Genomic DNA, 138,382 nt, shown 5'->3' with positions numbered 1-138,382 from the left:
CTCTGGGAGGGTGGGGGGTTCCATGGGGGCTGCTTCCAGGTGCAGCGAGCTTGTGGCCGGGGAGCCTAGGATGTGGCTGGAAGCTTCTCTCTGAGCCTCAGCCCGTGCACAGCCTTTCTCCCCAGTGCAGGGAATCCCCTACGGTGCTTGGCCCCAGCGTCCCCAGAGTGCTGTGGCTGAGATATGTTCAGGAATTAGGGACAGGTCCTGGTGGAGTCGATAGGGAGGCTGAAGGCCCCGAACTCCCCTGTGAACCATCACTACCTGCCCAGTACATCTAGCACAGAAGGGAACGGGGAGCCACTGTCCCCTCCCCCATTCTGGGCCTCTGGGCTTATATATGTTTTAAGATTTTTAAAAATATTTATTTGAGAGGGAGAGCATGGGGTGGGGGGCAAGGGGCAGAGGGAGAAGGAGAAGCAGACTGAGCAGGGAGCCCATGCACGGCTCTATCCCAGGATCCTGAGATCATGACCTGAGCCCAAGGCAGACGCTTAGCCAGCTGAGCCACCCAGGCACCCCTATGTATATTTTAAGATTTTATTTTTAAGTAATCTCTATACCCAAAGTGGGACTCGAACCCACAACCCCAAGATCAAGAGCTGCATGCTTCATCGATGGAGCCAGCCAGGTGCCCCTGGACTTAGTTTTTTATAAAAGAAAAGAAAAGCCACTCCAAGATGATTCTGCAAAAATTCCCTCTTTAAAAATACTTTTCCGGGGCGCCTGGGTGGCTCAGTCGTTAAGCGTCTGCCTTCGGCTCAGGTTGTGATCCCAGGGTCCTGGGATCGAGCCCCGCATCGGGCTCCCTGCTCCGCGGAAAGCCTGCTTCTCCCTCTCCCACTCCCCCGCTTGTATTCCCTCTCTCGCTGTGCCTCTCTCTGTCAAATAAATAAATAAAATCTTTAAAAAAAAAATACTTTTCCATAAGCATGAACAAGGGAGTCCTAAGGGTGGGGGGAGGGTTAGGAGCAGGAGTGATAGCAGAGGGTTTGGCTTTATCCAGAGCCTTTTCTTTTCTTTTCTTTTTTTTTTTTAAAGGGAAGAGCTTCGTTTTTTTTTTTTTTTTTAGATTTTATTTATTTGACAGAGAGGACACAAGCAGAGGGAGAGAGAGGGAGAAGCAGGCTCCCCGCTGAGCAAGGAGCCCGATGTGGGACTCGATCCCAGGACCCTGGGATCATGACCCAGGCCGAAGGCAGACGCTTAACCGACTGAGCCACCCAGGCGTCCCCAGAGCCTTTTCTTTTTAAAAGGAAAGCATCTGACTACTCCAACTAGTTGTAATTTTAAAATCTCTGTGGCAAGACAGCACCAAAGGGTCTTGTTACCTGAAATGGGTATGTGAGTGTTGGGAAGTGGGTTTGCTGGAAGGGTGAAAATGAACCAACCATTCAATTAATTATCCTGCCACAGATGTTTCTATTTAATTTATCTTATACCCCATCCCCCACCAAAAAAAATGAAATCATGAGGATCTAGTTTATAGTAGTGCAGCTGGTTCCTCGAATGCCAAGTTCTGGAGCGCAAAGTGCTCAGGGCTCCCTGGTCTAGCGCATGGAGGGCAGCCCCGGAGGAAGGTCTTGCCCTCGTGCATCAGCATCACCTGGGAGCTGGTCAGAGATGCAGAATCTCAAGCCCCACTGAATCTTAAGCTGCATTTTAACAACATCCCAGGTGATTCGAGTGCAATTTGAGAAGCACCACTCTGGGGGAGGGGGCTGGGGGTGTTGTCATTGGAGGAGGGTGCCTTTGGGCTTTGGGGACACCTGGAGGAGTGCCTTTGGGTTAGCAGGGTTCAGCCTCCCTGATGTTCGCAGATGCCTTTCTAACTATAGCACCACGCCAGGTGTAAGACAGGCTCACCTGCTGGGCAACAATGCTGCTCATCTGGAAGGAAGCCCCAGGTCTGCTCATTATTCAAACCTCTGTTCTGTTTCATGGTTTCTGCCTGACATTGGGTAACCCTGGACTCGCAAGGCTCAAGAGTGGCATAAGTCACCGGGGCTGATGAATTTCCAGCTCTGGTGACGCTTTAATTGGAGGCGACACTCCTCTTTTGTTAGCAAGGTGACTATCTCCTGTCTAAACCTTCCCCTCCAAGACTTCGAGGGAAAATGAGGCTGATCTCATAGTAATGGCAGCTTTGCTGGCTTCTCCAAATAAATCAATGTCTTGAGCAAGCCCACAGCATACCAGTTACCCAAGGCCCTAGGGATGTTGGGGTCAATTTTTTTCTTTCCCCCCAAAATAAATATTCCTCTGGCTTTTAGTTGCAACTGCTTTTCTATACGGCAAGCATTTTCTATACAGGAAGCATCTCACTGCAACCCTGTGGGGATGGAGGGTTGTTCCTATTACCATTTTCCGGAGGGGAAGTCAGAGTCAGAGAGGTAAATCAACTTTCTCAAGGTCACACAGCAAACTAAGTGACAGAGTGGGAACCAGAACCCAGGTCTGCGTGACTCCAAAGCTAAAGCTCTCTGTCCACCTGGGCTATACCTGGACTTTCAGAGACAGAATTTCTACCCTTGGTCCAGGCTTTTGTTTTGTTTTCTGTCAGGTAAAGAAGAAAAGCTAGAATGTTCTTCTGGATGATCTTCGTCATTCTTCTCCTGCTTCTCCCAGGCAGGAACCTCCAGGGGATCACCTTGTTTCTCACCTTCTCCCCATGAATGACTTGCCCCTGAGAAGTGATTCTTCTGCTCCTCAGTTTCTTGCCGGGAGTTGAGCCGGGGGAAGCTTGCCCACAAGGGATAGTGGCCAGTGGAGTCCATGGACATCCCGGCCCTGTCCTGACTAAGGCCCTCCCAGGGACAGGATTACCCTGGGTGCTGCTCCTTTGACACCAGGAGAGAGGCTGGGGCATTTCTTTGACAGCTCTGGCCTTGGGAGGGCAACAGATCTGGGTTCAAGGACTGCTTATCCAGAGCGCCATGGTGACTTTCATGAGCTCTAGGCACTTTTGCCTTTTTGGGTCCCTTTCTCCATCAAAAAGAAAAATCTAAAAATATATCCACTACTATGTTGATATAAAGATGAATATATTACTGTTATACTTTAAAACATTTTCTTTATCCCGAAAGCTATTTTTTCCTACTGATTTTTAACTGAAATCAAAATGTCTTCATGGGCCCCCTGAAAAGTACTGTGGTCCCTGAGCACGGTGCCCACTGGCTCTAGCGGATAAGTCGGCCTCGGGCTTACTGGGTTTGTGGTGACCTTGAGCAAGTTGTTTGACTTTCCTGAGTCTCGGTTTCCTCATCCGTAAAATGGGGGTAGCAACAGTGTCTGCTTTAATTCATAACAAGTAGCTTGCGTAGAGGCTGCCCTATGGCCCCTGGTGTCTGGTTGGTGCTCAGAGGCGCTTGCTGTCCCTGCCCTCTGCAGTGGGGCTTGCTGTGGGGGGGCGCTGAGTCACAACCCTGGGGAGTGGGCTGCTTTTCAGGCATTCCCTGAAAGGCTACCATGTGTGAGGGTTTATGCGGTCCACCCTGCTTCCTGCTCCCGCATCACAAAATATTAGAGCCAGGAGGGTCGGCAGAGCCTGCCCTCCGCCCAGCCCCGGGAAGAGGCTGGATCTGTCCGGGCAGGGCTGGGGTGAGAACCCAGGCTTGGACCCCAGCCCAGAGGCATTGGACCCCACCCGATGCTGTCTGTTCAGGGTGCCACCCTCAGAGAGACAATTACCAGCACATCTTCTTGGCAGAGACATAGACAAGACCTTGCCGCAAACCTCCCTCCTGCCGCCATGATGCCTCCTTGGCCATCCTCCCCCCTCCCCCACTCACTCCATTTCCTCGCAGCCATGTCTACACGTGGGCTGCCTCGTGCTGTGCCCAGAGAGGGCCTGGCCTTGAAAGATGGTGCAGCCCTGAGCCAGATCCTGACTCTACCACCGAGTTGCTGGGCAGGTTGCTTCATGTCAGCTTCCTCCCCTGGGATGGGGACATAAGCATACTTCCTACCTCACAGGGCAGCTGCAAAAGTGACCTGAAATGACGCAGGTAAAGCCCTTGCTCAGTGACGGGCACAGGTGGGGGCTCCATCATGAGGACGAAGGTAACAGGAGGAGGGAGGGACACAGAACTGCTTTCTCCGCCATTCTCCTTAAAAGGCTGCTCCCGGGAAAGGCTCTGAGGGGGTCCACAGGCAAAGTGGTAGGCCCTACAACTTGCCAGGAGTGTGACATCAAGCAAGTACTTCACCTTTCTGTGCCTCAGTTTCCTACCTCGAAAATGAAATATTCCTAGAACTTACTTTGCGGGGCTATCAGGAGGGGATAAATGAGTTAACGCGTCTGAGATGCTTACGTTGCTATCTGGTATGTAGCGAGTGCTCAGTAGATGTTAGGTATTTTGTTGTTGTTGTCGGTACACAAGCCACAGAAGACAGAATGGCTTTCGCCTTCCGGATGGAACTTTCTAGAACTTATGTGGGGTTCCAGAAATGACAGTTCTCGGTTCCTTCCGCTCCAAAGTATGAGAGACACGTTCTCTGCCCACAGGAGGGTTTATAGCTCAGGGAATGGAGGGGAGTTTCTGACCACCCATGGCCTCATCCTTGCTAAGATCCTCAGCCTCCAAAAACGGCCACGTTACCAGGGAGGCTGCTGACACGAACATTCCAGGGAGGTGTTGTACAGGCAGTGGGAGGCTCTGGAGAGGCGGGCTCGAGGCACTTCGAGGGGAAGGAGGGAGGAAGGGGAGAGAGAACAGGTGTCAAGTGTCTCCTCGCTGTCAGGCATGGAGTGGCCTGTGGCTCGGCTCCGGGTTTGTGGCTCGGCTCCAGGTTTGTGGCTATGGCCCCGTGTGAGGCGAGCGGCCAGGCACCGTCAGTCGGGTCCTTGGCTCTCGGGCTTTAGCAGCTGCCGCCCCGTCGCTGCGGGTAGCGCGCTCCGGCGCAGAGCCAGCTGGCCCCCGAGCTGCGGCCTGCGGTCACTGCCCACGGGAAGCTCCCGCCTCCCAAGCGCACCGAAGTGCGCCCCCGAGCGCGCGGACACCGGACTGCCGCCTGCCACAGGCTCTTCTCGGTTCCGCTTCCTTTCCGCTTTTCCCTGCTTCCGTCTGCTGTGGGCCCTGAACCAGAGACAATGCGGCGTGTGCTCCCTGCACGGTGCTTTCCCGAGACACTGTTGCTACCCCAAGTCCTTACTGGCTGCCGCCATCAAATATTCATACCTGACTGAGCGCGTGAGCTCCAGAGCCTTCCAGACGCGGGGTCTGGTTTCACAGCCCGGAGGCGGCGGCTGTGGGCAGCAAGCCCCGGGGCCCAGCGCCTCAGTGGGCCGCTGTGAGGAGCAGCCCCCGCCCCGCTCCCTGGCTCAGCAGCTGCGTTCTGGAAATCTGAGGTCAAGGAGCATGACGACGACCGTGGGAGGTATGTACCCTGGTGAACGGAGCAAGGTAAAGAATCTGACTTCTGGAATCTGAGCTGAACTGTGCTAGCTGTCTAAGCAGCTGTCGGCAAAACAGGTTGCTTCCTGTATAACGACCCAATCAAAGCGCGTGTGCACGCGCGCGCGCGCGCGCACACACACACACACACACACACACACAGAGGCGGTGCTCAGAGGCAGTGCACACACATACACACACACAGAGGCGGTGGTCAGAGGCAATGCACAAACACACACAGAGGCGGTGGTCAGAGGCAATGCACACACACACACAGAGGCGGTGGTCAGAGGCAATGCACACACATACACACACACAGAGGCGATGGTCAGAGGCAATGCACACACATACACACACACAGGCGGTGGTCAGAGGCAATGCACAGACACACACACAGAGGGGGTGGTCAGAGGCAATGCACACACACACACACACAGAGGCGGTGCTCGAGGCAATGCACACACATACACACACACACAGGCGGTGCTCAGAGGCAATGCACACACACACACAGAGGCGGTGGTCAGAGGCAATTTTCTTACACATCTTCCTTTCCCCTGTACCAAGACTTCTTAATGTGGGGTCTGTGAGCTTCCCTCCAGAAATTTGATGCAAAATAACTGCATAGGTTTTTGTTTTTGTTTTTGTTTTTTTTCTTGGAGAGAGGAGCCTTCTTTTTCATCAGATTCTCAAATGGGTTGCTGGTTCCTACCCCAAATTTTAAAACGCTAGCAGTTCCACCTCTAGGAATACCTATGACTCCTTGTGGGAGCAAAGATCCAGTACAAGGACATTCCCTTCGGAAGCACTGTTTGTGGTTGTAAAAGACTAAAAATAACTCCATCACCCATCAGTAGAGACTGGATAAATCAGTTGGGTCTGTTCGCCCTTTGGGAGATACACAGCCCTAGGGGGGGCCAGTCTCTGTGGGATGTGGAAGACTCTCCAGAAGGGTTAAGTGAGAAAAGCAAAGTCTGTGTGTGGTTTTTTTTCTTTCTTTCCCGCACACAGAGCGAAACGTGTGCTGTGCTGACATTTGTGGGAGAGAGGGGCATTTCTTCGTGTGAGCTTGTTCATCCGAACTATCCCGGGCAGGGACCCCCCCAGCCTGGTTGCAGTGATGGTCTCAGAGGAGGCCGATGCGGGGGGACAGAGGCCAGGGGTGAGGGGGACTCTTACTTTTCACCGGAGTTCGTGCTGTCTGAACCTGTGTGGCAGTTATTAAAGCAGTCCAACGAGAATACAACCCCACCGTTGGGCAACGTGCCAACTTGGCCTTCAAACGAACCTGAGCAGAGAGAGGCGGGTGAACGGCGGACTCCAGGCCGGACAAGGGGCGGCTCATTTGGGTGGGCAGCTACTGTTGCTCTAAATTAAGCAGGTGGCCGAGGTCAAAGCCTGACTCACAGCGGGCTCCGCGGCGGCCGAGGGAGCTAAGCGGAGTGGCGTCCTCCCTGCATCGCCTTTAACAGCCTGTTGCACGCAAGCTCGTATCCTGGTCTTAATCACAGCATCTAGGCTTCCATGGCCGGGGCTCAAAGCTGGTGCACAAACCCCACTTTCCCTCCTCGGAGCCCTTCGGGGCTGGCAGGCCGCAGAACAGGCGCTCGGCATCTGCCAGGGAAGGATAGACAGGAAGGAGGGGACAGCCTTGGGATTCTTGAGGACTGACAGTGGCATCTTTGCCCCACCTCCCTCAGGTGGAAAGGCCCCGGGAGGTCATCTGTGGGGGAGCAGTCTGGGATGGCCACGGGGCCAGCCCCAGGCAGCCGTCAACCTGCCAGGCAGGCCGGGCTGGGGTGGACTGTGCTGTAGGCCACATTCCTCAGCCATGAGGTGCCCTGTTGACAGGGCTGGAGCCCCGGCTACTGACAGCCATCCGTCCTTCACAGGGTGGGTTCCGGCTAGTGCCAGCGACAGCTGAGCAGGCTTCAGATGCAGGCTATTTGCCTGAGGCTGAGCGAGGGCCTGGTCAAGAGGCGTCACGTGGGGCAGGCCTGGCCTCCCCGTAGGCTTCAGTTTACTCTTGGGGCCTCGGTTGTGATCCAGGCAAAGGGCGATACGGCCACTCTGAGATCTTGTTGTGATGCGAAACCCCCGATTTTACCAGTGAGTCTCTGGCCAGGCTCTTGTTGGATGAGATGAGCCGTCAGGCCTGCGATCTGTCCACTCACAGCCACTATGCCCCTGGCTGCAGATCCTGCCTCAGGGCCCCCGTGGCTGCAGGGAGGCTCACTGGACCCGCAGAGAGGCTCGTCATGTGCCCACGGTATTCAGCCACAAGGTTGGCCCGGAAACAGGATGACCCCCCCTCCCCATCGCAGTTCATACAGGACGGAGGGATTTCCCAGGATGCTAAAGCCAGGACAGTCCCCAGCAGTCCCGGATGGCTGGTCGCCCTCCCTGGAAGCCTGCCACCAGAGGGATATGCTCTCCTCTGGCAGGGGAATATGCCAGAACCATGCATCCTTTCAAGGGCAAGGACTGTGCATTTCTTCTTCTTCTTTTCCTTTCATAATTAGGGACTTTACAGAAGGGCTGCAAGAATAATCCAAATAAATCTGAGGTATCCTCCACCTAGATCCCATGGGTGTTAACACTTTACATTTGCTTTATCCTTTTCTCTCTCGTTCTCGGAAATTTAAGAGAAAGTTGCCAACATAACACCTGTTTATCTCTAAATACTTCAGTGTATAGTTCCTAAAAACAAGAAATTCTCTTTTATAACCACTGTATGTTGATCACAACCAGCCAATTAATGCTGAGACAATACTACAAGTCTAATCTACAGCCTGTATTGGGGTTTTGTCAATTGTCCCAATAATGCCCTTTATGGCCAAGGGAAATCAAGCTTGCGTGTGCCCTTCAGTGGCCAGGTCCCTTGAGTCTCCTTTCGATCCCTAATAATTCCAGAGTTTTTCTTTGTATTTCATGACATTGACATTTTTGAAGAGGATAAGCCAGTTATTTTGTAGAATGAAGGATCCTCTAGCAATGCCTGGCACATAATTGGCCCTGTATAAGTGCTACCATGTATTGAGCACCTACTGTGTACCAGGCTCATCACATACATGATCTCATTCATCTCTTCAACAACCCTTTGAAAGACTATCCCCATTTGGAGCAAAAGGAAACAGGCTCAGGGAGGTTTAGGGGCTCGCCGAGGTCATTCAGCTGGTGAGGGGTGGATCCGCATTTTAACCCCAGAGCCCATGTTTCTAACCACTGGGCTATCGTACTCTGGGGGAATTTTCTCTGTTTTTTATTTGCCGATGTTGTTTTTGTTTAACTTCTGGAGCAATGAAGTCAGCAAGTTATTGTCAAGATCCTCAGCCATCCCCTATCTAGAGCCCTCCCCCACGCATCTACAGAGATAGGAAGGCTGACCCTTGAACTTCCCCCACGTCCCCCAGGCCTATAAGACACAAGGGAGCAATTAGCTTTCAGAGCCTTGGAGAGATTGCAGGCAGAGGAGTGCAGAGGATTCCAGGGTGAAAGTTCACCTTTGAGTCTAAACAAGTCCTGATCCAAGTCCTCCTGCCCAGCTGGAGGAGGGCCAGGACTAAGGAACCCTCCCTGGCCGGGTCTCTGTGTCTGTGGCTAGAGCTAGAGCAGTAGGGGGACACCTGGCTCCCCTTCCTGCCGCTGCCTCTGCCCAGAGCTGCAACCTCTCAGGGGCTCTGGTCACTCTCTTCCGGTAAGTCCTCCCGGCTCGAGGCCCAGCAGCCCCGGGCATCCCGGACCTCCTCCTTTACCCTCCTTTACCCTGTCCCAGTCCCTGCCTCCTCCACCCACTGCCCCTCACAGAGCGGCTCTCCTCACAGGCAGCACCTGGTAGGTGTTTGATCCTCATGGACAAATGAATGAGTAAAACGGGGCAGCATGCCTTGGGGCCTACCTTTTGCTTGTCACCGTGACAAGTAACCTTTAAACTCTTACCAGACTTTCCGTGGTCTCCTCTGCCCGCTGGTTGGCCACGAGGTCTGGTCTGCACTGCTTTTGAGAAAACAGCCTCCTTTCTGCCCATTTCTGCCCTTGTTTGCAGCCAGGAGGCCCCTCGTGGCTCATACACTCCTCAGCATCTTCTGCTCAGGGCTTGGCCTCACAGGTCACTCCCGGGCCCTCCCCACTGCCAGTCTGGTCTTTTCCCAGGCTTTCTTCGGATGATCTGTCTGGGGCTTTATTTCTCTGCTGAATTCATTCATTTATTCATTTGACAAATAGCCATTGAGCACTTGCACAGGAAGCACTGGGGTCAGCAGGGAACAAGACAAAGTCCTTACCTTGAAGGGAAAAAGACAATTAAGGAGTGTACAATAAATAAACAGGACAACTGCAGGTTGCATCAAGTACTATGAAAGAAAGATAATGGGGAGATTACCTAGACAATAACGGGATCTTTGATGCTGGATTGGTGGCCATGGAAGGCCACCCTGAGGAGGGCACAGCAGAGCTGAGATTCTAAGGATGAGGAGCCAGCATGCACAGAGTTGGCAGAATGGCATTCTAGGCAGAGGGAACAGTAAGTGCAAAGGCCCGGTGGCATGCTTGGGGAGTAAGAAGGAAGCCTATGTACCTAGAGCTGAGCTGAGCTGAAGGAGGTCAACGGAGCTAGCCCTGCAGGGTCTTGTTGACCACAGGAAGGAGTCTGGATCTGTTGTGAGCTCCACAGGAAGCCACTGGGGTTTTTAAAGTCAGAAGGCGGTGTGGTCTGCTTTTCATGTTAGGACCTCTCTGGCTGTCATGGTGGATCAGACGAGAGGCCTCCCAGGCCCCCACCTCCCTGCCTGTGCCAAGCTGTGTCCTCCCCCTTGCCCTGCATGGCCCAGAGCACACTGGCTCACCCGGCCTGCTGGTCCCCAATCTGTCCTCCCTCTCTCAAATCGTCCCCCAGTCCGTCTGCATCACTTGCATTCTCTAAGGTGCTCCCCTCACAGTGGCCACACTTGCAGCCTTGAACGGCCCCTGAGCGCACTTTCTGCAGAGACAAGACAGGGCTCTGGACTCAGGCGGGCCTGGGACCGAGTCCTGGCATGGCCACTCGCCAGCAGAGTGACCTTCCTCTGAGCCTCCCTCTCTTCCTCCGGGAAAATCGGGGAACCAGTAGTGCCTACATCGTGGGGCATTTGTGAAGATTATCAGAAAGCGCTAGACTGTGCCTGGAGCAGTGCCTGGCACGGGGCCAACAGCGGGCTGTGTTGGTGTCGTGATGCCCCCTCGTCTGGGAGATATTGGGGGGATGGCACGCACTGCGTTGGTATCTGTTGTGGGCTATGAGGCCCTTCTGCGGTCTTGACCTGGTTTTCCTCCTCTTGGTAACCACTCCAACAGCTGGCCTTGTGGCTGGCAGAGAACAGTCCGGGACGAGGGGCTGAAACCCGAGGAGGTGAATTTAAGCCACAGATTTACAATCCCTTTTATGGGCTTGGAAAGTGTGGCTGCAATAAGCACAGCGTGGGCATTGATCACGCTAGGTAAATACCTCCACTGGCTTGGCAAAGCCTTGGAATGTTCCCATTAGACCCCCATTTGGAGCCTCTCTAGTGGAATGTGCTAGGCCTGCCTCGGGGTCAAGAGATCTGCCACCCTTTAGCTGTGCGGCCTTGGTCAAGTTAACTAAGGGAGCCTTCGTTGCCTTTGTAAACTGTAAGCCAGGGCCCTCAAAGGCTGTGGCAGGAAGAAAGTGTGGTGATGGCCAGGAGAAGCTTTGTGCCCACTGAACTGTTGGGACCCAGTGAGGAGTCGGTGATGAGGATGATGTCTGGCACAGTATGGTGTGAGTTGTAGAATCAGAGAGACTGGGTTCCAGCCCTGGCTGTGTGACCTTGGGCAAGTTGCTTAACCTCTCTGGGCCTCAATTTTATTACCTGTAAGATGGTGGTAAGAGCAGTATCGGGGTTGTTGGGAGAGTTATGTGTGATGTACTGGGTTGAACAGTGTCTCCTACAAATTCATGGCCCTTTGGAACCGTGAATGTGACCTTCTTTAAAGAAATAGGGTCTTTGCAGAGGTAATCAAGTTAGGATGAGATCATACTAGATTAGAATGGGCCCTAATCCAATATGACTGATGCCTTTAAAACAAAAGACAAATTTGGACAAAGACACAGACGCACAAAGAGGAGAACAGCATTGTAAACAGAGACGGAGATTGAAGTGGTCCCTATATAAGCCAAGATACACCAACAGCTGCAAGAGGCAAGGAAGGATTCTTCCCTAAAGCCTTCCGAGGAGGTGTGGCTCTGCCAACGCCTTGAATTTGGACCTCTAGTCTCTAGAACTATGAGGGACTACATTGCTGTTGTTCAAGCCATTCAGATTGTGATAATTTGTTACAGCAACCACCGGGAAATCCATACAGGTGATAATCCAGAAAAAAGTGTCCAGGGCAGTCCCTGGCATCTGGGCAAAGTATTATTGTTATCATGCTCATCATTTCTGTAGTAATGGTTCAAGAAAGGTTCTGTGCTGGCTACAGACTTGATTGGGGGAGACCCTGCCACCCCTCTGCCCTCCAGCCTTGGGTGGGGTGGGGTGGTTGTGTAGGCCACGGTCCCCGAAAGCCCTTGCCTGGATGGGTTGGCTGCCCGTGGGGGTCGGGGGTGGCTGGCTCCCGTGCATCTTGGGGGTTATGCCGAGGTTTGGGGGTGGGTCTCCCTGAGCGCTTGTTATGGGGAGGGGTGGTGGCTGCCCGGTGGCCGAGGCCTCCTGGGAGCCACCTGGTGTGGCAAGAGCCCAGGTCTGGTTTCTGGAGCCCAGCTCGGCAGATGCCTCATGAACCTGTCTGGCAACAACATTCTTCGGACAGACAGAGCAGTCGGCTGCCACTCCACAGCCCCCTGTGGTTTTATAACTCGTAGAGGAAGAATGTCAGCTGTGACTCACTGAGCCCAGAGGTTCCCCCGTGGCAGGCAAAACCCTTGCCTTCTGCCCAGCTTCTGTTCAGTGACTGAAGGCGGCTCCTCTGAGGCCTCCTTCGGAGGGAATCAGGGTGAGACAGGCCTCTGGGATGAGGACCCTGCCTTCCCCGGGGGCCGGGCGCGGCTTCTGAGTTCGGGGCAAGGAGAGTCAGGCTTTGGGTTTCAGGTGGGCAGGGGAGAGAATTGGCCTCAGAATGCCTGGTTCTGGCACTTTCCTTGGACTGGGCCCTTTATCTTTTAGGGCCTCAGTTTTCTCACCTATAAATGGGGATGTTTTGAGGACTCGAGGAGCTATGGGAAGTGGCGGGCGCCCTCCCTCCCCTCTGCCCCACAGTGCCAAGCACATCTACAAATGACTATTAGTAGCAGCTCAAATGGCTGGTGTCAGAGTATGACCACCTCCTTCCTGTTTGTGTCCAGTCATTTACATCGATGGGGGGGGGTGGGGAGCGGGGCTCGGAGGCCCCAGGGGAAGAAGGGACAGGACTCCTGACCACCCCAATTGAAGTTCAAGGATGTAAAAGCCAGTCTGCTGGGCAGAGGCAGCCCTGTCGAGTCTGTCACATGAATGGACGCCCAGGCCCCAGGGACACAGACTTAACCTAGGCGCCAAGCCCTGCCTGTGTACCCCGGTGGGGGAAGTGGCCAGGACAGGGGGTGGGGGTCTTGGGGGTGTTTGCGGTAAGCCAGAGCACTGTGACGCCATGAACCCAGGCAGCCCTGCCGTGGACAAGCCAGGCCGGGCATCGTGGAGACGGCAGACAATTTCCCCTTCTTCCCTGCGGCAAATGGAGTGTTTCTTCGGAGTGAGTGCCTGCCTCACTTTCACTTTGGGAGCTGGTGTTTCCAGCATCAGGGGCAGCACCCATTTTGGGGGGCACCCCCAGCTTCTCCGGGGAGGGGGTTCAGGCGTGTGTGTTGGACAGCCAGGCCAGGAGCCTGATGTGGTCTCAGCTCACCCAGTGGGAGTGAAGGGCAAAGACCCTTGCAAAGTAGCCCCGAGGCCTTCTGAGAAATGTTGGGGGGGGTGGGTCCTAGAATTCACTGGGGGGTTTGAGCTTGGAGCACGAAAACCACCCCAGGTCCCCAGCCTTCCTTGTCTGGGGTGTCAGCTTCCAAAGATGGTATCGCCCCAGCCAGGACAGGGCCAGGCCTGAGCACTCTGGAGTGCGTGCAGGGTGCCGTTTCTGCTGGAACTCTCTTCTATCCAAGTCCCCTCCCAGTTTCACCACATCGGAATTTAAGGAACAGGATTTGAGCATCTGCTACGTGCTAGGCTTTGGGACAAAGTTAACAGTGGTGATCCTGACAACAGTGATGGTTTCTGCATCTGTAAAATGGGCAAGTAGTAGCCACCTCCCAGGGTGCTTGTAAGGATTACATGAGCTCATGTACCTAAAGTACTTAGCACATAGTGCCTGGAACACAATAAGTGCTTAATTAATATTAGCCATAATGGCTGCCATTTATGAGGACATCGAGGCTCAGAGAGGTCAAATGCTTTATGCAAGGTCACACAGCATGGGAGCCTGAATCTGGGAGCTCCATTCTAATGGAGGAGACTGGTAAGTCCCCCACAGACTCCAGCCCAGGGTACTAAGTGAGTTAAGGGAAGGGTCGGTGGTCCTGGGGGGGTTCTGGCTGGGTAGAGTCAGGAAGGCCCAATGGAGGAGTCTTTCCATTGAGCCTCCCGAGGAGAATGAGCTGTCCTCATGGAGGTACAATGAGGCAGGCACTCACTCCGAAGAAGTGGGAATGTACAGACACATGGTAGACTGAAGGAACAGAGACAGGTGCCTTGGGGGGCGTGAATGAGAGAGAAGGCTGGGCAGGTCAGCAGCCAGTGGGCACTGAAGAGCGTTGACTGCATGCTGAGAGTGACCAGGACCCCACTGGCAGTCCCCTTGAGAAGCAGTATGGTGCAGTGGTTCAAGACCTGGACTCTAGAGCCAGCCTGCCTGGGGTCAACGCTACAGAGTGGGGCCAATAACACATGCACCCCTAGTAGAAAGAAGGCAAGAGCCCTCGTCTGGGGCTGGGGTGTATCCCCTCAGCCTCTGCCAGCCTGTATTCCAGGGAAGCATTCGGATCTCTTCCCTGTGAAGAAGTCCACTGCAGAGGACTGAGCCCACCCGGGCAAGAGGTTCCCAGCGGCCAGGAGCTTCTGGTCATGAGCAGGATGCCCGGCTGGAGGTCTGCTTCCAGAGCAGAGCAAAATCCTAATTCTTGACAAGCAGGTGCTTGGCAGGCACGCGGGTTTGACCTGAAGGCTAGGACTCTCAGAAGGTGGTTATAGTCTCCGAGAGGTAGCTTCCTTGGTTCCCTTAGGGTTGGGCAGTCCAGTGCCATTTGCCCCAGGGGGCTTGAGTAAAGAGGATGTGCGCTGGGTGAGGTTTGTCTGGGAGAGGCGCGTGCAAGGGAGAGATTTAGACAGGGAGGCCGTGCCTCCCAGGCCCTCTGGGAGTCTCCTCTTTCAACAGTAAGTTGCCCTAACAGCCGGAGTGGATTGAGCTCCCGCTTCTTACAGGCCGGTTTGGCCCTCATTTTAGGTCCCCTGCACCTGTGCCCCTGGCTTGGGGTCAAGTCTGGGCTGACGTGGCCTCTGGGACAGCTGCATCTGTCTGTGTCCCCCACTGCTGACAAGAAGACAGCTGTACCAGTTTGCGGGGGAAGGGGGGGCCCTCAGAAGTGGCAGGGATTTCTTGTGCGGGCACTCTGGCGTGCCACAATGTCTCTAAGCAACCGAGAGAGCCCCTGGCTGGCAAACAAAGCCAGGGGCAGCACTGGGCCGCAGCTCAGGGCCTCCTCCGGGACGCTGCCCCTGCTTTGGCCTTCATCCCTTTTCTTGCCACCCCACCCCCTCTTCCCCATTCCTCCAGGCCCACACCTGCTCTTTGATTCCTGGGCCCTTCGGCCTTCAAGGACACCAGGAGCTCCTGACACTTCTGGTCAGAATTTGGAGCCATCGCCTGCCACTTCTGTGTCTTCCCAGACACCCTCCCTAGGCTCTGGGAGAAGAGCTTGGGTGGGTGCTTGGAGGAGAGAGAATCAGCCAAGGGCTGGGTGCCAAGGGTCCCACTCCCAGGAGGCAAATCCCAAAGGCAGCTCTGACCCAAGGTTTATGCAGGTCTCCCTCCCTCCCTCCCTCCTTCCCTCTTCCTTCGTTCCCTCTCCCTCCTTCCCTCCCTCCCTCTTTCCTTTTCTTCCTTCCTACTTTCCTTTCCCTCTTAAACAGCTTTATTGAGATATAATTAACATACCATAACATTCACCCATTTATAGTGTACAACTTGGGGCACGTGGGGATCCGACTTCCAGTTTTGCCTCTGGTTGTGATCTTGGGCTCGTGGGATTGAGCCCCACGGCAGGCTCCACACTCAGCCCAGAGTCTGCTTCTCTCTCCCTCTCCCTCTGCCCCTCTTGCTCATGCTCTCTCTCTCTCCGAAATGGATAGATACATCTTAAAAAAAAAAACAAAAAACAGTGTACAACTCAATGGTTTGTAGTGTATTTGCAGAATTGTGCAACCGTAACCATAATCTAATTATAGAATATTTCATCATCCCAAAAAAGAAACCCCATTAGCAGTCACTCCCAATCCCCACCCCTGCCCCCAACCACTAATCTCCTTACTTTTGCCCCACTCGTTTGTGGCGTGACTCGTGAACAGTGAAGTCAGAGCCTCAGGCTGGAATTACCCCCTCCTGGCCCAGGTCTTCAGCAGGCAGAATCTCAAGAGTCATCCCTTCCATATTGTGCACTCACTCCTTCACAGCTTTGGTGCTGGAAAGGTCGCCAGCCCACCCTCCTCATTTACTCAGGGAGGGGCAGGAGACCCAGAGAGAGGAAGACATCTGCGAAAGGTCACTCATGGGTTGGGAACAGGGCTCCTGGCCCGGAGCATCTGCCTTTTCCAATACCCCAAAGCCATCTGCCCACAGCTGCCCCCTACTCATTCAGGGGCCTCCGCCTAGCTGTTCTTAAAACATAGTACCTCAGTTTCTCCATCTGTAAAATGGGATTATAACATTGCACATGTGGTTGAGAGAATTAAATAAAACCCAAGGCAACCAACCCTGCCTGTAAAGAGTTAGCCCAGTGCTTGGCACTGTTAAAAAACAAAATTCATCTGAGTAAATATAAAGATCAAAGAGGCTTTATTTAATGATCTATAAATCGGGCAGCATCCCGTCTAGCAAATAGAAACGAACTCTGTCGAGCTACAGATAAGAAAGGTTTTTAAAGGCAGAGAGGGAATGAGAAAAAAGGAAATGATTAGCAAAGAACACCGTTTTAGGCAAGGTCACCCTTCTGTACACCTCAGAAGGGGTCCATCAGCAAATCTAGGGCCGACCAGGAAATTCCCACATTGACTGGTTAAAGATTACATTCTTGGGTGGGAGGGTTGAAACTACAGGTCGATCAGGTTTAGGTCTTGGTTTACTGATCTAGGGCCCCTGACATGAGTGACTACATTGTGGGCCTGTCGTTTTCGTTTTAATCGCACATAGCTGTCTCTCAGCCAAGGCAAGCTAAATCAAATTATTTTAAATTCCTGCTGTGGCATTCAGGCCCTGTATGGATTTCTACTCGTTTGGGATGGGTGGAGGTTCTCTCCCCCTCCACCCCCGCCCCCAAGATGACAGATGGAAGCCACTGAAACTAGTGAGCTCCTAGTCACTACTTCCCCGTCCCCTGGAAGCTGGTGATGTCGGCCGGGCAGGCGGAAGGTTGAGACTTGCCACGATGACTAAGAACTCAGAGCCGTGGGAGTCTGGTTAATCAGCCGCGTCAAAACTTCCCGTGGCTGTTTGCAAACAAGGGCCACCCCCAGAGGAGGAGGGCCAGAGTCAAGGGGGCACGGGGAGGGGCCTAGGGGCTGCCACAGCACCTGGGTGAGTGATGCAGGCAGTGCCAAGAGGCTGGCAGGGTGGTCCAGAGCTGCGGCTGCAGACCTGGAGGCTGCCCTGTACCCTCCTGCCTCCCCCCCCACCCCAGGAAGAGAAAGCCGACTACAGATACCAGAGCCTTTTGAGGGATTCTCTTTCCAGGAGTGACTGATTGACTTACTGCAAGAAGCCAGAATGAAGTGCCAGGCTGCTGTCAGAGCAGGGATAACCTTAGGAACACTAATGGTCACCGGAAGAGAATCTTCCAGGGTTGTGGAATGTTCCAGAACCCACCTGGGAAGGTGTCTGGGGGCCAAAGAGCAGGCAGGGAGAGGGTGCACTGATTCAGTGCTCCCAGCCCCACCCGGCCCAGCCCAGTCGACAGAAACACCGACAAACAAAACCAGACACTCCTCCCTCTTCTCTTGACAGCCATCGTTCAGACTCTCTTTTTACATGCCTCCTGCTGAGCAGGGGAGCCAGCCGGGCCGGATTCTAGATCCAAGAGAAAAACTGTAAATCAGCGCAAGAAGTCGTTCTCGTCAAATTGCTACCGACGACAGTGTAAAGTGTAAATTTGGTACAGCCCTTCTGATGGCAATCTGGCAACATGTTTAGAGAGTGTAAAAAAAATGCTCAGATTCTTTATTCAGAAAGAATTTATGAAATTAACAACATCCCCTTCCCCTGGGAACGAACAGGCTGCGTGTGGGGAGATGTCAACAGCCATGTTGTTTATAAAAGTGAAGAAACGGGACCTACGCATATATCGGACCTCTTCGAATGGTCAGCTCAGGGCAGAGCCGTTTAAAATGATTATTCTTTTGGGGCTCCTGGCTGGCTCAGTTGGTAGAGCCTGTGACTCTTGATTTTGGGGTCGTGAGTTTGAGCCCCACGTTGGGTGTACAGATTACTGGAAGGAAGGAAGGAAGGAAAGAAAAAAGGAGAATGATTATTCTTTCCAGTAATTTTTACTCAGTGCTGGGTGTGTCCCCAGATACTGGGATCCCAAAGCTGAGTGGGACCTGGCTTTATCCTCAGTCTGGGGCCTACAGTTCAGAAAAGAACAGGACACAGCAGAAAAAAGTAACTTGGAAAAATGCTTATTATACAATTTAAAGTGAGAAAAGGCAGAGTCGAAAATTGCATTCACTCTCTGCCTCCCACCACACCCAAGCTAGTGTTTGGGGATGACCGACCCTGTGCTGGATGCTGAGCTCATATTTATCTCTCACAGTGACCCAATGGGTTAGGTACTAAGGCTACTCCCATTGTCAGAGGAAGAAACTGAGGCCCGGAGGAAGTGATTTGGGCCAAGGTTCAAACCTAGGACCACTTGACCCCTAAACCCAGTTTCAACCATTGTCCTATACTGTCTCTCCTTAATTATAGAAATCATGTCTGTTCAAGGGCAAATACTGAAAGGAAAATCTGGGCCAGGGACAGTAAGATAAGGGTGGTGGGATCTGGGTTTTGGTTTATTCCCCCTCTTTTGGTTTCTACTACATTTGTGCAGGAAAAAAAAATTGAACTTAAAAAAAAAAACCCAGCCACCTAGAATTTGCAGCAGATGGGTAGAAATGAATGGGGAAGTTGAAAAAAAGTGGGAATGATGTTAATAATGCATGCCTTGGCTTAGAACAAGGAGATAGAATGATTTAGGAGTAAGAAGTGAAGCCGGGGAGGGAGCGTTTGGGTGAAGGAGCCCAGGCGGCTTCTGGATGGCAGGCTGGGGGGACGCTCTGACTCAGGGAGGAGGGGCAGGGGTAGGGCTTATCTCCCATGGCCATTCTTACTAAATCTTTTTATTACCTGGTGCCTGAGTACGTATCTTCCCAGTGTTTGCATTCCTCTCATTTTTTAGACTACAGGAAATGATAACAGGGGGGGGAAAAAAACCCCTCTGTTTGCTTGCTACCCAGGAGTGCTAGGAGCTCCATCTGCCAAATTCTTTCTCAGGTCATGAAGAGATGTCAGGTTTCCCTCACCTGAAAGCCTGGGGAAGCACTGCTGAGTCCAATCTTCCTGGCAAATGCCGAAAGGTAGTCACTGTCTAGAGATTTTAGGGCAAGGTGGTTTTTTTGAGGGGAGGGTTGTTTGGTTCCCTGAAGAGACCTTTGTAAATAGGAGAACTGTTTCCCCTGTTAATACAGCTTTTAGAAAGGAGGCAGGCACCCTTGGGCAGGGATGGGGAAGGCACAGAGGGAAGGGAGAGGAGAGAGAAAGGTATCTTTTGTTCATTTAACTGTTGAGCACCTAGCACTTGGAAGAGCGCAGTGTGTAGCAGATGAGAATGACAGGAACTTACAGACGAGCCAAGGGTTGTCCGAGATCCCACCCCTTCATGTCCACTGCAGAGCATGGTTTCCTGAAAACTGGCAGGTGTGAGCCAAGAGCCAATGCCCCTCCTTCCTTCCCACCCCCAATACGCTCAGAGGTTTAGCTGCCAAGTTCTGCAGCTGGGAGTCAAACGCACGCTTGCAGGGCTGAGTTCAGAATCCTGCCTATTCCCTCCATGGGATCCTCCCCAGCTCTTTCTGCACTGTCCATAATCAACTATTTCAGGAGTACTGCAGTATGTGGATTCAAAACAGTGGCTAATTGAGTCAGGATTACTTAACATTCGACTCCTACCCCCAGAATGTTGCTCTCCAACTTCAAGAAACTGTTACCCAGAGTCGTGCAAGGATATATAGTTTTCACGACTGCAGGGTGCTCCTTACTGACCGCATTTGAAATAATTGCTTTTTAAAAAAAAATATTTATTTATCTGACAGAGAGAGACACAGCGAGAGAGGGAACACAAGCAGGGGGAGTGGGGGAGAGAGAAGCAGGCTTCCCGCCAAGCAGGGAGCCCGATGAGAGGCTCGATCCCAGGACCCTGGGATCATGACCTGAGCTGAAGGCAGACACTCAACGACTGAGCCACCCAGGCGCCCCTGAAATAATTGCTTAAGGATCTGTTTCTTACCTCCTTTTGATAAGAATTATCACTAACTTACACAAGAAGAAAGTCTGTTTGGGGGCTCCTGGGTGGCTCAGTTGGTTAAGCGTCTGCGTCAGCTCAGGTCATGATCTCAGGGTCCTGGGATCGAGCCCCGTGGCGAGCTCCCTGCTCAGCATGGAGTCTGCTTCTCCCTCTCCCTCTGCCCCTCCCCACTGCTCATGCTCTCTCTCTCTCTCTCAAATAAATAAATAAAATCTTAAAAAAGAAGAAAGTCTGTTTGGATATGCTTTAATGTACCTGTTCTTCCCCCTCTGAATTATACATGATCTATTTATTTAGTCAATGGAAACTTACATGATACTGGGCACTTGCAGAGGATTTCCTTGTGATCAAGTCAGGAAAGTGCCCTGCCCTCCAAGAGCTATTGGTGTAGACAGGAGAGGCCATTATAATCCACTGTGGGGGTGTGTGTGGGGGAGGGAGAAATGGTGCCTGGGAGGGTCAAGGAGCATGACCTCTAAGCTTGAAGGACTTGAAGAACAAGCAGGAGTCAGCCAGGTAAATGTGGGTGGAGGCAGGTGGGAGAGGGGGAAGGAGAGAGGCTTTCTGGGCAGGGAGAACAGCATTGCAAAGGCCTGGAGGTGATCAGATCTCAAGTTAAATCACTAAAACTAGAAAATCATGTAAATCTTATGTGGTGCTTTACTCTAGGTTACTGTGAGAATCAGATCAAACACAATCCATGTTATTCCCCCCTCTTTACTTCCCTCTGGGTGATAGACCTCTTGGGCCCCTGGCTACCTCTCAGATGGATGCCTGAAAGTGAAGGGGTTTCAGACTCTTTGAACCCCCCCCCCTGGAGGACAGGGTGGATATGGATATGGAGCTGCAATGTTCTGGCCACTGCCTCTTGTGTGACTCTCCCTACATTTCTATATTTCTGCCAGAAGGTGGGCAAAAGGTCAAGGCCAAAGGCTGAACCCAAGAGTCCTCACTTATGGATTCAGGACCTCAGTGTTGGGATGGCCAGGTTTCTGGCCAATCTCTACCCTCCCTGTGGCCAGGAGACGGTTGGCAGCTTCCACATCAAGCCATCAGTGAAGTTTCTGGGATAGAAATGACCTTGAAGTCATTAGTATGTAGTTCCTGGTGACATTGTACATTCTTAACTAAATTCCAGCAATCATAAAGCAATTTGCTCTTACATTTCAAGTCAGAGTTTTGCAAGAACCTCAAAAATGTCTCCATCTAATACCTCAGTTTTCTTTTTTCTCCACTAATGCTTTGATCTTAATAAACGCTTGCACCTGGCATCTGAAACTCATTACATATGATAGGACTATCTGTTTCTGTGTACTATGTGTACACACACACACCCAGTTGGGTTCATATCTCAGCTCTATCACACACTGGGTTTATGAATGAACTGTGGGAGACTCAGTTTCCTCTCCTGAAAACGGGATATACTGGTGTCCACCTTGTAGGGTATTCAGGGTTAAATGGGATCTTGTTTATTAAAAGTTTAGTGCAGTGCCTGGCACAGTGTTAGCTTTGGAAAAATGGTAGCTATTACGTGCATACAAAAAAAAAGACTACTAAAATGTTGGCAGCATTTATCTCAAGTGGGTGGGATTATGGTTACAATGAACATCTATTACTTTTGTAATCAGAGAAAACGAACAATAAATGTTATTATTAATTTAAAAATCTGGCTTTGGCTTTGTCGGAAGGAACTTGCAGTTAATGTCACAGTACCAGCCAGCAAGTAAGATAAGGCTTCCAGTTCTCTACCAGGACTTTATAGACAAACAACTTACTGCAATCGAATAATAGGGAGATACTTGGTCAAGATTCTAGAGACATTCTGCCCTCATCCAACCCTGTAGTCCCCTTGACCACTCTTGTCTGGAGAGCAGGCAGGAGGTTCAGAGAAGGGAACTCTCAAATTACAGCCTTCTCTCCTGTTGGGAGGGTTATCTGGGGTTCTTAGTTGGAAATCTGTAACTCTCCAAGGAACCATTCCAGGAGAGAGACATTTATCCTCTACTGGGCCTTCACTTGGGCATCTCAGAAAATAAAACACACATCAGCCCACTTCCAGTAGGGGGATTGCGAGTATCCTGTTCTGGCATCCAGAACAATCTGAGGCCCAGGACCTTGGCTCTGTTTCCAGCTGAGATTCTGGACTGCCAGCCCAGTGCCTGGGCAGAGACAGGAGATAGAACCCTCGTTGATCTGCATGTCCCCCTCCAGTCCCCTCTTTGCACCTCTTGGACCATTCTCTGCGACGCAGGGAAGAGTCAAGTGCCCATCCTTCTCGGACTATCTGTGGAACCATCAGCCTGCACTGGGCTGGCTTCTGAGCTGCTTTCTCCTCCTCCTGCACCCAGGAGGGGACGATGGCTGCAGGCTCTGGAGTAAAATGCTGCCTCTGTGTGGGAGACAAAGAACAAAGTGGCTCCTCTGGGTCAGCTGTCTCTCCTTGGCTGGCCGGCTCCCCTGCCTCCCCTGTGCCTCTTCAGGGACGTCCCCCAAGGAGGGACTTCTGGGCTGGGAGCTGCTGCCTGCTCCTGAGTGGTTGCGCTCTGGACATGTTTTCCCTGGAGCTTAAAGGAATATTTTACCTTAAAAAACCCTAAGCCCTGGAAGATGTTAATTCCGGGGTGGTGCCAAGGCTGGGGAGGCAATCGGGCCTGTGTATTCCTACTAGAGCTAGAGAGAGTGTGTGTGTGTGTGTGTGTGTGTGTAAACATGAGTGATAACGTATGACACGCATGTGTGTGTATGCATGCTATCGGAGTGTGAGAGAGCGTGAGCGAAAGCGTGGGCTTGGGTTTCAAAGGATGTGTATACTAGAGTGTCAGAGAACGAGGTGTAGCATGTGTGAGGAGAGCAAGTGTATGTGTGCACCAACGAGCACGCGAACCACTGCACGCGGACCACGTGTGGGGACGCACGTGTGAGTCTGAGTGCCTGACGATACCGTGAGTGCATGTGTGAAGTGTGTGAGAATGTGAGAGTGTATACACGTGCCATCTAGAGTGTGTGAGAGCGTGTGTGAAAGCGTGTGTTAGAAGGTCAAGAAAACGAGCTAGTGTGTGAGAGCGTGTGAAGGACAGTCTGCGAGAAGTGTGTGTGTGAGGAGTAACGAACGTGCGCGAAAGTTCTGTACCAGGGTTAGCGGATGTGCGCGTCGGAGTGTAGGTTTAAGTGCAAAAGCACGTATGTAGGACCGGCGTGGGCACGTGTGTGAACACTGGATGTGTTCGTGTGTGCGGACTAGAGCATGTGTGAAGGCATGTGTGAGGGACGTGTGTACCGGCGTGCGAGAGCCCATACACGAAAGCGCGAGCACGTATGACGCTGTGTGTGCACCGATGGGTGTGCGCGCACGTGTGCACCAGCGTGCGCGGGACGTGGGGCCCCTGGGGCCCAGCGGGAACGTCTGGGCGGAGCGGGGAGGCCAAGGTGTGGGCGGCCCCGCGTGTGAGTGTGAGTGCGCGCGGGAGAGTGCGCGGGAGCGCGCGCGCGCCGCCGCCCCCCCGCCTGGGCAGGAGCCCGTTGCCATGGGAACGCGCCGCGGCCCGAGTTAATCATTTCCTGTGGAAAGTGTGCGGGAGGGGCGGGAGCGGGGCGGGCCGAGGAGGCGGCGGCGTGGAGCTGCCTCCCGCCGGCGGGCCGGGTCGGGCCGAGCCCCGGACTCTGCGGCGACGCCGGGGATCCTGCCTCCGCCAGGCCGGTGAGTCGGAGACCCGGGCGGGGGGGTGGGCTAGGCTCTCGGGGTCCGTCCGGCCCCGCCGTTCCCGGTGCCGCGTCCGGGCCCGCCCTGCCCGCAGGACCCCCTCCCCTGCCCGGACCCGCTGCGGGGCGCGCGGAAGGCCGGGCCCCGGAGAAGCAGCCCTGCGCGGTCGCCCGCCGCCCCCCGCGCCGTCCAGCCGGAGCCGAGGACCTTACCCGCAGCACGGCTTGGGGCGGCACGTCCCCTGGGGTCGCAGCAGCCTGGGGACCCCCGTTCCATCTCTTTGGCCCGGGAGAGGCGGAACCGACCCGGGGAACCGCGTGTCCGTTAGGGCCTCCCCCTCCCCTTGCAGAGATTCCCCCCCCCCCCGCACCCCCCGGGATCCCTTGAAGGCTGCAGTTTCGAGCCCTCCCACCACGTACGTTCCCTGGGCAGTTCGTTTTCCCCCTCGCAGGGCAGGGGAGGGTAGGCCGGCCCTGAGGTTGGAAGGAGGGCCTGGGCCGGTGCCCTCCTGGGCAGTAGGAAATTGAGCCGGCGACAGCAGCAGCCTGGGGGATCCCTGCAGGGAGGGCAAGCCAGAAGCCCCCTCCTTCAACCCCCTGTTGGGAGTTAGAGCAGAACTCTGGTGCAGTGAAGGGCCTGGTCCTGGGAGATTTGAAAGAGAAAGCTGTATTTAAATTCTCAAGTACTCCCCCACCCCCCAGCATATCTGTCTCAAGGTTGTGGGTCGCTGCTGTCCCTGACCTTTCAGGTTCCCTGGGCCATGAGGCTGGGTGCACCTCTCCTTGCCCAGGCGCACTTCCCATGCCCTTGATAAAGTAGACGTCTCCTTGGCCGGGGAGAGTCGTTGGCAAGGAATGCAGCCTCAGAATGGGGCCCTGTATTTGCAGTTACTGGACTTTAGAGACTTAGGATGATGAGTTCTGCTGTTCTTATGGGAGCGGAGGTTTTTGGAGTCTGGGTTGTCCTGGAAGACCCAGGACCTGTGACTGTGTGCAGTGGAGGGCCTAGCCCCTGTCCAACCTCCCTGACCTTCTCTCCCAGGGAGACTAAGCCCTCCCCAGCAGCAGTATCTGGGCATTTGTCAAATCCGGTCCTCAATCATTGCAGTATTCCTGGTATGGGGGAGAGCGGGGACGGCAGCTCTCTTGCCTTGACCTAGACAAAGAGGGGCAAATCTGTCCCTCTCTCCAAGCCAGCGCCTCCGCACTCACCCACCACTGGAGGGAGGGAGATCACTGAAAAATAAAAATTTTGAGTTCTTGTATATGCCAGCATATACTGGCACTGAACACTTTACACATGCGTTGTCTAATTCTTAGGCCAAACCTATAAGGTGCAGTTCTCCCCATTTTCAGATGGAGATAATGAGGCACAGAGAGGCAAAGTTCCCAAGGTCACACATCCAGTAAGTGGCAGAGCTGGGTCTGAACCAGCTTTTGGTCATAACCACTCCACTCCACGTCCCCATTGTCCCACGCTGTGAGTCCCAAGTTGGCAGAAGCCCCAGCCTTGGGCTCATTTGAGTCCTGGATACTTTTGACCTTCCTACCCTACTGGCTGCTAAATTCAGCTGCTTTTTCCTCTTCAGGATCTTGCACACACCCTTCCTCTTTCTTCCTGCTATCTTCCTGGCTGCCTCTCCAACTTCCCTTCCACAAAGTCACAGAAGTATTGTCTCCTGCTGTCCCGGTCCCTCAGACTTAGCTGATCACTTTAACAGTCTTCTCTCTCAAACATGGAATCGACCTTCAATGCCCCTCGCCTTTCCAGCAGCTTGGCATGCAGGTGGAGCCTGTCTCTCTCCCTCTTTGCCCCAGTAGGCCGCTGGTCCTTGGGGTTGGTCGTGTGCCCAGCTCCGTGCCAAGCAACCTGGGGAAAAGGGCATCTGGCTGTTCCCCCTGGTTCCTTCTGCTCCACACTGGTCCATCTTCATTTCCTCAGTGGAGCTGGCCCACATACTTGGATTAGCCTCTGCCCCATCCTTTGGCCCACAGTCCAGTAGCACTGTACCCAGGAGCCTCCTCCAAGTTGTCTTCCTCAGTGAGGGAAGGCAGAGAGCACAAGTCCCTAGCCAGTAAGCCTGGCATTCTTCCAGGGCTCAGCTGTGTGAACTGCGGTCACCAGATCTTCCACTACCCATTCCTGCACTCTGACTTCTTTTGCCTCTCCCTGCTTCAGTCATTCCTGGCCCTGTCCACCCAGCAAGCTCGGATGCCTCCTGTTCTACATACCACATCCTCTCAGTTCAGCCTCCCCTCCTCAGCCAAGCCAAACTTCCCCACGGAGAAGGAAGCGGCCACTTCCTTTAGCCCTGCCCACCTCTTGGGCCTACCCAGGTCTGCCCTCTGCCCGGCTCCTTTGATGGGCTCCCTTCCAGAGCCCCCAGGGCTTTCTTCCAGTTTGGCCTCCCCATGGCATTGCTCGCTGGGAACTGACCATCCTCTCCTCCCGCCCCCCCCCCAACCAGCCGGTCATGTTGTTGCCTGGTGTTGTTGCCACCTCGGACCGTCCTTCTCCAGCTTTCCTTACCACCCAGTGTGAGCTCCGTGCTTGGGTGCCTTTGGTGATTATATCCTCACCTGTGGCCCTGGGACCCTCCTTAGCCTCCCAGCTCTGAGTCCCCAGCCCTGCTATTTGCCAGGCTTCAGCCCGGGCCGGTGTGTACATGTATTTCAAGGTATTCACCCGTCAGGCCATTGCCAGGGGTCTGGTGTGGGTGTTGTTCCAGTACCAGGCTGGGTGGGAGGGGGCTGCACCGATGAATGTGCTGTGGGCCCCACCCTGGAGAGCCAAGAGGGTCAGGGGAGTGGACACCGTTCAAATAGGTAATCTTCACTGTCTGGTAGAAAGCAATTTGCAGTCCAGGTAACACCGTTAGGAAGTTCTTGGGTGCCTCGAACTCCATTTTAAAACCAAAAGCAAATTCCACATCGCCTCTCTGAGCTGACTTGGCTTCTTCTGTTAACGGCATCACCGTCTGAGTCTGGGACTGTAGCTGGGTACTTTAAATGCCCTCACAGCTGCTTTACACACAATAGGTGTTCAATAAAGACTCGTGTAGGGAATGCTTAAAGTCTGTTCTATTCATCTGCTCAGTTCATGAGTGACCTATGCGGCTTTCTTTCTTTTTAAATATTTTAAAATTTGTTTTAGAGAAAGACAAACAGGAGGGGCAGAGGGAGAGGGGGAGAAAATCTCAAGCAGACTCTATGCTAAGTGTGGAGCCTCATGCGGGGTTCAGTCTCATGACCCTGAGATCACGACATGACCCAAAACCAAGAGTCAGATGCCTAACCCACTGCACTACCCAGGTGCCCTCCTATGGGCCTTTATATTCAGACCGGTGCTCCCCACCCCCATGCCCTTCTCCCATACCACCTGGTGCCTCCCTGCATCCTATTCGGATGGTGAAGGTTTGTTGAAGTGCTTACCTCCCTCCTGACAGGGAGCTTTGAGGCCCCATCTCTCCTGATCAAAGAGGACCCCTGGCAGGTGCCTGGCACACAGCAGATACCAGATAAATAATTATTAGATGAAGAAGCAATGAATCGTTGTATCTTACTGCCTGCCAAGTTGTAGGCACAGAGTGAAGGCTACTTGAATAGAATGAGTGGACTTTAAGAGAATTTGATATATACAAGACTATCTTGTCACTGGCCACAGTCAGCCCCTTCTGATTAGATTTATGGAGATGCTGTTGACTCAGGCTACCTCCGTGAGGGGCTGTGACCTGGCGTGTCTTCAGGCTGCCAGGCTTCCAGCGGAGGAGCTGAGATGTGAGGTCTCCACAGTGTGCTGCAGACACACCTGATGGGCTCCTCACCCACTTTTGAGCCCCCTTACTTGGGAAAAAGCACCCTGAAATGATGACGGGCTCTGTTTCATCTCGCAAGCCCAGGGATCTTTGCGGGGGGCGGGGGCGGGTGGAGGTGGCATTGGAGTTGGGGGTAACAGATGGCCCTGTTGCAGGCGGGCTCTGATGGGTTCCCCCCAGGTGCCGGGCAGCCGGCTCAGCCTCGCCTCCCCTGTTGTGTCCGCAGGCCGCCCGGCGCCCCGAGGAGGCCGCTGAGCCCCGGGCCATGGTCCCGTCTCGCCGGCCGTGGAACCTGGGAGCCACGCCCTCGCTGCGCGGCCTGTGGAGAGTGGGCCGGGCCGGGGAGCCCGAGCCGGGGATGGCTCGCCCCGCCCCCGCCAGCCCGGCCGCCCGCCCTTTCCCATACACCGGCCCGGGGAGGTTGAGAACTGGTGAGTCCGCATTTTTAAAATGCCTCTTTATTTCCCTTCCTTCCTCCAGATAGCAGAGATGAGGCCGGGCTTTCTCGCAAGTTCCTAGGCTCAGTCAGAGCTGTCAGGTAATTACAGGGTGCCGGGCAGCCCGCGGGCCGGCGCGGAGTCGCAGTCGGGGTGTCAATCTCGCTGGCGCTCCTGCCCCGCGCCCGCCGGTAAAGAGAGGTCCTGGACGCCGAGTTAAACTTCAACGCGGTCGCTGGAGCAGGGGGCCAACGCCGCCCAAACCACGCGATCTCCACCCGGCCGGGCGGGGGGCGCTGCGCAGGCGGCGCGTCCTTGGTCCCTGGCCGAGCGCTCGCGCTCTCGCTCCGGTTTCTGCGGCGGCTGGTAAACAAGGTAGGTGAAGGGGCCGCCCGGTGCCCTGCGCGGCGCTGACACCTGATCGCGGCCGGCCGGCCCGCCGGAGGCGCAAGGAGCCGACCGAGGCCGCCCCGGAGCGTGGCCCGGCCGGGTTTGGGTGCCCTGCGCTCGGTTTCAGGTGCCATCCGGGGCGGCTCCTGTAGGGGCCCCGACAGCAGGTGGACAGTGAAGGAGTCCCCGAGTGTGCCCCCCTCCTCGTTGGCCCCCTGGGGGAGCTGTCAACACCAGCTCTCCTTTCTGGGTCATGTCCCCTGGTACCTCACACGCCAAGAAGTGAGCGGCACATCTGATTTCTGGTGCTGGCTGGATCTTCGGGTCTGGGGAGCTGCCCCATGACTGTCTCCTGAGCTGGGCTTGGGCAAGTCTTCCTGGAAGTGTGGAGGGAGAGAGGGGCCTTCAGTCAAGATGTCTTGAGGGGCTTACTGTCTGTTATTCCTGACCTACAGAGAAAGGGGTTTAGATTACCAGCCTGTCTCAGCTAGCAGAGTCCCTCTGGGCCATCAGATCCAAGCCCCCACCCCCAGGTACAAAAGGGGAAACTGAGGCCTAGAGAGGCCACACAGCAAACTCCTGTTCAGTCCCCTCTCTCCCACCACATTTGTGCCACTGGTGGCCGCCGGAATGATACCTTCCAAAGTCTCTCTGCAGGGGACAGTGAGTCTGGGGATGGCCCTGGGGTCTCTGGGAAAAGCTTGGGCTTTTGGGTCAGGTAGCCTCAATTGTCTGGAAGGGGATGAAGATGGTCTCTACCCCACAAGGTTTTCCTAAGGATTACAGATGTAATATGAATGAGTATTGCTTTTTTGGTAAAAAGAAAGGGAGAGAAAAGCGAAAGAAACAAGTAAGAGACAAAAACACGTTTCTTTGGAAAACTAAAAAAAACTAAAAACTAAAAAACTAAAAAAATTTTTTAAAAAACTAAAAAAAAACACTCAAAAGAAAAAACACTGAAAAGTATAAAAAAGAAAATAAAAATCACCCATAAGCTTCTTAATGGGCATTTTTTATAGTTCCTTCTGATCTTGTGTATGTGGGCATGCACACATATTGATCTATTAAGTGAGTATTATGAAGATTATATGACCATACAGACTAATCCACTTTTACAATTTAAGACAAAGGTCAAATGAAATCCCGTGGGTGAAATGCTAAGCAGAGTGCCTAACACTGAGTAGGGTGTCAGCCAGCTTGGTCACCCCGGCCCCTCCGCCCCCACCCCGACTCTTACCTCTGCCTTCAGAGGGATAGGCAAGCAGAGGGTGAGTTAGCCCATGGGATCGCAATACTGGCTCAGTGTGACCCTGGGCACGTTATTAACCCTCCGCGGTTATGGCCCTAAGGGCCTGCATCCGTGGCCACTTTCTGTGTGCCTGGTGCAGAGTGAGCATGTTATGTGTATCATTCCATGTAACCCTCGCCCCAGGACTCTGAGCTTGGTTCCTTGTCCCCATATTATTGACAAGGAAACTGAGGATCGGGCAGAGCAGTAAGGCCCTGGTGGGGGGTTGGGATGGGGTACATGGGGTAGCCATACCACGGTCAGCTCTCTGCCCCAGCCGATGAGGGAGGCACTGTGTCAGAGGTTCGAGGGGATGTGCTTTAGCCAGGCCTGAATATGCTTTTGGAGGCTGCGGGGAAGCAGGAGTTGGCCTTTAGGAAGGCAGGGAAGAAATTGCCACCTAGAGGCGGCCTTGGTAATAAAGCCACGGGCCTGGGGTTCACCTCCGGGGAAGATGAGCGCAGCCCGGTTCGCATCGGCTTCCCTTTGCTGCTCTCTGGAGAGGGTGTTCATGAGCAAGTGCCAGCCCCAAAAGCCACTGTGGAGGGTGGAGAGCACCCCCCCACCCCAGAGGCCTCGGGTGCCTTGCTAAAGAGAAGTTCGGGGTGGCTTTTGGGAAGAAAGGAGCACAGCCCCTGCCTGGTGCCAGGCCTTCCCTCCGCGTAGGTCAGGCGTGTGAGGGCGTGTGAGTCCCTCCTGGCTGCGCCTGGGCCGGCCCCGACTGTGGGGAAGTAGAGCTCAGCGGTGGCCCTAGCCAGGGGTCCTGGCCAGCAGCCTTCAGCCAGGGGCCTAGCATCTTACCTGTATTCTCTGTCCTGGGACAGGGCGTGGAAAAGACACCCCGGTCAGCAGTGACGAGGACTCCGGTGCCCGAAGTGCAGCTCGCCCGGCCCTCGCTCAGTGCCGAGCCCTCAGCGTGGACTGGGCTGGCCCTGGGAGCCCCCACAGGCTCTACCTGACCGTGCAGGTAAGCTCTGGGGCCTTCAGAAAGGTGACTGGCTGAGCCAGGCTGGTGGGCCTTCGCTCTCTGAACTTTTGCAGCTGGGTCTCCAGCAGGCTGTCTGGGGAAGGAAGCCCTGGGAGCTAGCCGGGGACCTGCCGTGCGTCTCTTTGCTGAGGTCCTCACAGCACATCCGCCCTGAGCCTGCGTGAATGGAGCAGTTTGCTTTATTACGTTATCTCGGGGGGAAATCTCACAGGAGATGACAGAAACTTTTCAGCCACACCCTGGCTGAGGTGTTAAAGTGAGAAATGTGGGACCTTCGCTGAGAAGCTAGTAGGAAAACAGGCAGGTTTGGGGGTAGCTGTTAATCCCCACTCGAGCATGTTTATCCGTGGGGCACTACTTGTATTTCCTATTCGACGTGGGAATCCAGAGCTAGACAGAGGATTTTTGCCAAAACTTGGGTTCTTTTCTCTTGCAGTTATCACCAAGTGATTTTCAAAAGACAAATTTTACGTATATTTGTGTATTTGGTCATAGAGATAATACATAGTGATAGTAATAATAACCACTATTTATTGGACACGGACTTTCTACCAGGCACTGGTACTATGTGATATATCTCACATCAGTACTCAACAATCTCAAGACACAGTTACTGTTTTATCTGAGTGGTATGGATGAAGTAATGGAGGCTCAGAGAGGTTAAGTAACTTGCTACTGGTCACACAGCAAGCCGGGATCTGAATAACTACACATGACGAGCTTTCTAACATATGGTGTAAAGAATTCACACAGGGATGTAATATTTAGAAACCGAATACCTCCTGTAGTCCTGTATCTTGGAGAAATCCACTATTAAGAGTTGGGTGCTTATGTATTTTTCCTATGTGACCACTTAATTATATTTATACAACTTTATTATTTATTTGTACATACTGTTCTGTGACTAGCTCTTTCCCTCAACAGTAAGTCTTGGTTATATCTTCATGCATGTCAATATACAGAGGATTCCCTCATTCTTTTAAACTGCTGCAAAATATTCTACTTCAGGGTTTACCATAAATTATCTAACCAGTCCTCTGTATCATTTCTGATTGCAGTGAGCTCCTTAAATATCTATGCATCCACGCAGCTTGACTTGGAACAATGTCAGGATAGTCCAGGCGCTGTACTTTTTAAATGAATACATTTGTTAACAGATGTTTACAGAGTGTGTCTGTGCCCGGTCCTGGCCCACACCAAAGCAGAGAAATAGACCTGACAGTCTGGATGAAGGACCAGAGTTATTTGGGGGTGTTGTGTTGCGAAGGCTCCCTGCCCAAGAAGGATGGTACAGGAGAGGGCTCATATTGAAGGGACATGGGCAAATGGGGGGCAGAATGGAGTGCAGGAAACCCAGGTGCCCTTTGAGGGCATATCCTCCCTCATGCAGATGGAAGTCCTGAGCCCAGGCGGCGTGCGGCCCCGAGTCCTGATCTGAACATGGCCCAGGGTTTCATGTTGCTTCAGAGACCGTCTTGGGCTCCAAGGCTTTTCTCGGCCCTTCTTGTGTGGTTCATGTGCAAACTGAACCAAACGGTCCTTCTTTTATCTTAGGGTCTGCAAGAAAAGCAGGTCTGGTGTGGGAACAGTTAAAGAAACCAGAGAACCCTTTTTTTTTTCTCTGACTTGAGCCATTGGTAGTTAAATCAGGAGGTGGTCAGAAACCGGCTGCCTTGAGCTGGGCGGTGGCTCTCTTCTTGAATTTTGATTATGGGGTGTTGGGTTGTGGTTGCTGCCGAGTCCTGGGGTCAGCAGATCTGCTGAGAATCTCTGAGAAGCTCCTGTCAGCAACCAGTTTCCATGTTGGTGTCCTTCTGGGCCCTCGTGAAGCTCCATTATGTTTATAGGTACTTCGAGGTCAGGGCTGTGGGGCTGAAGGAGGGACCCAGGCACTGTGGGGTGACCTGGTAGGCTTAGGGAACCACCTCCCTGCCCCAGCCTCTCAAGTAGTTAAAACCTGAGATGCTCCCTCTGGAGGTGCTGCAGAAATTCCCAACACCCCCCCCCCCCCCCCCCCCCCAGCCCCGGGTTCCCTTCCTGTGGCTTGGCCAATGGGCCAGAAATAGTGTAACCTTTGCTCTGGTGGCAATTGGAAACTCCCAGCTGCTGTCATTGCCACCACCGCTGACAAGCCTGCTCGGGATGGTGTGGCAGTTGGTCGGCGGTGGGGGGGGGGGGGTGCAGGCCAAATAAAGTCGGGGGGAGGAGTTTTCCTACATACGAGAGATTGTGCTCACCACCCTTCCTTCTCAAGTAGAACATGAGGTCGAGAGAGAGAGAGAGAGAGAGAGAGAGAGAGAGAGAAAGAGAGAGAGAGAGGGAGGGAGTCAGACGTGGTGAACGAGGCTGCTGATGTGGCTTTCCTCTTTCTTTTCTCTGTTTGTTGGATTTGGGGTTACAAAAGCCATAATAAAAACAACAACATGGAAAAGTACAGAAAGAATATTATGCTAACCTGACATCTGGTTCTTACTGTGCACCAGCCGCTTGGAGAACTTTGCACAAGTTCCTGCAGTTTCCCTTCACGCCAGGGGCATCAGGTGGCTGGTAAGATTTCTATTTTAGGAATGGGGAAAATGAAGCTTCAGGGAAGGACAGTAACTTGCCCGGAGCCACACAGCACACACGAGGCCCAGCCGGCCTTCACACCCGGTGCTTTCTGACTCCAGACTCAGAGCGTTCTTTTATTTTGTTTTCTTTTTTTTTTAATTTTTATTTTTTTTTAATTTTATTTACATTCAATTAATTAACGTACAGTGTATTATTAGTTTCAGAGGTAGAGGTCAGTGATTCATCGGTTGTATGTAACACCCAGTGCTCATCACATCACGTGCCCTCCTTCATGCCCGTCACCCAGTGACTCCATTTCCCCCGCCCCTGTCCCCTCCAGCAACCCTCAGTTTGTTTCCTGTAGTTAAGAGTCTCTTATAGTTTGTCTCCCTCTCTGACTTTGTCTTATTTTATTTTTCCCTCCCTTCCCCTATGATCCTCTGCCTTGTTTCTCAAATTCCTCATGTCAGTGAGATCATATGATAATTATCTTTCTCTAATTGACTTATTTCACTTAGCATAATACCCTCTAGTTCCATCCACGGTTGCAAATGGCAAGATTTTGTTTTTTTGATGGCTGCATAATATTCCATTGTATATATATATACCACATCTTCTTTATCCATTCATCTGTTGATGGACATCTAGGCTCTTTCCACAGTTTGGCTATTGTGGACATTGCTGCTATAAACATTGGGGTGCACGTGCCCGTTCAGATCACTACATTTGTATCTTTGGGGTAAATACCCAGTAGTGCAATTGCTGGGTCATGGGGCAGCTCTATTTTCAACTTCTTAAGGAACCTCCATACTGTTTTTCCAGAGTGGCTACCCCAGCTTACAGTCCCACCAGCAGTGTAAAAGGGTTCCCCTTTCTCGGAGCATTCTTTTAAACAGAGCATTTGTCTTTTGTTTCAAATACAGAAGGCACAAAGACACGCAAAAAAGTGTCTGTAGGGGTACCTGGCTGGCTCAGTCAGAAGAGCATGCGACTCTGGATCTCTGGGTCGTGAGTTCGAGCCCCATGTTGGGTGTAGAGGTTACTTAAATAAAACTTAATAAAATAAAATAAAATAAAATATGTTTGTACTCCCCTTCCCAGATAATTTCCATTGACATTAAAAAATAAAACAGAACACTGTAGATGCTTATAAGCCTGAAAATACAAATGCCGAGAAAAGGTTCAAAATGAAATATGAAGACTCCTTTCCCTTCTTCCCACATTCTCATGGTTAAGTTTCTTTTTACTCGCCCAAAAGTTTAAATGATGCACGTTTCTCCTCCTAGCTGCTGCATCACCTGACCTCCCAGAGAGAACCATTGTCTATACAGTCCCCCAGATTTTTTTTTTTTTTTGAGGCCTGTTTTATTTGTCTTATCGTCAGATGGGATTACACTATCCATGTGGTTCTGCGGCTTGCTTTGGATGTCTTTCTACGTGAGCGGCATCATCTCTGGATGATTCTTTCTGTCCCTCCCCGCCTCTCTCCCTGCCTGTCCGGTGGCCTATTCTACCTCAGCCTTCTTCGCCTCGGTTTCTCCTTGACCAGGAGATGGGGGGGCATGGCCTTCCCCTGCTCGTGTGGATCTGTGTGCCCCCCTCTTGGCAGTCCCAAGCTGGTGCCGTCTGTAGGTGGGGGCAGCTGACATCCTGGGGGGGATTGTGCCTGGTGGGGCTGGACAGCCCTGTGAATGGGGGGGCCGTGGGCCTGAGGCAAGCAGGTTGCTGCCCTGGCGGCTTACATCCCACAGAGCCCCGCAGGGATAGCCCAGTGAGTTTCACGTGAGAACGTCTAAGTGCCTGAGAACCTTCTTCATGGGTGCAGATGGCTGGCTGCCAGTGGGGGCCCAGAAAATACGCTGCCACTGTCTTGTCGTGGCATCTGGGCACATTTCTTCCAGACCCCAGGCCTCATTGTCCTCACCCACTCACACAGCGAGTGATGGATCCCTGGGCCCGGGGTGCTCACCAGCTCCAGGAGCACAGCGTCCTCAGGCTCAGGAGGGGTGCCTTCCCCTCTGCAGTCCCCTTCACGTGAGGATTCTGGTTGTGTCTTGGCAGCAAGCCCTCCTGGACAAGGGGTGCGAGAACAAGAGTCAGGGGACGAAAGAGGAGAAGCTCCCGAAGAGGCAGGCGCCGGCCCCCAGGCGGGACCGGGAGGCCCAGGAAGCTGGTGGCACCATGAATGTAGAGAAAACAGGTAAAGCAGGCCTGCCCGCCAACCTGGAACAGCCCCCACTGAAGCTGGCCCTGGAGGGGAGGCTCCTGTGGTGTTGGAGCTGTCCCCCCGTGCTCTCCACTTCACCTGGAGGTGGCCCAGCCAAATCCTGGCCACCTGGCCACTCAACTCAGAGACCCCAGCCCGCCCGCCCCTACTCCAGGGATGCCCCCCTCCCGGTGCCACCAGGGCCCGACCCAGTGATGCGAGGCCCGTGTGGGCTGGGGTTGAATTTCCCTGCTTTTTGTCTTTTCCCCAGTGCCCGTCTAAAGCAGGCCAAGGGTGGCAGCCTCAAAGACGCCACAGCCTGCCGAGAGAGGCCTGAACCCATCCCCCTTAGCTGTGGGTCCCCTGCTGCCACAAGGCCAGGATAGAGGAGCTGGTGGCTCCCTTCTTCTCTGTCCAGGATGACTGGTTCTGGAAGAGTCCACGGGCCCCCTTTGTGGGGTCCCCTAGCGGGAAGCCCGAGCACAGCAGTAATTGGGAAAAAGCATCCTCAAGGAGCCCCAGGGGACAGCCAAGAAGGTGTGGAGAGAAAGCTTTCTCTTGCTTTCTTCCTCTCGTCAGCAGGGGTCGATTGGTGGTTCTGAGCCCGCTGTGGGGTGGAAGGAGCCATTGCCTTCTCTGGGGTTGTCCCAGAGCCGCGGTCGCCTGTCTGGTGTTCAGGGGCAGGTGCCGGGGTCTGGCCGAGGTGTGGGCAGACGGGCCTTGGGAAGGGGTGCACCGTCCAGCCAGTCAAGCTGGATCTCCTAATTTGTGGAGAAGAGGGAGACCAGCTCCTGTGAAGAGTGGGGACTGAGAGCCGGACCTCAGTGTCCCCGCGCCTGAGTGACCGTGGGGGCGGTGTGCAGGCAGGGTCTCTGAGGCACACTCTCTTTTGACGACTTGCACTGACAACTGGCTCACTAAGAGGGGCGTGCAGCCTTCTCGGCGCCAAGACCCCTTCTGTCCCGCGTCCCTAAGTGCCCCTTTGATCTCACCTCTCCCTCCTCCTCCGACCTCCCTTAGCTCCTTGAAGGTCTTTTCTCCCCTGGCAAGTGCTCTCCAGGCCCCGTTTCAGCTCCCCTGGCTGTGGCCCTGTGCTGAGGTCAGGATGAAGCCCTGTGTGGGCTCCAGGGGTCTCCGAACCTTCTCAGTATCCTGGATGAGAAAAACGATTCCATGTCTCATCCGAGCCCTGCGGCCTGTTGGGTGACACTTCTGTGCATCCCTCATGGATTCCAGGCTCCTTTTCCAAGGTTGCCTCTATGGGCAAGGACCAGTGTCCCCATTTCACAAAGGAGGACCCCAGGGGCCCCAGCCTCCCATCTCGTAGGTGGCAGAACTAGCTCTTGGGACCGGGAGTCTAGTGTGTTCCCTACCACACCATGGCAGTTTGCAGAGGGCTGAGGGCCATGCTGGTCACATGCTGCTCATGGCAGCCCCGTGTGCAGGCCTGGAAGCATCCATCTGACCTCACTCTCTCTAGAACAGGGAGCAGAAGCTTGGCCAACTGCGTGTGATACACCTGCTGCGTCCCATGCAGGCCCCACGGCCGGGGCCACGAGCCAGCTGGCCATGCACCTGCTCTGGCTTCCCAGAGGGTCTCGAGCTGCAGCTCTTGCAAGGGACTGGGAGAAAGGGAAAAGCCAGCCTGTGTGTGCTTCGCCTGCCCTCTGGAGAGCGGGACCTGGGACTTCTCAGGGCCCACCCTCCTGGGGACAGGGCTGAGACATGCAGCCCAGCCCGGAAGCTCTATTTTGGCCTCTCTGAAGTCTCAGTGAGCACATCTGCCCCCTCCTGGTGGGTGGAAGCTGCCAGTAGGGGGTGTGACTTCAGACGCAGAGCCCCTGGGAGTCCTGCCTCTCAGCTGTGGCTCCCGGGGTATAGTGTGGGGGAGCCCAGAAGCCCTGCTGCTCTCAGAGTGGAGGCCTGGGGTCAACAGATGCCACTTGTCACACTAAACTCTTGGACGCTTCTTTCTGCCTCCTGGGGCTTTGGCCAGGTCTCCGTTTGGGCTACCCGAGGGGAGAGGCAAATCTCCTGCCCTTACCCCCTCTCCTCTGCCCCACCTCTGCACACCCCCAGCTCCTCGCCGAGACGGTGACCCTTCTTGGTGTCCTCCAAGCAAGCTATGACATACATCCCAGGCCCTATTAGCAGGTCATGGCCCTTGATTCTGTGTCTTTGTCCTTCCGTGCGTCTGTCTGTTTCTCTCCTCCTGGTGACAGGACAGTGGAAGGCCGTGGCAGGAGGAGGACTCAGGTGGAGGCCCCCCTCCCCCCCAGTATTTATCTCTTCCTCGTGCCTGTGCAGTCCCTGTGCTCAGTGCAGGTGTCGGCCCAGAGCAGGCCTGGCTGTGTTCCTGCTCACATGCTCTGTCTGTGTCCATGTGTCCTGGTCTCGCTGTCCCTTGTGCCCGCACACCCTCCCCTCACCCCTTCTCTGTGTGCAGGTATCACTCCCTGCGGAGGTCAGAGGACAGACTGGGGAGCCTCTGCCTCTCTTCTGTGCTCTAGAGGGGGGTTGGGGTTTAAAGAAATCATATTCTCCCAAGAAGAGTGTTTTCTGGAGAGAGAACCCCAGACTCTTCATCACCTGTTGCCAGAAGCCGTGTCTTTCTCAGCTGCGGTTCCTTGCAGCCTGGCCGTGGAGAGGGGATGGCCCGTCAGACCTAGGACACACGCTTTGAGGGGTATAGGGTGAAAGTTGCTTTCCTAAGTCCTGATCCAGGCGATCTGTCTCCCAGAAGCTGCCCGCGGGCGTGGCTTCCTCTAGGGGAGGCCCTGGAGCCCCTGGAGCCCCTGGCTCACCCATGCTCCTGCAGCCCCCGGCCTCCGGCCCATCGGCTTGCATCCCCGCCCCATCCCCGATGGTCTGCCCTGCCCCGACGGGCCCCCTCTCCTCAGCCAGGGTGGGTCCTCGGCTGTCCTGCTGATTGGCCACTACTTTGCTCATAGGTGGGCGGCTCTTTGGCAGCGGGAGGTGCTCGAGCCTGGCGGGGCGGCCGGGTGCGGCCCCCATGGTACATAGGATGGTGGTGACCATGTCCCAGCTGCAGGAAGAGAAAGCCCGGCTGCAGGAGGGGCTGGCCCTCCGAGACAGTGACCAGCAAGCCACATCCACCCAGCTGCAGAACCAGGTACCTGGGGAGGATGGGATGGCAGAGGCCACTGCCCACCGTGGGGCAGGGCAGAGGACACTGCTTGGGGCCCCTAGAACCAACCGACCAGGCCACTGGCACGACGGACAGATAGGGTTCCCCCCCTTGGCTCAGGAATGCGCGAGAGGGCAAGGTGGTAAGAGCCAGAGGCCTGGGTCTCCCCTCCTGCTCCTCCTTGTGCCCCATTCCTCGCAGCATAGGCTGCGTGTGCAGAGTGAGTGAAGCGGGGAGGTACAGGGGTGCTTTCAGCCCTGCGGCCGCTGCGGAGTCCACCCCGTCCAACTACCGGGCGGTCCTAGTAGACAGAATTCACTGCAGAGGTGACCCCAGGGAAGGCTGGTGGGAGTGCACATGGGAGGAGGAGCTCTCAGACTTCTGGAAGCCAGGGAGGGCCTCAGGTGTATGCTGGCAAGCACTGTCTCCTTCCTTGGCTGGCCAGGAGGACACGTGCAGACTCTGAGCTGCATGCCCTCTGGGGCTGACCATGGGCCCTCCCTCCCCACCTGCACGTGGGCCCTGAGGCCCCTGTCCGGGGGCTCAGCTCCCCCCACAGCCACGGTCAGTGTCTGTCTTTTGTGTCTGTGTGACCTTCCCCACTTCCCCACTTCCCCAAAGCCCCCCACCCTGTCTCTACATCATCTCTGCCTCGGATCCGTGCCCTGAACTCAGGGCTCTCTGTTGAAAGGCCTGCCTTCAGGTGGGGCCAAGTTCTTTCTCTGTGGTGACCCAGCATGTGGGCCTTCTGCTTGGGGGAACATCACTGAATACCGTGACTTGTTCTCGGTTCCAGGGAGCAGCAGATTACTTTCATGCATTTTTTTCAATGCAGCATTTTTTCCCACCGTACAGGTGTATCCTCTTCTCAAGAACTGTCTGTTCTGACCACTTGCCCCTTGCTGAGTCAGGTGGGCCTCCTTGGGGCGGCCCTAGTGCCCTGTGTCTCCCTCTGCTATACTGACGCCCTTGTTTGCTACCTCTGGGCCTGTCTGCCTCACTGTCGGGGGCTCCTCTCGGCAGGGTGACACACCAACTTTGTGTCTCTGTTGCCTCCTGCAGCGTCCCTCTGCCTCCCTCTCTCAGATGTTTGCGGAGTGCCTGGGATCCACTGGGCACCAAGCTAACCACTGGGGACGTCCAGGTGTGCAGGCACGCCCTGGCCTCTGGAGGCTGCGGTCTAGGGTCAGAGGACAGACATTTGTTACACGCACCCATGTTAAGTTCGAAGAGTAACAAGGGCTTTCCAGGTGGGCACGCACAGGGCAGGAGGGCTTGTACCAGAGGCCTTTGTCTGGGACATCAGGACCGGTCGGGGAGGTCAGGGACAGCCTCCTTGAGAAAGCAGTGCTGGAGCTAAGGTCTGGCACAAAGCAGAGGAAGTGGGTTCTGGGCTGAGAGAACAGTCTGTGCAAAGGGACTGTGGCAGGAGGAGCAAGATGAGTAGAGGGGCGGAACCAAGGTTTGGGTAGCCCTGTGGGGCTGGGGGCTGGTCCAGGGCTCACACCTGCAGGACTTGCCTGGCCCGTGGCAAGAGCTTGTCAGCAGCTCTTCTTTCCCTGACCTTCTCCAGGTTAGACTGTCCTGGCACTTCATTTTTAAAAAAGTTTTTTTTTTTTTTAAAGGGCTTTACTGAAATATAATTCACATACCACAAAATTTACCCCTTTAAGGTGTACAATTTAAAGGTCTTAAGTATATTAAGACGGTGATGTGACCAACACCACCATCTAATTTCAGAACATTTCCATCACCGTAAAAAGGCCTATTTAGTCACTCTCCTTTCCCCCCCACCCCCGCCCGCCCCACCACCTCTGGAAACCAGGGATCTGCTTTCTGTTTATACAGATTTGCCTTTTCTGAACACTTCGTAGAAATGAAATCATCACAATACATGGCCTTTCATAACTTTAAACAAATTAAAATTTTTTTTCTTTTACTTTTTTATTTCTTGTAAAGATTTTATTTATTTATTTGAAAGAGAGAGTGAGCACAAGTCGGGGGTGGGAGGGAAGAAGCCTCCCCACCGAGCACGGAGCCCAACGCAGGGCAGGGCTCGATCCCTGGACCCAGAGATCAAGACCTGAGCCAAAGGCAGATGCTTAATGGACTGAGCCAGCCAGGCGCCCCCATTTAGCAAAATCTACTTACTTTTTACAGGGCAAGTTGAAGGTGAAGCATCTTAGCCTTTTGGTATCTTTGTGCGCCAGCTTTCCAGACCTTCCCAGGCCCTGTCCTCTCCCATCCCCAGCTCCCCTGGACGACTGGGAGAATTCCAAACGGTTCCTCATCTTTGCTCGAGTTTTATCCTTGAATTTCCTCACTGCCAGTTCTTTCCTGAAAATTTCAGGGGATGCCCCTGAAGCTCCAGGTCTCTGGGCTCCTCTTCGGAGGGTCCAACTCTGTGGAGCTATGTCCAACCACATGGGCCAGGGGCCAGGTTTGAATCCTGACTTTGGGCACTACTCAGCTGTGTGACCTTGGGCTGGTTATTTGCCATTCTGCACCTCAGTTTCTCCATCTGTAAAATGGACATCATAGCACCTGATGAGCTGAGCCGATTATGTTGGTGTTGCTGCCACCACCACCATCTTTACTGGGAAGAGCTTTGGATCTGGAATCACACGAACAGGGGTCCAGTCCCAGCCACGCCACATGCTAGCCGGGCAGCTGTAGGAAGTCACTGCCTCTCTGGGCCTTCATTTACCGTTCTCTGAACTGGGGCTGATACAGGGTGCTCTGTGGTTAGCGGCTAGCTCAGTCGTCAGACTGGACAGAAAAATGGATGACAAACGATAAAGTGCTGCGCCTCGTGAAGTATCGCTTCTGCATGCTCTGGTCTCCTGTGGGCCTCACTATGGTTTGACCCAGACCGACCCTCCTGCTCTTCTAAATGTTGCTCATCTAAGAAAAGAGATGGACACTCTGCCTCATGCTCATGGTGCCCTATTCCCAGCCTTGTCTAGACCTGCCTTCTGGATGTGGCTGCCTTCCCATGTTACTCTTCCTGAAAGGCAGTGTAGCCCTGGTAGTGGAGTTTGAGGGTCCCATGGGGGTCCCACGGACCCAAGTTTCAATCCGACATCCACCATTTAGTGGTCAGGTGACCTTGAGCAAGTTGCTTAACTAAGGCTTCATCTCTTGGAATCTCGGTTTTTCTTCCTGGAAAGTGGGGATAATAATGGTATCTACCTCACAGAATTGGGGGGTTAAAGTGATGATCTTAGGAGGTCCCCGTGCCCTGCTGGCAAAGCTGACTCAGTAAAGGGGGCTGCCGTTATCCCCGCTGGGACCTAGGCTTCAGGGGGCTGCGAGAGTCTTCGGAGGTGTACCCGCTGATAAATGTCAGATGGAGATATTTGTATTTACTGGGCACCCACCGTGCTCCTTGTGGGGAGCAGTTGGACGACAGGTCCCCAGTCCTCGGGCATCCAGCTGACCTAGGCCACAGAGGCCGCTGGTGGTTGGTCTGGCAACTGACATGTGACTGTGGTTGGTCTGGATGACCCTCCCCAGTGTTGGCAGCAGCAGCCCCGGGCCACATCCTGGTGGCCTCGAGCTCCCCCTCCTTTGTGGATGTCCCTGGAGCAGTGGCCTCCACACCCCCAAGGCTCCTGCCAGTGTTCCAGACTGCACTCCTTGCATTGCCCTTGAACCTCAAGGTAGAACCTCAAAAAATTGTGCTCAGAGGCCACAGACTGGCAGCCAAGATCTAGCCTTCAAAGGTGTCTTGTTTGCCTGCTTTGTTTCTCTTCTTTTAACAATTAAAAACACTGTGATAGAATACACATAACATAAAATTTACCATTGCGGCCGTTTTGAAGTGGTATTAAGTGTATTCACACTGTTGTGCAACCATCACCACCATCCATCCCCAGAACTCTTTTCACCTTGCAAACCTAAAACTGTTCCCATTAAATACCAACTACCCACTCCCCCACCCCTCTCCCCCAGCCCCTGCCACCCACCATTCTACTCTCTGTCTCTGTGAATTTAGCTATTCCCGGTGGTTCATATAAGTGGAATCATAGTATTTGTCTTTTGTGACTGGCTTATTTCACTTACCATGATGCTTTCCAAGTTCATCCATGCTGTTGCAAATGGCAGGATTTCCTTTTTTTTTTTTTTTAAGATTTTATTTATTTGAGAGAGAGAGTATGTGTGTGAGTACAAGGTGGAGGTGAGGAGCAGAGGGAAAGGGAGAAGCAGACTCCCCTGCTGAGCAGGGAGCCCAACACGGGCTTGATCCCAGGACCCCAGGATCATGACCTGAGCCACCCAGGCGCCCCAGGATTTCCTTCCTTTTTAAGGCAGAATAATATTCCATTGTATGGATACACCACACTTTGCTTATCTGTTCATCAGTGGACACTCGGGTTGCTTCCCCATTTTAGCTATTATGAATAATGCTGCTATGACCATGGGTGTGCAGATATCACTTAAAGATATTTTCATTCCTTTTGGGTAAATACCCTGAAGTAGAATTGCTGGATCATATGGTAGTTCTAGTTAAAATCGTTTGAGTAATCTACTGTCCTGTTTTCCATAGCGGGTATACTATTTTACATTCCCACCAGCAGTTTCTCCACATTCCCAACAATATTTGTTATTTTCTGAGGTATTTTTTTTTAATTAATAGCCATCATAATGGGTGTGAAGTGGTATCTCATTGTGGCTTTGATTAGCATCTCCCTAATGACTAGTGATGTTGAGCATCTTTTCCTGTGCTTATTGGCCATGTGTCTGTCTTCCTTGGAGAAATGTCCGTTCAAGTCCTTTGCCCATTCTGAACTGTTTGTTTTTGTTTTTGTTTTTGTGGTTGAGTTGTAGGAGTTCTCTCTGCATTCTGAATATTAACCCCTTATCAGTATGTGATTTGCAGATAGTGTCCCCCATTCCGTGGGTCGCCTTTCTACTCTGTTGATGGTGTCTTTTGATGCACAGAAGGTTTTATTTTGATGAAGTCCAGCTTATCTATTTGGTCTTTTCTTGCCTGTGCTGTTGATATCCCATCCAAGAGAGCACTGCCAAATCCAGGACCGTGAATGTTTTCCTCTGTGTTTTCTTCTAAGAGTTGTATAATTTTAGCTTTTACGTTTAGGTCTTTGATCTTTTTTGAGTGAATTTTGTCTGGGGTGTAAAGCAAGGGTCCAACTTCATTCTTTTCCATGTGAACGTCCAGTTTCCCAGCACCATTTGTTGAAAAGACTGTCCTTTCCCCATTGAATGGTCTTGGCACCCTTGTCAAAAATCAATTGGCCACGTATGTGAAGGCTTATTTCTGGGTTGTCTATTCTATTCCATTGGTCTCTATGTCTGTCTTTATGCCAATACTTCATAATTTTCATTGCTACAGCTTTGTAGTAACTTTTGAAATCAGGAAGTGTGAAACCTCCAACTTTCTCTTCTTTTGCAAGTATGGTTTGGCTATTTGGGGTCCTTTGAGATTTTATATGAATTTTAGGATGGATTTTTCTATTTCTGCAAAAGAATGTCATTGGAATTTTGATGGGGATTGCATTGAGTCCGATGATCACTTTGGGTAGTAGGGACTGACATCTTAACAATGACAATCCATGAACATGGAACGTCTTTTTTTTTTTAAGATTTTTATTTATTTATTTGAGAGAGAGAGAGCACAAGCAGGGGAAGGGACAGAGGGAGAGGGAGAAGCAGGCTCCCCACCGAGCAGGGAGCCCGACATGGGGCCCAATCCCAGAACCCTGGGATCATGACCTGAGCCGAAGGCAGACACTGAGCCACCGAGACACCCGGGGTCTTTTCATTTATCAGTGTCTTCTTTAATTGATTCCAGCAACATTTATAGTTTTCAATGTACAGATCTTTTGCCTCCTTGATTAAGTTTATTCCTATTTTATTCTTCTGATGCTATTGTAAATGGAATTATTTCCTAAATTTCCTTTTTGGATTGTTCATTGTTAGTGTGTAAAAGCACAACTGATTTTTTTTTAAAGATTTTTTAAAAAGGTTTTATTTATTTATTTGACAGGGGGAGAGAGAGAGAGCACACAAGCAGGGGGAGCAGCAGGTAAAGGGAGAGCGAGAAGCAGACTCCCTGCTGAGCAAGGAGCCCCATGTGGGGCTTGGTCCCAGGACCCTGGGATCATGACCTGAGCCGAAGGCAGATGCTTAACCAACTAGGCCACTCAGGCGCCCCCCCGCCTTTTTTAAAGATTTTATTTATTTCAGAGAGGGATCGTGGGGAGAGAAGCAGAGGAGGACAGAGAGGGACAAGCACACTCTGTGCTGAGCACAGAGCCTGACGCAGGGCTCGATCTCACGACCCTGAGATCATGACCTGAGCCGAAACCGAGAGTTGGACACTTAACTGAGCCCGCACAGGCATCCTGAAGAACAGCTGATTTTTACATGTTGATTTTGTATCCTGTGACTCAGCTGAGTTTATTAGTTCTAATTGGCCTGCTTTTTTAGTAATCAGATTAGTTGTCAACTTTTTTTTTTTTTTAAGATTTTATTCATTTATTTGAGAGAGCAAGAGAGATCACAAGCAGAGAGAAGAGGCAGAGGGAGAAGCAGACTCCTCATTGAGCAGGGAGCCCGATGCAGGGTTTGATCCCAGGACCCTGGGACCATGACCTGAGCCGAAGGCAGATGCTTAACCAACTAGGCCACTCAGGCGCCCTAGCTGTCAATTTTTAAACCTGAGTTAAGTTCACATAAAAATCTGGACCTCCTATTTTGTCAGAAAATACTGGAAGACGTGGCATCTCTGGGCTGCCGTTCCCATGTGGCACCCACTGTCTGGAGCTTAGGAGCAGTCCTGCCCTTGGCAGAAGTGAGCGTCCTTCCTCTGACTCCCCCGTGGTGCCCCGGCCTCCAGCACCCCTCCTGCCCCACGCCCTGCCTGACAGCCTCACGCAGAGACTCTGCTCGGCCTGGCCCCTCGTGCATTCAGCGTTCTTTCTACATGCGTTTACTGAGCACCTGCTGCGTACCAGGCGCCCACACAAGAGACAAATATTGCCTTCAGGGACCTTCATGCTAACAATAGAACTCATTAAGTGATTTACGTGTATTATCTTATTTAATCTCACCTAATCCTCCAGACATCCTCCCAGGAGTAGCCTCCTTGTCCGGATGAGGAAAGCAAGAGGCATGGCCATGTGGAGACTTCTCCACGGTTATCCAGGGGGCAGGGTGATGTCTGTATTAGAAAGCTGGAACTGGAGGGTATTATGCTGAGCGAAATAAGTCAATCAGAGAAAGACATGTATCATATGACCTCACTGATATGAGGAATTCTTAATCTCAGGAAACAAACTGAGGGTTGCTGGAGTGGGGGTGGGGTGGGAGGGATGGGGTGACTGGGTGATAGACACTGGGGAGGTTATGTGCTCTGGTAAGCGCTGTGAATTGTGCAAGACTGTTGAATTTTCAGATCTGTATCTCTGAAACAAATAATACATTATATGTTAAAAGAAAAAAGAAGATAGTAGGAAGGGAAAAATGAAGGGGGGAAATCGGAGGTGGAGACAAACCATGAGAGACGATGGACTCTGAGAAACAAACAGGGTTCTAGAGGGGAGGGCGGTAGGGGGATGGGTTAGCCTGGTGATGGGTATTAAGGAGGGCACATTCTGCATGGAGCACTGGGTGTTATGCACAAACAATGAATCATGGAACACTACATCAAAAACTAATGATGTAATGTGTGGTGATTAACATAACATAATAAAAAAATAAACATAGGTAGATAGATGATAGATGATGATAGATGATAGATTAGATAGATGGCAAATATTTGGAAACTTTGGGAGATTTATAAATTATAAATACAAGGGGCGCCTGGGTGGCTCAGTCGTTAAGCGTCTGCCTTCGGCTCAGGTCATGATCCCGGGGTCCTGGGATCGAGCCCCGCATCGGGCTCCCTGCTCAGCGGGAAGCCTGCTTCTCCCTCTCCCACTCCCCCTGCTTGTGTTGCCTCTCTCGCTGTGTCTCTCTCTGTCAAATAAATAAATAAAATCTTAAAAAAAATTATAAATACAAAATAAAATATTTTACTTTTCTAAAAAAAAAGGAAAGAAGAAAGCTGGGCAGTCCAGCCCGAGAACCCATGTGCTCAACTGCCCCTCAGTGGCAGAAGGGCTCGAATGCGCAAACTTGGCATTGGGCAGGGCAGGGTGGATGGGGCCAGATGGGCACCGTCAGTGTTCATGTGGCCACGAGTCAGGTGTCTTGCGAGGGCGCGTGTGTGGGGACAGGATGGGGTGCTTCCCAAGGCTGCCCCTCTGGACTCTGTTTCCTTGGGGTGTTCTGGGTCCCAGCACCTCTTGCCTTTTCAGCTCAGCCACGCCTTGGTCTTGCCATTGGGAGAGCCGTCTTTTCCTCAGAAGATAGCCGGTGACCATGAGCAGGGCCTGGTGGGAGCCAGGGAGGTCGTCAGCAGGTTGTCTGGGCTGATGGGAGCAGACAGCTGAGACCATGGACCTGCGCAGGGCGGCCCCACCCTCTTCGGCGCCTGCCTCTGCTGAGAGATGGGAATGCGGCTTTGGGCCAGACAGGCCCCGGGCCCCCCCCCCCCCACTCCCACTGAGGCCCTCTGCCCCAGGCCCACGACCCAGTTTCTCTGGCTGCCCGGGAGCCTGGGCCGGGGCAGGGATGTTGCACAAACCCAGCCTGGCCCCTTCCTCAGCCCTGGGGTTGACACTGGCAGCCCGCCAGGAGCCTGCTTCTCCTTTGGCCTGGCTCTCCGCCCTTGGGAGTGTGTGCGCTGCTCGTCTTCGGTTACTTCACGTGTTTATTGAGTATCTACTGTGTGCCGGTCGCCTGCTGGGGTCGCCTGCTGGGGCTGGGGCGTCTGAGGGGTAATAGAGAAGGTCCCTCCCCTCCTCGCCTCCAGATGCAAGCGCGCCGCTGACTCAGAGCTGGGGAGGGTGTGTGAAGGGATGCCTACAGGGGCCCTCTCCCCTGGAAGGCCTTGCTCTCCAGTCTGGTTCACCCCCAGCGCCCCACTCTCTGCACTCACCGCTCCCGAAGCAGAGCCGTCTGGGTGGAGGGCAGCCGTCCCGCGCCCGAGCAGCACACATTCTCATTCCCCGGCCCCAAATGGGGCTGGCCTGCCGGGCCACCCTGCGGTGTTGGTGGCCTGTGTCCCCCGCACTGTCCAAGACGAGCCAGGAGATGACTGACACCTCTGACGAAGAGCCTTTTACAGCCTCTTGCTCGACTGCCCACCCACGCCCCCAGCGTTTTGCGGCCCCTTCCTTTTGGGGCACCCCTCAGAGGTTCCAGGCAGAGCCCGGGAGCGTCCAGAGTTCAGACTGTGATGCAAGAAGGGAGCTGGAGCCTGGGCAGCGGGCGGGCATCCTGACCCCCCGAGGGAGCACTGGAAGACCCCGCTTTCGTGCATAGGGCCTGCACGCTGGTGGCATGAGGGACGAGCGAGGTCGGGGCGCACCCACCTCGGCGCTGAGGAAGCGGCCTGTCTGGGGCACCTGCTCAGTGCAAGTGGGTCTTCCCGGGGCGATTTCTGAGGGAAGGAAGCGGGGGGGCAGAGGCACCCCAACCTTTCAAAGGGAGGTAGGCCCACCTATTTCAGGATGGCGGAGTGTGAGAGGAATGCATATTATTTGAGACTTAAAAATTGCCTGGAAGCACAAGGAATTTGTCAGGCATAATTGTACAGTCCAGAGACCTCCGCTTTGTGGTGTTGCATTCACAATTTTGTTTCGGGATTTTTGACTTAGTATGTTGAGGAGTCTTCCTCCAGGTCACTTAAAACTTGTGACAGACACAGCCGGAACCATAGCAGTCTGCGTGAGCACTCGCCGCGACTTACCTAACCATTCCCCTAATGCTGGGTATCGAGGTTACTCCCAAGCTTCACGGCTAAGGAATAACCCGCTGCCTTCTGCGAGCTGTCCCTCGCTCACTGGGCTCGGAGGCCGGAGGAACAGAGCGCTGCTCACGCCAGGCTCTTAACGGAAGGGGACGCTGGAGCGGCGCAGGCCTGGTCTGTCGCTCCATTTCCTCCCCCCATCGGCTGGCTCGGAGGAGCAGAGACCACCCTCTCCCGCCCCGGGAGAGCGAGTGTGCCCCACAGACCTCGGATGACATCCCAGCCATGTAAAATGGGGAGCTGCGACACACCCCAGCATCCCAACATCTGGCCTCTCCTGAAAGATCAGAAGTTTGGAGATGTGGGCCTGCGTGTCCCTGGCCGTGGCTGCCTCCTCCGGGGGGACCTGTGCTGCCCCTCACCTGCCTTACCTGGCTGGCCCGGCCCCTGCAGGCCACAGACTTCGTCAGCTGTCGCTTAGTAATAAGAACCCAGGGCTTCGTGGCCTGCTTGGGTAAAACCCACCTCCTAGCCCCCCACAGAGGGAGTCTGACTCTCACTGGGCCTTCTCAAGGTGAGGTGCAGTCAGGAACGGGCATCACAGAATGTTCTGCAAGAAGACCCCCAAACTTGCACGGAGGAACACTGGTGGTGCCAAAGTCTTCGGCCGCATTTTTGGGTTACTTCCCGAGAGGTTCCCAGAGGGGAGCTGATGCGGAATCAGGGTCTGGGGCCAGCAGGGAGGGCGGCCAGCCGGACGACAGTTCTGGGGGAGGGCCACTGTCCTGGGATGTGTTGGCATCGTGGTGGCTTCCCCTGCCCTGGGCTCTGGCTGAGCCAGGCCACCCCTGCCTCCTGACGGGGTGTGCACCCCCTTCTCTGCTGGCCCCAGCTCTCCAGCAAGGCAGACTGGGAGCTGGGGGTGGGGGTGGGGGGACACAGGTCTGAGATGCGCCCTGGTTGCTGGTAGACCTGTCTGCACAGGCTCACTTGCCAGGAACCCCTTGAATGGAAGAATCTAGGGTCTAGGCAAAGACCGATCTAGGTTTTGCAGCATCGACTTTATACAATTCTTTCAAGGAAAAGAATATAAAATTACAAATACCTAAGTAGACACAGGCCACGGCAAGGACCGGTGCAAGGCAGGGGTCTGAGGGTCGGCCTCCTGAGTCTGGCGTGGGCTCAGAGTGGTGCAGGGGTCACCTCTGCTGTGCTTGCTCCCCACTTTCCCGAGAGCCCAGGCTACCTGGGTCTTGTGGCAGGTGAGGGTGCTGAAGGCTGTTGGCACGGGGCAGGTGTCTCTCACCTGGAGTCCCAGGTGCCCTGATGCTTGAACACAGGGAGGGCAGGGGCGGAGGTGTGGTGGAGGTGAGGAACGAGGCTCACCGTGACCGTGGCTTTGTGCCGGCAGGTGGAAAACCTGAAGGAGAAGCTCATTAGCCAGGCCCAGGAAGTGAGCCGCCTTCGATCAGAGCTGGTGAGGCTCAACACTGACGTCTTAAGGTCGGGGTTGCTGGGGGGGGGGCTGACCTGGCCTTGTGCAGACTGACCCTGCCAGATGGTGTGTGGGACCCCATCTCTCCAGAGCCCTCATGTCCAGCCCAAGTGGGGGCCACATCTTCGCCCAGCAGACTGCAATTCGGCCGGGGAGATGCTCCCCGAATACTTGTCACCACTCACTAGGCCCTCAGAGACCGTGTGACCCCAAAGGGAGAGAGGTTAATTCTCATCTGCTGATGTAAAATAGGAGTGTGAACTCTGTGTATAAATACAACTTTCTTGTTACTTTCACACTCAGGAAAATAGAATGAGAGGGGCGGGTGAAGGCCGTCCCTCCGGCTCCCCTTCTCTCCTCTGTCTTCGCCTTCTGTCCCTCTTGAGCTCCTGCTCTCTTCCCTCCGTTGCCTGCCTTTTGCTTTCCTCTCTCTCCACCTCTCCTCCTCTCTCCCCTGCCCCTTGTCCCCCCTCCGCCTCCCCACTCTTTGCTTCCCAGGTCTGCCCTGGCCACATGCGCCCCCTGTGCCCTGGCTCTCTGCAGGGGGGCACGGACTTGGAGAAGCACCGCGACCTGCTGGTGGTGGAGAATGAGCGGCTGAGGCAGGAGATGCGGCGCTTCGAGGCCGAGGTGCAAGAGCTGCGGGCCAAGGCGGCGGCCCCCTGCGCGGGCTGTGAGCACAGCCAGGTGAGCGGGCCGGCCGGCCCCAGCTGCTCCTGGAGGGCTGGGTCCCGAACAGCAACCCCGGTTCCTCGCGGTGACCCCTGCCTGCTCGTCTGTCCTTCCCTCTGTCTGCTGCACCCTTGTCCCGCCCCCCCCAACCACCTGCAGGAGAGCGCCCAGCTCCGGGACAAGCTGTCGCAACTACAGCTGGAGGTGGCCGAGAACAAGGGCATGCTGTCCGAGCTGAACCTGGAGGTGCAGCAGAAGACCGACCGGCTGGCCGAGGTCGAGCTGAGGCTCAAGGACTGCCTGGCCGAGAAGGCGCAGGAGGAGGAGCGGCTGAGCCGGCGCCTGCGGGACAGCCACGAGACCATCGCCAGCCTGCGGGCCCAGTCGCCGCCCATCAAGGTGAGCCTCCGGCGGTGGCCACGAGCGGGACCCTTGCCCTCTTGGCCCCTGGCGCCCAGGGCGGGGCCGCGCCGAGCAGGGGCCTTGTCTTGGTGAATGAGTGAGGGCAAGTGGTTGGAGGAATTGTCCCAGGTCGGGGCTCAGTCTTGCCCCTCCTCCCCCTTCTTGCTGTCCGGGGCCAGTCACGTAGTAGGCGGGCATCCGGCGCCCGAGGCTTGAGGTGCCCGCACCTGCCGGCCATGGGTGTGGGGCATCGCGAGATTCTGCCCTCATCTTGGCCCTTCTTGTTGGTTCTGTGCCCTGGCTGGGGCTGCAGCCAGGCTCTTGGGCTTACTGAAATGACAGGATTCCCGGAGGCCCTGCAGCGCCCTGGAAAGCCAGGACCTTGAAGCTCCTCCGGTTTTCTTCTGGGCGCTCTGGGTGGGATGTCCCTGAGGGTCCCCTCCTGCAGCCAGCTGCGTCCCCGGGGTCGGGCCGAGGCACCCTCGCACCTCCACGGGCCTGTCCCGCCCGCCCCCCCGCAGTACGTCATCAGGACCGTGGAGGTGGAGTCGTCCAAGGCCAAGCAGGCCCTCAGCGAGTCCCAGGCCCGGAACCAGCACCTGCAGGAGCAGGTGGCCATGCAGAGGCAGGTCCTGAAGGAGATGGAACAGCAGCTGCACAGCTCACACCAGCTGACGGCGCAGCTCCGGGCGCAGGTGCGCAGGCCGCCGGGGGTCGGGGCGCCAGGGGGGCACCGGGGGGGAGCCCGCAGACGCGGCATCAGTACAGGGCAGCGGGTCAGCACACGGTGGGCCCACGGACCTGGGTTCCAGGCCCTTCTCTCCCTGCTGCCTGTGAGACCCGGGCCAGGCTTTGTCTACGTCTCTGTTTCCTCATCTGTAAACGGGTGTGCTCGCAGAACGCACCTCCCGCGCGCGCCCAGGGACATGATCCCGAGTCTCCTCACACAGGGCCCAGCACACACGTTCTCGGAAAGGGGCCCCGGTCACTACTGTAACAAGTGCTTTCCCCTGCTCTCCTGGGGCCTGTGGCTTGTGCACCAGTCATGGGCCAGGACACCAGGCGGGTGCTGGGGCTGATGAAGGAAGGAGCTGCATGGAGCTCACAGACCTTTCCGGGAGCGAGATGGCCATCTGCCCCCTCCCATGTGTGTGTTTGTGCCGACGCGTGGGGGGCGCCGTTCGCTCACGTGCGCGTGTGGGGTAAGGCGCGGGCCTTCTTTCTGGCACCCGCCCCCCTGCCTCCCGAGCCTCACGCTGAGCCTCTGGCCTGGGCCGTCAGATCGCCATGTACGAGTCAGAGCTGGAGCGGGCACATGGGCAGATGCTGGAGGAGATGCAGTCCCTGGAGGAAGACAAGAACCGGGCCATCGAGGAGGCCTTTGCCAGAGCCCAGGTAGAGATGAAGGCTGTGCACGAGAACCTGGCAGGTGAGCCGGCCGGCTGGGCCCTGCCCTCTCCCCCTCCTGCAGCCCCTCCCCCTGTCCACCTTACACCTCTCACGTGCCCCAAGGGGTCCGGACCAACCTGCTGACGCTGCAGCCAGCGCTGCGGACCCTCACCAACGACTACAATGGGCTCAAGCGGCAGGTGCGCGGCTTCCCCCTGCTCCTGCAGGAGGCCCTCAAGAGCGTCAAGGCCGAGGTGAGTGCGGCGCGCGGCCGAGCGGACCGGGGAGGCTCGGAGAGGCCCTGGAGCCCAGGGCTCCATTCCAAAATGCAGTGAAGCCACCAGGCAACAGCTCTCCTCCCCCCACTCACACAGACTGAAAAACAGACTGGTCAGGGGCAGGTATTTCAGTATTTCTCTTATGACTATTTTTTATTTTATTTTTTTAGAGTTGGGGGGAGGAGGGGCAGAGAGAGAATCTAAGCAGGCTCCATGGCCAGCGCAGAGCCCAACACGGGGCTCGATCTCACGACCCTGAGATCATGACCTGAGCCAAAATCAAGTCAGGCGCTTAACCGACTGAGCCACCGAGGAGCCCTTATTATGACTCTTTAAACCAAGCATGCAACATATATCCTTGTATTTTAAACATGCTACATATATTCTTATATCGGTTAGTTTTAATTTTCTTAAGCTGTGCTTATACAGCATGAGAATAGCCAGCCTCTCTGAAGTGCCTCCTACATGCGAAGCCTTTTATAGCTGTCAGCTCCTTGAATTGGTAGCGCGGCCCTGCAGGGTGGAGAGACTGATGTATTTCCGGAATAGAAAATCGTTCTTTTTCTGTAGAAAAATTATGTCAGCAACACATGGACATAGTAGAAAGTTCAAGCCGTGCACAAGGGCATCAGATGAAAAGGAAGGGGACCCTCTCTGCCTCCCTGGCCCGTGCTCCCCAGAGGTGGTGTCTGTCAGGATCGCCCCCCCCCCCCCCGCCACTGGGCGTTCTGAGCTCCTGAAGCCTGTGGGTGTATTTGGGTGCAGAAACATACCCTTCTACCCGACAGAGGGGAACATCTGCATCTGTAGTCTGCATTTTGCTGCTTTCCCCTATGAAGTGTGACTTGGAGATCATTACCGCCCAGGTGCTACCGATCCACAGACCAGATGGTGTCATTCCCATTTTACAGATGAGAAAAATGAGATGTGATGACTGAACTAGTTGCCTTGGGTCCCCCAGCTGCTCAGGGGTAGAGCTGGAATTTGGCTCCGGCTGAATCATATTATAGTCAGGTGCTAGTCCTGGGGAGTGAGGGCGGAGTCCTGGCTGTTTGCATCGTTAGGGCAACCTTGAGCCACTGGCTTAGTCTCTCTGAGGCTCAGTTTATTCCTCTGTGAAATGGGCCTGGCGGCTGTACGTCCCCACGGGGGCTGTTGGAAGGAGCTGACATGTGACAGCACGCATCAAGGACTCAGCCCAGGGCAGGAGCGGGGGTGCAGGCAGCGTGGTAAGCCAGGTTGGCGGAGCCAGCCCCCGACAGCGCTGTGCGCCCCCCTGCCAGATCGGCCAGGCCATCGAGGAGGTCAACAGCCACAACCAGGAGCTCCTGCGCAAGTACCGCCGGGAGCTGCAGCTGCGTAAGAAGTGCCACAATGAGCTCGTACGGCTGAAAGGTAAGGGCTGCGGGGAGGCTGGGGGCGCCCCGGCACGGGGTCCCGACCTGGCTCCGAGCTGATGCTGCCCTTCCCCCCAGCCCAGGGCCACGCCTTGGAGCCTGCACCCTGTCGCCGAGGGGCTACTGTAGCTCCCACTCTCGGTAGATAGGGAAACCCTGGGCCCACAGAAGTCAGGGAACTGGCTGCAACGCGCATGGCTACCAGATGGTCCACCCTGGATGTGGACTTTGTTCGGTCCTACTCTGAAGCCCTCACCCTGGTGCCCGCGGCAGGCCACCCCCAGGCCCCGGGAGGGCCCCAGCGGGGGTAGGGAAGCCCTGGGTGGTGGGGGGCTGAAGACTGCTTGTTCTGACCAAGGGCCTGCTGACGGCACAGAGGGCAAGGGAGGGCTGCTCTTGCCGGTGCTGTTCCAGACATTGAGACACGGCCGTGGGCCCGCAGATGCTCTTGCTGCCCTCACAGTGCTCACTGCAGCTGGGGGAGCAGACGGTGATCTGTAACCACCCGGAGAACCCCGACACTGCCCCTGTTACTGGGATGGGGGAGGGGCTCTAAGAGCCCCTCGGTGTCTGACAGTGGGGGGTGTTGCAGGGCTTCCTGGAGGAGGTGAAGCCGCAGCTGAGGCCTGGATAGTGAGTTGCAGTGTACAGTGAAGGGGAAGGTAGGGGCATGCTGGCTGTCGCGGGGAGTTTATTCTTCATTCTAGGAGCACTGAGATCCCGCGGAAGGGCTTGAAGCAAGGGGATGGCACAGTCTGCGCCCCCAGGCCCCCCAGAGCTGCCTTGTTGCCCATCCCCATTCCATGTGCTGCTCGTCCACCTGCTGTCTGGTTCTCTTTGCCAACTGATTCCCAAGCCCTGTCCGGGCGTCCACGAAGCCCTTTTAGCATGACAGAACAAGTCTCTTGGCTTACTGGGGCCCACGCCCCTCACTGTATAGAGGAAACTGAAGTCCAGAGATACAGAGTGTCCATTTGGTATCCCACCCGGACTGGGGGCAGTGCCTGAGCCCCACAATTGACCCTTCCTCCCTTCCCCAACGTGAAGCTCCCAATCTCAGCCGGTTTGCCCAGGAAGAAAGTGTACTGATACATGAATTCATGATAGTGTGAGTGACTGATAACAGCGTTGTGGGCGGCCTTGCTCAGAAGGCTAGGGCTTCCTGAGCCACCAGGCTGCCCAGGACACCAAAGGACGCCAGTGGGGAGGCAGTCTGATCTTGACCCAGCCTGTACGTACCCTTCTATCCTCCCCACACAATCCAGGGAACATCAGGGTGATTGCTCGTGTCCGGCCAGTCACCAAAGAGGACGGGGAAGGACCCGATGCGACCAATGCTGTGACCTTCGATGCCGACGACGACTCCATCATCCACCTGCTGCACAAAGGAAAGCCTGTATCCTTTGAGCTGGACAAGGTCTTCTCCCCGCGGGCCTCACAGCAGGACGTGAGTGGGGATACGGACAGAGCAGTGGAAGGGGGGGGTTCACACAGGGAGAGATGATGGGGGCATGGACAGAAAGAAATTTTAAGAGTGGGAGAGACAGGATGGAGAAGTTTGGGGTGCTGGAATGCCTCGCTTCTTCCACTGGAGGAGAGGAGAGTGGGAAGCTAAGACAGGCTGAGAAGCCTCTGCAGGGCGGAGATTCAAGGACAGCCTATGGCACCTACGCTGTTCCTCCCACCCTTACAGCCCCACCCACTATTGGGGGCCCCTCCCACCCACGTGCCCATGCCCAGCCACAGGGCTCCTCCCACCCTTACAGACCCGCCCACTATTGGAGGCCCCTCCCGCCCACGTGCCCATGCCCACCCACAGGGCCCACCCACACTTATAGACCCACCCACTATTGGGGCCCCTCCCATCCCTACCGACCCGCCCACTATTGGGGCCCCTCCCACCCACGAGCCCATGCCCACCCGTAGGGCCCCTCCCACCCTTATAGACCCGCCCACTATTGGGGCCCCTCCCACCCACGTGCCCATGCCCTCCCACAGGGCCCCTCCCACCCACGGAGCCCCTCCTACACACACAGCCCCGCCCGCCCACCTGACCCTGGGGGGCGTTGCTGCCCCTGCCGGGAGCACAGGACTCAGTCCGCGGGTCTTCCTAGGATTCCCCCGCTGACCTGCAGAGCCCTCAGCCGCGTTCTTCTCTCCTCTCTGCCAGGGCTGACCGGCCAGGCCTGTCCCGCCTGTCCCTGTTCTTGGCCTCACCTTGGCCCCGTCCTCTGTCTGCTAGCAGGCAGACAGGCTGCAGGAGGCGCCAGACACATGCTGGCCTCCGCCTTCATTTTCCCGAGCTCTCCTTTAGCGTGGGAGAAGCTAGAGGTGGGGTCCCTGAGCTCCAGGGCCGGGCAGCCCTTCCTCAGGCGCTGGCGGGCAGGAGACACTGCCCTGTCGTCCCTTCAGTCTTGGCACTCTGATTGCCCACTGAGGTCTGTTGTAAGTGACCCATTAGGCACAAATTCTTCCACGGTGAGCGGCTTGCCAGTAACAGTACCCGCTGTGCTACTGCTGAAGGAGAGCGCGCTCGGGGGAGGTGGCAGGACCTAGAGCTGGTGGGGGGCCCACGGGGGGCTCGCCATCTCCATCCCACGTCCCCTCCACAGGTGTTCCAGGAGGTGCAAGCCCTGATCACCTCCTGCATCGACGGCTTCAACGTCTGTATCTTCGCCTACGGCCAGACGGGTGCCGGCAAGACGTACACGATGGAGGTGGGTACCCGCTGCAGGGGGCAGGGGTTCCACCGGTGAGGAGCACCCCCTTGCTGCCCTCGTGGCTTCGGGGTTCCGGCGGTACGGGAGCAGAGCTGGTAGTCGTCTGTGTTAGCCCGGAGGCACCAGGCCTGAAGAGGGGCGCCTTGCCCAGGAGGACCTGAGACGGTCCCGGTGGGCATGGGGCGGGGCTCGTGCACTGCCAACAAACTCCGGCATCACAGGGATCCCCGCCTGAGGTCCGAGTCCAGGCCAGACCACCTGTATGTCTCTCGGGATGGGCTTTCATTTTCCCTCCACGCATTTATTGGGCTCCTGCTGTATAGCCGCCCGGTGCTGGGCCCTGGGGTGTTAGGATGAATGAGGGCAGTCTCTGCTGCCAGGGCCAGGGCAGGGCCTCATCTCCCGGCCTGTGGCCAAGCCCCCTCGGTGCGGAGTGGCGGGAGAGGGAGCATTGAGAGGAGGAAGAATCTCAACTGTAGATAAAAATGGAAGGTGGTCCCTGGGGGTGTCTCTGGTTTGTTAGCATTTCCCCAGCTCTTGAGGGGGTGCTGTGGGGTTCTCTGCGAGGGGGTGAGGACAGGTGTCCCATTGTCTGGACAGGGCACCTATTGGGGAGGCTGCCATGGTGGCTCTTTCTTCCCAGTCTGGACCCTGCTGTTGCCCTAGTTCTGGGATTGATGAGACTGGTTAGTGGGGGGCAGGCCAAGCAAGATGGTGGGGGGGAGGGGAGGGGGGAGGGGTGGACTCCTAACTCGGGTGCTCACAGTTGGGGTGACCTCCAGGAGCATCTCTCCTCCAACATTACCTGCCGAGGCCCACGTACACGGGGCGCTGTTCTGGGGGCCGGGCACAGCTGTGACCACAGAGTGTCTGCCCCCCCGAGCCGCCCGCCAGTGGGGAGACCGCAGTGCCCACAACAAATCAGGCTGTGTCCTGTCAGGTGCCAGGGAGGAAACTTAAAGCCGAGTATGAGGAATCAGCCGTGAGGGAGGGATCAGGCCTTTGGAGGGAAGATGAAGCCACCTGCCTGAGGAAGTGACATTGGAGCCAACCATGGGGGCCTGTGGGGAAGAGCATCCCAGGCACGGGGATCAGCAGGGCTGAGGCCACAAGGCCGGAGGCAAGGAGGCTGAGCCACAGAAGTGGAAGGGGGTGAGGGGTGATACATAAGGGGAGGTGACAGCTCAGGTGAGTACTCCAGGTTTCTTTCTAGAAGGGCTGGCCAGCCCATCTGGCGCCACCGCACTGTGGCTCTGCCTGTGCCCCCCTTCCACCACCTGCAGAGCCCAGCTCGTGGCCTCCCTGACACGGGCCACCCTCTGGGTGGCGGCAGGCAGGTCGTAGGTTCCCAGTGCCCCCTCCCAGGGGGCCCCCAGGAGCAGGTATGCGCCTGGCGCTCAGCAGCACATAACCCAGGGCTCTGCTCCAAGTCTCAGGCTAGTCCTGGTAAGGCAGTGCCATGGAAAGGTGGGGGAAACTGAGGTCCAAGAGAGTGACGTTGCTTGCGGCTAGGAGAGGATGTTTGGGGGGCAGACCAGGAGGCAGGTGGAAGCTTTGGGCGGGGCGGCTGCCCTGAGTGGTCGCCAGAGGGGGAGGGGGCCACAGACCCCACACAAGCATCAGCACGGCCCACCCCTTGCGGATTGGAGAGGCGTGGCTCACTGGGGCCTTGCTTTTGCCCCCAGGGGACCCCCGAGAACCCCGGCATCAACCAGCGGGCCCTACAGCTGCTCTTCTCCGAGGTGCAGGAGAAGGCGTCGGCCTGGGAGTACACCATTACGGTCAGCGCGGCCGAGATCTACAACGAGGCCCTCAGGTGGGAGGGCCGTGCGCGGCCATGCGGGAGCAAGTCGGGGCCCTGTGTCCTGCTTCAGCCCGGCGCTGGGTGGTCCCAGGCCCCTGCCCCACCCCGCCGGGCTCGCTCCACCCCGATCAGACCCAGGTGCTCCTTTTCCCTCCAAGTCTACCCGTTCTCCCTGCAGGCTACACCGGGTGCTGAGAAACAAGAGTGGGGATTTGGGGGGCCCTGCCCTCAAGAGCTCAGTGCCCCGTGGGGGCAGGAGTAATGCCACCACGGGACCTTTGGGGAACAGTCTGCCCCTCAGCGGACTGAGTGCAGGGCAGGAGCTAGAGAGGAGAGAGGCTTAGCCCAGTGGTTAAGGAAGGCCTCCTGAAGGTGTGATGGGGTGGGAGAACATTCTAGGTGGAGGGGGTGGGCGGGGTGCAGTGCAAGCAGAGGCAGAAGTGGGAGGAGGGAGTGACCGTGCACCCTGTCCCTGTAGGGACCTGCTGGGGCAGGAGCCCCAGGAGAAGCTGGAGATCCGGCTGTGCCCAGACGGCAGCGGGCAGCTGTACGTGCCGGGGCTGACCGAGTTCCAGGTGCAGAGCGTGGACGACATCAACAAGGTGCAAGGCTGGGGGGTCGGGGGCGGGGGGGCGGCAGGGACGCGCTGGGGAGACCCCGCCCACAAGCCGAGCTGGAGCAGGACGCGTGGGTTTCCGATGCAGCCTCTGCCAGGTCCCCAGGCCTGGGGGACACCCCCTCCCAGGGGTCCTCGGGGATGCCCCCTGCTCCCCACCAGGTGTTTGACACCCCCTCCCAGGGGTCCTGGGGATGGGGTGATTCCAGAGGCCTCCCTGCTCCCCACCAGGTGTTTGAGTTCGGCCACACTAACCGCACGACGGAGTTCACCAACCTGAACGAGCACAGCTCCCGCTCGCACGCCCTGCTCATTGTGACGGTGCGCGGAGTGGACTGCAGCACTGGCCTCCGCACCACGGGTGAGTGAGGCCGTGGGCTGCCGGCCGGAGGACCCCTGGCTCCTGCCCCACCCGGCGGCAGCCTTGACCTGCCTGGCGCCCTCCCCGCAGGGAAGCTGAACCTGGTGGACCTGGCGGGCTCGGAGCGCGTGGGCAAGTCCGGGGCCGAGGGCAGCCGCCTGCGGGAGGCCCAGCACATCAACAGGTCGCTGTCAGCCCTGGGGGATGTCATTGCTGCTCTGCGCTCCCGCCAGGGCCACGTGCCCTTCCGCAACTCCAAGCTCACCTACCTGCTGCAGGACTCGCTCAGCGGGGACAGCAAGACGCTCATGGTGGTGCAGGTGAGGCCCTCCGCTGGGCCAAGCGCACTGGCCGGCAGGGTGCAGGGCTTGGCTGGCACCACGACCGGAGACCCCCTTCGCCTGTGGCTCACGTACCCCGGGCGGTGCGGGGAAGGGACCCTGGTCCTCAGCTGCTCCAAAGTCCATGCGCACGCTGCCCCCTCCAGTTCTGAGGGGGAAGCCCGCTGGCCTGGATGGGGAGTGAGCTCTCGTGTCCCCTAGGTGTCCCCCGTGGAGAAGAACACCAGCGAGACGCTATACTCCCTGAAGTTTGCTGAGAGGGTGCGCTCTGTGGAGCTGGGCCCTGGGTCCCGCAGGGCAGAGCTCGGGTCCTGGTCCAGCCAGGAGCATCTGGAGGTATGGTGACCGCCACAGCTGCATCTTGGGCTGGCACGTCCAGGTCATGGGCAGGAGGGAGGGTCTGGGGTGGGGAACGGCCGAAGGGAGGAGGCCAGAGGGGGAGGAGCCAGAACTTGAACCCAGGAGCCTCTATTTATTTTAACGACTTTATTTGAGAGAGCACGAGCATGGGGCTGGGAAGCGGGAGAAGGAGACTCCGCTGAGCAGGAAGTCTGATGCGGGGCTCGGTCCCAGGACCCTGGGATCATGACCTGAGCTGAAGGCAGACACTTAACCGATTGAGCCACCCAGGAATCCCGGCCAGGAGCCTCTTTAGTCTCAATACTTCTTGGCCTCAGAAATACCCGTGGCCGTCCTCAGCTGGCTGGGGCGGGGGAGCTGCAGGCTGGCACACAGGTGCTCAGGAGTAACTCATTCCCTCCTTTACATACATTATCTCAGGTAATCCTTGCAGTAACTGAGGCGGGGCTATCCTCATCATGCCCATTTTGCAGATGAGCAGTTTCAGGAGGCTGGAGAGGGGAACGGGGGGAGGGGAGCACGGTGGAGGTGGGGAGCCAGGGCAGCATGGCCCCCGCCCACCTGCTTGCCCCCTGCCCACAGTGGGAGCCAGCTTGCCAGACCCCACAGCCCTCAGCACGAGCACACTCAGCCCCTGGCTCTGGGACCACCAGCCGCCCAGGCTCAATCCGGAGGAAGCTGCAGCCCTTGGGTGAGCCTTTGGGGAGTGGGCCAGTGTGTGTGTGTGTGGGGGGGGGGGGTGAGCCTCCCCCCACAGGTGGATAGCCACTGGACTGCCCTTGCCTAAATGAACTTTTTGTTTTCCTTTTCAAGTTTGTAAAACTCATGCAGAACCTGTTTTACAACCTTCTCTGGCCCTGGGAAGTAGTTAGGGCAGGCAGCACTAGGCCTATTTTACAGATGGGAAAACCATAGGCCCCTTGGAGAGGGAGTAGTGTGAGGAGGAACCCAGCCCTTGGGGCTCCTAACTTGAGGCCCAGGATGCAATTCTCTGAGGCTGGGCTCAAGCCACACATCTCCCAAAGCAGGCCGGGCACCCCTGCCCTGGGCCTTGGTTTCTGGGGAGGGTGGGGCACAGGGCCCACCCATGTCCCAGGTGAGGAGTGAGCCCAGCCCCCTGTGTGGTCCCACTCACAGAGGGGCCTGGCCAGGGCTGGATCCGAGGAGGCAGGGGCCTTAGGGTCCCGGGGAGTCCTGGCCCCAGGAAAGCCCACCAGTGAGACACCTGTCGCTTTGATTTCAGCCTGACGGCTGGGGCTGCAGAGTCTCCAGGTGAGTGTGGGGCCAGCTCCCCCGCCTGGCCCCCTTGGGTTGCAGGGCTGTGTGGGGAGAGGGCTGCTCAGGGCGGGGACTGTCCTGCTGCCCCTGCTGTCTATGTGCTTCTGCCTGGCTCCCTCCCGTCCGCATACGCCGAGGCTCACGAAGCCTCTCTCCCTCTCCTGCAGGGAAGTCCAGGCCGGTGCCTGTGTGACGGACGTGGCCCCCCTGCCAGCCTGGGGACGGGGGCCTGAGGCCTTGCCGGCCTGCTCCTGCTGTAGCAACAGGAGCCCAGGAGCTGCAGGCCGGAGCGGAGGCAGCCCTTCTGCCTCGTATCTGCTCAGAGATGAGAAAACCTGGTCAGAAGGAAATGGTGTCTCCTGGCAGTGGCTGTGGGTGTAAAAGGCATGGGCTGGAAGGGCAGGGATGGCCCATTCCGCCTGGCAGGCCAGGCCTCTCCCAGCCTCTCCCCAGGCCTGGCCCTGTCTCTAACGGGTGGGCTGAGGAGCCCCCCCCGGAAGGCACAGGGACGGGGCAGCCCTGGCCCCACTCCCCTCCAAGGCAGGCCCCCGTGCTCGGTTTGTATATAGTATTCCTAGGTGTACATAGGAGGCCGGGCTATATTTATGGCTGGCGGGAGGCCAGTGGGCGGGGATTCTGCTGCTCCCCTCGTCAGCCTGCCACCAGGCTCTCTCCTTGCTCACTGGCCTCTTGCCATTTTCCCCCCTCTGAAATCCTATTTAAGAACTTTTGGAAGCTTAGCCATTTTTACTTATTAAAATAAAAACCTTTTTACACAAGTACAGTCTGCAAGACTTGGTCTCCTGAGCCCCTGGTCAGACTGACCCACCCAGCAACACGCTATGCTATAGCTGGGAAACTGGCCTGAGAACCACAGCCCACAGGCCTGGCCTGGCTCCCCCGCCTGCCTTAGGCCCTGGCCTTGCCCGTAGTGAACTGGCTGTAGGTGAGCACCCCCCTCCCCCCAGTGCTACAAGCCCCCCAAGCCCAAGCCCAGGGCCCCCCCCCCCCCCCGCCGGCCCCCCGCCCCACCATGGGGGTTGTGCTGGCCTGCACCTGGTCTCGGCCTTGGCGGGGAATGCGCACAGGGGCTCAGTGGGGCCCTCTCTCCAACTGCGGCAAATCTACCAGCTGCTGCCACAGGAACAGAAGGGATCCGCACTGGCCGATCCTGCGGGGAGGGAAAGCTGGTCAGAGCCCTCACTGGAGGAGAGGGCCGCTGCCCCTGTCCCTGGAGGCCGCCGGGAGGGTGGTGGGCTCCGGCAGCCAAGCCTGCGAGGCTGGGGTCCTGGCACCAGGAAGTATACAGCTGTCGGCTGGCCCTGGAGGCATCCACCGGACAGCTGGGAGTGTGGCTGAGACAGAGGGGATGGGCTGGCGGGGCCCGCCCCTCATCTGTCTCCCTCAGCCACGAAAGGGGGAGTTGCCACCACCTCCCCGCCGCAGTGCCCTGAGCTTGCCCCTTCCTGCAGGCTTGGCACTCCGCTGCCCCCTGCTGGCCACACTGCCTCAGGCCTGGAGGGGTAGCTGTCTGTCTCTGAGGGGCCCAGGCAGGCCGACCTGGGCCAGAGAGCTGCGCGGCCACAGAATGCCCCTCCAGGCAAAGAAACCAGGGAATAGTTACAAATTTACTAAAATTCGCCTTATAAATTACAGCAGCAGCCCCAGGGTGCTCTTTGCTGCCCCAAGAAGCGGGAGTTGGCCAAGCTGGCAGCAGCTGCCAGGGAGAAGTTGTCTGAGAGCTCAGGGCTGTGCAGGTGGCCAGTGGGCCAGAGCCGCCGCCTCCAGGATGGCCACCGGGCTGCAGAGGGGGCCAGGCAGAGGCTCACGGGCCCAGGAGAGCACAGGGAACAGGAACAGGGGCTGAGGCCAGACCCGAGCGCTCCTCAGTCCAAACTGGCCATGAGCAGGTGCAGCTCTCGGAAGGCACTGCCGTGGCGGCCACTCAAACCCGACTTGCTCTTGACGAGGCCACTGATGCTCTTAAGCTGCTTGTAGCAGAGTCGGCACTTGTGTAGCCTGTGGGCACAGAGGTCGGGCACAGGTGCGAGGGCCTTCCCCACCACACTACCCCCCTCCTCCGGGAGGCAGGCCGAGGCCCCGGATGCGCGACCCACCCCGGCCACGCCAAGGCGCAGGGCAGAGCCAGGCCACGGAAGAGCCCCGGCTTCAGCCACCCCAGCCCCTGTCCCCGGCACAACCTCCTCCTCAACAAGCAGGCTGGGCGCCCACACCTGTGTACCCCCACGCCCCAACGCTGGCACACTGTTGGCCCCTCACCTCTCCTCCCGGCTGATGTCCACACCCACAGAGGGGGGCGCCGCCAGGATGTCCGTGATCAGGGGCAGAAACCGCTGCAGGATCAGTTTCAGGGAGGTGCAGCCGGTCTGCACGTAGCTTCAGGGGCGGACGGATGGAGCCACAGACAGAAGGATAAACAGAGAGCAAGGTACACAAAGACAGACATGGTAGGCAGAGGGCAGAGGGCAGAGGGCCGGGGGCAGCACAGGCTCGATTCCACCGTGGCCTCTCCGACTTGGCCGTGGCCGCGGTACCGCACTCTCACAGGGGCGCTGGCCCTGGGGGGCCTTCCCATTGTCCCTGAGGAGCGTCCTGCCCCTTTCCGTCCCCGCCGTGAGGCCAGTATGGCTTCCCCACACATACCTCTCATACTTGCTCTGCAGAAGCTTCTCGATCTGCGGCAAGACGGTGGTGCACAGGTCCAGCTTCCACAGGGAGCTAGGGAGAGGGCCAGGGCCAGGGGCCCTTAGCAGCCGGCTCCGCCCACCGGGCCGGCTCCGCCCCCCGCGACTACTCACGCTTTCTGGTTGACAATGTTCAGGAGGTCCACTACCACCGACAGGTCATTGATGGCCACAGCCGAGTCCACTGACGTCTGTGCAAACAGAGCGCCTGTCAGAGGGGACGGGGACGGCCCGGCCCCTGCCCGCGCGGCGTGACAATGGGCTTTGTTGTGGGCTGTTAACAAGACTGCAGCTACGATGACGAGTGTGAGGCCAGGCCCGTAAAGAGGCGGTCAGTAAATGGCAGCTTGTGATGACGACGATGGCAGAAACGGACACAAAGTCAGCCACTGCGTGGTGACGGGCCACCCAGCCCCACGGCCTGCCCTGGCGCAGCTTTCTTCTGGGGACGGCCCAGAGCCTGGGGGTAAGCGCTTGCCTTGATGTCGCCCGTGGTCCACACGGCCCGCACGGTGTCCAGGTTCTTGTGGCGGCTGGTGAGTACCACGCACATGGTGTCATGGCCTTTGCGGATCTGTGACATGGCGTCCTCGTCGACAAGCTCCGCCTGCTGGGGGATCTTCACGGCCTGTGCCGGACGAGCACTCAGGTGCTGGCGGTAAAGTTCCGCCCTTGCCCCCTGGGCCCCCACCCTGCCCTCAGGCTGGACCCCCACTCACGGGCAGGAAGTCAGAGGCCTTCAGCCCGATGGGCTCGTTCCGGGTGGCGGGGATGATGGTGGGCTCGGCCTTGGGCGCAGGAGTGGAAGTGACAGCCGGGGGCCGGGGCGGGACCTCGAGCTGGTGGGGTCCGGAGCTCAGTGGGGAGCCAGCCCAAGGCCACCCTCTCTGCCCACCCTGGCATGGAGGGCCCCAACCTGGGTTCAGGACTGCGGCCCCTCTCCCAGCCCCACACCGTGCCGCACCTCTCCACCTAGACCTACATTTGGCACCGGGAACTGCGAGTCCGTGGCGGGGTTGGGCTTGGCCGCCTCCTTGGCTGAGACCATGTCTGGAGGCAAAAGGGAAAGATCTCTGGGTCAGGTCAGGCCAGAAGGGACTGGCAGGAAGAAGGCAGGGCTTGTGGTGGGTCTCTGGGGGGGCCCCGGAAACGGGGGGGGGGGGGGGGGGAGATGGAGCAGGAGCCGGTGGGGCAACTGAGGAAGGAGACATCAGCAGTGTGTATGTGGGGGGTGAGGGGTTCGGGGGACTCCTGGGGAGGCCTCCTGGAAGCTGGACCTGTCCCCTCCCTTTCCACCTACTCAACCACCTGGCAGAAAGGTGTCCACCGCATGTGGATGGGACCCAGGGAGCTCCCAGGAGTGGCCATCCCATCACCTCCCTGGGAATGGAGTGTGTGTGGGCAGGGTGGGGAGAGGGCGATGGGAGGGGCTGGCAGTGAGGGGATGGTGAGTGGGAAGCACAGGAAACCCCACCTGGAGGGAGAATAAGATGGCTCCTTTAAGAGAAAGCAGGTGGAAAGGAGAGCCAATCTACAAGGGTGCCCCACCCTGGCTTCTCCAATCATAAGGCAGCAAAACCCAAGCCCCCAGCTAGGGCCTGGCCTCCTGCTCCTGGGCCCCAGGCCCTGCCCTCCTCCCACCCCCTTCCCACCTGCAGCTCTGCCAGCTCCTCCTCCTGTAGGCCCTCCGCGGCCCTCTCTCACCCTGCCCTGCCCTTGCCTCTGCAGCACCGGCCCCTCTGCAGACACAGCCGGGTCGCTGTCTGCCAGCTCTCCGCTCACTAGGGTGCGGGCTCCTGAGGGGAGCACCTACCGCCTTGCTCAGGCTCCAGCACTAGGGCCTAGTGTGGGGCCCGGCGCACAGTTAGGTGCTTCTGGGTGAGCAGAGGGAAAAGGTCTAGTGGGAGAGAGGCTGGAGATGGTGCCAGGGGAGGGCAGGCTCTGCTCCCCGACTCACCATCCTCGGGGGGTGCCGGGAAGGGCTCACTTCTTCGGGGTGGTGTCCGACCTGCAGAGGCAAAGGGGGCTGGGGACTCACATTGGCCCGGACTGGCCTGGGACATGGGGGGGGGCTGGGGGGGAGGGTGGTTCCCAGGTACACGCACAGCTCAGACCCATGACCCTGTTCCCAGTCCCAGAACCCTCAGGCCTGCCCTGCCCATCTACTTGCCCTCGTGGGGCCTTCCTTCGCTCGGTGGGCTGGGGCACTGAGCGGCTCCTGGGCTTCTGCTGGGGCCTCGAGGACCTGGGAACAGAGCCTGGGGCTCACGTGTGAGCTGGGAATCCAGACCCAGAAGCAGAGCTACTCGACACTGTGCCCATAAGGCACCATCTGCCTCCACGCACAGATGGGGATGCCGGGCGGGGTCGGGGGCAGGGGGCGGGCCTCACTGATGCTGTTCTTGGGCTGGAAGATCTCGTTGTACTCCTCGGCGTTCTGGATCTCGGCCCGAGACTCCCGCTCGTCCCGGTCATCCTCACTGCTGGGGCTGCGGCGTTCGCTCTCCGAATTCTGCTTCACCCTGTGGGGCGGCACCAAGCCGACGGGAGGCTGGCCTGGTGAGCCTGGGCCGGGCCCCACAAAGCCTTCCCAGTGCCGGCCCGCCTCCTAGCACCCCACCTCTGAGGCTTGCTGCAGGCTGTGCTGGGCCGCTCATAGATGCGCCGGAGAGGGGCACTGGGGTGGGCCGGCTGCTGTGCCGGGGGCCAGCTGTCCTGCACGGGGTCCTGGGCCACTGTGCCCGTCCTGGTGACCCGCGTCAGGTCCACCACGTAAGAGGAGACGTTGCTCTGTGAGAAGGCCACACCTATCTGCAGGAAGCAACAGAGCTGGGGTATGGGCGGGCAGGACCCCAGCAGGCCTTGGGGGGGGCGCTGGGGGCCCGAGGGGAGGCGGCGGGCGGCCAGGGGAAGGGCAGGGGGTGGCTCTCTCACCAGCTGGTCGTTGCAGACAGCCAGGTCAGCGACCTTGCCCCAGCTGACTAGGACCACGTCAAAGCAGCGCTCAGGCTCCCAGCCGTAGACGCGCAGCGAGTCCTGGCAGCCGCTGTACAGGCAGCAACCATCGGGGTTGAAGAGGACGCTCCTAGGCCAGGCGACAGTGGGCCGTGGGTCCCGAGAGAGCCAGGGAGGCTGTGGGGAGCCCCGGACAGAGGGAGCAGGAGCGGGCATGGGGAAGGCCCACCCACAGCCCACACCCACGTCCAACTGCCCGGCGGGAGGACCCAGACCCACCACCCGGCTGCCTGTGTACCTGACAGGCCCTGGCTCTCCTTCGATGCAGCTCACCACCTGGAACTTCTCCAGATCCCAGAACCGGATGGTCCTGCAAAGGCAGTCAGGCTGTGCTGGGAAGCTGCTGTCCCCGTGGTGGCCTCCACGCCGGCCCATGGCCCGGGAAGCCCACCTCTCTGCAAACGCCTGTCCCCCGGGCTTGGGGCCAGGGGCTGACCCTGCGCAGCAGGCGGAGGGACTTGGCCGGTGGGAGGTGAGCATGGGCTTTGGATCTGGACACGCCATGACAGCCGAGAACACTGGGACTGGGGAAACCAGGATTCAGGAGAGATGGGACCATGGCCCCATCCTGGCTTGGCTGGATATCAGGTCAGTCTACATAGCATCAGGGGGCAGAGAACACCTCGGGACGGACAGACAGAGATGTGAGAGATGGCAGTCACGGGTGACAGGCCTCCTCCTCACCTGTCCGAGCTACCAGAAGCCAGGAGGTACTCATTGGGGTGAAACTCCACCACGTTGACAGGCCCCGTGTGGCCAGGGAACTCGGACATCATCTTGCCAGCAGTCAGATCCCAGAGCTGGGGCAGGGCAGGCGGAAGGTCAGGACCAGGCTCGGGATCTCGGCTGCCCACTCCTCCCTCAACTCCTGCCACTCCCCCCTCTCCCCCCGCCCCCAGCCTGCCCTTGATCTACAAGCCGCCTTCCACCGCAGACCGGCCTGGGATACGCGAACCTGATCAGGCGGGAGGCGAGGACCCGGCCTGAGTGCGCTCAGCAGACCCCAGTCCCCAGTCCCTGGGCCCATGTCAGGCCAGGAGCTACCTTCACCGTGTGGTCATCTGCGGCCGACGCCAGCCACTTCCCATCAGGGCTGAACCGGAGGCACCGCACAGCCTGGCTGTGTCCCTGGGCGGAGGACAGAGCGCTGAGCTCACCCGCGGGCCTGGGCCCGATGCGCTGCCCTCCTCCCCGCCCTGCTCCACCCTGCCCTGGACCAGCAGGTGAGGCAGAAGCCGACGGCCGTGCGCTGGAGAGCTCACAGACGGACACCACCCCACGCAGTCACCATTCCCAGTGCTGCAGGATGCTCTAGGAAATCCCGATTTCCTGCTCAGATAGTCTGGGAAACGACGTATCTTATGCCTCTTTTTGGAGAGTTAGGGGTCTTCACTTAATGTCAAGGATCTAAAAATCACCAGAATTACATATTCATCTCAGTGCTTCCAAAGACATAGGAACAGGAACCCTCTTCACCTAACGACACCAGTTATCTGCCTGTGGAACCAGAGCATGGAGCACAGTTTGGTAAACACCACGCTGGGAGGATTCATGGAAAGCGGGGGATCCACAGCACTCCTGCTCTGTCGAGATTCCTGCTTCTCACTTGGACTCTCGTTTCTCACATTCTCCCCCATGTTGGACGGCAATCCCTGCCAGCCCCGGCCAGGGTCTGGGCACTACCCCAGCGTCCACGCCTACATGCTGCTCACGGAATGATCGCCAAAGGGCTCCTTCCTTACCCTGTATCGGAAGACGCAGCCTTTCCTCCTGATGTCCCAGAGCTGCAGGGAGAAGAGCAGGGGGGCAGAGTCAGGACAGGTCACGACCAAGGTGGGCTTGGGCTGCAGAGGCCTTGCCAAGCCCCGTCCGGGAGCCTGGGTCAAAGGGTGGTATGCGGCCACGAGCAGAAAGGGGTTCCGGGCACCCCAGGTCATTACATCCCAAAATGACAGGCATCTGGAAACTGCTCATGAAAGCTGGGCATTCTGAGCAGAAACATCTGGCGAACTTTTCCACATCCCCCTCCCTCGGAGGCTGTGGACACAGCCACAGTGGGAAGAGGCCCTCCCACAGTGCCAAAAGGCCCGCTCCTCAGGTTGGACGCACAGCCCAGGGCTCACCGCTGGCCCAGTGGGGGACACGGGGCACAGACAGGGTCTCACCTTGATGTTCGTGTCCTGGGAGCCCGAGGCTACGAACTCGCCATACGGGTGGAAGTCCAGGCTGCAGATGTTGGCTTTGTGGCCCATAAGCGTGCGAAGAACTGCCAAGGAAGAGAGCAGAGACAGGGGCGTGAGGGGCAAGCCAGGCACCTGGCAGAGCGGGGGCTGTGGTGGTCCCAGGGCTGTACTTCCATGGTAACTGCACAGAGAACCAAAACAGCAGCGATTTTAGAAACACGGAGACAACTCAACCAGAGTCCTGCCACCCCAACACCTGGCCTTTTGTCCCGAGAGGTGACAGCCATCTGTCATGACCCGAGCCCCCTGTAGCTTGTGCCCCCGGGCTCGTCCCATTGGGCTCTCGCAAGGGCGCTGTTCCTGGACTGCAGAGCTGGAAAACTACTGCACTCAGTTCATGGACAGACAGACAGCTTATGTTCTGCTGGCCATCCCGCCGCGGCTGAGACAGAAGAGGTCCATGCTGGGGGAGAAGCTGCTTGGTTGAAAAGAGAAATCCAGGAAGGCTTTTTGGAGGAGGCTGTATTTGAACAGGATGTCAGTGAGTGGAGGGTGAGGGAGGATATTAGGCAGAGGGAAATGGTGGGCAAAGGCCCCAAGGAGGGCAGTGTGGAGGGCACGCCTGGAGCAGCTGTGCTGAGCACACCAGCCCCCTGTCCAAGGGATCTTGAGGGTAGCTGTGAGGACGAGATGAGGTGCTGTGAGAACCGAGAGAACACACAGAGGACGTGACTGGGGCAAGTCAGCTCCTGCTGCCCTGGGAAACCTCAGCTCCCATCCCGCCAGGTTTTGCTTGCACCTCCGTGGCCAAGCCCAGCCTGGCCCACAAGCAAACCTTGTGTTTCCATCTCAGAGTATTCCCTGGTAACACTCAAGTTTGCCTCTTCTCTCTGGCCTCAAGTGTCTCCCTTTTTAGGAGATTTATAATTCTGCTGTCTGAATGAAACTGATCATCCCATAAGTATAGGGGCCAAGGGTGTGGGAATCCAGCCATCCTTAGGTTTGAGCCAAGGTGAAACAGTTGCCTTGTGAGGCGATGAGCTCTCCACTGGAGGGGGTGTTCAAGCAAACTCCAAATGTAATGCTTTAGGGACAAGAGAGTTGAGCTCCAGGCACTGAGTGATTTAAACTCTACTGTACGAATGTCTCCATCCCTCACGCAGGTCCAGGGCTCTGGAGCCAGACAGAAATGGGAGCAGTCCTGCTCTGCTCCTCGCTTGTTATGTGACCCTGGGCAATCCCTTACCCTCTCTGAGCCTCACAGTGGGTCACGATCAGAGTTAAGCAAGAAAGTAGGATACAAGGTGCTTAGCATGGGCGTGCACACAGTTAAGTGCTCAATGAATACCAGTTAGTTATTCTTGCGGTCATTCCTTTCTGCATGAGAGTTGCTTCCTCCATCTCCCAAAGCGAACCTTCTCCTCTCCTCCAGCCTCAGAGCACCTGTCCTGGTTCTCTGTCTTCTGGCAACAGTGATGACCACTACTCAGTGCCACGGCCATTTGGACGCCTCCCTCGTCCCCAGGACGGCTGCTGAGCACGTCTGGGGTGCGGAGGACGGCCTGAATGACTTCAGCACATTAGCTCCCCACCCCCACAAACAGCACCAGGAGGCGGGCTGATGAAGGCTCAGAGGGTGAAGCAGCCTGCCTCAGGCCGGTCAGCAGGGCCCAGAGCCAGAATTTAAAGCAGGCATCGGAGTCCTGAGAAGCAGGCTTTACCATGTGACCCTTTACCTGAGTCAAGGGAGCTCATCTGTCTAGGGCTCCTAAGACAGAGCCAGGCACACCTAAAGGCAGGAAGAAGTGAGCTTCTCTGGTGGTTCTCTGCCTCCAGGACAAAGTGCACCCCTCTGCCCACACCCCACCACATCCACCCATCCTACTTGGGGCCACTCCGCAGCAGGCACCAGTCCCCTGCCGAGCCGGGACTGAGCCGCCTTTACATTCTTCACAGGGTGTGACAAGGTGCCTGCCACGTCTGTCCAGTAGCTAATTCAACCACACCAAAACCTCAGCCACTCCTCCCCACACTCTGGAGCGGTCATACGCCACCGGGGGCTCACACACGGCTTTGCTGGCCAAGTCCGGGGCCCAGAGGGGGCACACACATGCTGGTCCCTGCTCCAGTCCATGCCCACCTCCCAGCCTAATGCCTTGCATCCCACAGCAAGGCTTCCAAAATCCTGCCTTACCCCGAGAGGATGCGGCAAGTTCCACCCCTGTGTGGGCCAGATTCATGAAACGCAGGCTACCTTCCTGTGGGATGGCTGGGCTGACCCACCCCTGCCCTCTGGCTGCGACGTGGAAGCAGGCAGGACCACATTCTTCCGGCGTGACTTCTGCCCTTGCTCTTCTGTCCCGGGAGGGCCCTTGGAAGGCGTCCTACCTCAGGGCTCAGTCGCAGGATCCAGGAGTTGCTGGCTGGAGGGGCGTCCTGGATCTGCCTGCCCTGTGTGGGAACCTCCATGCCCTCCCAGCTGATAGCTGTTCAACCTCCGCCCAAACCCTCCAGCAACGGGCTGCCTTCAATGCAACCCACGTGATGCTCAGCCAGCCCTTTTAGAAGCCCCCAGGCACCTGAGTGCCCAGCTGCCCCTCATTTTCACTCAAGCTGTGGTGGGTGGGAGTGGAGGTCGGCCTGTGGTCTTAGCTCTTCCCACCAAGGCCGCTGAGGGCAAGTCTCCGTTCTGTCACTGAACCCCTCGAATGGCAGAGCGAACGGCACTGGGATGGGAATCTTGACGCCAGGATTTGCATCCCAGCTTCCACCACCCCAGCCACGGGGTCCTTATCAAGTTCGGGGACCCTCCTTGGGCCCCAGTTTGCCCATGTGTCAAATAAGGGGGCCCTGCCAACCCGGCTCTGCATCAGAATCATCTGGAAGCTTACTAAAAGCCAGATTTGGGGCTTCTGCCATTACTGAATCAGGTTCCCTGGGCATGGGGTCTGCGCCAAGTGTTTGAAACGAGCTCCTTGTAGAGTAGCCAACCCTGAGACTCCAGGGCCCAGGAATCCCACAGGTGTCTGGCTTTCATTCTTTGCCCGCCTCAAGGAACTCCTCACGTTTCCCTTATGAAGTAGTCATGGCTGAGAAAGCGTAGTGCCTCGGCTTCTCTCTTTTGTCCCTTGCTCCTCAGTGAACAGTGAATGGCTGGAGCCGTCCACGGGGGCTCAGATCCAAGCAGAGACGTCCCAGGAAGCAAACTGCCTTCTGGCTGAGCCTTTCTGCTCCCTCACGCGTGGCCTGGCAGCAGGAGGGCGTGCTGGGACGCCGAGCACGTAGCCCCGGTTTGTCACCTCACCGGCTGTCTCACGTGCACCCGTCTCCGGGGGAGGGGGCGGGCAAGCGTCACCCGAGGCCCAGGGGCGCCATCTGTCTTGAGGACACCCGCGCAGCAAGAGCACCGTCCCTGAGCAGAGAGAATCCGGCCACCAGGCATGCGTGGCTGATGCCTGCCGTCCTGCAACGGTGGTAGAGCCCACAGCCCAGGAGAGGCCCGGAGAGACTCGGAGTCTCAGCCAGGCAAGGGGGCTCTCGTTTGGACAAAGCAGCCTCCGCAAACCCCCCACCAGTGCTTCCCTCCCGCCCGGCACGCTGGAAGGTCCAGGCTAGACGCCGGCAAGAAGCAGCCAGCAAACTGGTTTACTTGCGACTCTCAGGGCTGCTCTGCAGTGTTCTGAAAAAAATGTTGAATTAGCTGTCAACATTTAGAAGTGGGGGGGGAGGGGGGCGGATTTCCACTTAAATGTCCAGATTCCCAGCTTCTCTTGAAATATCCGTACGGCTGGCCACACTGGGCCCACACTGCCGTGTGGCCGCACCCGCGGAGGCTGAGAGCCCCCCTTTTCGGGAAGGCGAGACTCCACATGGCCCGGAACCAAAGGCACGAGTTGACACACGGAAAGAACCCGGTCAGGATCTAGCAGAGGACCAAGGGTCATCACCGCAAAACCCCAGGACACTGGGACAAACAGCCTACGAGCTCGCAGAGAGATGGGAGAAGCAGGTCCCACGTGAGGGAGGAGGAGACAGCACGGACCTCCCAACAGCCACCAAACAGGAGCCTAACATGCAACGCAGCTGCACCTTCTAATTCTGAGGGAAAACAATTGCCAATCTAGACTTCTACAGACTCTAAGAAAAAAATAAAGGATGAGGGTAGAATAAAGTCATTTTCAGCCACCAATGGTCTCTAAAACTGTGCCGGTCACACACCCTTTCTCAGCAAGCTATGAAAATGTGCTCCAGCAAAAAAAGAGGCAGAAAACCGAGAAAGATAATGCGGAGTCTGGCACAGCACAGAGACGAGAGAGTTCCCCGAAGCCAAGGCGGCCCCAAGAAGGCGGCTGGGCTGCAGGCCCGGGTGCTCCCCCGCCACTGGGACCCGGGGACAGAGGCTCTGAGAAGAGCCGCCTCAGTTATGGGATGGCTTTGAGCGTAGCTCAAGGAGGCTTACTATTCTGGCAGAGAATCTGGGGTCGAATTAGTAACAGATGTAAAACACAGACAGATGGAAAAAGAACAGCTATTAACTAGAAGAAACACAATCAGCTGTGAGTAACAGCGCTATGGGCCTGGTACCAGAAATACTGACGATGTACACGGAGCAATTAGGAGAACAGAGGGGCAACGCTGGGAGTGACAAGGGTGGGCCAGCAGCTCTAAGGTCTAAGCTCTAAACTTCTTGTTTAAGATTTTATTTTTTTAAGTAATCTCTACACCCAATGTGGGGCTCAAACTCACAATGCCAAGATCAAGAGTCAAATGCTCCTCCGACTGAGCCAGTCAGGCGCCCCTAGGAGAACTACCTTCTTGTCTTGCATGGGAGGAAGGCAGCAAGAGATAGGAATTGCCATAATACCATGCTGCTTAGGAAAGGGAGGTAGCAAGACAGAAGGCTGAGGTGTCTGGAGAATGGGAAGGAATGGGGTGAAGGCTTCTCATTTCCATCGTGATTATTTGTAGAATGGCTGGCATCTGACTTTTTAAACTATGTATAACTTCTATAAAAATGAAAACAAAGCTCAAGGAGACAGAGGATCTGGCCACCTAAGGCCCCATTCCTGCAGGCAATAGTTAGCCAAGGCTAAGAGGCGGCTGCGCCAAGTCAGGGCATAACCCCCCCAGTTCTCCCCCACAGGCCCCCTCACTTGTTTATGTGTCCTGCATGGCCCCTGGTGGCACGTGATATTCTTCCAGGTTCTGAATCTACAGAAACACCCACCCATCCATCCACAATAGTCCATCTGGACCTTTCCTGGTGCCTCCTGGGTTATCAGCACTCAGAGACAGCAACAGTATGTTGCTGCTGCTAGGCTCAAGGGAGTGGGCAGTCACCACACTGTCTGGTCAGAGTGTCCAGGAGGGAAGCACCCAATGTAGTCAGGACAGGCTTCCTGGAGGAAGCAGCTCAATAGCAGAGCCTGAGACAACATGGCCGCAGGCGTGCATGTGGGGAAGGCAAGCACAGATGCCTACTTTTGGCAGCTTCTAGGTCCCAGACGCGGATGGAGCCTGATTGGGAGCCGGCCACGATGAGCTCCTCCGGGGTGTTGAGGCGGACACTCTCCACTGGGGATGTGTGACCCGTCAGGCTCTGTGGAGAGAGGGTAGCAGCTTCAGTGCCTTGCATGGAAAACCCCCCAGCTGCTGCCCCACATCCTGGCTCCCTGGGAAGGGCATCAGCGAGAAGTGGCTCGAGCAGGGAGGCTGTGCTCCATGGAGCTGCATCTAGGCCTTTCTGCGGATGGGCTGGGCAGCTGCTTCTCTTGGTCTCGGCCTCCAAGGTTAAAAGTGGGCCAGACCCCTGTCATGCCCCAACCCCTTCTGACGGCCTACTGTGCCCCTGATGTGGGCATCATTTGCCAAAATGGTCCTGGGCCCCTTGGAGGGGGGGAGCAGCTGACCCTCCAGCCCTGAGTCCAAACCACCGCCCACCTAGGCTCTGCTTCTGTCTCCACTCTGCCCAGCCAAGCCCCTCCGTGGGAGAACCCCGACAGAACTGAGGCCCGGCTCGCAATGGCACACATCTCACCCCTCCGGAATGCCTGGGTCCCTGGTGGCTGTCCCTGGTAGAGGTCCCTGCCACGTTCCTAGGCAGGGAATTGTGGAACCCAGAGAGAGCCTATAGTGACTACTGGAAAAAACTGTCACCCAACTCGGTGCAGGCCAGAGCCGGAGCAGGGCTGAGCCAGGTCCTGGCCCAGCCCGAGAGGCGTGGGAGAGAAGGCCGGAATCTGAAGTCCATGGCATCTGTCACTCCCTGCCCAGCACTGGTCACCCCAAAGCACAGTGGAGACGCCATCATTGTTTGCTAAGACAACATTCTGGGGGGGGGCGGGGAGGGGCGGTAGGGGAAACCGCTCCCCAGCAGAACTGCCCAAAGGCCAGTCACAAGCTGTGACTCCCAGCCATCACCGGCGGGAGTACAAATGGGGATAAACTCCATGGGGGGGGGCAACTGGGCAAAATCGGTCCACATTTAGAAATCCACATCCTCTGCACACCAGCAACTCCACCCCAGGGAGCCTACCCTGCATGCGCTCAAGCGCAAGGCAAGCCAAACAGACCCAAGGTCATTCCCCGCAGGGAATCTTTCTCACAGAAGACCAAAGGCCATATAAATGCCCACCAGAGGAAACTGGTCCGCTAAGCTGCAGTCACTCTCGCAACTGAATACTATTTGGCTATAAAAATGAACAAGGCGACCATCTGAAGATGATAAACACTGATCTCCATGACACTTTAGGTGAAAAAAGGTGGAGAACGGTGTATATAGGATACTGTTTGTATAAACAAAAAAAAAGGGGACGGGGAAGAAAACAGATCTACATATTTGCTCACAGATGTAGAAAATAGTTCTGGAAGGACACAGGGTAATCAGGGGCCGTGGTTGTCCCCAGAGAGGGATGTGGGGGTCAGGGGAGGAAAGAAGACTTCTCACTTCTTACCCCGTGTCCCTTGCACACTGAGCTATATGAGCTCACGTGTGCTCAGAACACACAGAGACCATTAGACGTGGACCATATAGAGGGAACTAGTATATGTCTAAATCAGGGTGAGCAAGAAGTCGCTGGGTCTGCGGCACTCAGAGGCCTGCAGGCTGACCCCCGAGTAAGAAGTGGGACGAGAGCATGGGGTCACTTCGGGCCCGTTTTGGCCAGTGTTTGTTGGCTTGTTTTCCATCTGTATATGTTACTTTGGCATTTTGTGGGGGTGGGACACATTGGAAGCCTGAAAACAAAGTGAAACAAAACAAAGCAATTTCAAGTCTGCTCTTCACCTGGGCCCCAGTTCAGCTGGGACTCAGTCCTTGGCTGCATCTCACAGAATTACTGAGGTGATTAAGTTGCTACTAAAAAAAACAATCCCTTCCCATCCTTTTTTATCTTTATCTTTCGTGGCCAAGAATCAAAAGAATGTTAATACCTTGTGCTGCCAAGGTCATGAAGGCGGAGAGGGCAGGTCCCTATGCTGCTGGAGAGAATGAAAATTGATTTCTGGAGGGCAATTTGGCAATAGTTTTGAAAGCTTTTTAAAAAGTGCACACCCCCAGATAATGCAAGCATCACAGATCTGCTCAAAGATTGAGGGAGATGAGGACGTTCACCTCCGTGGCTGAGCAGAGCCAAAACGCTGGAAATGACTTTTATGCTGGGAACAGGGCGCGTGGTGAAGCTAATTCTGGCTCATCCCTACAATGGAATACCACGAAGCCATTAAAAACCAGGTTGTAGAAGGGTATTTGTTGACATTGGAAAATGCTCGCAAACAATAAAGATTGTTCTCTTCAAAACCCAGGCTACAGGAGAGTTAAGACAGTGTTCCAAAAATGTATTGTTCTACATCCACGTGGTGCACATGGGTAGGTGTCTGCATGCGTCTGTGTACACGCGTGTGCGCGCATATGATCTAGATGGACCAGCACCTAGACGGACACAGACCAAAATACCAACTGTAGTGGTCTTTGGATGATGGGAATAGATAGAATTCACTTTTGTATTTTTTCCTCCTTTAGATTTTCCTGTTTTGGAAGACAGTTTTGGGCAAGGAATTCGTTGTGTGACCAGGGGGAAAGTGCTATTAAAGAACCAGCTCTCTAACCGGCTTCAGCCAGGTGCCCTCAAATCCTTTTTTGTGGAACCAGATAGGGGATGGTTCAAAGTAACCTCCAAGTGCTGCTGACAGGTGGACGGATGGGCCACTGGGTGAGCCTCCATCTCGGGCCCATGGGCTTATTTTAGCTTTCTCACACAGGCTCCCTGGAACTCTGTCCACCACCAGGGGACCTCCAAATACATGAGGGTTGGCCACGGTCCCAGCCATCCTGCGGGCACTGATGCTGTGTTGTGTCCCCCTAGCCTCCCGCTGGGTGCCCTGGGCCTGACAGAGCCTGCAGAGCTGCGTGCTCCCCACCCCCTAACCCCGCCCCGCCCGCAGCCCCCTCCCTGGGCCTCTGCCCTGTTCCCCACCCACCAGCGAGGCTCACCATGATGCAGTTGGGTTTGTTGATGGACCACAGGTTGACACGGCAGTCGTCCCCACCAGTAGCCAGCAGCCGCCCGGAGGCCTTGCCCAGGACCAGCGAGGACACGTTGCTGGCATGGGCGACAATCTCCTCTACACAAGGAAGGACAGGAGGAGAAGGCAGTCAGAGGGCTAGTCGCAGCCTCGGGGAAGAGGGCTGGGCACTGCCCAGCGCAGCCCCTGGTCCTGGCACCCGAAGCCCAGGTGGAAGGGTCTGCCCACTTCAGCTCCCCTTTGGTGCCAGACACCCCGGCACGACCCAGAAGGCTGGCTGCGAGGCCAGGCCTTGCACCCGAGGCAGGAATGACTACTTCCCAACTTCGGGTATTCCTGTCCCACCCTCAGGCCGCAATTTGCTCTTGTCTCTGCACGTCAACTGGTAATATTATTATGCTTACTCTGCTCAGTTTAAAACATTGACTTGCCTTCTGTATTTAGCTCTGTCTACATAAAGACAATTAAGCAATAAAATCCATAAATTAAAGACTGATACGTTCATTATGCTTTTTCTAGAATACAAAACGAAAAACAATTATTATAATGAAATACTGACTCGTGTAACCACCTCAGCATCTCTGCTGCTGCTTGCTATCCACGTAAACCCACTTTGGGGAACACACATTGAGAACCATTCGGGTCCACTCTCGACAAGCTGTCTCCAAGTGAGCTCACCCAGGGCTTCAGCCCGCAGCTTCAGAATCCTGGACGAGGTTCTGGTCTGAGCTCTGCTACTGCAGGCTGTGTGGCCTTGGACCAGTCACTCACCCTCTCTGCGGTAAACGGGGATAATAACAGTGCCTGCCTCACTGAGTTGCTGCGGACCCACCGAGCACATGCTGTAGGCTGTGCTTGGTGTTGTTAGTAAGGCTAAGGCACAGACGGTGGGTGACGGGGACCCCGGCAGGCCCAGGAGGGTGGGCTGCATGAGGGTGGGAGGCAGGAGGCAGCCGACTGAGAGGCCTGGGGAGGAGGGGCAGGAGTGAGGGATGACCAGACAGAGTGGGCGGTGTGGCCACGGTGGGCAGCCGGGAGGGCCCCTGACCCGGGCTGCTGGGGAAGCAGCGGGGAGCAGCCAACATGGACCATGGACGGTCTCGTCAGGGCTCCAGAGAGAAGACATGAGCAAGGAACCAAGAGGCAGCCTGGGCCTCCAAGCCAGGCCCTAAGTGAGTTCCTCCTGGGAACGGGGAGGACAAAACAAAAAGACAGGTCTCCCCGCCCCAGCAAAGGGAAACTCCAAATGTGCCGACACTGACACCGTGAGGCAACTGGGAGCCTGGCTTGACGTGGAGGGAAAGGGCTTGCGGTTGTTCCGCACAAGGCCTCTCCCACGCTCCAGCTCCCGCCTCCGTCCTGCCTGGGGCTCTCTGTGGTACGGGCTTCAGACTGGGAAACAGGGCCCAGAAAGGCTGTTTGTCAGGCAACATGGCTCAGAGGGGTGTCAAAACTGCCAGACCCCAGATGACGCCCCACCTCAGGGCCCGGCCTGGCCAAAGCCAGGGACGGGCAGCACCCAGCCCCAGCAGAGGTGAGAGTCTCCTGCAGGCCCAAACGTCAGTGGGGGCCTCGGGGACGCCATCACTGGACCCAAGGGCGCTGAGACCCTCCCTAGTCCTCATCCCAACTATGGAGCCTTCTGTCCTCTGGACACTGTAGGGACAGATGTCTGGGGTGCTCTGGGGCTTTGGCCATAGACTCTCATCGGTTCAAGAGCTGCTGTTGGGCCCCAGTGGCTGGCCAACTCAGAAAGAGGGCAAACCACCTTCTCTCTGAGCACTCTGTTCCCAAGCCTTGGGCCCTCTCTCCTTCTCTGAAAACACTCCCTGCATGCACTGCCCCCCAGTTGTGACCTACCTATAAGGTCTGGGTGTCTACCCTGGCTCTCACCCTTCCCAGGGAAAGTTCCGGCTGGGCCCCACCTCACCAGGCCTCCTTGGGCACACTGCTACTCCTCTCTGGGCCCCAGGACTACTGCCCCTGAAGACAGCCCTTAATTCATAATATACGTGTTTCCTGGGTGTCTGCTCTAGGCCCAGCACTGGGGAGCCAGTGGGGAAAGACAGCGAGAAGGTTCCTGTGTTCATGCTACAGCCTGATCAGATGGGTCCTGGGACAGGGCATCCAGCTGAAGACCCACAGACGTTGGGGTGAGAAGGATTTGTAGGCTAGGCCCTTCTAGAGGGGCTCAGATCACTCCCCTCTAAGCAGCCTGCCTAGGGTCTCCAGCCTGCCTGAAGCCCCTAGAGGGGCCAGGGACCACGGGAAGAGGGAGGTAGGCCACGGGCACCAGGCAGAGGAGGCCTCGGCAGGGGCATCAGCCCCAGCCCTCCCCCTCTAGCCTGAAGGACAGCATCCCCCAGTGGCCCAGGCCTGGGTACTGAATTCGAGTACAAACAAATACAATTCCTCACAGCATCTCTTGGCAGGCCAGGCTGATGGCTGCAGGCCTGCACCAGCTTCCCAAGCTCACCTGGCACAACCTGGGCCCCACGTCCCAGCCAGAGCTGGGGACACTGCATTTGGTCAGAGGTGCTGAGGATTTGCATCCTCAACGGAAGGTGCAGAGAACCAGGCTTCAATGACTCAAGTTGGCCTAGCACCTTCTGATCCTTGCTGGACTCTATAGGCCCAAGGAGCCAGGGGTCATTTGGCTTTGGGCTCTTCAGATAGCTTATACTCATGGAGACTGCTATGCACGTGAACTTGTCAGCAGGGTCCAACATGCCTGATCATATTACCTCTTGTTTGGACACTTTGATGGCTTGACTTTGCCTTTAAGATAGAGCCAAGGCCTCAGAAAGACTGGGGTCTTGTGGACATATGCCCCCAAAGACCCCAATAGCCTCATTCTTTCCACTGCTGTGTGGCAGCCTATAGACTCCTTTGAGCCCTTCCAACATGCTGAGCTTCCTGCCCCAGGGCCTTTGTATACGCTGTTTAGGCGGCCTATAGCACTCCCCTACGTCACCTGCCAGCATCTAGTTAATTGATTCAAAGCACATGTCCCAGTTTGGAATCAGACAAGGAGAAATGGAGGGGTGTGGCTACCTGATTTCTGCCTCTTGCTCTCCCAGGCTCTGAGCCCCATTGCACAGGGACCTCATCTATTTTGCAACCTGCTCCTCCCCCCGCCCAAACTATCTCCCCAGTGCTTGGTTCTATGCTCAGGAAAGACCAGCTGTTGAGGGAATACATAACACCAATCAATACAAAGCCACCCTGTCCAAAGTGTACCCTCCTTGGGAGCCCATAACAGGGTTCTCTCAGAACCCTAGGGCTAAGAAACAATTTGAAACTACCCAAACCTTTCATTTTATCTGTGAGCACACTGACATCCAGCAAAGGGCTTTGCCCAGGTTCTCACAGTTAGAGTGGAGGAGACTTGCCCAGCTTCTGAAAACTGCTCAGGGACAGGTCATAGCAGAAGGTGACCAGTTTGGGCACACCGAATCTACGCCAAGCAGTTATTATAGGTGGGGTAAGGCAGTTCCCAAAATATGATCCAGGGGACCTTGGGATCCTCAAGATCCTTTCTGAGGGTCCAAGAGAACAAAACTAGTTTCATAATAAAATACCAAGATGGTATTTTGACTTTTACGCTCTTGTTTGCTCACAAGCATACAGGGGGGTTTTCGGGAAGATACAAGGCATGTGATAACACCATCTCTAATGGTATGTTCGACTGTACATTCTTGTGTCTTAAAATGCCTGAGTATTGACTTCTAACATGGAAATATTGATAACTCCCATGAACAAAAACTCGTTGGGGTCCTTAACAATTTTTCGAAGTATAAAGAGGTCCTAAGATCAGAAAGTTTAGAGCTACTAGTGGAGAATAATGTGAGGGTGGGTGGTGCTGGTGCTCAGTGACATTCCAGAGCACTGCCAACATCTCTCAGCCTACCCTCTCACCACCCCAACCCCCCTCCCCAAGATTCCCCCATCTCACGGGGGGAAGCCTGACTCTGTGAGAGGTCTGCAAATGCCAGAACACCTCTCAGCATCTCTCCCCCAGTCCCGCCCATCAGCCTAACTGCACTAAGTGCTTCTCTATGTTCACCACCCCGCGTGGGTCTCACAGCAGCTCCACAATGCAGGTGTGATTAGTTCATTGTAGAGACAGGAAATTGAGCCTCAGAGAGGTTAAGTCACCTGCCCAGTGTCACCCCGCTAAGAAGTGCCAAAGTCATGATTTGCATCCTGGTCTTTCTCACTCCAAGACTGGGAGTCTCCCTCTGTGCCAAGAATAGGAGATAAAGCTGGGGGTTCAGGCCATCCAGCAACAAGCAGCTAATAGGATAAATGGATGAGAAAGGAAAAAAAAAAAATCACTCACGTAACTTCCAGGCCGTCTTGGTGACCACAGGGGTGGCCATCCTTCAGTTGGCTGGCACCTGAAGCTCCACCCACTAATTAGACTGTGCTTTGCTTGTGGGGTGGGGGTGGATCCCCCCCAGACCCGCCAATCAAGTTGGCAGGGAGTTCCCACACATCCAGGCAGAGGGAATGCCTCCTGTCTTAGCCCCGGACAGCCTCGTGGTTTCACAGCAGCCACAGCAACGGCCTGTGTGTGCCGGTCCGGATCCCGGATTATGGAAGGTCAGGCTCGAGCCATGTCAGTTCAGCACTGGGCTGGAACACAAACAGAGGCGATGGCTTGTCAGAAAACACTTGGTGAGAGTTCGGGGAACTCTGGGCTTGCAGAACTAGAGCGCAGCTCCCCACATCACCAAGGCTACTGGAGAGAGAGAGACCCACCAGAGCCAGGAGCTGCACTGCAAGTCGTGTTTGAGAATCTGGAAGGGGGCACCTCAGGTAGGGTGGCTTGGACCACAGGGGAAGAAAGGTCCTCCCAGAGGCCAGGATGATGGGATGGGAGGAGGCTGTTTCAGGAGGCTGGCTGCCCGAAGGGCAGCAGCCGCCGCAGTGGGGCGGGGAAGACCACATGTCTGCAGTTCACAGAGATTTCTGGGAGTAACTGTTTCGTCTGACGCTGTGGGAAGGGGGTGGAGTCAGAAGCAAAGCTTTGGGGCCCAGGAGAGGCACTCCAGAGGCAGGCATTTAAGTCTTCTCTGGGAAGAATGTCAAAGAGGGCCCTGAGGGTCCAATCCCTCCTTTGGCGGCAAGGGAACTACTCGTGGTCCCTGCAATTCCCAAAGACAGTACTGGGAACCATGAGTCAGTATGCCTCCCCAACTCTAAAAGGCCAGCTCATGAAGCCTCTACCCCCTTCTTTCAAGCCTCTTTCCCATGAACGCTCTCTTCTCCGCCCCTTCTCTCCTGGGGTCCCCAGTTCTGCCCCTCTAGTCCTCTGTTCATTCCCCTTCTCCTTGCCGCCTGTGTCCCCCATTCGTGCACATCCTATCTCTTGGGCTCCTTAACTTGACTCCTGCCTCGCCCGACCCGCTTTATTCCCCTTCCTCTTCTGCTATCAGTATCCCCCATTCATTCACTCTCCTGCTTCCGGTGTCCCTATTCATCACTCAGCCTCCTGCAGACCCCCGGCTCCTCTTCCGGCTTCCCTGGTTTTCCCCTCCGGCCCCCACACCCGTCCCGCCCGTCCGGAGGCTGGGGCTGGTCCCTCGGCCTCGCCTGATCCTCCCACTCCTCTCAGCTCGCAGGGCACGGGATCCAACCCTCCCCCCCCCCGCCGCCCCGGAGCCCTCTCCGCCACAGCCCGGCTCGGCCCCGCCTGGCTCGGCCCAGTATTAGGCCCACAGTCCCCCTCGCCTCCTCGCCCCCTCGCCCACTCCACCTGCAGCTGAGGCTCCGGAGGCCGAGGCTCCGCTCCTGGCGCGACCCCCACTTGCCTCCATCCCCTGCCCTGATTGGTCGCTGCTTGACAACCGACCCTCACAACAAAACCTCCGGCTCAGAGCCCCGCCCCCTCACTTCCCTCACCAATCAGCCGCCGCGAGCGCCTCACCTCCAGCCAGGTTTGACCAATCGCAGCAGGCGCTTCTGCCGCTCTTCCTAGGTACTCGCCCCCTTTTCCTGAATTGGACTAATCACGAGGAAGGAGCATTCAAGAGCCGCCCCTCAGCTTCTAATGAACCAATGAGGGCTGCCGTTTCTTTGGTCCCGCCTCTGCCTTAAGCTTTCCCTTTCCTCCCCTTTCCTTCCTCTCCCTCTTAGTTCGCGTTTGAAAACATTGCCAGATGACCTCTCCGATGCCGTCTGTGCCAATCGCTTTAGCAACCGTCCCTATTTAACCAATAAGCGCTCGCCTTATTGGAAAACAATTCCCAGGTAGCCAATGGGAAGGGAACGTCAGGAGCAGCGTGAAGCCGCGGATCTTCCATCTTGGCGTGGGGCAAGGAGGCGACGAGGTATTCGCCCTTTGCTATAGTTCCTACTTCTTCCCTTTAGTCGGGAGGGGTGCTGCAGTGGCCTCAGGACTTTGCCCCTCTTCTTTGGCTCAGACAGGAGACCTACAGGGAGACGGAGACTGATCCCGGGTCCGAGCCGCGAGCGGAGCCCCGGAGCGCTGCACCACGGCTGCGGTGTCGGTGAATGGATGAGTGGGCTGCTCCCTTAAAAGGACCACCAACTAGAAATCCGAGAAAGTCCGGCTTTATTGGACTCGTGGGTAGGGTGGGCTTAGGGAACGGCCGTAACTGGCTGGAGCCTGGGCCCCACACGTGGTTGGGCCGCTCGGGAGCCGCTTAGGAGGGACTGGACCCCACAGGAGGTGCCCAGGGCCTGGTGCCTAAAGACCCCCGAAGCTCCCCGTTTATCCGCCAGCCTATCACTGCAGCTCGGAGCAGCTTGATCTCTCGTATCGCCTCCGACAACTCTAAGAGTAGGAATCCTGTTCCCATTTACGGATAAGGAAACTGAGGCCTGGATTTAAGGCGCTTGTAATAGGCCACACGACCAAAAAGAATGGTGTCGGACTTGAACCCTTGGTGTTAAAGCAAAGTCTGTGGGTTTCTCCACTGAACTGCACTTACTCCCAGAGAGAGGCAGAAGGTCCACCCCTCACGTTGTGCTTTTGGGGAGTGGGTTGAGAGACGTATATGGGCACTATCAAAAGAGAACTAGATTAGCAGAATAAAATCCGATCAACCCTGTCCACTCTGTATTTCCCCCTCAACTTTTTATTGTGAAAAGCTCCACAGAGAAACTTGAAAGAATTCTACGATGATGTATAATAGTTTAATAGTACAGTGCACCTGGTGGATAACCCAACACTTGCTAAGGTTTTCCATATTTGCTTTGCACCCTGTAGGTGTTTTCTTTGAGCAATGTGAAAGTTGTCGACATCAAGACATTTTACCCCTAAATGACACGAAATACTGAGCATGTACCTCTTAAAAATAAGGCCCTTGTCCTACACAACCATTGTATCCCCACACCAAAGAAAACAGAATTCTCTGAAATCCAGTCCAGATTTCCCCAATCATCCCCAAAAGCTATATAAAGTTTTTTTTTCCTAACTCGGAAATAAACAAGATTCACCACACTTGGCTCTTTTAAGCTCATTCTGTTTCAGTCCCTCATTTTTTTTTTTTTTAAATGACATTGATCTTTTGAAGAGATTGATTGGGCCTTTTACCTTGTAGATTGCTCTATGTTATGATTTTTGTCTCACTGTTTCCTGCTAGTGTCATTTACCTTGTTTCTTTCCCTCTGAATTTTTTGCTAAATGGAAGTTAAAGCTTGATTAGGTTCAGGATAAGAATTTTAAAACACTTCATATTGAAGTATAATATACCTACCCCACAGAGCATGTACTGTAAGTGTAAAAGTGAGTTTTCACAAACTGAACATGCTCAGGTCCAGAAGAACATTCCTAGCATCCCAGAAGCCCCCGTTGTGCTCCCTTACACCCCAAGAGAGACAACTATTCTGATGCCATCAATTAATTAATTTGCCTGGTTTTTTTTTTTCTATATAAATGGAATCATGCAGCATGTACTTTTTTGTATCTGGGATCTTTTGATATTGCATATGAGGAACCCGATGTGTTATTCCTTGTGGTTATAGTTCATTCATGTTTTGTAACCTATTACTGATATTTTGGGCTAGATCACTCTTTTTCAGGGAGCTTTCCTGTGCCTTGTAGATGTTTGCAGGATGTTGAGCAGCATGCCCAGCCTCTACACACTAGCTGCCAGTACCACTCTCATACCAGTTGTGACAACCAAATAGGTCTCAAGACCACAATTTATGTCTCCATTCTACTATTGATGGGCATCTGGGTCGTTTCCAGCTTGGTACTAATACTGCTGCTGCCATGAACATTCTAGTACCTGCCTTTTAGTGGATGTATATGTGCATCTTGATTGAGTTGTTCATCATTCTTGGTCACTGAATGGATGGATGAATAAATGGATGGGGGAGGGTGGATGGGTGGGTGGATGGAGCAGAACCTAGGAGGAGAATTGAGCCAAAGTTTAGTTTTACTAGATACAGCCAGTTTTCCAAAGTGGTTGTATAGACTGACCCTTCCACTGGGAAAGCTATTTGAGAGTTCCAGTTGCTTCTCATCCTCCCAACTCTTACTCATTTTATGCATACTAGTGGGTGTGTGGTGGCATTTCATATCCCGGTTGACTAATGAATTTGACCCTTTCATGTGTTTATTGGCAACTTTTTAAGCTAACATTGAGTGCTTTCTACATGCCACTTCCGGTCCTGCCTGCTTTACAAGTCTTATTTAAGACAACAGTGCCATCCCACTTCACAGATGGCTACATAGTGGCTGGTAAGATGCGGAGCTGGGATGCTGTTCTTTGCAGTCTAATGTGGAACTCCCGAGTTCTGGAGCATGCACCTTGGCCTTGCCACTCGCACTCTGTCACCTGGGCCACCCTAGCCACGTTGTTGAGATCTAACCAGTTGTTTGAAGGTGGCCGCGGGACCATCTGCAAAGGTGCCGCAAAGACTCAACATTCCAATGGTGGGAAGGAGAGGGAGCAATTGAGGAAACGGGCCAAGGTGGGTGGGGAAGGGGGGGGGAGTCTCAGGCTATAGACAAAGAAGGGAAGGAGAAGAAGCCTCCGCTGGAACTTGTGAAACATGAGGTACGGACGGCAAATGAAAAGTGTGTTTATACGCAACTAATGAATCGTTGAGCACTACATCAAAAACGAATGATGCGGGCGCCTGGGTGGCTCAGTCGGTTGAGCGACTGCCTTCGGCTCAGGTCATGATCCCGGAGTCCCGGGATCGAGTCCCGCGTCGGGCTCCCTGCTCGGCGGGGAGTCTGCTTCTCCCTCTGACCCTCCCTCCTCTCATGTGCTCTCTCTCTCGTTCTCTCTCTCGCAAATAAATAAATAAAATCTTAAAAAAAAAAAAAACTAATGATGTACCATATGTTGGCTAACTGAACATCATAAAAAAGAAAGAAAGAAAGAAAAGTGTGTTTATTTACAGGAAAGTCCTAAGAAGCAGGAGAGACAGGGCTGCTGGGAGGCGGGGTGGCGGTGAGGTCGGGCACCGGAGGGAAAGGTCATCGCGGGCTGTAGAGCGCACAGGGGCCAGGCCGTGGGGGCGGGTTCTTGCTCTGGCAGCTTCGGCCAAGCATCAAACAAAGACTTTCAGGAACTCCACCAGGCGTGGGTCCTTGTGGAGCTTTTCCTCCAGAGCCAGGTACTTGAGTGGGGCCAGCTCCTTGTGGCTGAAATCAGAGGGAGGAACAGGAGGTGGTGAGGGCTCACAAAGCTCCACCCCAGCCTCCCGAGGGTCCTCTCCCGGCTCCCCGCTCCCCCTCACCGGTTGAGCCGCTGTTCCAGGATGCGGATGCGGAACATGGCCTGAGAGCAGTAACTCAGGTACCAGTCCTCGTCCTCGGCCGTCAAGGTCACCTGGTTCTCCTGGTACCACTGCTGCTTCTTCTGCAGCTCCTGGGTCTCCTGCGGATGCGGACAGGAGAGAGCAGGTGGGGTTGAAGAGGGCTGGCCCTCACCCAGGCTGCCCACCGAAATCCCGCTGGTCCCCGGGCAGCCTCAGGAGGGCTGGCCCCGCCGCCACCACCCACAGAAGCCAGAGCGGCAGAGGCGGGGGCCACAAAATGTCTCACATGGGAGCCAGCGGGGACATGTTTAGAGGGATATCGTGTCCAGGAGGAGCAAGGCTCAAGACAGAGACTGCCTTGTGAACAAGTTTCCAACGTTTTCAGAGCTTGTCTGCAAATGAAGGGCATTACACGCCCCTGGCGCACAGCATAGAGCTTGTTGTGAAGATTAAGTGGGATAATGCATGCAAATCACATGGTATGTAGCAGAAAGAAATGGGACAAAGACTAGGAGTTGTTGTAATGCACCCCCCTTCCATCCACCCACCCATGTCACCCACCCCTCCATCCACCTTTCCACTCAACAAGCAAGAACGAGGAAGGACAACTCCGCCTTTTGGCAACTCTGAGCACTGATAATATTCATCCCCTCACCAGTCCCTCCCAAGTGTTGGGGATGGTGAGCAGACAGCCCCGGGTCCATTTTCTGGATGCGGACCCGGAGGGGGGTCCAGGCCGCACCTTCTCAAAACGGGCCTGGATGAGGTTGGCCTTGTCGATGAGCCGCTGCTTGAAGTCACTGAGGCACTCGTCCTTGACCCGCATGGCCTGCCAGCGCGTCAGCTTCTCTCCCGGCGGGAGCTGGGCCAGGAACGGAGCCAGGTAGTCCAGCTGGGCCTCCACCTGCCGCAAGTGCTCCTCGTGCATCACGCGCTCCTGTGGGCAGTGTTGGCGGAGTCAGGGCGCCAGCGCGGGCTGCAGAAACCCCCAGACCAGCTCCGCAACACGTGACGACCCCCCACGAGGCCTTAAATCCAGATCCCGGAGCCTGGCCCCTCTGGGACTGAGGCATCAGAGGGGACCTCCGTGTTGTCCCTCATAGCCAACTCTGTCTTACGTGTCACATCTCTCTGCCTGAGCCTCAGCGCGTCACTCACGCTCGGCACATGCTTGCGCAATAAATGGTAATAAATGGTGGTTATAGCAATGTTAAATCGAAAGCTGCCAGTAAGCCCCCCGCCTTTTCACCCGGGGCCTTATGGCCTGTGTTGGCAGATAGGGGTCAGTGAGGTTGGAGATGTGGGGCTCAGCCCCCATCCCCCGGAGTCTGAGAACCAGTTATCTAATGCCCTGTCCTGCCTCGCCAACCCCAAACTATTTTTAGAAATCTCTACTTGGTTGGCGTAGGGGATTTAGAAGCTGGCCCTGAAAACCCCAGCTGCGACTTGCAGCCTGAGGGTGTAACCCAGATGTCCTGTGCAGCAGGTGCCCGAGAACCCAGGCTGTGGCCAGAGTCTGCTCGCTGGGGTTATGGGCCCAGGTCTGACCTTGAGGGGAGGCCTAGGTGGAGGTGGGTACAGGATTTTCCTTCTGTCCCCATGCAGTAGAGGCCTCAGCTTGGCCATAGCCCCTGGAGGTGGCAGGGGTGTGGGGGAGACCTGATCTGGATCCTGCATGCTCTCTGGTGTTCATCAGAGAAATGGCCGCTCAGCAAGGATGACCACAAGGATGACCTTGTGGGTGGATGACCACACTGACATCAGGAGCGTCATCCCCTATAAAGGGCTTCCTGGTAGAGTCCCTAATCATCCTCACCACCCTGGAGACCGGGGGGGGGGGGGGGCGGGGTCCAGGAAAAGCCAAGGCCAGGGCCAGGTAGTAAGGCTCACCATGGCCTCCCGATACTCTTTGCTCTTCTCATTGCGTTTGGTGTCATAGATGGAGATGGTCAGGGCATGCACCTCCTCCTCCTCCTCTCGAAGCTTCAGGATCTCCAGCACCTGAATCAGGAAGTGGGGGAGAGCATGGTTAAGACACCCTCCACCCTCGCCACCTCCCACCTGCCCACACTCCCATGGGACCACCTCCAGCTCCGACTCCCAGGCCTGATGTCTGGACAACTTCTCCTCGTTCTTCAGCTTCATCATGGCCTCGTACTGGTAGAGCAGCTTCTTGGTGTGCTCCGTGGGTTCCACCTGGGACGACAACAAGCACAGTGACACAGTGATGGGGTTGCAGCAATGGCTAAGGTGGTAGGCAGACTCTGGAGCCAGACTCCTTGGGTTCAAATCTTCCTCTGCCATTTTCCAGCTGTGTGACAACGAGCAACTAGCTTAACCTCTCTGGGCCTCAGTTTCTTCATCTATAAAAACACAGATAATAAAAGACGACCAACTGGGGGCTCAGAGGGACTAAGGAACGTGGCAGGAGGGGGAGGGTTTAAATGAGGAAAGCCAGCCCCGCAGAGGTGGTAGGACTAGGGCCCTCTCCTACTCCAGTGTTGGTCCCGGGATTTAGGGACGGCTCTGTCCAGGACTGGGGGGGAAGGGACAATAAGGAGTAGTCTTGGCCTGCTGGGTGGTCTTTCTTGGTAGGAAAGGGGAAGATTTTCAGAGGAGCTGCAGAGACGAGGGGCCCCAGATGGGAGCTCATGATTTTTCCAAGGAGCGGAGATGAACTTCCGGGCTGGGAAGCATGCCTTTCCATCCCAGTGTTCCCAAGTGGCGGGGCGGCACAGAGGGCCCCGGGACCTTCTCCTCGCCCACCCCAGACCGCCCTGCCAGGCACAGCCCCCAGACCCACCTCAAAGCTGATACACATGTCCGGCGTCATGATGATCTTGTTGCCCTTGCTGTCCACCTCCGCGCGCCGCAGGAACTCGCGCTTGGAGGCCGTGATGCGGTCGTCCCAGCAGTGGTAGCGCACCTGGATGCGCTCCTCCGGGGTCAGAAACACGCGCTCGGCCACGTCCTCATCCGCGGGCTTCTCGGGGTTGCGCGAGAACCGCTCTGTGATTTTCTGGGAGGCCAGAACATCACAGGATGGGAGGTGGGAAAGGGGATTTCTGTGCGCGCCCCTGAGGGCGGAAGTAAAGGACACTCAGGGACACTGGGCTCCAGGGTCTTTGGGGGAGTTTATGTGGAGCAGCCCTTCCTAGCCAGACAACAGCCTCCCATGGCCCAGCCACCTCAGCCCTGTGTGGGGCTGCATTTCTTCTGTAGCTCTCTCCACAGGAGTCTATTTGCTCACCTCCAGAGATGGGGAGCTCACCACCTCTCCAGGCACGCTGCTTTATCACTAAACATTCCTTACTGCTAGGAAGAGCTCCTTTGGTATACAGGAGCCATTAAACACAGTTGCCAAACCATCCATTTGTAATGATGTAGACAAAAAAGTGCACAATTTAATGTTAAGGAAGTGATACAGGGATTCTACCTTCACACACACACTTCAAATAAGTTAAAGACTCCCCGAACCAAACCTATTAAGACATGATAATATCTGAGAGACACCCTTCTGAGTGTGACTTATTATAATAGTAAGGAAATAACACACTCCTGGCCCAGTGGCGGAGGGCGCAGTCTGACATCAGGCAGCCTCAGGACTGTAAAACAGGACAGGGCCCTTGGGAAAGATGCGGCTCCAGAGTTGGAGCTGTCCCCATCCCAGGGTGACCTTAGCCTGCCGGAGAGAGAGCTCACCACCATTGGCCGGGGGTTTGACTCCGCGCTGTTCAGAGCCAACTTCTTGACCCTGTCCCCGAAATCCACGTGGCGGTAGGAGAGGAAGTCAGTTCGTCCCTGGTAGTACTCTGTCATTGTCTTGGGCGTCTCCTCCCGCTTTATCAGGCCGTCCACACGGGCCGTTTCGTAAAACTCCATGACGCGGTCCATCTCAGGTTGCATGGACTTGTACGAGTGCACTGCGGTGGGAGGCGGGGTCCCTAAAGTCAGCGCAGTGAGACCAGGCACACTGGCCACTGGCTGGAGAACCCGACCCCAGGCCCCAGGAGCAAGGCATTGTCCATGAATGCTCATGGATGAGCAGGAGTTATGTAACCAATACCCCACTGCTGGGTGTTTAGGTTGTTTCTAACCTTTTTGTTATTATAAACAACACCATGGTGAACATCTGCAGCATGCATTTTTAAATTCTTGCCCATTATTTGCTCGGGACAAACTCTCAGCAGTAGCGCTGCTGGTCAAAAAGCGTTTTTTTTTTTTTAAAGATTTTATTTATTTGAAAGAGAGAGAGAGGGAGAGCATGAGTGGGGTGAGGGGCAGAGGGAGAAGCAGACTCTCTGCTGAGCAGGGAACCCAATGTGGGGCTCGATCCCAGGACTCCGGGATCATAACCTGAGCCATCCGGGCTCCCCAAAGTGTACATATTTTAAAGCTATTATTATTTTGCCCAACTGCTTTCCGGAAAAGTTGTGCCAATTTGCTGTCCCATCAGTAGGGACAGGGAGCAGCTCTCTGCTGCTTTGCTCATGCCTTGTGGGACCATTTTTGTCATCTTTGCAACATGAGGCTTGTGAAACGGTCTCTTATTGATTTCCTTCCTTCCTTCCTTCCTTATATTTCAACCACCAAGTGAGATTGATCATTTTTTAAGATATATATTGACACTATGTTTTTCTTTTGTGCATCCTTGGTTAAGGCTGTTGATTCTCTCTCAAGACGTGTCCTTCCCTCACTTCCCCGCCTCTTGGGCTCATGGCCACACCTCTGCCCTCTGCATCGACCTTGTGGGGACATTTGTTGGTTTTGTTACTCAGCATTCTGACCCCTTCAAATGTGGCCCCTACTGTGTGCCAGCCCTAACCACAGAATGGGCATGTGGCCCTGGTTTTTGACTTTCCTGGAGGGACATCTGTCACATTTCCCTGGATTTTCTGCGCTTCCCCTCACCTCCCACACATCTGATTTGCTTAGGCAGGAGGGGCTTTCTGTTTCTGTTGCTTGCCACATCCTGGGCTCCCCGCTGGACTGGCAGTGGGGCCCACTCACCACGCAGAGCCTGGGGATGACCTGGCTTGAAGTAGTCGATATTCAGGCCTGTGCTCTTGTTGATGTGTTTCAGCTCTAGCATGTCCTCCCGGTTCTGGTACCACTCCTTTATCTCCAAAGTCTTGGTACCTGTGGGGCCCGATCGGTGCTTGCTGCAGCCAGGCCGGCTCCCCCAGCCTCCGTCCCCCCCCCTTCCCAGCACACAGAGGCCAGCGGGGCCCACACTCACACCAAGAGACTGGCAGTGACGTGCCCAAGGTCACACAGCGCGCTGGGGAACCCAGCTCTCCTGCCCCCGCAGCCGGGGCTGCCCGCCTTACACTCCAAGTCCTCGTAGGTGGTGAGGCGGCACATGAGGCCGTTGCTGTTGAGATACGGCGCCCACTTCTCCAGCTTCGCCTTCTTGTACTGGATCACCCTCTTCCCATTTGGGCAGCGGGTCTCGAACACTGCAGACACAGAGTGGGCTGGGGTCCCTCCTCCCCAGATGAGGGACCGGAGGGCCGACTGCCCAGCCGCTCCTCCGGTCACTGCGCTAAACTCCTCCGGGCCCCAGGCCCGCTCCAGGGCGGCAGAGGGAGGTGGTCAGCAGGGCAGCTCCTGCCCTGGGGCAGTTCTCAGGTTTGAGCCTGAGCACGGGAGCAGTGCCCGACCACACCACTCACTCACTGCCCGGCTTCTGCCCGGGTAGCTCTCTCTGCCGGAAACACCATCCCCTCCTGCCCTTATTGGGCTGACTTCTGATCCCTCAGAACTTAGCTCCGGCTCCTGCTCCTCCTGGAAGCCCTTCCTGCCCACCTACTCCCAGCCTCCGAAACCGGGGGGCTGGGCCGGGTGCGCCTCCCCTGGTTCCCATGATGCCCTCTCTAGCCCTTCCCACTCTGTTGGAATAGCCTGTGCCCTCCCTGTGGGCCAAGGCACTCCCAGACAGGAGCCTCAATGGCCACTATATGCTGGCATGGAACTCCAGTGTCCCTGCCCTGCTGCTTTCTCGGCCCGCTCCTCACTGGTCCTGACACCTCCACACCCCTGTGCCATCTGGGTACTATGCTGCTGGGCCTCCTCCTTGGGGGGGGGGTGGTGAGGGAAATGACCGTGTCCTGGTCCTCCCTCCTTTATTACCCACACTCCATCACCCAGCTCAGGTTAACCCAGCCCCCTCCTGCACGCCAGACCCGTATCAGGCCCTCAGCCATAGGGCTGAGTACCTGAGGCAGGAAGGAGGTGGAACAGAGTCCCTGCTCAGACCAGGGTGCACCCGGGTGCAACAGAAGGCAGGAGGGGTGGAAATGAGGGGCTGGGGCAGCCTCTGCTGACTCCCCCTGAACTGGTCCTGGGGAGGCGGGGGAATACAAATGCGCAAATACCTTCCGGAGAGATCTCAATCTTCTCCACCCATGAGGACGGCATGTCGAAACTCTTATCCTCATCCTCCTTGCCCTATTGGGAGAGGTGGGGAGGGGGCAGGCTCTTGTCAGGGCTGGGCCTTGGAGTGGAAGCTAGAGGCAGAGCCTCTGTCTTGCTCCCCAGGGCCAAGCCACAGTGGCTGTCAGCTCCCCCAGGGGAGCCAGAGGTCCCGGGTGGTTCTGACCTGGTAGAGAGGAAGAGGAGGTGGTTCAGGAGCCCTCCCTCGACTCACCTGGCTAGGACAGCAATCCCCTGCCCTGTGTGCCCAATCTTCGGTCAGTCAGCATGGGCACCAGGCACAGCCACAGGTCCTTCCTTAAGAAGGAGGCTTCTGGAGTCAGGTGCCCCCAAGCCCCACCCTCCAGGACCCAGCCCATACCAGCTAGGGGTTCTGGGCAAGTAAGTCCCTTAACTGCCCTGAGCCTGTTTCCTACCTGTTAACCAGACCCAGGGGAGGCTTAACGGATAGAATGTATATAAGCCACTTGAGACACTGCCTTGCTACTGTTTTTTTGTTTTTGTTTTACTTTTCGAGCCTTAGTTTGCCCGTCTGTAAAATAAGGCCCTCTTTACACAAATGGTCCTCAAGCTGGGTAACCACAGAAACCTCAAAGAGTTTTTCCCAATTTAAAACTCTTCCACAAACATTGCTCACAACTGGAGGCCAGCAGGGGGCGCCTGTGCCCAGAGATTTACTGCCAGGGAGGCTCTCCGGTTTCCAGAAATGAGGATGCTGTATCAAGCTCCTCACAGCAAGGTCTCATTTTATCCCCAAGCTGTCCGGAGGATAGAGAACAGAGTCACTGTTCAGAACCCACCCTTGGGAGCCAGTCAGATCTCCGGTTCAAGCCCTAGCTCTGCCACTCACTGGCCATTGACCTTTGGGTAAGTTACTTCCCCCCTCTGTAAGTCTTCCCATCTGTAAAACGGGATGATGATAATCATAAACAATAACACTAACACCCCCCCTCACCAGGTGGTTGTAAAGATTTGGACAAGTTAATTCAGGCTAAGCTCCTGCTAATTCAGGTTAAGTGCCTACCAGGCTGAATTTTGTCCACCCAATCATGTCCTGAGCCACAAGACCGCAGAAGGTAACTACATTTGGAGATAGGATCTTTCAAGAGGTAGTTAAGTTAAAATGAGGTCATTAGGGTAGGCCATAATCCAATGTGACTGGTGTCCTTGCTTAAAGAGGAGATGAAGACAGACATACAGAAAGATCACGTGAAGAAACAGAGACAGCCATCTACAAGCTAAGGAGAGGTGCCTCAGAAGAAGCCAGCACGCTGACACCTTGATCTTGGACCTCCAGCCTCCAGAACTATGAGAAAATTAATTTCTGTTGTTTAAGCCCCTCAGTGTGTGGTACTTGGTTAAGGCAAACTCTAGCCACCTGATAGCCCTAGTCCTGTTACTGTGGATATAATTGATCCCATTCGCCCCCCCACCCATTTTACATACAGATGATGTATGATGAAGCTCTCCATGATTGGGAAGTTTGCCCAAGATGTCACAGCCAAGAGCTAAGGCCTCTGGGCCCCTGACCCCCAGGCACAGGTCCTCGAGGGGACCTCCTGGAAGGGCTCCTGACTAGGAGATGGGAGAAGGATGCTGATGCCATGGGGAAGGCCCCAGACCAATGAAGGGCTGAGAGGAGAGACAAGAAAAGCCTGGAAGCATGTGAGGGGGATCATGGTGGCTATGCAGGAAGGCCTGGAAGTGAGCCCAGGGCTTGTGGTCAAGGTCTTATCACCCCTATTGCTGGGGACATGCCCTTTACAGAAACAGGGCAACCATCAACCAGGGTGGACTCTATGTGGGCCAGGAGACCCAGATGCAAGTCCCAGCCCTTCCCTACCCCACTGGGGGGTCCTGGGCAGGTCAGTGGACCTGTCTGGGTCTTAGTTTGCCCATCTATATAAAATGAGAGCATGGTCTAGGCCCCTCTGCTTTGGGGAATCTATAATCAGTCTCTCTGGCCCATCCCCCCATCCCCCAATACACATACACAGGGTGGGAAACTGGTCAGGTTGGCCTGAAACGAGACAGGGTATGAAGCCCCATCCCACCGCCCGGCCCCAAGCCGCTGAGACCCACCAGATTCTCTACATCTTCATCATCATTCATCCCGTCCTCCTCGTCTTCAGCCACAGACAGGTGGGCCTTATCAGTCCCCAGGAGCAGGTACTCCCACCTCACAGGGTCTCCCAGGTCAAAGACCAAGTCCTGATGGGGGAAGGACCAGCTGAGTGTGCCCCACAGCCAGCACACCCCCTCCTGTTCCACAGGGAACAGCTGCACCCAGAGTAGAGGAGGGACCCGGGCTTGGGTCTCAGAGGAGCAGAATGTCGGCTCCCGGCAGCCTCCGAGAGCGCACGCCCACCTCCTCATTTCAACAGGGAAACTGAGGCCCACCCCATCATCCAGACTCCCCATGAAGAAATCCCGCTGTTGGTCTCCGTGAGACTTGACAACTCTCTGGCCTGGGATAGGCCTGGGTGTGGAGGTTATCCTGCACGGTCAGGGGAGCGTCCCAAGCAGTGTTCAGAGCAGATGGAAGCCAGCAGGATTTTACGGGACAGGGAAATGGAGGGTTTGAAAAAGGGCCGCCTCACGGTTTTTACCCGTGCCGGGGAGGAGGGAACTAGGCAGGCACACGAGGAATTGCATGGAGGCAGCAGGTGGGAATTTCTCTTCGGTGGGGTGGGGCTCCCACCTGCTTTTCATCCAGCCTACCTGAACTCAGGTGTACGGCTCAATGAATTTCCGTAAATTGGACACATCCTGCTTGCCTGCACCCAGATCAAGAAATAACACATTGCCCACATTCCAGAAAGCCCTCTTGTGTCCAGTTATGACTCTCCCCCAAACGTGTGCATGTATTTCTAATTTATGTTAAGTGGCACTGAGTTTTATATATATATGTATACACACAGACACACGCATATACGTATGTGTATATGCATATATATATTTATGGGAATTCATTGAAATGTACACTTAGGATGAGTGCACTTTTCTGCATGTATGTTGCACTTCAATACATTGTTTTTTTAAAAAATCATTCATACAAACTAACAATCCACATTTTAGAAGGCTACACACAGCAAAAGAGAGACACTAATCATATTAGAATCGTTATGTATGGACAAAGGAGTGGGCTAGGGGGCTCAGCTATGGGGAAATTCTGGAACTCTGTGGCAGCCAGCTCGCCCCCCAGGGGACCCCCCCCCACCCCCATCCCAGGACTGCCTGTCTCTCCCGCCCCGCCCCCGGCCCAGTACCTTGCAGCCGTGCCAGCAGTCCTGCATGTTGATCCAGTAGTTCTTCTGGTTCCAGAGGCTCTCAATGCCCAGGAAGTGGTCATCCCGGGTGCTGTAGCTGCGCCCCGTGAATGGGTCGATGAAAAAGCTCTCAGGCACCTCACGCTTCCCCGACAGCACCAGGACCCAGGCGTGTACCCGTAGGCCATGCAGGGGGTCGATCTTTGCTTTCTCCACCTCCTGCACAGGAAAGGTGGGTGACCATGGGCCGATGGGTGGGAAGGGGGTGCCAGGGGCCCAAACATCTCCCCAGGGCTGGGGAACCAGCAGGAGAGCTGAGTTCTGGTCCAGGGTGCAGGTTTGGCTGGCTGCATGACCTTGAGGACATCACCCCACTTCTGAGCCTGTCTTCTTATAGATACAGTGGGAGAGTCTGAGTTTATCTGTAGTTTACAAACTGGGCCTTTTGGAGCCCTAGAGTATCTGGGATTTACTGGCTTTCTGCGTTGCCATTCTGGATGAGATTTCATCCAAAGGAAGGTAGGGGGCACTGTGTGGCTTCCTTGTCTGCTTCCCTCTGGAAGAAGGGTGACTGTATCATGTTCATTATTACATCCACAGAGCCTGGACGAGAGGAGATGCTCAGCAAATACTACATGGAAGGAAAGGAAAGGGAGGGAGGGAGGAAAAGAGTGGGAGAGGGGGAGAGATGAGAGTATGGATGGATGAAATGAGAGCCGGGAGAATGGATGGGAGGACGCAGAACAAGGATGGATGGATGGGAGGACGCAGAGCTGGGAGGATGGATGGGGAGTGTTTGCAGGTAGGTCTTTAGGGAAAGAGTCTGGAACCAGAAGAATATCAGAGCCCAGCATAGAACGAATGGGCGGCCTCACGCAACAGAGCTCTCTGATATTAGAAATCCATCGCAGAAGCTGGCTGACCACCAATGAGAGATCCCCACATTGCTGGGCAGAGATGGGGATGGCAGGGTATGGAGGAGGGGATTTGACCTGGGGTCCACGAACACATCCCCTCCCCGACCTGTGTCGGTTCTCAGTCGCTAGCCGCCTCTCCTGGAGAGCTGAGCACAGGGGCTGAGGATGTGGACCCACCAGGAGGCGCTGTTCCTCCTCCTTCCGCCGCTTCTCCTCCTCCACTTTGATCTCCTGCTGCTTCTTCATCTCCTGCTCCTGCTCAAACCTGCTGCTCAGGTCTCTGGGCGGTTTAATGGCGTACTTCTTAGGTGGTACCTTTTCTTCCTCCTGGACCACCTGTCACCCAACGAGAGAAAAAGGATCAGCTGCCCTGCATCGCCCGCCCCTCGGACCAGGAGGTCACAGCTGCTCTGGAGCAACCCCCCCCCGCCCACAGGCTTTCTGGCCCTAAATGCAGGAGTCTCAGCTCCCATGTCCCTAACTTCAGGCCCTTCTGTAGAATGGGATGGGACCAGTAAGAACCTTCTCCCCAGGCTTGTTCTGAGAAGCAAAGACAGGAACACGCCCATGTGAGGTGCCAGGCACAGCAGAGATTGGGAGATGTGATTTGCTCCCCTTCGTTGCCCACGGCCCTTACAGACTACGATCTGGATCCGACCTGGAAAGTGGGCGAACTGTCGGGAGTTGGATTTCCCAGATTCTGTCATTGGAGGGTTTCACATGCTGACTTAGAGTTTGCTGGGCTAGGAAGGAGAAGAAAGCCTGTGTGCATGTGTGCGTGTGTGCATGTGCGTACGAACGTGTGCTGGGTGGCAAGAAAAGTGCTCAGGGCAGAACATCGCAGAGGCTGCAGATGTCATGGGGGCCTGTGACAGTGAGGAGGGGAAAATGGTGAATCTCTGCAGCTTAGAGTCAGCCAGGGGGGGCCTCAGCCCCTGGGCCTCCATCGACCAGCCAGGCAGCTTTGGCCACGTTGTCCCATCTCTCTGTCAATCTCTATATACTCGTCTACAAAATAGGAGTGATAATGCCCACCACACAGCGCTACTGGGAGGAGCAACCAAGTCAATGGACACAAAAGTGGTTTATAGACCCGAAAGTTCTCGGCATCTAGTGGCTATTATATCATTTGAGTTATTAAAATTTTGGCTGATGTAAGAGGCCCATGTGTGAGCTTACAGGACTGTGCAGCCAAACACAATGAGGTTTTGTTCCATCTTCCTGGGGCAGGCGGACCTGAGGGAGCAAGACTCGCACCTGGTGCCTCCCTCCACTGGAGCACCTGCGCCAGGGCCCCCGTGGTGCTCACCCACGTGTGACACAGGTGCACTTGCAACCTGCTGGATGCCGCAGGCCCCTGGGTCCTCTGCCCTGAGATGCAGACACCCCCGGGGGCTTGACTCTGATCACAGAGTCCTGGAGTCAGTCCAGTCCACAAACAGCATTTTTGTCTGTACTGTGGCTATTTCTCAAATGCAAAAAGTTGCTTTTTGATTCCTAAAATTAAATTAAGAGTGTTTCTTGGAGCACCTGGATGGCTCAGATGGTTAAGCGTCTGCCTTCGGCTCAGGTCATGATCTCCAGGTCCTGGGATCAAGCCCCCCTCAGGAGGGAGTCTGCTTCTCCTTCTCCCTCTGCCTCTTCCCCTGCTTATGCATGCTCTCTCTCTCTCAAATGAATAAATAAAATCTTAAAAAAAAAAAAAGTCTTTCCTGTGTCCACAGCAGCCTCTGGCCATTTGGGGGCTGTCGGTCAGCAGAGAGAAAAACACGACCCGCACCTGCTGGAGGGTTGGTGATAATTTTTTGCTGTTAAAAAGGGGCCTTTTGAGGGGGTGCCTGGGTAGGTTAAGCATCCAACTCTTGTTTTTGGCTCAGGTCATGATCTCAGGGTCTTGAGATTGAGCCTCGCATCAGACTCCGTGCTCAGTGGGGAGTCCGCTTGGGATTCTCTCTCTCCCTCTGCCCCTCTCCCCACCCCCACTCTCTCTCAGATAAATAAATAAATCTTTTTAAAAGTGAGGGGGGCTTTTAAATTGAGGGGGTGGAGGGAAAAAAGAGCAAACAAAAATGTCTGTCCATCTGTCTGGTTTTTCCTTACATGAAAGCGGCTGCGTGGATTTTTATCCCACGAGTCGGGTAAATCTGATAGAAGTAAGACAAGCCATGCAGCACTCACAGCATTCACCCCTTGGGGAACGGTAGCTGAAAGTGAGGTACGACAAGGGAAGGGGGGACCGCGGTTTGGAGAGCTGGGCTGTGTGTGCCTAGGTGCCGGGGACAGACTCACCAGGGCAGCCTGCAGCTGCTCGGTGCGTGGCCGGGCAGGGCCAGGAGCCGAGGGGACGCACTGCGTTAATGGGACAGGAGTTGGGACAACGGACCTGAGGGAGCAAGACTCCCACCTGGTGCCTCCCTCCAGCAGAGCACCTGCGCCCTCCCAGGGCAGCATGAGCCCTGCGTACCTCCTTGTGCTTCATGGTGAGCGGGCACACGTCCCGCGTCAGGTCCATTTGGCACAGGTCCTGCGACCCGTAGCCGTTGACGCAGTAGGCATCGTAGCCGGCGCCGAGGAGCAGGGAGCAGAGCAGCGTGCTGAAGTCGAAGCAGTTCCCCTTCTGGTGCGTGAGCACCGTGGTCGGGGAGTACAGGTACGAGGGCTGGCCGCAGACGGCTGGTCAGTTCGGCCAGCCCCGTGGCCCCCACCCGCCCTCCCCACCGGCCAGCAGCTGGGCATTAGGGCCAGTGCGCAGGCTGGACGCCCCATCCCTCCCCGGGCTCCCCTGCTTTGTCAGGTTGGGGAGCCTGCTAAGAATGGGAGGGGAGCCACGACCCGTGTGTAGAAAATACATTCCACATTTGCCTGTAATTTTAAGCGGCCGTGGACCTCCTGATGGGAAAGACCCTCTGGATGATGGAAGCTTCTCGTCTAATGCTCTCTGATTGGTCATTTAATGGTTTTTATTCCAAAGTCCTCCTCACCTTCTCTTCTGATCCTTTCCTTCTCTTCCCTTTTCTCAGTTCTCCACTGTGTACCTATCCCTTTCTCCCTTGCTCCCTCCATTCTCAGTTGGGAAACAGACTGAGCTGGACAGAAGCCCAAAGATGGGGCCGGGGGTCACAGGCAGCAGGGCCCTCCCCCTCTCTCCTTTCCCCATCTCCTGAAGTCTTGAAAGGAAGACTCTGAAGGCAGAAGGAAGCAAAGGAGGCAAAGAGGTAGGAGCCAGGAGACCAGGCTTGCTGTGTGACCTCAGGCAAGTGGCCATCCCTCTCTGGGCCCATTTTCCCACTCCCCACCCCGGTGGGAGGGTGAGCTCTGAGGGACTCAGACCAGATAGACTATGGGCTTTGGCCTGAGCCTCACTGAGCTCCCTTCTCCCTACCTCCTGGCTTCTCATCCTAAGCCTCAAGGGCCTAAGGATGCAACCTGGGGTGGCACTTACCGGCTGAAGGGGGTCAGGCAGGGGCACCATGGAGAGGAAGTCTGAGACAAACTGGGCACAGCTGTCCCAGTTGTAGAGCTCGGGGTAGGGCATCAGCGTGGGCCGGATGGTTGTGCTCACGAACTTCTGCAAGGGGAGAGATCACAGGCCCCAGAGAGGGCATTCTACCTGGGGGAGGCCGGCGCTCCCTGGAAGCCAGAGCCCTGGGTGGGGAGGGAGTGGAGAAGGCTCTCTAGGCCTCTCTGGGCCTCAGGCTCCACTCAGTGCCTCAGGAGTTGGAGAAAGGGTTCCCCCAACACCCCTCCAGCTTATTCATATTCTTATTCATATAGAATGAGCTTGCACCCCACTGAGCGCTGCCGGACCAGGCACCACCTCCTCACACCCCAACGGCCCTGTATTTCAGGCCCACTGGCAGGTGGGGAAACTGAGGCTCTGGGAGGTGAGCTGACTTGCTCAGGTTCACAGGCAATAGCAGCGCTGGTCTGTCTGGCTCTTGACCGCCACCCAGGGTGGGAGAGCTAGAGCTACCAGGGCCCTCGAGGGGCTTCTGTCCCCCCGGGCCCCGTGGTCTGGGGTCCCAAACGGCACCTCCAGGGTCTCCCTGTAGATGTGAGGAAGGCCTGCCAGCAGGGGATCTGCCATGGCCCCACCCGGGCAGGCTGGCTGATTGCAGCAGCGGAAACGCATGCGGGATTACCGGCTCAAGAGAAGGGGGGAGCAGGGACCTGTATGGTCGCTGAATTTCACATGCTGGCAGCTCATACAAATGTTCAACATCACCACGTGGACCAAGTAAAACAGCCTGTGAGTCCCCGTCAGCCTGTGGGCGGCTGTTTTGCAAATCTTGCTTTTATCCTCTGCCATTCCATCTACTGATGGAGAAACTGAGGCCCGGAGAGACTCAGGACGTGCCTGGGTCACAGGGCTGGAAGGAAGGAGGCCAGGGCTCAGGTCCTGGTCCATTTCATCTTATTTCTCTGCTCTTCCCGGGACAGAGCTGGTGTCGGGGGTTGGAAACTGCGCCAGGGTCCAGCCGCCCCTTAGTTGGGCGTGGGGTCTCCAGGCCACCACCAGCCCCCCGGAGTGATTCACATCGAGCCTGCTGGGGCCCACTGGCATTTGAGTTTATGCTGTCCCCAGATATAAGCTCTGACCCACGAGCTTTGGCCCTCCGCCCTCCGCCCTCCAGCCCCTGCCCGCCCCTCCACAACCCTGCCTTACGGGCACTTCGCACTCGTTCAGCGGGTGCAGGAAGAGGGGCACGCGGTCCGGGCACAGGTGGCTGTACTGACGGGCGAAATTGTCTGCCACCTGCAGCAAATGCTCCTCCTTGAGCGTGTTGCTTTGGTAGGAGAGGGGGAGCTTGGAGATGTCGAAAGTGTCCTTGGTAATGATCCTGTGCCCACAAGAGGGGAGGCATGAGCCCGGGTGAGGCTAGGCCTGGCCCACGGGGAGCCAACCATCCACCCACCGTAGCTGGCTGTATCCCTTCCTCCTGTACTCCTCACAACTGCCCAGGAGGGATATCACTATTATCATGTGCCCTTTTAAATAGAGAAGGGAACAGAGGCCCAGAGAGGCTGAGTGACTTGCCAGGCGTCACACAGCTCCTGAGGGGCAGAGAGGGGACTCGGCCCAGGCGGACAGAAAGCAGAGCCCTCACTCGAATCTGCTTCCCACTACATCCGGTCCTGCCTCCCAACCCTGGCGCCGCTATTCTGTCTGGCTCTTCTTTTGCCCGGCCCTGGTCTGACCCTCGCCAGGGCTGCCCGGCCCGGGGCCCCCCACCCCCACCCCCGACACGCACGAGGGCTGCTCTGGGATGACGATCTCAATCTCTGACAGCTTCTTCTCCAGGTCTCTGAGCATCTCCTGCGTCATGGGCGGTTCCTCCCTCCGCATCTCCACGGGCCTCATCATCTTCTCGCCCCTCTCGGCTGCCTCTTCCCGCTCGGCCTCCTCCTCCTCCTCCACTTTCTCCTTCAGGACCTCCATCCCGGCACGTCCCTGGCTGTCTCGAGACAGAGTCCCCGTGGGAAGGATAAATGCACTCAGAATGGGCCCCTTCTGCCACCAAGACCACCTGTGTGTCTGGGAGGTGGTTTAGAGGGGGGAAGTGAGCCCCTCTGAAACTCTCCTTCCATCAGGCAGAAAGTCTTGCTTGGTGCCAAGCACGTCTGTAACACCTTTCTGACATTTGCAGATCTCCTGCTAAGACAAAGACAGAGCAGGCGGCCGGTTGAAAGCTATGGTCAGGGCTGGAGCAGGTGGCCCAAACTTACCAACACTGCTTTATTTATTTTATTCATTCAACAGTATTTTCTCTTTATGGCAAGTGACGCTAATGCGGTAGGGATTAGAGAAAAAAGGAAGGAAAGAGAGGTAACATCACCAAACTTGGAGCTGAGACATGGAGAAGGCAAGGGCAGGCTGTCACCAGGCACCTGGACAAGGGGCAGGTGTGTCGGGGGGGTGACGTAGCCTGTCAGGCCAAGCCCTGTGTTGGCCCACAGGATGGAGGTCACAGAGAATGGCTTGGTGTGGGAAGAAACCCACACACATTTGGTGACCAGAAGTGTCAGGGCTGAAGTAAAGGAGATAAGACACTGAATTGGGTTCTTCCATTACAGACTCTAAGAGGCAGTCACTGCTTCGGTACCCACTTTGCAGATGAGAAAACTGAGAGCTAGAGAGGTTAAGTGCAGTGCCTAAGGTCTCAGAGCTAGTAAGTAGCAGGTCTGGGGTTTGAGCCCATATATTTATGGCTCTAGAAACCACACACTTCAGGGCCTACTGACATAGGGAAGCCCTACAAGGGGTGGGGGGGAGGGGAGAGGTAAGTAAAGAAGGATGTGGGGAGAAGGCCAAGGTGTCTCTGGGCAGCAGGGGGTTACAGCTGTGACAGGCACTGAGACGGGCCCCGAGCCCAAGGTCACAGAACACCTTTATCAGAGGTGGAGCTGGGCCAGAACCTGCCACACGTATTCCCCACACCCGGCTGCCCTGTCCGCTACAGCCCAGTTTGGGGAGGGCAGACCCTGCCCAGAGACCCTCCCCACCCCACAGGCCCTTTTCTGCACCCCTCCTTAGCAGCAATCCCTCCCACACACACATACACACCCCTTCCTCAGAAAGATCAGGGCTGGAAACCCCCAGTCAGAAAAAAAACCCCTTCCCACCTCCACCCTACTTCTTACCCTGCCACCAGCTACGTCAGGTCCTCTGCTCCCTCCTCACCCCTCTGAGGACAGCCAGTGCCATCTGTTAGCCCATCTCCACGGCAACAGCTTTCGAAGCAGAGGGCGGGTTCTGGGAGAGGAGGCTTCTGGGAAATGTAGTCTTCTGTCACTGTCCAGGTCTGGGCCCAGCAGACCATCTGTGGTAGGTCCCTCGGCAAGTGACAGGCTGGAGGCAGTTTGTGCCCGCTTGCAAGAGCTGATTGTTAAAATTTCAGAAATGTCTGCGAGCCAGTTGACAAACTGCCATGATCACTCATTAAATTATAAAAAACATAAATAAAAGATGATGTTAAAAGCAAAGTTAATTAAAACTCATCACTTTTTAATTATTTGACTATTTTACCAGCGTATATGTTCTTGAAGTTTCTTCTGACTACTGTATCTATATAGTGGAAATGTTATATAATGGCGAGCTACTCTGAATTTCTTCCCAGCTTCTCTTCAGTGATGTCATGTCGATAACTTAAAATTAGCAAATGTTGGGATGCCTGGGTGGCTCAGTTCGTTGGGGGTCCGACTCTTGATCTCAGGGTTGTGAGTTCAGGCCCCACGTTGGGCTCCACGCTAGGCATAGAGCCTACTTAAAAAATAAAATAAAATAGGCAAATGTTATAGACCAGGGATTTTCCCCCCACTGAGCCCATTGTTAAGCACTTACCAGGACATGCCTCGGCCTCTGCCCCATGCATTGTCCATGTGGCCTTTATGAAGACGGATGGAAACCAGTGTGGGTCCTAGCGTGTCTGCTTATCATGGTGGAGCCTTGTGTTCTCCTCCAGGCTGGGCCTCTGATTTCGTTTATAATTCACAAGACAGGGAAAACTTACCCAGAAGGTTAGTGGCCCATGGAAATTAATCTTTCAAATTCAGAAGAAAAAATGAATAAACTAATGATAAGTATATAATTATGAGTCCACCCTGGGTTATAATTCATCATTGTACCAATGCAGCCAAAAAAATATATTTTTACTTTTTTGTTACTGGGGGAAAGGGCCCATGAATGTCGTAAAGCAGCCCTGTGGGGCGTGGTGGGAGGGGGAGTCTGGAGAAACACTATCCTGACAAGGTTGGACAGTTGCTGCTACTTGGGGGAGACATAGCAATCACCTCAATTCTCAAGAGTAAATAATGATTTTACATTCTGGCCAGAATATTACTCAGTCATGAAAAATACAGTATGAAGCCTAAATTAAACTGAGGGAAAGGTCACGGGGCAGTGTGTCCTACGATTACTTCTGGGGATTTCCCTTGGGATGAGGGTGAACAAGGAGGAGGGAAAGGTAAACAGGTGGTGTGTCAGGCTGATCTTATTTCTTCTGTATATTTATTTATTCCCTTTTATCCCTATACCCAATCCCATTCTCTGACCTTCATAGGCACCCATTCTGATCCATTTTTTTCTCCAAAATGAGCACTATTTTGCATGCTGCTGTTTTTAACTCGTGTACATGATATTGTGTTAATACTGCCTCTGTTTCTTTTATTTTCACTAAGAACTGTGTTTTTAGATCCATCCATGTTGCTGTGTGTCCACAGTAGGGATCCACTCTATTCTCCCAATGATGGACCCCACCCCCAACCCCCTTTGCCACCAACGCCTTCTTTTCCACTGCAGATAATGCCACACATGTCATCGGCCATGTCCCTTTTAGACCTGTAAGAGTGTTCCTCTGGGAGGGGCTCCTGGGTGGCTCACTCGTTAAGCGTTTGCCTTTGGCTCAGGTCATGGTCCCAGGGTCCTGGAATCGAGCCCTGTATCGGGCTCCCTGCTCAACAGGTAGCCTGCTTCTCCCTCTCCCACTCCCACTGCTTATGTTCCCTCTCTTGCTCTCTCGCTCTCTCTCTCTCTGTCAAATAAATAAATAAAATCTTTAAAAAAAAATGTTCCTCTGGGGTAAAGAACCAGGAGCGGATTGCTAAGTGAGTGGCAGCACCCCATTTTTCTCCAGGCCATGAAAGCTACACTCTACCCAACTTCCACAAGCCCTGAGAGAGCCTAATACCCTCGCCCCCCCACCCAGCAGTTGACATTATCCAGCTTCCTATCCTGCCCTTTGCCAGTTTCATACAATGAAGATACAGTGAGGTCCCCCTGCCATCTTAAAGTGCAACTCTGTGATTGCTGATGATTTTAAATGTGTCTTCATGGGCTAGCTTGTTACATTTAGATAGTTCATTCTCTGAAATTGCCATTTAAAACCTCAGCCCGTTTTTCTCTATTAGGGAAGTACCCCTGTTTTGATTTGCAGGCCTTCCAGAGGTTAATCACTGGTTTCAGATGTTGCAAATACCTTCCCCCATTCTGTCCCATGCCTGCTAACATTGCCTATGGTGTCTTCCATGGAACAGAAAACTTTAATTTTGATGTAGTTAAATGTACCAGCTTTTGGTCTGATGTTTTGTGCTTGTGATTTTTTGTTTGAGAAGTCTTTCCTTGTCCTTAGGTCACAAAAATATTTTACTACATTAACTTTATTGTTTTGCCATTCTATCGAGAACCTTTACTCTGCCTGGAACCCGTCTCTGGATGAGGAGTTAGGTAGGGATCCTGTTTTATTTTTCTTCATATAATAAGCCAGTTTTCCACCATCATCATCAGACTATCTGTCCCTTATTGCTGATGCCACTATCGTTGTGCCATAAGACCCCCGGTGTGCATAACTCTGCCTCTGAGCCCTTTGTTCTGTTCCACTGGTCTTCTTGCCTATCCCTGCTCAGACCCCATGTCGGATTTACCACTATGGCCTCATAATATCTTTATATCTGCAGGTCAAGTCTTCTTTCTATTCCTTTCATTAAGGTTGACTTAGCTGTTTGAGGCCGATATGCCTCCGTTCGAAAGTTAAAGCGCATTTTGGGGAAATCTAAAAAAAAAAAACATCATTTGAAATCTTTATTGGAACTGCATTGTAGTCATAGGTTAATTTGTGAAGAATTGTTGTCTTTTGATATTAAGTTATCCACCCGGGAGCACAGAGCCAGTAAGTCCTCTTATTTCCTGTACATTTGTTATAACGTAATGAAAAATACAAGGAATGAAGAAGGTGGGGCGGAGCGGGAAGAACCAGGCGGGGAGGCATGGCGGGGGGTCCTCCTTTCAGATGACCACGGTAGTCTGGAGCAAAGCTGTGGCTCAGTCAGTTTCACGCTGGGCCGGGGGTCCAGACACCAGGCAGCGCTCCCGGCCAGGATCTCCTGGAAGCCTTCATCCATTCTGTGGGGCGGTTACTGCTATGTCTGCTTTCTGGGCTCAGTAGGTGAGGAATTGGCCCAATGCAAGTTGCAGAGGAAGAACGTGGTCCAGACGGGCCGACCTCAGAGTTCGTGCCTTTAGGCTGGTGCTGCCCACCTCTTAGATTGCTGCTATGGTCATGCGGTGCTAGTGGAACTCCATCCATCCGCACTGGGCCTTGGGGTGCTTTTTTGCCAGAGCTCCACCTGGCCTTAGCACGTGCTCAGCTTGGCACTCGGAGCCACTTATAGGGTGACCCCAGGTAATGAGGGACCCCAGCCCCTCTGCCCCTGCCTGGTCCTGGGCTAAACAGCCAGTGGAAATGGACACATCCCCACCATTAACCACATCTCCCCATCTTCCCTCTCCATCAGCACCAGGAAACCCAGGCCATTCAGCCGTTGTGGTCTTGTGCCTCTGCATCCAACTGGGAAAGCCGGAGTGCAGCGTTTCCCTGCAGACTCAGGGAGTGGGGCTGAGGCAATAATTCTAGAACCCAGGAAATGCTCTGGGAGGAAGCATGGGCAGCCCAGGGAAGCCCAGCTCTGCAGCAGCCTCGCGTGCAGAGTCGCCTTGGGCAAGTTGCTGGACCTCTCTGGGCCTCCATTTCCTCCTCCCACACAGGGCCGGCCCACTTGGCAGGGCTGTAGAAGGAATCTGGAAGGGAGCTTTAACCCTTCATACCCCTCCCATGTTACAGGTCTCAAAGGTTCATGGTTCACACAAAGGTGCCGCCTACTCTTTCTTTAAGCCATGGGGGTCTCTAATACCAGGCTCTTCACTTGTGTCACCTCACTTAATGTTCTCAGGTCGAGGCAAGAACTTGATGATCCCCATTTTATGGACGGAGCCACTGAGACTCAGAGAGGGTGAGGAGACATGCCCAGCATCTCACAGCCCCTAAGTAGCAGAGTCAGGACTTGAACCCAGGCCTCTCAGACACAGAAGCAGCTGTGGACCACACAGGTTTGTGTTCAAAAACTCTGAGACTTTGGGGTAAGGGAGCCCAGCCCTCCAGCATGAGAAATAGATGTCTGTAAAAGTAAGTCCCCAAACCCACCAAGCTTGTCCACAAAACCTGATATAATGTGGCTCCACTTTTGCAATTGTCCACACCCTAGAATTTCTCTTCGACTTGCATAAAGCAGGGGCCTCTGCCTTCCTGTCTTGCATCCGTTTGCTGGGTGGGAGGAGGGAGAAGAGAGGGCATTCACTCGGCACAGGCATCGGGGAGCAGGAGGAGAGCTGGAAGCCCAGGGGCTGTCGGGGACGGTCTCATAATAGTGGCTTCTCCCCTCTAGCAGGTGCTTGACTTCGGCAAAGCACACTGGCAAGGACAGGGGTAAGTAGGGAAGGTGAGATGGCCCCAGTGGTGGGGAACTTAAGGCTAGAGGTGGGGCATGATCGTGTGGGGCGGGGCCAGCCAGGGGGCTGCTGTCTTTCCTTCCCCTCCGCTCTTTTTTTCTTTCTTTGTGTTGGTTTTTTTTTTCTTTCCCCCCCCCCCCCCCCCCTTATCTCTGCCTCTTCTGTTTCCTACTGAGGAAACCAGCACGATGTTGTGAAACGGAGGCCCAGCCGCAAGAGGTGACACATAGCCGCCAGGTCTGGCCTGAGACACTACCCTGGCTCAGAACCCTGCCCAGCCGATGCTAAACTCACTCCTCCAGCTATTTAGCCAACAGGTGTGTTTACTCGGGGCCTGAACCGTGCCAGGCTCGGGCTAGGCTGAACTGGTGAGTGAGGCCGTCGTGCCTCCTTGACTGGAGCTCAGATCCCGGGGAGCGGGGGGGGGGGGGCCCCGGGGGGAAGCCCGCCCTCTCCGCTGCGCCCCTGCCCTGCCCCTCGGCCCTTGCGTGTGCAGAGCTCTGGAACATTTGCCCTCCAGCCCACGGCGACGGTGACGGCAGATGAGAGGTCGGGCCACACATGCGGCCGTCAGAGTGGGGAGGGGGCTGCTAGTCCCCACTACTGAAGAAGTGGCATTCTCTGAAATTCTGTGTCCCGGGACAGCCGGAGTGTTGGCAGGCTCCTGAACGGTGGGGGCTCACGCGTGAAGACAGGCCCAAAGCTCTAGTCCACAGCTGCCCCAGTGCCTGAGGGGATGAGGGCAGGCAGCCAGAGGGTGGGGGTGTGGGAGGGCAGTGGCCAGAGGGAGGAAGGGGAGAGGCTGGGCTCCTTCAAGGGGCAGCGCTAGCAACAGACTCCACGGGTACTGAGACCAGAAGGTGGCCAATGGCAGACATGAGCTGCTTTGCTATGAAGGCAGGAGGTGGGGGTGGGGAAAGGGGCGGTTCTGGCAGGGGTCTTCTGGTGGGGGTAGGGGTGGGGCGGGGGCACCGCTCTGCACTGGCAGGGCTCTTAGGGGTTTCAGAACCTTAGACTCTTGCTCTCCTGGATTTGTAGACTTTAGCACCCATCCAAGTATCTGGATGGAACCTTCGAGGCCCGGCGGTCCAGCCTGGTCCCCATCTCCTTCCTCCCCAGCCACACTGTACAAACACGGAAACTGAAGCCCAGAGGGAGACGGGGAGCAGCCTGAGGTCACACGGGGAGTCAGAGCTGAGTCCGGAATGTGCGGCCGGCTCCCAGCCTGACCCCACAGAGGCCTCCTATTCGTGAGACGTGGTGTGGACCTGGTTGACTTGGCCCGTGCCAGAAGAGGAGGCTCCGGCGCTCCGGCTGGGGAAATAGAGCGTGGTGAACCAGCAGAAGATGAAGACACCTGTTGGGAAGGAGAGGGTTATTACGGGATGCACGCCAGCAGGGAGAAGCGGGAAGGTGGCAGGTAGAAAAATTATAGTAAGCACAGAAATCGATAGAAAAGTCAAAATGCCGTGTGGGCTTAAAAGGAATTTACAACTCAAACTTGAAGCAACCATAGAACTATTGAGACACGTTCAAGGGCAGTTCAAGTGTACTAAGGACTGTTGGGTTTAGGAGGACTCACACGCAGTTGAGACAACTCAGTAGAGTGAAGAAGTGTTCAGGCTTAAATATTAAGGGTGACCTCTGGAAGAATAATGACACAGTCTAGTTTCAAGGTGCGTTCCTCCCCAGCCCCGGGATGTCCTGAATGTGGACTCATGATTCTTCCCCGGGGGACTGTTCACGTCCCCCACAACCATTAGCTTGGTTACTCATCACAAAATCTGGTGAGAAAAATAACAGTGTTGTCCCAGTTTTAAAGATGATCAGAGGGGCTGAGCGATTTGCTGAGGTGGTAAGTGGAACCAGGGTTCAGGTCTGGGTCTGCTTATCCCCAGGGCTACCAAACCACGATGCCACATAGCCTCACGAGGCTCTGGGAGCCAGCCCTGTTTGGGTGGGCCCCCACCCACTGGCTGTGAGACTTTGACTCAAAGGCAAAAGCACACCTTGTCCATGCCTTCTCAGGGGTTTCTCTTAGTCAGGCTGTGATGCTTCTTAAGGCAGTGTGTACGACACAGGAAGCGAAGAGGAGTGAAGAGGAAGGGGGAGCCGTCACCACACCCCTGCGGGGGTCAGGGAGGACCCCTGTCGATCATTTCCTCCACTAATCACGTCCTTCTGCAATCACAGCTTCTTACAGACTGTCCATGTCATGTGGCCATCATGTCACATGCCCCCGCCCTCCTGGTCACAGCTGATTGGACCAGAGATGGACACCTTGCCCACGATGGCCTGATCCGATTCTTGACTCTCCTAAGAACATGGACCAGGCTGAATCAGACCACCCTCCCCAGCTAGAGAAGGTCGTGTCGAATGGAAGAAGCCATTTGGGAGCCTGGGTAGGAAGGGGCCAGCGGAGAGAAGGAAGGAGAGTCCACAGAGAGAAGAAGATGAGAGAATACACACAGCTCCAGAGCAAAGATAGAGAAAGTAACTGCTTTGGTTTGGGTGGCTTTTCCTGGCCCTGGTACCAGCCTTCCCGCCCTGCGGTCCTTGGGACAGCCCTGGATATTTGAAACCAGTGCCCTTGATTTGAGCCAGGCTGAGTGGAATCCTGTTTCTTGCCATCCACCAAAACACCCCCACGCAGATGAGGCAACCCATCACCTCCCTGGCCCAGGAGCCTCACCTTGCAGGGAGTTGAAGAGCGCGAAGACATAGATGGTGGACTGGCCCAGGGGCGTGAGGATGGCCAGCCACCAGGTCACACCCACCAGGCTCGAGAGGCCCAGCACAGTGAAGACCCCCTTCCAGTTCGGTCCCTGCCCCTTGTGTGCTCTGGCTCTCGGCAGAGTGAAGATCTTCCAGGCCACCAGGCCCAGGACCACGGCGCCGAAGAGGAAGGTGACAAGGAAGTAGCCGTGGACGGTGATGTAGAGGGCGGTGACAGTTGCCTTCTCCTGGAACCAGCACCTGGAGGAGGCAGATGGCTGCCGGGGCTGGAGACGTGCCCCCGCCCAGCTAGCCCCCCGCAGTCTTCCCTAACTGACCTTCTGTGACCAAAAAGACCCCTTCCCCCCACTGCCACCCACCAACCCCCCATTCTCCTGCGAAGGGGCTGTCATGAGGCTCCAGGCCGCCATCTCTTTAGACCGGGGAGTGCAAAGCAGCCAATTTAGCCCCCAAGACATGTTGTGTTGACCCCACATTATGTTGTAAAACAATTGAATTAATGACCACCCTTTAAAAAGTGGGAGGTTTGGCATAAGCATCCAGATTTATGCTTTCTTTTTTTTTTTTTAAGTTTTTATTTATTTGAGAGAGTGAGTGAGCAAGCATGAGCGGCGGGAGGTGGAGGAGGGGGCTGGGGGGTGGGCGGGGGGGAATGGAGAGGCAGAGGGAGAAGCAGACTCCCCGCTGAACAGGGAGCAGGATGCAGGACTTGATCCCAGGATCCGGGGATCAAGCCCCGCATCTGAGCCAAAGGCAGACGCTTAAACACTGAGCCACCCAGGCGTCCCTCTGCTTTTCTTATAAAAGCATACACCTGGCAGCTCTGTGGATGCCCTCCCGAGGGACATTAGATGGGTATGTGACTGCCTGTCTATTACAGTCCCCACCTGGGCCACTGCATGCACTTATGTTACCTCCCCAGCCCCTGTGGTCCCTGCACTTGAGGCCCAAGGGCCAGGACCAAGACTCCACCAGCTTCTCTCAGCACAGAGCCATGGGCCTGGGGCAGGCACCCTGGGAGAGGCTCAGCTCAGCTCCATGCTTCCTGCGTTGCAGGGCGAAAGGCCTGAAAGAGTACGTCCATCACCTCCCATTGTACAGATGAGGAGACTGAGGCCCTGTGAGAGGCCAGGCTAGCCCACGCAGCAAACTCAGAGGCAAAGCCTAGCTAGAACCAGGCCTGCCACCAATGGTGAGCAGATTTTGTCCTGCACAAGGGCACCTGGCTGAGGGGGCGGGTGAGGCTGAAATCCAGCTTGCCCTCCACTCCCCAGGCTGAGCCCCTGGCATGGCAGGTTGGCAGAGTGGGGGTGGGGGTACCTTTTAAAATTTGCCCAAAGGTGCCATATGGGCTGGTGGTGGCCCAGGCTAGAGCAAGGCATCCTGCCTCAGCTCGCTCTCTCTCTTCTCAGACCCCCTGTCTCATTGCACCTTTTCCTTCTGGTCCTCAGTTTACCCCTCCAGACCATGAGCTAGCTGGAGGACCCTTTGCCTTGATGTAGTCTCTCTTCCCAGCTTTCCCTCCTCTCCCCACATCCCACGGACCCTGATCTGTGCAACCAGGAGCCTGACATCACCGCTGCTCCCCCAGCCCCCACTCACAGCTCCAGCACAGTGGCGTTCCTCTTGTCGCGGATGGTATACCGGCCATAGCTGTCCACGCTCCCGGTGCCAAAGACGATGAGGGCAGGTAGGCCTGGGCGCAACAGGAGGACCCATGGCATCGCTGGGGCTCCCTTGGCATGTCCTCCTCCAAAATCCCCTCCAGCTGCCCGCCCCTCAAGCCCTGAGCCCGTGTGAGAGAGGGAGACCCCTCTGGGCCTTGGCGGCTCCCCACCCGCCCCTCCCACCCCTCCCGCAGCCAGCCATGCTCCCCGCCCGCCCGAGCTGCACCTACCCCAGCCCACGAGGCTCAGCTTCAGGAAGTAGTGCCCGAAGTAGGTGTTGAAGACCTTGATGATGAGCAGGTAGAGGTGGAAGGCTTCCAGGCCCATCCAGGTGAAGGTGCAGAGTAGGAAGTAGTGGAAGACAGCCCCCCAGGCCCGGCAGGTGGCGTCTGACTGCTTGTGGCTGTACCCCACATTGAAGAAGAAGGCGAGATTCAGGAGAAACAAGGTCATGCTCAGGGCCACGTGGATCTTGGGGGCATCTTCCGACTTGAACCTCTGCCAGTAGAACCTGCAGTGGGAAGGGCCGATGAGAGGCGGCAAGAGGCCCGGCCGCAGCTCCTCTCGGGGAGGACCTGCACCCCAGAGTCCCCACCTCACCTCCCCTGGTCCACCCCTGCCAGCAGCCAGAGCGTGAGTGCCGTCAGGCTCGGGGTTAGGAGCACTCTGTCTTCTGGCCCACACGGCCCCGGGGGGCCCACATGCTGCCGGCCCCATCCGTCCACTCCATGCTCTAGCCAACCCGCATACTTTGCAAGTCCCCGAATGCATTCTGCTTTTCCACCCCTCCCAGACTTGGCCTCTGCTCTTCTCTCTGCTCTCAATGCCTTTTCCTACTCTTCCTTCAAAACTTCCCCGGGCACTTCCTTCTCAGGAAGCTGTCTCTGAACGCCACTTAGCCAGGCTGATTTGGAAGTTTCCTGCGGCGCAGGGTAGCCCCTCCCCTCCCCTCTGGCTGTGACCTCGGGCTAGCACAATTGGCAGCAGGGGACCCTGTGTGCATTGGTTGAGTGAGTGGACGCACCTACCTACTGGGCAGAGAGGCAGGAGGCCGGGACGTATGTCAGAATTCCTAGCAAATCGGATCCCGAGGGCTCTCCCTGGAGGGATGGGAGCCCCGGGTGCCTGGACGGGAGCGGAGGCCTCCTGTCCACCTCACCTGAGATGCCAGGGCCCACCCGTGACAGTCGGTGACGAGTCCTCCTGGCGCGCCAAGCCCGGCTCATGAGGTCCAGCAGTGCGGCCGGCTGGCAAGGCGTGCTCAGCTTGTTGGGGCGGGGGCTCTGCTCCAGGCCTGGGCTTGGTGGGGGGGGCAGGGGTGGCACTGCTCACACTCATGCTTTAGTCTGAGATGGAGGGGGTGAGGCTAGAGGGGGCTGCGGCCCAGGGCCGGATGGGGACAGAGGCAAAGAGGCACGTGGAGAAAGGCCATGGGAGGGCCCCAGACTGACGCAGGAGATCCCAGGGCTACTCTGTTCAGCCCCGGGTCAGAAGCCTGGGGTCCAGGCCAGCCTAGGGCATGGGGCTGCTCTCACAGACTCCTTCAAGCAGGCCGTTCCTGTGGGTCCCTCAGCCCTGGCCAGGACCCAGACAGCCTGAGCACAGGCCACACTGATCTCTGCCTGTCCTGCCCCTGCTCCTCCTTCTGGAAACAGACCTGGGTCTCCCCGAGGAGCACGCTTTCCTGCTCACAGTCCTGATGTTTGGGTGAGGCCGGCCCTTTGTTAGCTCAAACCCAAAAGCAGGCACATGACCTGGCCTGGCCAGTCAGTGTAATCCATCCCTTGACCGCAGTGGCCTGTTCAGTCATGGGCACATGACCCAAGTTAGACCAGCAAAACTCCACTCTGGTATACACGGGATAAAATTGCATAGAACCACACACACACACACACACACACACACACAAATGCATGTAAAAAATTATGGAAGTTGTATTCTAGTTACTAGCACTGTACCGATGTCAATTTCCTGGTTTTGATATGATACTACAGTTATAGAAAATGTTATCACCAGGAAAAGCTGGATAAAGGAACCAGGGGACTCTATACGGTAATTTTGTAATTTCCTGTAGGTCTATAATTATTTCAAAATAAAATGCTGAAAGAAAAAGGCTTCAATGTTGGAATTTCATTTAGAAAATTCGCTGCCTAGGGGCGCCTGGGTGGCTCAGTTGGTTAAGCGGCTGCCTTCGGCTCAGGTCGTGATCCTGGAGTCCCGGGATCGAGTCCCGCATCGGGCTCCCCGCTCGGCAGGGAGTCTGCTTCTCCCTCTGACCCTCCCCGCTGTCATGTGCTCTCTCTCTCTCATTCTCTCTCCTTCAAATAAATAAATAAAATCTTTAAAAAAAAAAAAAAAAAAAAGAAAATTCGCTGCCTAGGCAGCTAAGAAGCTGTGAGGCAAGCCCGGGGCTCCCCAAGGCCCCCGAGGGTGAAGAAGCTGCTTGACATGGCTGACAAAGGAGAAAGCAAAGTTGGGAGAAGCAGAGGGAGAGCAAGGCCTGGGGGCATGTTTTGAGCCCCTGGATCCAACCATGCGTGAAGGGAGCGCCATTCCATGAACCACATATTCCCCATTGTGTATAAGTGAATTTGAGTTGCGTTTCTGCCACTTCCAACTGAAATAGCTCTGACACATGTCAACCCCCAACCCCATCTTATAGATGAGGAAAGTAAGGTTTGGAGGGGATATCAGTATGATACTGCACAAGCAGGGGGCTTTCCGGCCTGTTATGCTCCCACCCTTGAGGAAAAGAGGGAGACGCGGGGTGGGGGTGGGGAATCACCCACCTTAGGACAACGTAGAGGACAATGGTAAAGGCCAGGAAGATCATAGAGGCTCCACAGCCAGCCTGGGAAATGCGAACGAGGAACTGCACGGTGGCCCGGTCCAAGATCGGCTTCTGTGGGCGACCCCCCCAAGCCGGGACCCCATCAGCTGGAGGCCAGGCCCCACACATCCCAGAGGCCCTGGCCCCTGCCAGGAAGCCTCAGTGCCTCCAGAACTGCTGGGATCAGGGTGGGTGGGCTGTTACCAGCAGCAAAGCGAAGAAGGTCAGATGGTCACAGCGACAGACAGTCCTCTTGGCTCTGGGCTCCGTGGAGCAGCCCGTGGAAGACCAGTCTCCTGCTGACCCTAGAGAGGAAGGGAGGGGAACATAGGACAGTGTATGGGAATATGGGGGAGTGGAGGGGACCAGAGAGGAAGGAAGGGAGGGGAGAGGCTCTGCCTACCTTGAGTCATATCCCAGAACACACAGCTGAGGGCCATGTTCTGAAACCAGAGAGTGGGAGTCAGGGTGGAAGCAGGGGGAGGTTGGGAGAGAGAAGAGGAGAGTGGGGGGAGGGGAAGGGAGAGGACAGCGTGCACCCCCCGCCCCAAGTGTGCACTGGGTGGAAGGCAAGGCTCACCCCGTGGATCACGCAGGAACATCGGGAGCCGCATTTGGTGTGCATGGATCAGCATGTGAGAGGTGTGGACACGGTGTGGGGCTGCAGGGGGGTGGGTAGCATGTCTGCGTACGCGTGCCTTTAGGGGAGCATGTGTGTGGGTGTGTGTGTGATCCCGTGTGCTCACTCATGGGTTTGCCAGGTCCTCGGTGCACCTCGGTAAGCACACGTGGGAGGGTGTCTGGAGGTCGAGTGGACATTCGTGCGCACGTGGCATGTGTCCCTGGGTGCACCTGTGTGTATGGTCTTAATGGCCAGGGGAATGTGGAAGACTGGGAGGTGCAGAGCCCTACGCCTGTCTGCCCATATGCTTGTGGGTGACCACCCGCCTGTCAGTAGCTGCCAGGCTTGGGTCAGGGGCTCACCGGGGGTAGGCGCTGGTGGGAGAAGGTGATCTCCAAAGGCTCAACCAGCCTGCTGACAGGTATTCTGCCCAAACTCAAGCCCACCACGCGATTGTTCAACACGTGGCTGCCATCCTCCAAGCTGAGCTGGGTGCCCTGTGGAGGGAGATGGGGGGTCAGGCTTCAGAAGGGGCTGTCCCAACCCAGCCCTGTTGGGAGTTCCTAGGAACCTCCAGGACCCATGGCCCTTGCCTGGAGAGTAAAGTCTGTGGCTAGGGGACCAGGGGACCAAGGGGCCATGAGCAACCTTCTTCCTGCTGCCCCCTGCAGTCTCCTGCCCGGGCTGGATCACTGAGGGCCCTACACCCCAGGCCAACTGGTTGCAAAGCCATGCACCCAACAGCTCTCCTTTGCTGTCCCCAGAGCTCCTCTGCCCTCTTAGCTGGAGGAGTACAGGGCTGGAAGAAAAATCAGCCCCAAATGGAGGGCAGTGGGTGCCTACACCAGCATTCATGGTGCACTGGATCTACACCTGAGTGGATCACACACCTCTGCGGATGCATGCCTGGGACACATTTGCAAGGTCACGGTCATACAGGAACACACATGACTGCATGTACTCCAGGACTATGAAAGAATATGCATGTTTGTCCATGCACAAGGACACACACAAGGGGACACGAACGCTTGGGATACACATACAAGTCCAAGGACACTGGTGTGTGGGATCCAAACATCTGAGTGTGTGTGACCAGTGTGAGTCTGCAATGCACAGACTCCAGAGACAGAAGTCCGGGGTGACCTCGGGCTGATTTAGAAACGCTCTCCGCAGGCTCATCACCTCTTCCATTCCCCATGGGGACCCACAGCGAAGACTCCAGAGAAGGCAAGCTGGGCACAGGTCCCTGGTGAACTGAGCATTGACCCACTGAGCTGCCCTGACCCTCCTCCAGTCCTCTCCTCACCTTGAAGAGATTCCCCGGACCGATGTCCAGGACAGTGATGGCCAGCGAGACCTCCGACCTGTTGCTCTGCAGGGATACAAAGAGGCTCCTGGGCAGCCGGACTCTGTCGGGGTGTTCACGCTCATCCTCTGTCACCTGCCCTGGAACCTGGGAACCACAGACCCCGGAGCTCCCATCTTACCCAAGGGTTCCAGCCCCCAGCACAAGGTTCTTGCCATTCCCCCACTTGGGAGGGGAAACTGAGGCACTGGGTGGAGGGGCAGCACCTGAGAGCATCACTTGGAGAGGCAGGACACTCGGGGGCACACTGCAAGCTCAGCTCTCTCCAGGCTGTGAGCCCCCAGACAAGCCACAGCGCTCATGGACCCTCAGTTTTCCCACTAAGGAGAATGGGGCTAACCAGGTGCCTGCACGACCACGTATCGGGGTCAGACTCAAAGTGGGCTGTGAAGGTCAGTTTGCAAGTGTGGGGGGAGAGTCGGCTGTGGTGCACTTTAGGCCAGCATCCTGACAGCCCCTGTGCTTACACAGGGCTTTAGGGTCATGGTGTCTGGGTTCTGACCTGGGAATAACTGGAAAGAATAAAGCTCCCAGGAAGAGAGACCGCGAGAGCAGAGGCGGAAATGACAAAACTTCACACGGAATGTGATTTCCACCCCCGCCCAACACCAAATTTTGTAAAAGCTAAGAATGGTGAAAATAGTAAAATAAATCTCACTGGTGATTTGTTCATTCTTGCTACACTGGGGCTGCAGCCTGGTCCCACCGGGTCCTGCCTCAAAGGCATCCCATGGGCGCTGGAACAGGAGGAGCTAAGGGTTGGAGGCAAGAGACCCAACTTCCTCCTTCCCAGTCTGGACCCTTGTCAAAGGACGTGGGACGGTCTCTGCGGCCAGCGGGTGCCCCCACGCAGAGGGCTCAGCCGCTTGGGTCACATCAATAAAGGCCCTATCTTTCATGTCCCCTTTTCCAGACAGACCTAGAAGGACCTCGATGATAGCCAACATGCCTGCCGCCTGAGCTTCCACCCTCAGCTTCACCCCTTAAGGGGGGCTGCACCCTCCCTGCACCCAGCACTCCCTGTACATTATCTCCCATAACCTTGAAAGTGGGCAACACCGGCACCATTTTACAGAGGGGGCAACCGAGGCTCAGAAAATTTCAGTCATGCACCCAACGACACATAAGCTGGTAAGGAGCAGAGCTGGAACTTGAATCCAGACCTGTGTAAATCTAGAGCTCATCTTACAGATGAGGGCTCTGGGGCCCAGCGAGGGGGAGAGGTTTCCTGGAAGACACCTAGGGAGGGGGTGGGGAGTCCAGGACTGGAATCCAGATCCCCTGACTCTCAATTTGGTGATCTTCCAAATTGTACCAGCCTCATGCCCTGGGTCATCTGTCACCCGGATCCACCCATCCAAGCAACTCAGTAGCATCTGTTAGCAAAGTGGCAGAGCACTATCAAATGGGACATGCGAGGGATAAGTTTTGGTGGGCACCAAGCACAGACCAGGAGTCTCTCAGAATTCTGAAAAATACGTCTGAAGGAAATGGAGCCAGAACCAACCAACAGGGATGGGGAACTCTTCACCTGGGAGGGCATCAGAGAGAAGAGGAGGTCTTCTGAGATGTTGGTGCTGACATTCTGGACAGCAGCCTTCAAAAAAGACATTCACTATGCCCGACTGACTCTCCAGCAGATGGTACTCGAATTTCAGCCAGTACCTGCAAAGGGCCGGGGATTAGGGGGCAGGTAGGGTCTTGCAGGCTGAGTTACCCATTCCCCTGGCCCCCAGCCTGGATGATGGGAGAAGAGATGCCATGGGCAGCCACCATCAGGCTCTTGGGGTAGGAGGGGTGACTCAGAATATCAAAGGAAGGACCCTAGGATCACTGCAGAAGGGTGGCATGGGAGCAAGCCAGGCTGGTTTGGGGGCATTCCAGCCAGGGGTCCCTCTGAATAGTGTATGTGTTTGTCTTTTTTTGTAACAAAATATATATAGCATAAAGTTTACCATTTTAACCATTTTAAACTGTACAATGCAGTTGTACAGTTTACAATGTTGAATACACATTGTAATACATTCACAATGTTGGGTGACCACCGCCACTATCTAATTGCAGAACATTCTCATCACCCCTGTCCCCATGAAGCAGTCACCCTTCTTCTCCTCCCCCAGCCCCTGGCAAGCACTGAGCTATGAATCTGCCTATTCTAGAAGTTTCATATAAATGGAATTGTACGGTCTCTGGTCTTTGTGTCTGGCTTCTTGCACTTAGCATGGTCTCAAGATTCATCTCTGTTGCATAAGCATGTGTGAGTATTCCATTCCTTGTTAGGGATGAATAATACGCCGTTGCATGGATAGACCACATTTTGTGAACACATTTATCCACTGATGGGCATTTGGGTTGTTTCCGCTTTTTGGCTGTCATGAACAGGGCTGCTTATATGCAAGTCCGAGCTTTTGCTTGAAGACTTTTGTGGAATTCTTTGGGCCATATACTTAGGAGTGGAATTGCTGGGTCACACGGTCATTCTATGCTTAACTTCTCGAGGAACTGTCGAACTGCCTTCCACAGCAGCTGTACCAATTGATATTGTCACCACCCACGTTTGAGGGTGCCCATTTCCCCACATCCGCACCAACGCTTGACATTCCCCATTTTGTCTTGTTTTGTTTGCAATTGCCGCCATCCTAGTAATTGTGAAGTGGTATCTCATTGTGGTTTGAATTTGCATTTCCCTAATGACTCATGATATTGAGCATCTTTTCATGTACTGATTGGCCTTTATATACCTTTATATATTCCTCTGAGTATCTCCAACTGTGGGATAATAATTGTGTGGCATGAGTGCCAATTCACACTTATTGAGTGCTAACTGCATACTGGGAATTCGCCCTTTGAGGGCTGAACTCTGCAGCAAATGACTTATGGCAACTGAACTGGTGTTGGAAGCACAGGGAACACAAAAGTTAATTGCCATTTATTTTATCATGGCCCCTGTGCCATCAGCTAAAAGCAACACTCCCCCTCCCCTCCCCTCCACCGCCTGCTTTCCATGGTATTGAAACTTCTCCGTGGCCAGAGTTCCTTTTCCCAAGCTAGGATCCTAAGATGTACTGCCTACCTTTCCTTAGCAATTCTCAACAGGTGAGGGCTGAGGTAGCAATGGGAAAGAAGGGGAAGAAAGCAGATACAGCCAGATCAAGGTTGTTGGAAAGGAGTAGCTACGGAGGGCTTGACAGGGAGACAAAAGGGAGGTTTGTATTTTCATGTATTTTTGAACAGTCGCAGTTACCAAGGGAAGAAACCCAAAGAAACCACAGAAAAAATATTGTACAGTATAAAGAGTAAACCATGCAAATATGTGCAAATGTGCTTGGGTGGGGTGGACCATTAGAACACCATCCAGCCAGAAACAGCGGGATGAGATTGTTGAAATCTGTTGATTGAGCTACATGAAGCGTCTAGCTTTTATTTACCTTTTAAAAATCTAAACAAAGTATTGTGACTTTCACTGTCACCAAATATAATAGTGAATTGTAACTGTATATATGTGTACTTAATTGTATTTCTCTCTATATATAGATACACACACACATACATATATACACATAGATATATGCACTTAAAAAATTCTTTGGCCTCACAAAACAACACAATTACCTTTCTTGAGGGAAGATTTCTTGGTCTGGTTCTCAGAGCACTTAAAAAAATTATTTTAGTTGTGAAGTGTAAGATAGAGTCAGAAAGTCTAAGGCATAGATGTAAAGTTGAATTTTCAATGACAAATTTGACACCCGCTTAAACATCATCTTCTTTGTCTGATATAGTTACACAGATATCTTTGGTTCCTGTTTGCATGATACGTGTTTGTCCACACTGTCCCTTTTTTTTTACATTGTAAGTGGTGTGAGATCCAACAACTTGCCTTCTACCTAGGAGGGGATATCTTGATGTTCTCCAGATCTCTGAACACCCAGAAAATTCCCTGAGGTGATGGGCCCCTGAACTCTTGTGGGGTTTATTTCTCATCCTCTAGGTCACATTTGTTGTCCTAAGGTATCTTAACTACTTGCCACTTTCTGCTCATCAGCTCCAATCCACATGATGTTGCCAATATAGTGGGCCAGAGTGATGCTATGTAGAGTGTCAAGATTAATAAGGTCTCTGTGAACTAAGTGATGACAGAGATCAGGAGAATTGACAGAGCCCACAGGAAACCGTGACAGTCTATTGTTGACTCTGCCAGGTCAAAGTAAATCATTTCCAGGAGCCCTTGATAACTGGTATAGAGAACAACGCATTAGCCATGGAACGTATCGATTGTCAGTGGTTGTATTGATTCCTCTGGGACAGCAGCCACAATTGGACTCACCACCTGATTAAGTGTAGGCTAGTTCACAGCCATTCCCCAACATCCGCCTAACTTCTGGTGAGTTAAGATAGGCAGTCATGGAGTTATGATAGGCATCACCACCCCTGAATCTCTCAAGTCCTTTATTGGTGGCATTATTCTCTGCAGTTGTCCCCAGGGATGTACTTTGGTTTCTGTTTACTATCTTGGTAAGAAGACATTCCAGGAGCTTCCATTTAGCCCATCAATGGAATGCCCTCCCAGAGGCAATTAAATGGAGAAAGCATTCTTTTCAATAAATGGTGCTGAAACAATTAGACATCCATTAGACATCTACTCACACTGTGTATAAAAAATTAACTCCAAATGTATAACCTAATTATAAGAGCAAAAACCACATACACTTATAGAAGAAAACTTAGAAAATCTGTAGCTGGATGAACATTTCTTTGATATGATATCAAACACAAACACACATTTAAATTTGACTTCCTCAAAATTAAGGGCTTTTGATCTTCAAAAGACATCACTGAGAAAACAAAGAGATAAGACATACACTGAGAGAAAATATTTGCAAATTGACATCTGATAAAAGACTTGCGTCCAGGGCGCCTGGGTGGCTCAGTTGGTTGGGCGACTGCCTTCGGCTCAGGTCATGATCCTGGAGTCCCTGGATCGAGTCCCACATCGGGCTCCCTGCTCGCCAGGGAGTCTGCTTCTCCCTCTGACCCTCCCCCCTCTCATGTGCTCTCTCTCATTCTCTCTCTCTCAAATAAATAAATAAAATCTTTAAAAAAAAAAAAAAGACTTGCGTCCAGAATACATAAAGAATTCTTAAAACTTGGGGCACCTGGGTGGCTCAGTCTGTTAAGCATCTGCCTTCAGCTCAGGTCATGATCTTAGGGTCCTGGGATTGAGCCCCGCATCGGGCTCCCTGCTCAACGAGGAGTCTGCTTCTCCCTCTCCCTCTGCCCCCCTCCACCTGCTTGTGCTCTCTCTCTCTCAAATAAATAAATAAAATCTTTTTTAAAAAAGAATTCTTAAAACTCAGTAGTAAGAAGACAAAACTCAATTCAAAAGAAGAGGGAAAGATTTGAGTAGTCATTTCACCAAAGAAAAGATACAAATGGCTCATCAGCACATGAAAAGATACTCAACATCACTGGTCATTTGTGAAACACAAATTAAAACCGCAGTGAGCTACCACTGACACTCAGGGGAGGGCTTTAATAGCCAAAAGACTGACAGTGTTGCAAAAATGTAATAGAACTACAGCCGTTTTTCATGCTGATGGGAAAGCAAATGATACACTTTGAGGAACAGTTGGGCGTTATTTATAAAGCGAAACATATCAGATATCCCAGCAATTCTGCTCCTAGGCATTTACCCAAAAGCAATGAAAACACACGTCTCCAAAGATTTGAAGTCAAATGTTCACGGCAGCATTATTTACAATCACCAAACTGGAAACAATCCAAATGTCCATCGATTGATGAATGAATAAACAAAATGCAGTATGTCCACACAATGGAATATTACTCAGTAATAAAAAAGGACAGGGCGCCTGGGTGGCTCAGTTGGTTAAGCGACTGCCTTCGGCTCAGGTCATGATCCTGGAGTCCCGGGATCGAGTCCCACATCGGGCTCCCTGCTCAGCCGGGGGTCTGCTTCTCCCTCTGACCCTCTTCCCTCTCTTGCTATCTGTCTCTCATTCTCTCTCTCAAATAAATAAATAAAATCTTTAAAAAAAAATAAATAAATAAAATAAAAAAATAAAAAAGGACAAACTATTGATACATGGTAATGTATGAATGTAACCCAAAACATGGTAAGTGAAGGAAACAAGACTCAAGAGACAGTATGTTGTATGATTCCCTTACAGAAAATACTCAGAAAAGGCAAATATATAGAGTAGAAAGGAGATCAGTGCTTGACTGTAGCTGGGTATGTGAGCAGGGATTGCTTGCAAACAGGCATGAGGGTCCTTTAGGGGCTGATGTAAGTGTTTTTAAAATGATTGTCTTAATGGTTCCATACACTGTATCATATACCATAAATTATTCAACTGTCCTCTAACAATGTATAGACTGGATAGTATGTAAATTGCACCTTCATAAAGCTATCAAAGTTAATAAAAAGAAATGAGATACCACTATATCCTTTCCAGAATGGCGAAAATTAAATGACTGATAATACCAAGCTTCACAAGGATGTGCGGTACCTGGGACTCTCACAGGTTGCCAGTGAGAGTATTAAGATTCATCATACTTCTCCCTTTGACATCAATACCACCTCTAGGTATTTACCCAAGAGAAATGAACATGTGTGTTCATGAAAAGACATGTACAAAGATGTTCATGGCAACTTTATTCATAAGAGCGCCTATTAGGGACGAAATATATGTGCCCTCCCCGCAAATTCATATGTTGAAATGGGTTGAAGCCCAGACCGGCCTCATGGGGTTGTGAAGGTAAAGAAGGTAACTTGGTTAAGTGTTAGATTTGGGAACAGAATCCACATCTTCTGACCCCAGAGCCTCACTTTTCCCAAAGTGCTTATCCCCACCATAAGGCAGCAGACAGAGGAGCTCCCAGAACAGCCTCCCAGAGCTAAGAAGCCTACTGAAGCAGTTTCAGGTGGGGAGAGCAGTGTTTTCAGGCGACGGACATGATGTAGCTCAATCAGATTGCTGTCCCAACACTGAGCCTGAGAACACAGGGTTTTCATTCATTTTTTTCAACAAACATGCATCGAGTGCCAACTATGAGTTTGTCCCGAGTATCTTGGAATGATGGCCCGCTTTGATTCAAAGGGAGAGGAGGAGAGAGGCAAAAATATTTTTGGAGCTGATTCTTCGAGATGTTGTATTCTAAACCCCTTCTTCTCCCTCATCCCCTGTCTCTTAACCTTTTGGTCTTATCAGTCTCTTGGTCTTATTGATTCTACATCATATGATATTTCTAATCCATCCCTCCTTACCAGATGTACAGTGCCCATTGGTGGTGATGGTGGTGGTTCAGGCTTCACTCCTACCCAGACCACTGTGGTTTCATCCTATCTGGTCACGTCTCTGGCATCACCACCCTTGTACCCTTCCCTGAAACCTGAGCAAACTTTCTCAAATGCAAAATTGACCACGTTCTTCCTCTGTTTAAAATATGTCCTTGCTCTGCCCCCTCCCAAATTGGTATAGCTTACCTGACCCTTTACACTTTGGTCCCTGCTTATATTTCTAGCCTATCCCCTACCCAACCCACCTCCCCATTGTTGCCTCCATCCCCAGCACTTCACCTTTTCACATTTCAAAGCACTGTCATTCTCCCCCAATACTCCCTGAAGTTCTGATGCCTGTAGCCCCTAACATTGCTTGGATCCAACTAGAAAACTCCTATGCAGTCTTCAAAGCCTTTTCGTGAGTCGCCTCCTCTGTGAAGCCTTGGCAGTTTTCCTTTCTTTGAGCTAACTTGGCACCTTATCCACCCTTTTCTATGATCGCACTCTAGAATCATCATCATTTGGGCCCATGTCTGACCTTCCACAATGGTAGGGATGGGGGCTGATTCATCTCTGCATCCCCTGGATCAGAAAATTCTCAGTGAGTGGATGGGAGGGAATGTGGGTGTCAAACAAGAGGGTGGAAAGATGAGTTAGGAGCAGCATTTTCAGAAGCCATAGGGGCTGAGAGCTTGGTCCCTTCCTAACAGCCTCCCTGCCACCCTCGAAGGAGCCCCAGATTCCTGTTCTAGGTCAGAGGGCCCTCTTACCTCTGCAAGTTTTCCAGGTCACAGGGTTCATTCCCTGACTGCGTGCACTTTGTGAAGCAGCCAGCAGTGTTCTCCAGGTGGAAAGATCCATACTGGTCCTCATTGATGAGCCCCAGGCAGACGTTTCTCGGTTGCTCACATTTGTTTCTAGAATTTTCCATAACTGAAGGAGGGATGCAGAAGGTGTGAATGGGCTGGGTGGGGAGGCAGCAAGGGCAGGGTGTTGGGGGTAAGATGCTCAGGCTCCAGGGTCTGGCGATGTGGGCTAGAATTCCAGTTCCATCCATTCACACTATGTGTACTTGAGCTGGACTCACTCTCCCCAGGCCTCAATTTCCAAGGCAAAAGGAGATATGACCTCCCACCTCATAGGCCCAGTGGGATGCTTTGGGGAAAGTGTGTACAAAGGGCTTGGCACATGGCTCTGTAGATTAAAGCATTCATATGTTAGTCCTATTCCCCTTTAACACCTCCTCCAGGGAGTCTGCTGGGCTTTCCACAGTTATTCCATATCAGACATTCCAAAGCCTTTGCAACTGTGGCCTCGTGGTATAACTCTTGGGCGTATTCTGTCTCGGTTTGCCTCTTTCTCCTACATTCTCATTATGACCCTCACAGGCTGCCTCCTGGGGCAGGGAGAGAACATAGAAGGCCCTGGAGCACAGTGACTTGAGCAAGGGCACCAGCTAGCAGGAGGCAGCTCCAGGACGACAGGCCAGCTTTCGTGACTTCCAGTTCAGTTCCCCTTTCACCTGGTATGGGGATGGAATGGAAGTGTGGAGTCACTTACCAGCTGTGTGACCTCAGGCAAGTTACTTGAACTCTCTGAGGCTCCCTCTTCTCATCAGCCAAATGGGACTAATAATACCTTCCTTGTGAGTTTGGGGGAAGATTAGAGAACATCCATATACATAAACGATATAGCTCATTATAAATGTTCAAAGAGCCAGTATCATTTAGTCCAGGAGGTGAGAATGTCACTGTAAAACTATTTATATATTTGTGTATTTACATTGGATGTATATATATGTCTACATAGTTACCTATCTCTCAACAAAATTAATACATGCACATTTTTTTTGAACCGTACACAAGACCACAAAATGAAAAGTAAAAGTCCCCACAGCTCCCAGCTCACACTCTAGAGTTCACCACCTGCAGCAGCTCAATGCACAACCTTGGGGAAATTTTCTATACATAGGCAAGTATTTTGGTGTAAATCACTTAAAAATTTACATGAACGGGATCACTTAGCAAGATATCTTGAGGAGCTTTCCACATCAGCACCTACTGATCCCTCTCCTTGATACTCTTGCACACTATTCCACTGGGTGGGTGTTGTAACACTTTTTCGATTGGTCCTCTGTTGGTGGGCTTTTAGGATCATCAGTCTTTTTTTTTCCCCCCTATTCTGAACAACACTGCTTACATCTTTGTCAGCTTGGGTTAAGAATTCATAGAAAACATTACAATCCTAGGAATTTCTGGGTCAAAATGTATGAACTTTTAAAAAGGGGTAGGTAAACGGCGCCTGGGTGGCTCAGTCAGTTAAGTGTCGGACTCTTGCTTTCGGCTCAGGTCAGGATCTCAGGGTCCCCGGACCGAGCCCTGAGTTGGGCTCTGTGCTCAGCGGGGAGTCTGCTTCAGATTCTCTCTCTGCCCCTCCCCCCATGTGTGCGTGCTCTCTCTTTCTCTCAAATAAATCTTTAAAAAAGAAGATATTCATGACACTGTTTAATGGGAAGAAGCAAATGCTAGATGAGCATGTATGTAAGAGGATCCACGTTTGCTTTTTAAATAAAGGAGGAAGAGGGAGAGAGAAGAGGGAGAGGAAAAGAGAGGGGGGGTTGCCGTTCTCCGTGTAATCCTAGCCCTCTGTATGCCTGAGGGCTTACAAATGGGTGCTGGGGGGCACCCGGACCGGTATTAACAGAGCCTCCCTCCTGGCGTGCCATGAAATTTCAGCGCAGTCATATATGTGAAGCCTTTGGCAAGTACAGAAAAGATGACTATCTTTTTTTGTGATTATTTTTTGAAGACATTGGAAGCATTCAGCCCAGACAGAGAGAGCCTGGCCCGGGCCTGGGCAGGATGCTGCCAGCCCCCACCTCAAGACCCGCGCTACCCTCCCCCATCCCGCTCTGCCCCAGCAGCTGGCCTCCAGGGACCACCTCAATCCAGGTTCAAGTGGGGAGCGGGCCGGCAGTCAGGGGCGGTACCTGCCCGTTCCTAGGGCTCCCCACCGGGGGCCTGCTTCTCTCTGCCGTAGCCACACCACCCCAGCCCAGAGCCTGGCACGGCACAGGAGTCCCCATCGGTGGTTTCAGAATGAATGAACCAATGGGCAGACCCATAAATGTCCACCAAGGAAGCAGACTTACCTCTACGTGTAAGCCTCTCAAGGCTCCTCGGGCGACTCAAAAGGCTGGCACTTTGCCCACACACCCACATCACCATAGGTAAGCTCAGTCACTCAGGGGAGCCTGGAAGTCCCAACCAGGGTACTCACGGCTTTTGTGCAGGGCCCAGCGTCCCTGTGAAGCCCGCTGAGGCCGGACGATAGCCACCACTGGTTACTGAGTTAATGAATCTGTCAAGTGTTGCCCGACAGCCGGCTCTGCCAGGAAGACAACACCGCCATTTTGCCCCTTTTTCTGAGCCAGGGACTGAACTTTGCACTTCACCGAATCTCGCCACATTTGAAGTTTCTTTGTGTGTGTGTGTGTGTGTGTTTAAGATGTTATTTATTTATTTGAGAGAGAGAGAGAGAGAGAGAGCATGAGAGAGAGAGAGATATCATGAGCGGGGGGAGGGGCAGAAGGAGAGGGAGAAGCAGACGCCCCGCTGAGCAGGGAGCCCGACGCGGGACTCGATCCCAGGACCCTGAGACCATGACCTGACCTGAAGGCAGATGCTTACACCGACTGAGCCCCCCAGGCATCCTGAGAGGAAGGTTCTTTGAAGCCCAAAGAGGTTGATCCATGTGCCCAGAGCCACATGACCCCCGGCTCGACAGGCAGGCAGGATGCTCACGGATTAAGAACAAAACAGGAGGAGCACTCAGGGCACTGCGATGGGAGCACTCCCTCTGCCTGAGGGGGTCACTGCCGACATCACAGGGCCCCAAGGAGGGTAGGTGAGAGCTGAGGTGGGCCAGGGGTGGGCCAGGGGTGGGCTCAGCTTTCCCGGGCAAAGGATAGCCAAGGGCAAGGCCTAGGGTCCTCAAACTGCTCTGGAGAACCACCGCATGTGTGTGTGCAAGGCTGACAGTTGGGGGGGACAGTCTTGTTCCGGGAAACTGGGGCTGGGGGGCCATTGCTGGGGCAAGGAGAGGGGAGTTGGGGGGGTCAGGTTGGAGGGAGCCAGACAAGGGGGTGAGGGAGCACAGTACAAGCCCCAACTGGCCTCACCCTCCAGAGCATCCTGACCCCCTTCCCCAGAAGCTTGGAGGCCAGCTGGATAAGAGTGTGTCCGGGGCCCACCGGTGTCCCAGAGCCAGGCCTGTCAGGGAGCCACAGCCCCGAGGAGGGGAGGGGGGAGCTCTGTGGGGAGCACAAGACACCTGAGACCCAGTGCTGACCCAAGTTTATCAGGACGACAGCTAACTCAGAGGACGAGGTGAGAGAAGACGCCGAGGCCATTGGGGCGGGCTCCTTGGACGGACATGCTCTAGACACCCCCACCCATATCTACTTCCCCATCCCTGGCCCTGAGTCTCCCAGGCCCCCTGGGCTCCCAGGGGATAAGGACCCAACTGCTCACCTAAGGCCCAGAGCAGGAGGCGCGAGAGAGGCAGGACCCCCGGAACCCTGGGTGTCATCATCCTTGGGCAGTCTTGCCCACCTGGCAGAGCCCTGCGTCTGAGCGTCCCTCTGGTCCCAGGCTCTGTGCTGTGGCCTGCCGCCCCTCCCCGTCCCCTCCATCCCCCCCCCCGCAGCGCTTCCTGTGGCCTTTCTCCGCCTTCCTGCTCCATGCCACCATCGGTTGGGTTGTGAAAGGCGAGTGTGGGGAACTGGGCTGTGTTCCTGTCTCACCCCACCCCATGACCGCCTACAGAGGGGGCTGCTGAGCCCACCCAGGGACGCTTCTGGGGGCTGTGAGGTTGGGGTCCAGCAGCCACAGAGGCCTCCACACCCAACTCAGACCCTCCCCTCAGTAGCTGGGGGCCTCTGATCCTCAGTTTCTTCTTCTGTGAAGCAGATACAGCAATAGGGCTGCCATGTAGGGCCATGTTGGGGTTTGAAGAGACCTGTAATGTGCCAGGCACAAGCCGGCTTTAGGGATGTGGGTGGTGCTCACGCTCCTTCGCTCGTGCCTATGGGTTGAACAAGACTGGGATTAAGCCCATGGCTGCTGGGGCCCTCGGAGGAGAGGGGGACCAGCTCCATGGGCCCCAGCCTTCCCTGCCCAGACCGGGTAACAGGAGAGGTGGGACGGAGTGTGCAGGAGCATGGGCTTGGGGGCTGGTCAGGCCTGGGCTGACGTCTGTCCTGGGCTGTCTGTCCGGGCCGCCTCGTGGCTGGGTGAGCTTGGGCGAGCGGTCTGCCGCTCTGAGCCTCTCACAAGACGTACAAAGAACTCATGAGATGCGAGTGGAATTGTCCAGACCACTGGGCGTGGCCACGGTCCTTATCTCTATGATTGTCAGTACTGCGCAATTACAGTCCTACCTGCCCATGTGGCCACTGGTGGCCCAGATGGGAAGTGGGAGCAGCAAACACACATGGGGGCGGCACAAGGGAAGGAGAGGGGCTGACCACTCAGGCCCCAGCTCTGATGGTTCTGAGGAAGTCGTGTGGATGAGGCCAGGTCTGTTGGCGTGGTCCCATGGTCACTGCAAGATCAAAGGTAGAGAGCACCCCGCCAAGAAGGTGCATCCTCCCAGCATCCCCCCCGCAGGGCCTGAGCTGGACGTGCTCTACCCTGGGGGTCTGAGGACCCACCCAGCCCCTTCCCCTTCCTCCCACGCAGTGTCCACACAGGATTCAGTTCCCCACTGGGCCCTCTGCACCTGGGGAGGTCTGGGGAGAGGACATCGGGGTCACTCATGGGTCGTGGGTGGCAGGTGGGAATCTGGTGTGGGGCCCCAGGCACTTCCTCTGCAGGGAAGGCTTGGGGGCAGATGGGAACCACGGGGCCTGTCCCGCCTTCCTCCCAGTGGCAGCCAGGTGCGGTGAGATGGTGGACAAGGGTTTTGTGAACTGCGACCTGCTGGGCCCACTGCTGGAGACCCATCCTGGCACCAGGGCCCTCAAAGGGGCTCACGGGGGCCTGTTTGTGAAGGAGGGCCTGGAAGGAGGGACCCAGAGTGTCCAGCACACCTGGAAAGACACGACCGGGAGGCTGGGAATGTGGCAAAGATAGCTGGGCAGGGCCAGGGTGAGCGCCACCCCTTCTAGGCCCCACCGGGGCTGGGGACAGGCCTGGAGCCATGTACAAAGCCCTGGGCCCCCCAAATCCCGGGGCGGATGGAACTGTAGCTCTGCTTTCTGCCACCTCCCACCACCCCCGGCTTGTCCCAGTGGCTCCACGTGGTCTCCAGTCTCCAGGGCCAAGGCCTCCAAGCTTCTGGCTGCTTCAGTCCGTTTTCCATGCCAGAGCGACGTCTCCACTCACAAACCTGGTTGTGTCCTTCTGAGAACAGCGGTCCTGCTCCCCAAGGCCCTACAGCCCAGTGAAGGGCTCGATAAGAACCATCGGGTGGCCCGTCCAGCACCTGTCCCGAGAAGGTGGGCTCCAGCCCAAGAGCCCTCCCTGCTACCTGAGCCAGCCCCAAAAACAGCACCTAGTGTTTAGGAGTTCTTTGAAGGGGGACAATTTGTTTGAAGGGCGTGCTCTCTGCCTGGGAAAGGGGGCTGGGTCCTTTGTTTCCCTCCCTGAGGATGGGGGGAGGTGCCCCCCAGGGATAGCCCAGCGATGGGGCCCCACGGGACCTTGTGGAGACTGAGAGGTCTGTGAGGAGGGGGCTTCGCCTCCGTCCCGTCCAACTCCAGACCCCGGTGCCATTTTCCCCAGCCCACCATCCCCCAGGAGCAGCTGGAGGCCGTGATGGGAGGCAAGTCTGATCCTCTCTTCTCGCAGCCCACCTTCGTCACCCCGGCCCACAAACTCGCTCCAGACATCACGTGACCAGCCAAGGGCTGAATTCCATCCCCACATCTGATTTCTTTGGCCGGTGAATTTTTTGGATGAGCCAAATTTTTCATTCAGGGGATTTTGTACCCGCACAATCTGGATTTCTGATTTATCATAAAAGGAAGGTGGTCTGGCCACACGGACCATCATCTCTGCACCCCTGCACAGGACAGCAGGTGGCTGGAGCCAAGTGGCTTGGCATCTCCACTCCACCACAGACCCCAGCATTCCCCACTGCCTCCCCAACCCTGACGCCAAGCTGTCCTTTATCCAACTCCCATCCCCCCCCCGCCCCGCTAGTCCTGGTGGATAGTTTCCAGCAGTTGATTTTTTTCACACATGGCCTTCTCTCATCTGTTTCCTGATTGGCCCCAAGGTGTTTGTATCAGTGACTCTTAATAAAAGCACAGAAGAAAGTGCTCCAAATGTTTACAGTGGTTTCTTAGGTGAAAACAACATTTTTTCTGTGTGCTCTTCTACAGTTTCCAAATTCTCTACAATGAACATCTACTTCTTTAAATTCAAAAGACAAATGAGATAGTGCTTAAAAAGAAAGTCCTCCCCCATCTTTAAGACTGAGATCCAGATCAAATGTTGTCTCCTACAGGAAGTCTTCCTGGATCCCCAGCAAGGAATGGTGGCTCCCCTTGTAGTTCCAACCCCTTAAGAGCATTTTGGGCTCTAGGCCAGGGTCACGGAGGGAGGCACGCTTCAGTCTTCCCAGTACTAGGGCAGAAACAAATTTGCACTGCTACGCTCCACAGTTCTTGCCACAAGAGGGCTTTGGGAGAGGCTGAGGGTCCCTGGGAGGGGTGGGCTTGGCAGTGGTGAGCAAGGGCGATGCAGCTTATAGAAAGGCCCAGATGGACAGACAGACCTAGCCCAGCCCAGCACGTCTATACTAAGCCTGAGTCAAGGGCAGGCAAAGGCCCGTGCAGTAAATAAAGGTTTACAGCAGACAGCTCTTGGAAACCACAACCCAAAATACAGCCCTGGAATCAGGGCCCTGCCCAGGGCTGAATGGGGGGCTGGAGAGGGAGGGCTGGAGAGGCTGACAGAGGGCCCTGGGCTCAGAGGTAGAGGAGTTGCTGCTATGCTCCGGGAGGGGGCTCTCCTCCTCCAGGGCTCTGGCTCAAAGCTCTGCCCCAACCCCATGTGCCCTGAGTACCACTCTCAGGCTAAAATGACAGGACTGCAGAGTGCCCTGGTGGCGGTCACCGGAGACAGATCGGCTATAGCACAGGGCCCAGGATGCTGCCAGGTCTCACAGGTCCAGGACCTGACCGTGGGGCCCATGGGCTCCCATCCACAGCCATGAGGGCTGGGCCCAGCGGCGGTGAGTTCAGACCGGCCTGCAGCCCCCAGTTAGGACGGCAGGGGTACAGTCCCACTCCCGAGCCCGTTGTGAGCTGGACCAGGGCACCGAGTAGCCCGCAGGCCAATTCAGAAGGCCCAGCCTGGGAGTCTGGCAACAGCCCCCTCCTCCCAAGGGGCTTGGGCCTTCTTCTCGAGTCTCTGGCTGACCCTCAAATGTCAGGCCTGGCTTGTGGGGGGTGGCAGGTGGGGGTGAGGAGAGGCCGCATCTCTGTTTCCTCATGCAGCTCCTGGTGGGTGGCTGGTGGCCTAGATGCGGCTGGACGAGGTGCTGCCCGAGCTGATGGGGAGCCTGGCACTGTCCGAGCTGTTCTTCAGTGGGGAGGGCCCGCCCCGGGCCTGCAGCCGCATGGACCAGCACCAGAGGAAGATGAAGAAGCCTGGGGGCAGTGAGGGGGCACAGGGTTCAGCAGGCGGGGGGTGGCCCTGACCCTTCCCCCGCTCCCTACACAGGCTACCAGCACCCCTGTGATTTGGGGGGACCCCACCATACACCAGACACTGTGCAATGGCCTGAGCCCCATCTCATTTTATTCTGTCAAGGCTCTCAAGGGGTCAGGCCTATTCATTACTATTCTGCTTCACAAACGAGGAAACTGAGGCCCTGGGAGGCAAGGGGCCTTGGCTGAGCCAGGAGTTAAACCCTGGTGTTCAGGCTCCAGAGTACCTGTTTAAGCACCTCTGGGCCAGAACAGAGGGGTGTGTGTGTCTGTGTGTATCTGTCTGTCTGTCCTTGGGTGGTGGGGGTGTGCAGAGGGGTGTAGGTAGAAGGACCCAGCTGGCATCAAGCCCCAGCCCTCAGGAGCCAGCCCCTCTGCTCCTCTCCCCTCCTCCCTGCCAGCTACCCTTCAGCCTCGCTCCCCCTCCCTGTTCTTCCAACACGCAGCCTAGTGCTAGCTTCGGGACCTTTGCTCTTACTCTTCCCTCTGCCTGGCACTCTCTCCGTAGGCCAGACCTCCTCAGCCTGTGCCGCACACATGCCCCCCGGGGCACCTGTTACAATGCCGCTCTGATTCAGCAAGTCTGGGGAGGCCAGAGTCCCCGCGATGCTGATGCCCACGGGCCCGGGAACACACGTGGAGTCCCAAGGCCCTTGCTCTCTCCCTGGCTGGACCCTTCTGTTGTCTTCAAATGTCTCCCACAGAGGCCTCCCTGGCCACCCTTCCCAAAGTGTCCCCCAGCCCAGCCCAGCCCAGCCGAGATGGTTCATCACATCGCCACCGACTGCCCTCCTCTGCGAGATCCCCTCAGATGGCTGCAGGCTTGCTCGTCACGCCTGGTCTTTCCCACAGGAGATGAGCTCCGTGGAAGGAAGGCCCTCACCCAACCAGTCCACAAATGTAGCCCCAAGGCTTAACACAGGGCCTGCACAGAGCAGGTACTCAACAAAGACTTGTCAGCTATGGCCTGGGGGCCCCCATTTTACAGACAGGAAGACCGAAGCCCAGAGAAGGGAAGCCTTCGGTTTGGGTCCATACCTTCCCTACCCCGCGCTCCACGCTTGGGCGCCCTGCCCGGGGCCGGAGGGGGAAGGGGGGGTGGGCTCTTCTCCATGCCTTACCTTGGAAGGAGGTGATGATGCTGAAGAAGTAGAGAATGACAAGCTGGAAGGTGCCCGAAGCAAAGGAGAAGAAGATCAAAGCCCAGGGCAGACCGAGGACCAGGCTGAGGCCCAGGAGCGTGAGCACGTGGGGCCACTTCTGGGCGTGCGGGCGCAGCCGCAGGATCTGCACCACCATGGTGCCCAGCATGGCCGTGTTGAACAGAAACACCAGGCTGAAGAGGCCCAGGTTGGCGACGTGGCTGACCAGGGAGTCCCGGATCCAGCACCTGGGGGCAGAGATGTGAGGGTTGAGTGCATGCTGGCGGGGCTGGTGTGGTGCTTCCCAGGCTGAGGATGTGTGCCTTGGGGAACCCAAGCTACAGGGAGCCGCCTTCAACACCGCTGACTCACGGGGGCACATTACTTTCTTTCCAGTTCTCCGCGCCTTCATCCGCTCCAACCTCTATTCCCACTCACACAAAGAAACCCAGGTGCCGCACAAGGTCGCCGGCGAGGGGCGGGCAAATCCAGGCCTGTGCTCACCCTCCCTGACCCCCCAGCCTCCGCCAGGCCGACACCTCCAGCAGCCCTGGCCCGGTCGGTGCGGCCTCGGCCCAGGCCGCTCTCTGGCCTCTGCCCCCCGAGGCCCGTGTTCCTGAGCCCGCTGTGCTCAGCCACTCACATGGAAGGGTAGATGACACTCTCTGGGGTCCTCTGCACGGCCAAGATGATGGGGCCGTAGGTGTTCACGTCCACTACAGCCACCAGCATTACCAGGAAGATGGGGAAGCCTGCGGGGCCGCAAAGCATGGAGCTCTGTCCCCCGCCCTCTGGCAAGACCCTTCTCCCAGGCTTATATGCAGCTCCGTGTGGGGGGGGGTCCTCCATGATCAGACTCGCCCCTGCCCCGCTCCAGTTTGGGTTTCCCATAGAGAGCCCCGTCTCCGCTGACCTTCCACCATCCCCCTCACCATCCCGGGGGCCCATGGGAGAAAGGGCCTGCACTTCCCGCCGAGGAGCAGGACGTCACAAGGGGAGATGGGAGGCACAGACTGGGAGGGTGGGGGACAGCTGAAGGGGGTGCTTCCAGAGTCTGCACTGGGCCTTAACTTTGTCCACGGGCTGGAGCTTGAGAGCTCTCTCCAGAAGGGGTCACCCACCACCAAACACCTGGGTCTTGACACAGAGCCAACTCTGAAGGAATTTTATGTAAATCGATGGAGTGAACCAAGAAAGGGCCAGAGGAGAAACACGGAAGGGGCAGCAAGTTGGGTGAGGGACATGTGGAGCCTGGCAGGCCTGTGCAACATCCAGAAGGACTTGCAGTGTGCCCTCTGGGCCTCCAGGTCTGACTGAGAGGTCTGGGCCATGGGTAAATTGGGTGGTCTTGGCCAAGAACAAATGCCAGAGCTACAGGGAATCTGTTGCCTGAAGCTTAGGAGGATCCACAGACAGAGCCACTGCCAGGCTGAATTAGGTGAGTGGAGGACTGGATGACAGCCCACTCCTCCCCCAACTGGGTGCCTTTGAGCAGTGCACAACCTGCACATACATACGCGGTGGCTCTGTCTGCAATCCCTGCTTTTAAAAGAGTGAGCAATGTAGAGAATATGTGTTTCTTGGGGCAATGCTCACCCCTTCATCTTCCTAAAGGGGACCTTAACCCAGCCCAGGTGAAGAACAGCTGAGGATGGGTGGGTGAAGGAAAGAGTGAGGGAACAGAGAGGTAAGCAGAGAAGTGGAACCAGGTGCCTGCATTTTACCAAGTAGAAGAGGCAGGTCTAGGGGCCCACCAGCGCCCTCTCCCAACTTACCCCAGCCCATGATGCTCAGTTTGAGCAGGTAGCCAGGGACATAAGTGCCAAAGACCTCGACCACCAGTCGGTAGAGGTTGTAGCCCTCAAGGCCCATCCAAGAGAGGCAGGCGAGCAGAGAGAAGTGCAGGAAGATGGCGCTGGCACGGCAGCCAGCCTCGGAGCCTGTCAGGGCCACCGGCTCACTCAGCAGAAAGCTCACGTCCAGCAGGAAGACCGCTAGCAGCAAGTTCATGTGCACTTTGATGGTGTAATCCCGAGGCTTCCTCCTGCACAGGGGAGGGGTTGGGGTCACCCTGGTGGCCAGCTTGGGAAGGTGGGGGGCAGCACTCCTCCACCAGGCAGCCTTCCCAGGGTATATACACACACACACACACACCCTATCCTATCCTATCCCTATGGCTGCAGCCAGGTCGTTCCCCACCTGTCCCTGTGCACCTACTGTGTGCCCAACACCCACAGGCTCAGGCACCGTGGGCACATTTAACAACAGATTTAGCCACGGA

General features: G+C 55.5%; 5 protein-coding genes across 12 annotated transcripts in view; 1 reads left to right on the top strand and 4 right to left on the bottom strand.

Moving 5' to 3' along the window:
- The first annotated feature begins 23,810 nt into the window (after positions 1 to 23,810).
- Positions 23,811 to 62,426, top strand: KIFC3 (kinesin family member C3). 7 transcript variants are annotated; one of them, XM_021705789.2, is made up of 20 exons: positions 23,811 to 23,890; positions 27,934 to 28,138; positions 30,647 to 30,789; positions 35,422 to 35,560; positions 38,518 to 38,699; positions 49,946 to 50,011; positions 50,573 to 51,100; positions 51,625 to 51,798; positions 52,385 to 52,532; positions 52,616 to 52,746; positions 54,054 to 54,165; positions 55,433 to 55,614; positions 56,780 to 56,884; positions 58,573 to 58,703; positions 59,170 to 59,293; positions 59,539 to 59,668; positions 59,759 to 59,988; positions 60,211 to 60,345; positions 60,952 to 61,060; positions 61,815 to 62,426. In XM_021705789.2, the coding sequence occupies exons 2-20, from the start codon at positions 27,973 to 27,975 to the stop codon at positions 61,838 to 61,840; spliced, it is 2,961 nt and encodes a 986-aa protein (XP_021561464.1). In that variant the 5' UTR covers positions 23,811 to 23,890; positions 27,934 to 27,972; the 3' UTR covers positions 61,841 to 62,426. The 7 variants fall into 7 exon arrangements, with proteins under 7 accessions (XP_021561464.1, XP_021561467.1, XP_021561461.1 ...); XM_021705786.2 differs by lacking the exon at positions 23,811 to 23,890 and having other exon boundaries at positions 27,971 to 28,138; positions 50,573 to 50,716; positions 50,861 to 51,100; XM_021705785.2 differs by lacking the exon at positions 23,811 to 23,890 and adding an exon at positions 61,613 to 61,641 and having other exon boundaries at positions 27,971 to 28,138.
- A 262-nt stretch (positions 62,427 to 62,688) lies between these two features.
- Positions 62,689 to 83,930, bottom strand: KATNB1 (katanin regulatory subunit B1). Its single transcript, XM_021704388.1, has 20 exons — positions 83,835 to 83,930; positions 82,416 to 82,711; positions 78,042 to 78,172; positions 75,032 to 75,149; positions 69,533 to 69,633; positions 69,110 to 69,151; positions 68,412 to 68,495; positions 68,052 to 68,167; positions 67,606 to 67,677; positions 67,287 to 67,437; positions 66,973 to 67,163; positions 66,744 to 66,874; positions 66,310 to 66,360; positions 65,335 to 65,402; positions 65,072 to 65,191; positions 64,831 to 64,980; positions 64,467 to 64,543; positions 64,312 to 64,386; positions 63,928 to 64,044; positions 62,689 to 63,666 (listed from the first exon to the last, which is right to left on the bottom strand). Exons 2-20 carry the CDS (start codon positions 82,453 to 82,455, stop codon positions 63,534 to 63,536), a joined length of 1,968 nt encoding a protein of 655 aa, XP_021560063.1. The 5' UTR covers positions 82,456 to 82,711; positions 83,835 to 83,930; the 3' UTR covers positions 62,689 to 63,533.
- Positions 83,931 to 87,610: 3,680 nt separating this feature from the next.
- Positions 87,611 to 103,881, bottom strand: DRC7 (dynein regulatory complex subunit 7). The gene is made up of 17 exons (XM_021704397.1): positions 103,694 to 103,881; positions 103,108 to 103,282; positions 101,884 to 102,009; positions 100,906 to 101,100; positions 98,619 to 98,777; positions 97,525 to 97,743; positions 96,338 to 96,466; positions 94,198 to 94,270; positions 93,151 to 93,279; positions 92,831 to 92,959; positions 91,523 to 91,743; positions 90,624 to 90,839; positions 89,906 to 90,016; positions 89,711 to 89,821; positions 88,563 to 88,757; positions 87,800 to 87,939; positions 87,611 to 87,704 (listed from the first exon to the last, which is right to left on the bottom strand). Exons 1-17 carry the CDS (start codon positions 103,879 to 103,881, stop codon positions 87,611 to 87,613), a joined length of 2,610 nt encoding a protein of 869 aa, XP_021560072.1.
- A 7,085-nt stretch (positions 103,882 to 110,966) lies between these two features.
- Positions 110,967 to 127,171, bottom strand: ADGRG3 (adhesion G protein-coupled receptor G3). The gene is given in 12 exon segments (XM_021705627.1): positions 110,967 to 111,079; positions 112,415 to 112,698; positions 114,061 to 114,154; positions 114,356 to 114,636; positions 116,915 to 117,027; positions 117,160 to 117,260; positions 117,359 to 117,398; positions 117,940 to 118,074; positions 118,884 to 119,030; positions 120,475 to 120,550; positions 120,552 to 120,608; positions 127,011 to 127,171. Coding segments are annotated over 12 exon segments (1,602 nt in total).
- A 6,327-nt stretch (positions 127,172 to 133,498) lies between these two features.
- ADGRG1 (adhesion G protein-coupled receptor G1) overlaps positions 133,499 to 138,382 on the bottom strand; it is a 37,979-nt gene continuing 33,095 nt past the window's right edge. For both annotated transcript variants that reach the window (XM_021705793.1, XM_021705795.1), the window contains 4 exons: positions 137,877 to 138,145; positions 136,745 to 136,853; positions 136,081 to 136,349; positions 133,499 to 134,899 (listed from right to left, as the gene is read on the bottom strand). In XM_021705793.1, coding sequence (XP_021561468.1) covers positions 134,769 to 134,899; positions 136,081 to 136,349; positions 136,745 to 136,853; positions 137,877 to 138,145 — 778 coding nt within the window. In that variant the 3' untranslated portion in view covers positions 133,499 to 134,768. The remainder of the gene's footprint in view (positions 134,900 to 136,080; positions 136,350 to 136,744; positions 136,854 to 137,876; positions 138,146 to 138,382) is intronic.

Source organism: Neomonachus schauinslandi, chromosome 16 (assembly GCF_002201575.2).
Source record: "Neomonachus schauinslandi chromosome 16, ASM220157v2, whole genome shotgun sequence".
NCBI lineage: Eukaryota > Metazoa > Chordata > Mammalia > Carnivora > Phocidae > Neomonachus > Neomonachus schauinslandi.
Note: the sequence above shows the minus strand (reverse complement) of the source record. Positions and strands in the feature narration are given on the sequence as shown.

Bases quoted from the DNA above. Each gene is read 5' to 3' on its own strand.
- KIFC3 (XM_021705789.2), top strand. From the start codon at position 27,973: ATGGTCCCGTCTCGCCGGCCGTGGAACCTGGGAGCCACGCCCTCGCTG. The intron at 28,139-30,646 runs GTGAGTCCGCAT...GTCCTGGGACAG, and splicing joins CCCGGGGAGGTTGAGAACTG to GGCGTGGAAAAGACACCCCG. The intron at 56,885-58,572 runs GTGGGTACCCGC...TTTTGCCCCCAG, and splicing joins GCAAGACGTACACGATGGAG to GGGACCCCCGAGAACCCCGG.
- KATNB1 (XM_021704388.1), bottom strand. From the start codon at position 82,455: ATGGCCACCCCTGTGGTCACCAAGACGGCCTGGAAGTTAC. The intron at 69,634-75,031 runs GTAGGCATCTGT...CTTCCTTGGCAG, and splicing joins GGACCTAGAAGCTGCCAAAA to TTCTTCGCACGCTTATGGGC. The intron at 69,152-69,532 runs GTGAGACCCTGT...TTCTCCCTGCAG, and splicing joins CCCAGGACACGAACATCAAG to CTCTGGGACATCAGGAGGAA.
- DRC7 (XM_021704397.1), bottom strand. From the start codon at position 103,881: ATGGAGGTCCTGAAGGAGAAAGTGGAGGAGGAGGAGGAGGCCGAGCGG. The intron at 94,271-96,337 runs GTGGGTCTCAGC...CTCTCCCAATAG, and splicing joins ATGAAGATGTAGAGAATCTG to GGCAAGGAGGATGAGGATAA. The intron at 90,017-90,623 runs GTGGGTCTGGGG...TTGTCGTCCCAG, and splicing joins ACATGTGTATCAGCTTTGAG to GTGGAACCCACGGAGCACAC.